The 144179-nt window shown below is 38.7% G+C and overlaps 4 protein-coding genes across 6 annotated transcripts; 1 reads left to right on the top strand and 3 right to left on the bottom strand.

Annotated features, from left to right (window-relative positions):
- Positions 1-25311: 25311 nt before the first annotated feature.
- On the bottom strand, positions 25312-27545 carry LOC146376240 (uncharacterized). The gene is made up of 3 exons (XM_084946787.1): positions 27527-27545; positions 26827-26889; positions 25312-26288 (listed from the first exon to the last, which is right to left on the bottom strand). The coding sequence occupies exons 1-3, from the start codon at positions 27543-27545 to the stop codon at positions 25654-25656; spliced, it is 717 nt and encodes a 238-aa protein (XP_084802913.1). The 3' UTR covers positions 25312-25653.
- Positions 27546-66898: 39353 nt separating this feature from the next.
- Positions 66899-122615, bottom strand: stpg2 (sperm-tail PG-rich repeat containing 2). 3 transcript variants are annotated; one of them, XM_084946677.1, is made up of 13 exons: positions 121837-122613; positions 121402-121505; positions 121091-121258; positions 119943-120101; positions 117417-117529; positions 116018-116129; positions 110794-110913; positions 103297-103456; positions 101725-101888; positions 101412-101504; positions 80462-80627; positions 78300-78415; positions 66899-68001 (listed from the first exon to the last, which is right to left on the bottom strand). In XM_084946677.1, exons 1-13 carry the CDS (start codon positions 121940-121942, stop codon positions 67834-67836), a joined length of 1749 nt encoding a protein of 582 aa, XP_084802803.1. In that variant the 5' UTR covers positions 121943-122613; the 3' UTR covers positions 66899-67833. The 3 variants fall into 3 exon arrangements, with proteins under 3 accessions (XP_084802803.1, XP_084802805.1, XP_084802806.1); XM_084946679.1 differs by having other exon boundaries at positions 110809-110913; positions 121837-122610; XM_084946680.1 differs by lacking the exon at positions 78300-78415 and having other exon boundaries at positions 121837-122615.
- Positions 122616-124589: 1974 nt separating this feature from the next.
- On the top strand, positions 124590-131095 carry bri3bp (bri3 binding protein). Its single transcript, XM_084946404.1, has 3 exons — positions 124590-124923; positions 126168-126270; positions 126865-131095. The coding sequence occupies exons 1-3, from the start codon at positions 124747-124749 to the stop codon at positions 127284-127286; spliced, it is 702 nt and encodes a 233-aa protein (XP_084802530.1). The 5' UTR covers positions 124590-124746; the 3' UTR covers positions 127287-131095.
- An 801-nt stretch (positions 131096-131896) lies between these two features.
- wdr31 (WD repeat domain 31) lies at positions 131897-141121 on the bottom strand. Its single transcript, XM_084946403.1, has 10 exons — positions 140794-141121; positions 140150-140221; positions 139887-140019; positions 139565-139639; positions 139306-139450; positions 137571-137671; positions 137322-137389; positions 136082-136223; positions 135483-135645; positions 131897-135358 (listed from the first exon to the last, which is right to left on the bottom strand). Exons 2-10 carry the CDS (start codon positions 140194-140196, stop codon positions 135162-135164), a joined length of 1071 nt encoding a protein of 356 aa, XP_084802529.1. The 5' UTR covers positions 140197-140221; positions 140794-141121; the 3' UTR covers positions 131897-135161.
- Between the last annotated feature and the right edge of the window lie 3058 nt (positions 141122-144179).

Genomic DNA, 144179 nt, shown 5'->3' with positions numbered 1-144179 from the left:
AAAATTTGGTTGAAATTTGGTGCATTTATTTGAGTGCTTTGCGTATTTATTGTTGTTTTTTAATCCATAGCTAAGATTTTTTTTTTCTTAAGCTCTCTGTACATGTACACTCCTTTTCTCTGTGTGATTGGAGCATCCCCATGCAGCACAGCACACAACAGAAGAGCCTGTGTACAAGAATAATAGTGAGGAAAGGACACAAACTGTGTGACATGTTATTGTTTTTTCCTAGTTTATTACAGATTAATGTCATGAATTTATTGTGGTAATGAAATGCAAGGTTGCAAGGTAAAAGATAAAGCATAAATAAGAAATGTGTTTATATGTCTTTAATTGTGAAAAAACATAAATATGTTAAACATGTAAATAATACCACTAGCAAGCATCTTATAAAACGTATTGAAAACATGCCTTGTGACACATGATACACAGTAAGATGAGCTTTACTGCAACCTGCTAATGTGTTCTAAAGCCAGATTTCTCTAAATGCATGTAACACAGAAAGTGAACAATGGTAACATATTTATGTATTGAGCAATACATTTCCTAAGCAGGACACTCAACTCATGCTAATATGCTGTTAGCTGAAAGCTTCACTATATTGTTAGTAACCCCACAGTCTCCTTCTGTCCTATCTGAAAGACTTCAAAGTAATTTGTCATTAATATTAGTGTCAGGTATCTTGGATTACTGAAATCACAATGAAAAAAAAAACAAGCTGAAATTAAATATTTACTCTGTTTCTTCAAAATATACAAAGCAATTATTAAATAAGCATACAATTTTAAAAAACAAATTAGCCGCAGCAGCATGGTCTGACTTTGTAATATAAGGTTACAATGGGTCACGAAAGCAGGTGAGGCTTGCTAACATTTGAGGTTAACACAAATCCTTGAATGTTTTACTTATACACACACACAAAGATTAAACTACATGGACTTCACTGTGGTTTAAATGCTTTTGTACATCAATGTAAATGTTGAATATTAATTAGCAAAAATGAAAGCAGAGCTCTGTCTGTCTATAGACACAATTACCCACTAAACACTTCTGGGAACAAGATGAAGTATATATGAGCCAGGGGATGATGTCATATCCTGGACCGGTTGAGGGCTCTGGCCACTGCATACCTGTGTTACATTTGAGCGGGGTGGGGTTATTTTGTTTGTTTTTTGTTTTTTTCTAAACATGCTTTTCTGTCTTGACGTGTCATTTCATAACGGTGCGCTTTGCCTGAATCAGCAGCAAACCACTCATGCGCATTTCAGAGCACAGCAGTACCATTGTTGCATTCACTGTGAAGGACCCTTCTGGTACAATTCAAACAGTGTCTTGAGTGCAGTCAATCAACCCTAGCAGTCGGGTTGGAGTGACAAAACGATGTAGATGTACTGTATCTATTTAAGCCCTTAGAATTTCACTCTATTCGACTCTGGGTATCTGAACATATTGCTGTCTAGAATAAGATATTAAATGTTTACATTCCAGCATGCCTTGTCCAGAGCAGTACAATGTACTTTATCATAGCTGAAAACAAAATATTTAAGTTTAATGTCAGCTGCATAGGGATCTTCAACTTTACCTTTACTTGATTAACTCTGAAAACTATTACACCCACAAAGAAGAGTTGTAGCGATGATGCATCAGTTATTTATTTGAATGATACTTAAAGTTCACCAGCAGCTGCTGTTTTCTGTAAGAATGTTTTGGTGAAATGCCTCAAGCCCTTAAATAATTCTCCGTTTTCAGACAGCTTCAAAGAAACAAATTAGTTAACAGAATGAGTCTTTCGATTTGAGGTCTTGCAGGCAAAATTAGGGAGCTGAACCAATATGTCTTTACTTCTGCCTCTGTGTGTGTGTGTGTGTGTCTGTGTGTGTGTGTGTGAGGGGGGGGGGGGGGGGTATGTGTGTGCATGCACATGTCTGAGAATGGATGTGCCCTATGAGCTCAGCTCTGCTGGTTGAGTGGACATTGTCCAGGATGATGAATTGAAAGTTCAGAAAAATATCTGTTAGAATTTAAAAGCCATCAAAGTAGAAAATTGGCAATATTGTCTACGGCAGAATCCTCCACGCCCTCCATTTATCATTTAGAGATAAAAGGTTAGCGCGGTAGCTATGGCCTGTTTGTGTGTGCATGTGTGAGGCGGGTTACATTGGACGTGGACAGACATTTGCTCATATCAGGTTATTCTAGGGTAATTTTTTTGCCTTGGCGGTGTGTGTGAATATACAGCCTACAGTGTGTTTGTGTGCTTCTAAATCAAAATGAAATGCACTGATGTGTCAGTCGGCACCAAAAACAGAAACATTGTGTTATTACCGATCACAGCGGGGACACTGAAAAGCATTTGTTCTCCCGTTAGCCTTAGTTTATTTTGGGGGAAATTTGTGTTCAGCCTACTCTGCATGCATGTCAGGCTGTTTATGCAGACTGGGGTTTTCTATAGTGCGGAGGTCTTAAAATTCTCGCTGAGTATGAGTGTAATTTGTAGGGAGTGGGATTTGTGTGTGAGTGGGGAGACTGTTTGTGCGTGTACAATATGAGTACACAGCATTTCTGGCCCACTTCATTCAGCGACATAGTCTCACAGCAGGTGGTTCATTACACGGCCTGTAATTAGGTGGACTTGACTTTCTTCTGCTCCTGATTACAGATACATATTGGTTCCAGTGGAGCATGGAAACACGACTTTTTAATTATTTTTATTTCAGTAAATTATTTGTTGCTTTAGTCTACTGGGATGCGTTTGTGAGTTGAGTCTGCAGTGTTGTGTTTTGTATGAGTCTGCTGTGGTTATTGTTCACTGAGCCAGAGGTGTGTCAAAATATTATTTTAAAGGTTTTCTGAAATTTGTATGCTAATGCAGATATATGCAGAGTGCGCCTTTCTGTTCTGCTCCTTTTGTATTAAAAACAAAAGTATATGCTTCCGAATGCCCCTTTTTTTTATTATATGGCTTATGATTAGATCATTTAGAAACTGATTTAAGACAAATATCCCTGCTTCTCACTGCTGAACTATAAAGTGTTCTCGTGTGTGTGTGTGTGTGTGTGTGTGTGTGTGTGTGTGTGTGTGTGTGTTAGCTTGCCACAAACAACAATATTAATTCTGTGTCAACTGTTATTAGCCTTAACAAGCTGTATATACTGTATTATTAAAGGCTCTGAAGAGTTTCTAAGTCTCATGTGGTTTAACATTAGCCAGAAAATGTTGACATGATAAATGTGTCTTGCAACAGCCAAAGTAAAGAAAAAAGAGGGGTTTCCTTTCAGTTCGTCCATGATTCAGATTTTTATTTGCCTTTTGCGCATAGGACCAGCAGTCCATGCACATTGGAATTTCAGGTCAAGTTACATTTTTGAGAGGTAGAAAGACAAAGAAAAATAAAGCAGAGAATGCAGCAATCTACTAATAATATTTACTATATGAAAACACTGTCCAGAGAGAGTTATATTACACTCTGGCAAGAATATAAATGACATTCCAGGTATTGCACACATAGTATTGTACATTTCGACATTTAGAATATTGTACCGAATGTCTGCTTCGCAAATCTGCTTCAGTAAGCATATTGGACATTAAACAGTGATCCACATATATGCTTTTCCATGTTTATCTGTGAAAAGCCAAGAAGAGTGAATTTAAATCATAACAGTTGATATAAAATTACTAAAATATTATGCATGCAGTAATGAACTAGTACATTTAAATGTGGCTTCTAACTGAAAATCCATCTGGCTCCTGAGTTTTCCAAATAAGTTAATATTTCTCTTGAGCATGACTTTCTCCCATCAGCTCTGATTTTTCCATGTGATGGGTTGAGGGGAATGAGGATGGTGATCAGGTAACCTTTCTCCTCTGGCAATCACAGTCACGAGGTGACTCACTAAGTGCCGCCTGACCTAGATACAGTTATAGGCAAGAGCAGCTGGAGATAGAACAGTGAAGCGGATTAAGGGTATTTTGTGGAGAAGCTACACAAACTAATTTAGTAATGTGTGTGTTTTACTAGTAAAAAAACAGTATTGGATATACTCGTACAAATTTCAAAAATACAAATAAAAATACAATGTGACCAGATCTAGCTGAACCCACACTTTTGATTTGTGGCTGGAATTCATTTAAACCAATCAGCAGTGAAACTGGAAGCGTTCAGCACCTTGGACAGCGACATCACCCCACCAACACCCACACGCTCAGACTGTTTCTCTCTAAGGACAGATAGAGTCCGTGGGACAATTGTACTCTCTGCAATTATCCTAGACTAGATCACTCGCCGAATATATGATTACACAACAGTTCTCTTTCACCTTTTACCTTTGTTGGCATTTTTTTAAACCCCGTCACACCTGAAAATTTTAATTACCCAAACTTTAGATCTATTACATTACATGCATCTATTACATTATCTGTATCTCAGCCTTTGACTTAAACTGAGTGGTGTTTCAGGATTTGGTTGCTGAGTACAAGATGGAGAAACTGAGCTCTGAAGGAATCACACAGGGTTGTGCGAAACTCTTGAGTCACCCCTCATTTTTAAAATATATTTTCTAGAAAAAGGAGTAATACATGCACTGATTTATTGAAATGTGCAAATATACATGGAAATACTTTATATAAGCTAAAAACAGTGTACAGTTCTAACAAGCTTTAAAGTCCATATTTAGTATGACCAGCTTTAGTTTTCAACACAGTCTGAACTCTCTTAGACGAGCTTTCTTGTCATTTGTTTAAGTAGTCTCCAGGAATAGTTCTCCAGGCTTCTTGAAGGAAATTCAAAGGTTTTCTTTGGATATTGGCTGCCTTTTGTTCCATTCTCTGTCAAGATGATCCTACACTGATACAAGAATGTTGGAGTCTGGTCTCTGGAGAGGCCAATCTGACTGATAATTCTGTCCAGGTATGCTTTTGTTGCATTTGCAGTGTGCTGTGTTTGAAGCTATAGCCAATCAGACACTTTCCAGATGGTATTGCATGGTGGATTACCTTCCTGCATTCATAATTCCATCAATTTTGACAAGACCTGTGTCATGGTTTGAGGCTGTTGAAATAACCGGCACCATGTTTTTGGCTGAAGACACTCACTGTGTCACATGATCATATTTTTTAACTTCGATTTGAAGCAAAAATGCCAAATTTAGATCCATCACTCCATAAGACTTGTTGCCACTTTTAGTGCAGTTCTTGTGTAATTTTACATACCCGAGCCTTCTCTCGGTGATTGTCTTCCTTAAAATGAGTTGATAGCCATTCTTCCACTGAGACCATTTCTGAGATCTGTGCCAGATCCTTGACAAATCTTTTCCAATTTCTTAAGGACATGATGTTCAGATACTGTTCATCTGCTGTAAATTGTTTTTCTAGACTTGCCTCTTCTTTTGTCCTCAGCTTGCCAGTTTCCCCAAATTAAAAACACTATGCTGGTCACTATGCGGAAATGCACACATTTTCAGCTAAAAGCTCTTTGGGAATCAAGTCTCCAATCAGTTTTACCAAGCAAATGCTCAAAGTTTTGGAACAACGGAGACTAAGCTAAGAAGAAACATTGTTAAAATTCCCTTTTAATTAAAAATAGTTTTGCTTTTTCATGTTTGAACCTTGCTACACAGAGAGATGTGTGTGTGTGAAGTTTTTGCTCACCCAAAAAACAGAGCTTAAGTTTTGTCTGTGGGTAGGATTTATTTACATCCAGCTATAATTTGGAAGCCAGTCCTGATTTTATACATAAACTTTCTAAATGTGGAAACTTTAAGCAATCAAGAATGGTATTTTCAGCAAGAGTCATCTTTTGTTGAGTGGTAGAATTTTCAAAATTAAAGATTTTTGTATATTCAGAGTCTCGATTTTAAAGGTCACTTTAGGAATTTCAACAAGGTTTCAGAAACACATTGTTTCTGACTGCCTTATATGTTTTATACATCCTCTAACATACCAGGAGGGAATCTTAAAGTGGAAAGTGAGTTTTTATAACTATACAAAGGTATACTTGACACCAAGAATCTTACATGTTATTTCAAAAGAGAGTGGAAGGGTTTAGAAGAAAAATGCCACTGAAATTGTTAAAGCTGAATGACTGAGAAAACAGTGATGAAACAAGGCATAGCAGCATGGCAATATATTATATATATTTTTCATTTTTCTTTAGGGCTGATTTTACCTCTTTCTTGCTTTGGAGATTACTTCATTCAATTACGTGTAACTGATCAATTTGCTGCTGCTGTAAATATTTACATGACATACAAATATAAAAATGAAAATCAATATGAATCCAGTTATTTAAAAGTTATTTAATATGGTATTTTGAAAAGTACTGAACAATTTTCACACTGATTTTAAAACATTATAGGTTACGCTTACTCCTATATGCACAAAAACAGCACCCTGTTCTCTTTCGGTTGCTGTTTTTCTCCATTTACTCTCACTGCAGTTTTTCCACAGTCTTGACATTTAAGGCATTGGGCACATAAGGCTGATTATGTACTTGCAGCATTTTGCTTAAACCGTGGCCTTTAATGATTTTGTTTCCTCTTACCGGTCGATGAAGCTCAGAAAAAAAGCAGGCATATTGTGGATTAGTGGCTAGACAGACAGAGAGAGAGAGAGAGAATAAGGCAGACCAAAAAAAGATTGAGTGACAGAGAAAGGAGTGTGAGTCAGAAGCAGTGAATCAGGAATTTAATGATACCAGATAATGCTGGGATGAGATATTCTGGGAACCGTAGCATAGATACCCACGAGAAACATCCACATTATAACAGTGAGAAGGGAGGAAGTCTGATTTGGCCAAAAATATGCTCTAACAGAATGATAAAAACTTTGTATGCAGTGAGTAAACTAGAATTAACTTAGTGAATTAAAATAAAGTGAATTTAAAAAAAAGAACCTTTTCCTAATCTGTCTATATATATTTTTCCTCATTTACAAGGTGTAAGAACTAACTTTGTTACCATTTCTCAGAAAGACATCTAAACTGCTTTTTCTCCAAGTGTGACAAAAAAGATGGCATTTCTGGATATTAGATTATATGCTTAATATGCAGTCTGGATAATATTCACAGTTCTTTTGTATTGCATTTTTTAAAATTTACAACCATTGCTCCCTACTTTGTTGAAGATCTTTTGGCAGCAATTACAGTCTCAAGTCTTTTGGAGTATGATGGTTTAAGCTTGGTACACCTATTTTCGGGCGGTTTCTCCCATTGTGTTTTGTGTTTGGTAACTTCTCAAGCCCCATCAAGTTGGATGGGAAGCGTCGGTACACGGTACAGATCTCTGCAGAGGTATTCACTTGGATTCAAGTCTGCGCTCTTGCTGGGCCACTTGAAGACAAAGCAGTCTCAAAGTTAGTCCTTCTTAATTTTGGCTGTGTGTTTAGGGTCATTGTCCTGTTGGAAGATGAACCTCTACCCCAGTCTAAGGTCCAGAGTGCTCTTGAGGAGGTTATCATCAAGGTACATTATGGATTTCATCTTTCCCTCAACCCTGACTACTCTCCCAGGTCCTGCTACTAAAAAACGTCCTCACAGCATGATACTACCACCATCATGGCACCCCTCGTTGGGGGCATTTCACATCGGGGACAAATGGTTAACCTTAATTTTCAGTGAAAGCCTAACAAAAGCCTGTCAAGATTTCTCTTTACAGCCAAACTTATAATTCACGACACTGGAATTTTAAACTATGAGTTACTCAGTGTGTCTGCTTCTCTTTCGGTCTCTTCTTCAAAAGCCTCCTGTCCCCCGAAAAGACACCAGCACAGGAAACACCTACGAACATGAAAAATGTTCCCCCTGAAAGTGAGAAACATAAAACCTGAATTTAAAGAAAAGGGACGGAGATGAGGCCAGAGGGGGCATGTGAACACAAACACACACACACATAAACATGCACGCAGGGGGGAGAAAGCAGAGATAGTGTTGCATGATATCACAGAGAATCATCCACTCATATGCGTCTTTTCTATCTTCACTCTGACTATGCCACAACTCAAGCTGATTTTCATGGTGGACAGGATTTGATTTTCCCTAACCAATCACTGGAGACCAAAGTGTCTGCCTGAATCTAAATTACTTTTCAGATCAACACTGATGCTTAGCCATGCAAACATGATGGTTTTGCTGGGGATTTGGGAGCAGAGTAAAGTCAAAACAAGCTACAAGTTCGGGGCAATAGTCAGGATACAGGGTGGCCATGTTTTGATTTCCAAAAAAGAGGACTCTTGGCCCAGTCATGAAGAACTTTAATAATACTGTTTGCTTAAAGAAAATGTTAACATATTTAAACGATGCCTTCTCTGTGCGGTTAATGAATGGTGAAATAAAAAAAATGTGATATAGGCTTTTACAAGTCAACAAGGGCAAAAAAATAACTTAAAAACCTCTGGAATTAAATAATGGTACAGAAATAAGGCCTTATCTGTATAAGCAGTACCGGGACGGTACGAGGGACAGTTTTTTTTTTTGCAGTTTGTCTCAAAAGCTGCAGTTGCGCTTTGGCATCTTTTAAACATCACTAGGCGCTGCTGCGCGCTGTCTGTCCCGTCTATGAGTGCAGAACAACCGCTCACAAAGCAGCTGCTCAGTAGTGATGATAAATTTGATTCTTTTTACTGAATCGAGTTTTAATGAGTCACTCACCAAAGTGAATCGAGTTTTTTGAGTCATTTGATTCACTGAGTCAGTTGACCAGAGAGTGCAAAAAATGTACATTTTCACTCAAACTTAATTTGTTTCTCTTTTCATGTAAATCCTACTGCTAAGATGAATGATTCTAAAAGAAAACAACTATTTTATAGAGCAAAAAAGAGCAAAATATTTCTAAAATTAAGCAATTTCCTATCAAAATTGCTTAATAAACATTTATTTATTTTTATTTTATTTTATTTTATTTTATTTTATTTTATTTTTTATTAGTATTTTCCTTAAATGTGTTAAATATATATTTTCTCATCTAAATGTCCACTGAGCTGTGAGCCAGCTGTGATCATAATTCATCATCATCATCATCATATATGGAAAAAATGAAGTTCCTGAAGTCTCTAAACAAGAAAAGAAAGACACAGATTCTGAGTTTGTCTCATTCAGAGAAGGCCTTCCTTTCTATGATGCACCATCACTTTGGTGTGATCTTTATTAGTTTCAGACCAAAATACATTTCAAAAGATATTTTAGATATGATATGATGGTGTGTGTGTGTGTGTGTGTGTGTGTGTGTGTGTGTGTACACTTTAGTTTTTAACAATATATACTATATAGTATTTAAAGGAACACACTCCACTTTTTTTGGAAATAGGCTCATTCTCCATCTCCCTCAGAGTTAACAATGCAGCGTCTTCTTTCTAAATCTGTAGGTTAATAGGACTTTGGAGCGGGATCTTAAGGGATGGGGCGTGGCCAGGATTTTTGCTCGAGGCGCCATATCAGCAGGCCAAACAAATGCTTGCTGTGTGTGGACACACAGACATGCATACACGTTTACACACACAAACCATCATATAGAAGACAGATTTCTGAATAGGGATTTTGTTTCTGTTTTTTGTTAAAGAGACATGAAAGACCTCAACTTAAGGTTAAGTGTATAAACTTGAACTTGAAACATCTTTATGATGCAACCGAAAGAATCATGAATCTGAAAAGCTACATGATTTTTCTGGATTTTATTTTTATCGACTTATGAAGTTACATATATTGTTTTGTATATTTTTGAAATTTCTTAAGGAGAAGATTGCTGATTGGCTGATTGGTCCTAACCAATTACTGTATAAAAGATGAACGACACGACAGCACTTCCTCCCATTGTGCAAAAATGAAGCCAAAATATCCCGCTTGTGGGAGCTTTCATGTTCCACTTTTGGAGCCAGAGTCTGCTCAGTAGTAACTCGTGGTGGAGCGTCTCTGCCCACACACCCACTGGACGTGACCGTGAACACGCCCCCTTACACTTTTTACATAGCCCGGCTGCTCTGTCTCTCATTCTGCAGGGTATGGGTAAAATTTATCATACAAAACATGCACTCTGTGCAATATGGATTAACGTTACTGCTGAAGATGTGAGGACATCTGATCTCTGAAAAAACAACTGTTAATGAAGCTGGAAAAACACACCCACGTCTTGATCCTTAAAAAAGCATATTAATATATAGTAAAAGTAGAAGTAAGTAGAAGTAAAAGGCTTCAGCCTACTAATATTAGTCAATAAAATACATTCTCTGCATCAAAAGTGATGAGTTAAGGTGCCCATGGAGGCAAGGGTGCCACCAGGCATTTGGCCCCAGGGTAGACCCAAGTCAGGCTGGAGAGATTATATCTCTTGGCTGGCCTGGAAACGCCTTGGTGTTCATATTCATATTAATATTCTTATTCTTCTATGACAAAAAAGTACAAGTGTTCATTTAAAGAAATAAGCAGAGCAGTAAGAGATGTTTTTGGGGTTTTTTTTTCTTTATTTTCATTAGCCGAAGGCCGTATCGTTTGTTTTCTGACCTGGGAGTTGGGTAGTCCTGGATCAGGGACTTTTTTGGACGCCCTGTGTCACTACTGCTTCTTCTGGCCTCTTGTTGTCTTTTGGTGTGTTTGGTGTGTTTTCAGAGGTTTCACTCAAGGTCATATTGTTCATTTTCTTAACTAGGAGTCGGATAGTCCTTGGCGAACAACTTTTTTGGCTGCTCTGTGTCACTGCTGCTTGTTCTGGCCTCTTGTTGTATTTTGGAGTGTTTTCAGAGCTTTTGGTATCGCTTGAGGTCGTAACGTCCATTTTCTCAACTTGGTGTTGGATAGACCTTGGCGTCCAACTTTTTTGGATGCTCTGTGTCACTGCTGCTTGTTCTGGCCTATTGTTGTATTTTGGAGTGTTTTCAGAGCTTTTGGTATCGCTTGAGGTCGTAACGTCCATTTTCTCAACTTGGTGTTGGATAGACCTTGGCGTCCAACTTTTTTGGATGCTCTGTGTCACTGCTGCTTGTTCTGGCCTCTTGTTGTATTTCAGTGTGATTTCAGAGCTTTTGGTATCACTCGAGGTCGTAACGTCCATTTTCTCAACTTGGTCTTGGATAGTCCTTGAAGAAGAACTTTTTTGGATGCTCCGAGTCACTGCTGTTTCTTTTTTCTCAGTGTCTATTCTCATCCTCTTTCTCTCTGGAGAGTAGCTCTCGGAGTTGTTTTTGCTGCCTTTGGAAATTTGACTGTATCGTCTTTTCAACACAGTTTTTTCTTCACAGATTCGTCTTTTTTTCCTTGGTGGAGAGCAGCTGTCGTCACTTCCGCAATTCTGTGCAACATAATTCGGGCCTCGCTTCCTCTTGAGTGGAAGCTGGATATGTGTTTCATCAGAATTTGGCTCTGGATTTTGGTGGTCCATTGTAGTAAAGCCAGCGTAAGCTTGTTGGCTTTTGCCGTGTTTACTCTGAGACATGTCAGAGTGTTGATGAAGTGACTGTCTTAAAGATTCAACTGTTTTAAAATGTTTCTCAGGCGTACCTTTGAATGCTGCAATCTCGAGTGTTACAAGTAAACTGCATGAAAGTTTGGGCTTCTTACCCGGATTTAAGGATTCACAGATCAAAGGCATATGAAATGCCTTTGATCATCATGATGATATCATAACATAACGTAACAGCAACATTCTTTTTTTTTCTTTTTTTTTAAAATTTGGTTCTATTGTCTATGGGGCTTTGGAGCGTGATGTCACGGCAGGGGGCGTGGCCGCCGGGGCGCCATTTTAGCAGGCCAAACAAAGGGCTAGTGATGGTAAATTTGATTCTTTTTACTGAATCGAGTTTTAATGAGTCACTCACCAAAGTGAATCGAGTTTTTTGAGTCATTTGATTCACTGAGTCAGTTGACCAGAGAGTGCAAAAAATGTACATTTTCACTCAAACTTAATTTGTTTCTCTTTTCATGTAAATCCTACTGCTAAGATGAATGATTCTAAAAGAAAACAACTATTTTATAGAGCAAAAAAGAGCAAAAACATTTCTAAAATTAAGCAATTTCCTATCAAAATTGCTTAATAAACTTTTATTTTATTTTATTTTATTTTATTATATTTTTTATTTTATTAGTATTTTCCTTAAATGTGTTAAATATATATTTTCTCATCTAAATGTCCACTGAGCTGTGAGCCAGGGGGCGGTAATGCGCCTTAACATTGGTTGCCAACCAAGAAGAAGAAGCTGTGAGCCAGGAGGGAGGGGGTGAGCGAGTGAGTGAGTGATTCGCTTACGATTCAGCACAGGAGGGAGGGGGTTAGTGAGTGAGTGATTCGTTCGCTCTATGATTCAGCACAGGAGGGAGGGGGTGAGCGAGTCCTTAGTGATTCGCTTACGCTTACGATTCAGCACAGGAGGGAGGGGGTTAGTGAGTCCTGAGTGATTCGTTCGCTCTATGATTCAGCACAGGAGGGAGGGGGTGAGCGAGTCCTGAGTGATTCGCTTACGCTTACGATTCAGCACAGGAAGGGAGGGGGTGAGTAGCTCAAATGTGCTGTTAGCATGTTAGCAGAGCGATGCTACTGTGAACCGAGGAGCTATTTTCTTGATGTGAGCTTCTACTCAGGGTTTTTTCTTCTAGTTCAGAGCAGAAATTTTTTTGTTACGATACTGGATGTTGTGTTTTTCTCCACAATTTTAATTATAAGCTAGATACATTGCTGCTAACAGCAACAGGGATGAGTCAGTGAGTCAGTTGGGCTTGTGAATCATGATTCATGAGTCAGTAAAGTGATTCTCGAGTATTGAACGATTCGTTCATGATTCGCGCATCACTACTGCTCAGGCATGAAGTCACACATATGGGTCCTCTGTAGGAAAATCCGGACATTTTCATTAATCTCAAAAATCCCCCCGGATGCCCCGGACAGAACGTGAAAAGTGGACATATCCGGGGAAAAGAGGATGGTTGGTCACCCTACCCTGCGCATATACTGTAGTCCACATTGTTTTTGCTCTTTTTTGATACCAACAGCTTAACAACACTTGGCAACAGCTTGAAGGTGCTGTTAGTCCCACCCATCCTGCTGATTGGCTAATTATTAGGCCTCCTGTGGAGCTTATTGGACAGATTTCCAACAAAGACAGTGCTAGTTTATGTTTAGATGCCCCACAAATCAGTCACTGGATGGAGGGAACGGATTCAAAGGTCTGGCCCCGTGGCATGAGATGGTGGCTGTAAATGTGTCTTCCAGCATAAAATGCCACCAAATACAATGCGCTCTCTCTAGATGAGCAGTGTCAAAGGTTCCACTCCACTGAAGAAATGTACAATGCATTCAAAGCTTAGAACAGTACTCAACCATTATCAAGACCCGCAGCACAATATGAACTCCGTATATCAGCACACCTCGTTAAGCTGTCATAAGCATGAGTTATAGCAGTGCAGCAGACATGACAGAGGTCGTAAAGCTGTCTGCTAGTATAACTAGTATGTCATAAACTGTACTAGCCACTTAAGCTTGGCTGCTTCAATAGTAACATACGTCAGGGTAGCTGTACCACAAAATGTCAAGTGTGGGTAATGACCTCCCTCACAGTATAAAACAGGATTTAGCCTTTAAAATTGCAAGAATCAGTCAGCAGTTTTCTGATTTGTTCTCTGTAGCAGCTAATATTAGATCCAAGATCCAAAATCACAATGCTTCATTTATATTTGTGTATAATTTGAACGACATTTGAATTTAAAAACTGAGGTTCTGTTTGTTTGTATAGCTGCTGCGCCACGATTTGTTGAAAAGATCAGTGTAACAGTCTGCAGATATCACACCAGACTAGCACACAGCAGAAATGTGTTGTTGGTTTTAATTGAATTTGCCTTCATTTTAATGACTCAGCAGATGTTTCACTGCAGGTGAAATAGACTGTGTTATGTTGATTTAGAGACACACTGTGACAGGCTAACCTGACAAGTGAATGCAATACACGGGGGGAAAAAACATGGCTTTTTCACAAAACATTGATTTTTTTAATTTTTTACATTCCAATGTCCTTTGAAAAGAATCAGTGTTAGTTTTAAAATATTTTTTTAAAGGAGGTATAAATAGTAATACCACAGATTTTTGGGAGGATTACCTGAAGTGCTTTTGTCTTGTTCTTTAATTTTGCTGTTTGAAATTTGAAGTTTCTGACTGAGCTGATGTACTGAAAAACTTCAAACTTCATTCCCTTTTTGAACTTCAAAATCTCAGTGTGAGTCCAGGGTACAATTACAGGTGATCAAATATCATTTTAATAATTAGCTTTAGTCAATACCTTTTTGATTGTTCATGCTCAAATGGCTTTTTTTTTGGTTAAAGGTTAAGTGTGCGCCAGTTTGACTTTGTATTGATATGCATGAGCTACTTAATGATAACAGTCCAGTTCAAACATGAGAGCCTACTTCTGCTCATTGAGAAACCGTAGCAAAGTATGTGTTGTTCCTTGCTGCAGTCTTTTTCTAGTCTGCTTGAACTGCACCCAAATCTAGCCAGAGGTAGGCTAATGCATAATGTTTAAAAATGTCCAATTATTTTTTTTGTCTGACTGTCACTGCATCAGCAACACTTCTCTGAGCAGAAAGACCCCCTCTAACAGCCAGCAGGAGGGTGTAAGTGACATACAGCAGCGTAGGGGGTCCAGTATCACTCATGGCCAAGATCATGATTTTTGCATTGAATCACAACATGAGCACAACAGTTCAGAATGGCCTGTGTGTGAAGCATCTCATCATGTTCGCCTGCTATTGCTGGACTTGTGTGTAGAGTGACTTTCTACAGAGTAAAAACCTCCCAGTTGAAACTGTGAAAAAGTTGATCTTGGCTGTGTGTCTCAGAAGTTGTACGGCTTTGTTGTCTGTAATTGTGTTTCTGTAGTGATGGCTGGAAATATCACTCTTGGGCTTCTATTAAAAAACTGACACCGGCTGGTCATTTGGTAAGAGCTTCTGTTATTTTTACAGACCATGAGATGTCTCTGGATGTTTTCTAACTCTGCTCTAATGTTAGTGCTGTTAAGTTGTTTGTTCAGTTTCCCCCTGCTTGCATTTGCAAACTCCTTAAAATCCCCTGCTGTGCCACTTTTTAAGATGTTTTATCAAACTGCTTGTTTTAACAGAGAGGGTTTTTTTCTAATCCTCTTTACAACAATTAGCAGTGAAAGTTGATGAAATGGCAATTTCATAGTAACTTAACATATTTCTAAGCTGCTCTCATTGCTTCTCCCTCACATATGTGCTTAATTAATGAGGTCAGTGGTATGTTGGCTTGAGGTGGTATCTGTTGCAGAAGTATGTGAGTTCATTATTTATTTATCATAATTATGTGCTCTGATATTTACCATAGCTTATCAGCATTCTGTGTGTAAAAGAATTCATTTTCACAAATTAAGGTCCAGTAAGCTATAAGACAACAGACTTTTATTTCTATTGATTTTCATAACAAATTCAAGTAGCAGTTCTAACAATTGATACAATTCTGCTTTTGCTGATGGCAGAAAACCTAAGACTGTAAGACTAGTTTGGATATGAATCATTACATAATTTTATCATGTCTTACTTCATTAAGTAACAGTCGCGTTTCAAAACAATTGGTGTTTATTGGATTCCAGCTGTTGCTAAGACACATCGAGTGCAGAATTATGGTCTGTCTCCTCACCATTAACAGAGATTTCCATATGCTTGCTCCAGATGCCCAGTGTCTCTACTTCTCGCTCATTATCTGCTCTCTGTTTACAAGCTGGCAGAGAGGAAATCATGTCTCATTCCAAGTGTAGCTGGAAACATTTTGATATTCAGCTGTCCATTTATTTTAAGTGTATGCTTTGCTCATTACAAACACCTCTTATTCTTTCATTATAGGTAATAAGATGTTATCAGATATTATCTGTGCAGAATACCAATGTACTCAATAAATGGATATCTGTTTCTCAGAGTACTTCCATATTTCCATGTCAAACAGCAGCAATAATGAATAGGAAATAGGAAAAATTTACACTTAAATCACACTTCGGATCGGCAGAAACAAAATATTCAAGTTGTAAATCTTTACAGATATACACTGTGTAATTTATTAAAGGAAAATGGCATAACAACAGTCACTGGAAACCAAAATCACCAAACCTTTGAAGGCCGGATTGAAAAACACACCAAAAATCAAAGCTTAAAAAAAGAGAATAAATTTCATAGTGTGGCTCAGTAATGTGTATGGCCTCCATTTGCACTTCCGAAAGCATTTGGGCTTGCTCCTAATGTGATGTTGTCATGGAAGATCTCCTAGGCCTGGGTCAGTGCTAGGGATATTTCAATCTGATATTTGGATCAGCCATCAGTCAGATACTGACTCAAAAAGCTGCATTAAAGATAAATATGACAACAAGCCAATCCACAGTCTGACACGTTCTCTTTGGTTCTGTATACCTCTCGGTTTACTTTGAGCTGCACCAGCATCAAGTGGCAGCTAATATATATAAATTTTATACCTAAAAGCAATCATGGTTTTACGAGCTAGCACATGGAGATCTGTGTGGCCTTGAAGGATATGCCCCCAAGGCCTTTGCTGACTCACTGCCAAACTGGCCATGTTGGTTGCCACAGTGTCTCAAGAGTTGTTCAGGTCTTTAACATGCTTTCCATCTGAGCCTGCATTTATCTGTGGAAAGAACATGGGACCAGTGGTAGACATGCCAGTTCTGTGCTCTTGGATGAACACTGATCAAGCCATTCCTGGTGCTAGGCTGTGACCACAGATTCCAATAAATGATCGGTTACACACACCATGCTCAATCTATTTCTGATAGTCTGGTCAGAAACAGATACCATAAGTACTCTGCTGGAGGTCCTTTTGTAGGGTTCTGGTTGTGGCTGTTCTCCCTTGCACAAAGGAGCAGATAGTGTTCGTGTTGCAGGGTTCATGCCCTTCTGCTGGCCTTATGTGTTGGCTAGTCATGTGATGGCAGATAACTGCCTGCCAGTATTGACAAAGATCCCAAAAAAAACCAAAACTAGAGAAAAATAAACTACTACCTCTTTTACGCTATGTCCACACCTACACGGGTATTTTTGAAAACGCAGCTTTTTTTATGGGTTTGGACATTTCGTTCACGCGTAAACGGCATTTTGAATCACCAAAAACAGAGATTTTTTAAAAACTCCTGTCAGGTTGGAGATTTTCAAAAACTCAGTTTACATGTGGACGAGGAATACGGTGCCTTTTTTTCACGTCACGCTCTAAAGAGCTAACATCTGCAAAATGTCAGGAGTAGTTAGTCATTGTAAGAAGTGTTTGTAAACTAAAAATTAAGAATGTGGGATACTGTTTGTCTGTGATTTTTTTCTTATTCATACCACGGTGTGAAATTTGCTGAAAATTTGTAGTTGGAAGAAAAAGCCTATCAAACCTGCAAGAACTGGAGCTGAAGTTTGGTCAAGAGCAGTAAGAATACCTGCAGAGGTGCAGCCATCCCATTTATACGTACCAAATGTGATAACAGTGGATTATGATTATTCCAATAACTACTTAGATTTAACTTATTCAAGAGACCTATTTTTCTGTCATGAAAAACCTGTTGGTTCAGCCAACAAAGGTGTTGATTTATTGTGCATAGTGAAAAGAACTTGGTTTACTGAGGAAGGCTAGTGCGTGCACACACACGCACATGCACATGCAAAGGCAATTTTATCAATTAATTTGCAAGTTGAGGGGACTCTGACTAAAACATTTCATCAGATAATGATGGAACAACAATTAATATCTGCTGAATGTTTTTATTCTTTTCCCAAATTATTTTTTCCAATTACAGCCTGGAAACAGATTGGAATCTTTATCTACTTTAAAAAGTAACTGCGGAAAGTCAATTTATTAAAAGTTATGTTGTTGCTGAAGTTTAGATTTGTCACGAACAAATACAAATAAAATAAAAAAAAATCAGCGGGCAATTTTAAAGGCTATCAAATTCTGGAGCTTCTCAGTTTTTTACCCTAAATAACCATGGACACAAAGCAACATTCATCAAACTGTTATTTTACAGTGACCTGCAATTTAATACATTTAAACCAACAGGACACCAAAGAAAAAATATGATCATTGTGTTTTAAAATAAATTCATGACATTTCTGCATGAATATTTTACAAATTTGTCATATTTGAAGCAATTGGACCTGTTTTTCATAATGGCTCCATTATTCTTCTTTTTTGTAAAAAGCCTGCAAAGCCCATCATCAGTCCATTGCTTTTAAAGAGCATGTGACCAATAACAGGACTGAGCTCTATTAGAAGAGCTCTTTCTCCAAGCGAGGCGGATAAGTTTGACCCTGCTGTGAGAGAAATTAAAGGCCAGGGCTGTTAGTTTCCACTGCCTTCGCTTCTTCATTGTATCCTTTGTTCGTGCATCCTTTTCTGCAGTAAGGAAAAGGATGCAGTATGCATTGCCTAGTTTCCCTCTATTTTTTTATGCCTTTATCATTACTTTTTCTGCTCTTGTGCTTTATTTCATACTCTTCCATCCCTCCATCTCCCCTCCTCTTGCTTTTTTACCACTGCCTTTGTTTTGTTTTGCCTTTGAAATTTGCGCCTTACAGTGTGATAATAAGCTGTCTGTCTAGGGGTGCAATGGCACCCAAGAGTCACTTTTGGTGCTTGTGCGTCTGTATGTGTGAGCTTGGGTATGTGCGACAAAAAAAGACAGCTGAGTATTTGTACGAAAGTGCCACAGTCCCTTTCTGTGTGTGTGTGTGTGTGTTTGTGTGAATGCAGACATAATTGTCTGCAAATGTGTGTTGTGTGTGGACGTGAAGGAAAGTGACAGTGACAATCAGCAAGTGTGAGCGTGTGTGTGTGTTTGCGTGGCATCTGTCAATTTCCCTCAGACTGTGAAGGCAACCCACAGAGCAGGAAGCAGGGAAAGGCGCCACACCCCCCGCTGGAGAAATAGAGAATGAGCAGGGCAGATAATGCCCTCTTATCTTCCCCACCAACCCCCTCACCTCCCTTTTCTCACTCTAACCCACCTCCCCTGACTCCCCAATACAGACACACACAGACACACACAAACTCCCCCTTCCTCTCCCAGCACACTCTCAGCAGGGGAAAAGCTTTAAGTTGGATTTGGTAGTGGCAGCGGGAAGAGGAGGGGTACTCACGTTGCAAAGATGCCAACCTCATAACTCACGCAAACAAGCATTCACTTTTTAGCCAATTTGCACAAGAAATAAACCCGAGTGTACAGAAACATGTGATAAAAGTGCCTGTAGGAATCTTTATGTGTAATTTAAGCACGCAACTTAATTAAGTGTAAAGACTGTGTGTGCATTCAGCATTCATTTGTGTCAGTCAGGATTGACAGAATCTGAGGAATGTGCAGAAATTTGTCAGGATGATAGCAGACGTGGCATGAAGATTCATTCACAGAATCTACGCAGGCAACACAAAAATCTGTAGGGATCTCGGTTGCATCTTCCACTAAATGAGCAACTTGTTACAGATTTGAGAATTTGTTTGTGCTCGTCAGAAAGTTTTTTGTTTTCTGCATCTGAGGTTGTCATGGTAACAGTATGTACATAGTAATAGCGCTAACCATGCCCAAATGTTCAAACTTGAGTCTTATGCAACTGTAAGCAATCACTGACATTGGTGATATCAGATTTAAAGCCTGGGATTGAATTTTTTTTGTGTTTAATTTGTTAAAAATTGATTAGATGATTGTTAGTGTCACAAAAGTTTATTTTCCTTTTGTGATACTCCTCCTTTCTTTTTATGTCCATACGTGTCTTCCTTTGACCAAAAGGATCCATATGCATTAAGATAGCTGTCTATTAGCCTTGGCTTTCTGAACACGTTCAGATTGTTCCATCACCCACACTGGCTGATGCACTCACGCTTGCCTTCTTTTACTTTGGGTATCTTAGACCTCCACTGGCTTTCAGATACCTAGACCCAGACCAAGTCATGTGGGATTCCCCCATCTGCCCAACTACCAAAGCGTACCCTGGACTCTTGGCTGTACATCCAACAAAACCCACCCGTGAAGCATACCTTTACTCCCTCTCAGTCCAGGCAGTTATTATCTTGTCAACTTGCAACCACTTTCAAGTTTGTAGTGAAATCTTACATCTTTTCTCTGAGTTACACTGTAGGCTCTGTGGTTAAAAGCTACCCTGGTGATACATTTCCCCTCTTTAAATAAATCTTTACCTTTACTTTCAGATGATTTGTGACAGAAGTGTAGGAGCAAGAGTGAAAGGTAAAGGTGATAAGATGGTAGTTAGACCTGCTATGATGCTATGATGTATGGTTTGGAGATAGTTGCACTGACAAAAAGACAGGAGGTACCGCTGGAGGAGATGGAGCTGAAGGTGCTAAAACATTCACTGAGAGTGATGAGGATGGACAAGATTAGAAATGAGTACATTAGAGGGACAGCTCAGGCTGGGCTGTTTGGAGACAGAGTTAGGTTGAGAAGATTTAGGCATGTGTGGAGGCCAGTGGATGTAGTGGACCAATGATATGAAAGCTGGAGTTACTAGGCAGGAGGAAAAGAGGAAGAGCACAGAAGAAGGTTCATGGATGTAGTGAAGGAGGATATGTAGCTGGTGTGACAGAGGACAGGGTAAGATGGAGGCATTTGATTTTCTATGGCGACCCCAAAAGGGAGCAGCCAAAAGAAACAGAAGAAGAATTGTTGGGTTGTATACATCTAGTATAATAGTTTCAATTTCCTGAATGATATGAATTATTCCATACCTGTGCAAGAAACAGATTCCTCCTCAACAGGCAGAGAGTGCCGCATCAAGACAGCACCCATTATACTTGTGTTACAGCAATAAACTTCTGCACAACAACTGATAAGACACAACCAACTGTGCTTCACAATGCAAACTCCATAGCATGCAAACAGGAATAAATACATTTAGACAGTTAAATTGCAAAAGCCCATAGTGGGGACCACTAGTTAGCCAGTTAGCACAACAATCTGTGAGTAGACAGGAAAGGCTCTGCCACTACAGTATAGTTAACAATAGAAATGACGGAGGAGGAAAAAGAGAGGTCAAAGACACATCTAAAGAACCTGTGCAGGTCCTCCACACCCAGACAGGGGAGCACGCCATATTTAAGGCTAATAAGTGTTTTCCTGAGGGCTGCATATTTTCTGCCATGGGAACATTTTGAGTTTAAGCTGAGTGACATATAAGATCCCATCAAGAGAATGAGCCACTAAGATGACTTGGTTTAAAAACAGTGGCAATTTTTGCCATTTCAGTCAGAGTCTGACAAAGTCAACAATTTTCCACTAAAATTTCTCCAGAAATGTCACTAGTTTATATAATTTAAGTACAGTTTGCTATATTACTAAAGTCAGAGAACCCATTTTATTTAATGTTTTGGATATGTGGTTCTATTTTATCTGTTTTGTTTATTTCATTAAGAGGGACTCTGTATTCTGGTGGCAAGTAGAAAAGCCACCAGAATGTTTAAAAATATCACAGTTCAAATTTGTGGTGATACCACCCAGCGCTAATAGATACTGAACACCTTATCTTATTGTGTGCACTCTCTAATCTTTGGTAAATCCTTTATTGTTCTAATTTAGCTTGAGAAAGTCACAGATGATATGATTCTGATTCAGTTTTTGTTCCTGGAGCTACTGGCCATGAAACGTACCACAGACTGGTTTATAGTTCATCTAAGGTGATAGTCATCGTTAGTTGCAGACAAAAAGGCAAAGGCTTTTGATAATGTATCAAACTAATATCAGGCTTAATACAATCTCTCAGACATCAGTCACATACAATGGAACTGCACGGTATCAAATCAGGCAATCTGTGGATAAAATTAATAGCTTCAAGTCTGCTGATGATTATAATCTTCTGATTGTATTATCTTCACAAGCCCCCAGTGGGAATCTACGTGTATTATAACAGTCATTATTATGTTTATAACTGTAGTTGGGGGAGAGGTATGTGTGTGTGTGTGTGTGTGTTTTTGCGTCTGTATCCCATTATCTCTGTCGTTAAGCACAATAATGGCACTCACTGTGGGCACCTCAGGCTATGTTTTGAAGATCTCTTGTGCACACACACCGAAGCTGTCTTCAGGCCTGCATCTCTGCCTAATTGGAAAGGGAATAGTTGCGGTGTGGGCGATCACACCAAAGCCCCTAGCTCATTGACACAAGGTTAAAGACCCATTAACTTGACCAGTAGAAAAATTGAGGAGAGGACAAAAGGGAGACCGGGTAGACGAGAGATAGCAAAAAGGAGAAAGAAACACGCAGAGAATCTCCAAGGCGGGCCTCTGCAAGCTCATTAATGTGAGCACCTGCAAGCCCGCCCAAAGCTTTGAAAACACCATCATGCAGCATGGAAGCCAGAGTAATGCTGTTTACAGGCCTGCTCATATTTGAGGTCTTTTCATAAAAGATCATGTTCGAGTTTTTGTCACAACACAATGTAGAACCGGGCCTGTGAAGAGGCAGTCTCCTAGTGTTTGCAATTACTATTAAAGAGGTTAGGTGCTACAGTTGCTAGAGTTTGGATGATTGCATTCATTATGAAACTAATAAGTAGTTTCCTTTAAAGAGACTCTGCAAAAGTCAAAAATACATATCACCTGGTTGCCAGAGCACTTCATTTGCAAAAGCAAAGAAGAAGCAGTAACCACATAATAAGTTCACCACACATTATTTATTGAGTAAAATGGGGACTGCAGTGATCTGTTGAGGTTTTTCACTTTGTGTGTGCGTGTCTTTGTTTTCATGTGCGTTTGTAAATCAGTGGGCACATAGGTGTGTGTGTGTTAGTTATCATTCAGAGCACCACATCAATCTAAAAGTGTCGAGAATGGAACATCCTCTTTCCTGTTTTTGATTTTCTGAGAAGCACCGTGCTGAAAGTAGTGAAGTCCAGAGGGTGAAGGGCTGGGCAAATCAATTCTTTTTGAGCTGAGCTTTTGTCTGAACTCTAACGCGTGTTTTGCTTCTGAAATCGAATGAGAAGGCTTGTAAAAGGAATATTCATGTAAAGAGAATAATTAAGAAGGAAAAACAGTTTCTGGAATCTTAATATGGCCTTGCCAGCGTGGTGCCTTGACTTGATACACGTAGAGGTCGGCTGATGTTGAGTCAGTTTGATTATTATCACAAAATATTTGCACACATTTTCACTGAAATCACATGCCCTGCAACCTAGCAAGTGGATAAAAAAAAATAAAAATCTAGGGGGCGAGTTAAACTTGCCCACTCAATTTCTGTTTTTCCTTTGTACTTCTCACCTCACAGCTCCTATTTTTCCACTTTTGAATCTGCCATCTTTTATTCTTTTTGATAATCCTCCTCCTCGCTCATTTGTTTCCCTACTTTTTTCTTTCACTTTTTCTTTGAAACTATTTTACTGTGCGCATCTCATTATAGTGTACTTTTTTTCATGTCTTGTGCATGTTGATGGAGCATTCATTACTTCTTCCTAGCCCCACCTACCCTAACCTAAAACAAAGACTTGTCCTGATAATGAAAGAAATAGCAGTAAAACAGCACAGACAACACAGGAATAACACCTGTCCTGATCGTTTAGTCCTTATGTTATCCTTGTAGAAAGTGGCATGTGTTGGTGTTTTGTCCCTGCACTCAGCACTGAGCTGCTAAACTCCCACTTAGCTCTCAAACACACAAGTCTTCCCTTCAGCTCGTTTACATCATTTGAAGTGACAACATCCCATTGCAGCCATGCATGCAGGCCAAAGTCTGTTAACCCAGCACACACCCTAATGTATGCAATCACAGATACACACACAAAACAATGAGTGCCAAGATACAGCAAGTGTATCTGACATGAATGTTCGTAGTCTCTCGCCTCTTTCACAGGAAACAACTGTACCGCAACAGAGCGGTGACTCATAATACAAATAGCCTTCGTGTATTGTAAAGCCTCAAAAAAGACTATGACAGAAATAAAGAAAGAAATCAAGAACCTAAAAAAGGGAGAGGAAATGAGAACACGAAAGGAGATGAAGAGATTGACAATGAGTCTATGACTCTCTGCTCTGACACTTACTGCACACAGCATGTTGCACTGCCAAGCATTCTTTTGTTTGTAATGTGATTTTTCTTAGCCTGCTCTTCAGAAACAAATTACCTGAGGTTGAAAAAAAACACAGAATTATTTCAGCTCAGTTTTATGGCGCTGTGATAGTGTATAGATACCAGGTGTTTGTTTTGTCACAGTCAGAGTGACTTTACAAGTAACATATTTCAGCCGAAAGCTGTTTAATTCCATCCATTCATTCATTCATTTCCAGCTGCTTACCTGAGTGTGTGTCGGGGGAGGAGCAGTCTAAGCAGAGACACCCAGACCTTCTTGTCACCAGCCTTGTCCTCCAGCACTTCCAGGTAGACACTGAAGCATTTCCAAGCCAGTCAAAAGATGCAATCTCTCCAGCCTGTCCTGGGTCTGCCCTGAGGCCTCCTTCCAGTAGACCATGCTTTCAGCCCTTCACTTAGGAGGTGCCCAGGAGGCATCCTGGTCAGTTGCCCGAACCACTTTAACTGACACAGAGTTATGGTTCTACTCTGAGACCTTTCCAAATGACCAAGCACCTTATCTTATCTGTATGGAAGAGTCCAGTCACAGTCACGCTCATTTCCATCACTTGTATCCACAGTTTCATTCTTTTGGTTCCTATCCAGAGCTTGTGGCCATAGATGAGGGCAGGAATGTAGATTGACTGGTTAATCTCTCTTCACCACAACAGACCTGTACTGTATCCACATTACTGCAGGCGTTGCATCAATCTGTCTTTTAATCTCACTCTACCCTTAATACTTAAACATACAACAACAACTTATCCCCAACCTGGAGTTCATATCACCTTAGACCAGGGGTCGGCAACCTGCGGCTCTGGAGCCGCATGCGGCTCTTTAGTCCTTTTAGTGCGGCTCCGCGTGGTTTGGGAAAATAATTTGGTTTTTTTTAACCCTCTCAAGGCAGGCGTTGCCGATCTGCAACAGTTAAAAACTAACAACCTGATTACCCCACATGCATATTTTACGAGTTTTTTTTACTCAGAAGTACCACTGCAGGACTTGGTTGTGCATTAGCAACAAAAAGTTTAATTTGAGCCTGAGAGGGTTAAGTAATTAGCTGAAGTGTATTTTATTTATGTTGTTCTTTTTTTAAACTTGTAGTTCCAAATTGGAAGATTGTGATATTGAAATATAAAAGTAAAATTATATTCTATTATTTTTTGATCGCTCAAAATAAGCGTCACACTTGCGAATGTCAGGGCTCTGTGTGCAGGCGGATGGAGAGGAGGATCCAAGTGCGAGACTCTGAGACTGAATTGAAACTGAGAACCTTAGCTTTATTGCTGGTGATAAACGAAAACATGAACTGAACAATGACACTGAGAACTGAACACACAGGCATAATTCTGAGGGTACGACACGACACTGAGCACAGGAAAACACAGGGCTAATATACACAGGGTGGTAATCAGGGAATGGGCAACAGGAGGGAGACACAGCTGGGAGAAATTGACTAACGAGACAGGGGGAGCAAAGCTGCACACACTAACTAACGAAACAAAAACAGAAAACAAGGAGCATGAGTCCAGAGTAGTTCATAAACACAAGAAAAACAGTGCAACACAAACACTGGAGGTCAGGGAAACAGGTCAAAAACCAAAAAACACTGGAGACCTAGAAACAGTCCAAGAAACCAAAAGTCCAGGAATACAGAAATGACCCAAACAAAACCAGAGCGGATCTCAACACGAGTCCACGAAAAAGTTCAGGGGGTCGACCATGGAGACGGCAACGGTCATGACGGGGAAACAGTTCTGGGGGCCGACTGTGCACGCGGCAATGGTGGCGCAGACAAAACAAATCAGGTGGCCGGCCATGCGGGTGGCAGTGGTGGCAACTGAGCAGGTCCGGAGGTCGGCCGCGATGCCAGCGGCGGCGACGAACTCTTTCCGGAGGCCGTCCCCGAAGGCCATGATGCCAACTTAGAGGCCCGGAAAACGGCCGGCAGAGGCGAGGCGGAACGGGTCGAGCTGGCTCTGACGGCGGTGTGGCAACCGCAGGACCAGACGAGGCAGGACCAGACGAGGCAGGACCAGACGAGGCAGGACCAGACGAGGCAGGACCAGACGAAGGCGGAGCTGGGCCAGACGAAGACGGAGCTGGGCCAGACGAAGACGAAGGCGGAGCTGGGCCAGACGAAGGTGGCGTCACGGAGGCTGGACCAGGCGTGGATGAAGGCACAGAGGCTGGACCAGGCGTGGATGAAGGCACAGAGGCTGGACCTGACGGCAGCGGGACGGCTGCGGAACCTGACGGCCCCGCCACACACATCAACCAGGTAAAATACATATTTAGGCTGAATTCTGCAAATATCTATTTTTCATCTTTTAGCAGCATAGTGCTTTTTTTCCAATTATTTTTTTTAAAAGTCAGGTCAAGGCTCCAAAAGCCCAAAGGCGATATAAGGGTGGCGGCTCACAACAGTTTTTGTTTGCTACATGGATCATTTTAGTTCAGCAGGGTGTCTTTCCTTTTGTTATATTTCTTTAAGAGTTCAAAATGTGTTAATTACATAAATAAAAAAAGTAATTTTCTCTATAGCACTTCATGGATTTAAGCAACACACCTTAGTTGTTCACACACAGCTTAAAAGGTAAAAAAAAACAATATATACAGTGTTATCTTCATTTTAGATGTTAAAAAGTATTTGCGGCTCCCAGTGTTTTCTTTTGCGCGGAAATCGCGTCCAAATGGCTCTTTGGGTGTTAAAGGTTGCTGACCCCTGCCTTACACCCATGTCTTCAGCTTTGGAGGTGTTAATTATCATTCCTCCTGCTTGACACTTACCTATGAACTGCTCCAGTCCGAGATGGAGGCTGTCCACTGATAAAGCAAAAAGAACTACATCATCTGCAAAAGAAGAAAAAAAAAAAAAGCAGAAAGGTGATCCTGGAGTCATCAAACCAGAGACACTCTGCTACTTGAGAAATTTTGTCCAGAAAAGTCATGAATAGAGTGGGTGACAAACGCTACACTACATATTTTTTGAGACTATACGTCAGAACTTGGTATCAAGGAAAACTAGAAATTTGATCAAATGTGATAAAAGACTGGAACTATGACTTTGTAAACCTTGCCATGTAGTTTTGCTGCACATGCCTAAAAGAAGTGTAAAAATAATACAAAGGAAAATAAAATAAAAGTGTTATTTCCAATGCTTCATTTAAAATCCAGTCTCCTCTGAAAGTCCACTGACTTATACTCTGCCGCTGCCTCCTTCCCTTTAAAGTGGATTTCGCAGCTTATTCAACCTGGAAGCCGCCAATTCATTCATGAAGATGAATTGGAAGAAATACGTTTTCCATTAACTGCTAAAACTAACTAACTCATAATACATCATAGGAGAAAAACTAAAAGAGAGGTAGAGGGTGACTAGCAGAACACAGAGTCTGCGTGTTAATGAAACATTCACAAAATGTAATCTATCATTCCTGGATGCAAATGTCATTTTCATTTTCATGAACAATTTTTTAATAGAAGGACTCACATGCATTGATTTTGTCCATGTTTTAAAGGGACAAAAAAGTAAGAATTTGGATGTTGGAGAAGTCATTTCACCTTTTGTATCTGACACCACATTTTTCTTCTACTGTCATTTTCACTCATTATCCAGTAAAGTTTAGAACCAAAACTACTTGGTAATAGTCAGAAGAAGATGAAACTGAAACGGCTGGGGGGGGCATAACCATCCTTTTCTTTATATTCTTTGAAAGATATTTTCTAAGGGTGTTACTAGTCACAAGGGGATGCTCATAATCAAAACGCAGAAGCTAAGGCAAGCAGAAGAGCACAGCGAAAATAAGAGAGATATAATACTGGAAGATGTTAGGCAGAGTAAGAAATGCACTGAGCAGATGGTGGTGTGCTCTCAGGTGTATAAAGACCTGCAGAGAAAGATCTGTTGCACAGAGGGAAGGCGGTAGAGATGCAGAGATAGGTGAATAATGGGAGGTGCTGAACAGGAACGGAAGGTTGTGCGAAAGCTACAGAACATGGAAGTAAACTGAAAAAAAAAGCTTAGAGGAACTGGTTAACGGAGGCTGGCGTTCAAGATCGGAAGAGAGGATGAAGAGAACAGAAGCTGGGTGCAGTAAAGGCAAGGATGGAGGCATGGTGAGCAGGTTAGAAGTTGAGGTGAGAGCCAGCAGGATACGAGGTGACCAAAGAGATGAAAGACAGGGTTAGAGGCAGTGAAAGTTAGAACAACTCAGATATGCTTCATAGGTGGAAAGAAGGGTGGATGGAGAGGAAGGAGAGTAATAAAGGATCAAAGAAAGATGTTTTACAGAGCAAATAGATGAAACAGGGCAAAGATGGAGGGATGGAGAGACAGACCAATAAAAGGAAGAACGTATGGATGAAAGGGAAATAGGTCACTTACAAAGTATAAAAGGGGGGGGGGGGGCAGATAAACGGAGAGAAAAAAATCTGCAGATATAGAAAGATTACTCATGGAAAAGATAACAAAAGGCAAAATTTGTCTGTAAGGATGGAGAAACAGGATTCAGAAAATGCCAAGATATCAAGCCCTTCCTACTCGATCTTACATATATTGTTTTCTTATGTTTTTAAGCTTAGAAGACGTTTTATTTTCGATTTCTTTCTCCCTCATCTCTTCAACTCAACGGCCACTTTTCTTTTCTTACTCGTACTTTTCTTATTTCTGTCTCAACATGTTAACATCAAGGGTGACCCTTTTAATTAATGAGCTCTTGAGCTGCTGGAGAGGTTACCTTAGGACTGAGTAGGGCTTGATGTTCCCTTCTGCTCCCAGTCATTAAGGTTAAGTTAACTTAACCAGCTCTACTTCACACTTGCAATAAAGATATGTGAGTGGTTTAATTCCTCTCATTTGGCTTTTGGCAGGATAGCAATAAGAGTATGTTAAAGTATCTATCAAGCATGAGCTTTCCTTATCTTTAGCCAAGTGCTTTTCCTTGCCTTGAAGGAATAGCTAATAGTAGAAATATGCTTGCTTGGTTTCTTTCTTACCAAGATTGATTTCCCATCTTCGTGTAAAAGATGAAGCCTAGCTGCCTGTAGCCTTAACAATCTGTCTGGAGGCAACACAATGCTGCTACCTTTGTTTCTTCGTAAGCCACACTGATTTTATGAGGTCGTTTTTTTTTTGTATTCTCAATTTCTCGGTGAAAACAAGACATCAGCATTGCTCAACCTAACCAAAACTTCAATTTTACATGCCCTTGGTAATATATGCAAGAAATCTAGACTAATAATCTCCTCAAATGCCCAGAAAATTGCAAACCAAAACGTCTGACACACACACAAACACACCAGTTGCAGCTTGTACATCACGTCTCCACCTTTTGTTCCCTCTTCCTCATCTACTCTCTTTTCCCCCCCTCTCTTTTCGTTTTATACACATGATGACCTTATCAATGCAGCTGTCATAAATCCCTTCTACATGCTTGTTTTGTGTGTCATCGAGATGAGGAAGAGTATGAGAGAGAAGGTTAGAGACAGACTGACAGAGAAATCCCATTCTGTGTTCAGCGTGAGTGCACCTTTTATCTTGTTCCCTCTCATTTGTGAGGGTTTGATCAAAACATTTACCGACGTGCCGATTGGTACAAAGACTAATCAAATTCGCACATAAAATTATGTTATAAAACTGGACTTCACAGACTGATAAACACACACTCAAACACCAAGCCTGTCCCACATGAAGTCTGTCTTTGAGCGTGAGGACATGCTGATTGATTGGTGCCTTGGGGGAGCTGTCCCTTCCCATTAACATCTATGTGACTGTGGGATTGTGTGGATTGTGTGGATTGTGTGGATTTTCTGCTAGGAGGGTCTGTGTGAGCATTTCTTTTGTGTTAGATGTTAGAATTTTAAAGGTTTTCCATTAACAGAAATATAAATCAAAGCAATGTCACCCCAAGATCCATTTATTAGCTGTTCTGGAAATTTTAATCAGATAACATGATGATGATGTTTGCTGAGAAATTAATGGATCTGTAAACAGATATATAATACTATATTTGCCTATCAAATACAATATACATTATATTAGTACACGTACAGTCATTGTACACCCTCTTTCAGTTTTAAAGTTTCATGTATCAGGAAAAAAAAACATCCCTAGCTGGTTTTAAAATGAGGTAAATACAACCTCAGATGAACAATGTTACATGACATAATACATCGTCTCATTATATTTTTATCAAAAATTAAGCCAAAACACAGAAGTGGTGTGCAGGAAAACTAAGTACAGCTTACTGCTTGCATTGGAATGAAGAGTGTAAGCAGAAGCCAGGTGCTGCTAATCAAATGCACTTGATTAAATGATCATCAGCAAGTGTGAGCCCCTCTATTAAGGCAGCAGTGTTGGCAGTTTGCTGGTCTAGAGGATTTAGGTGAGGAGAGACATCAGTAATGATCTCAGAGAAAGAACTGTTGCTGCCCATCAGTCTGGGGAGGGCCATAAGGGCATTTCCAAATAATTTAAAGTCCCTCATTCTACAGTAAAAAGGATTATTTACAAGTGGAAAACATTCAACAGTCACCAGTCTTCCCGGGACTAGATGTTCCAACAAATTCACCCCAATGTCAGGCCATGCACTGCTCAGAGAAACTGCAAAAAAAAAAAACCAAGAGCTACATTTGAGATTCTACAGGCCTCAGCTGGCATGATAAATTTTAAAGTTCGTGACAGTACATTTAGAAAAAGACTGAACAAGTATGGCTTGTTTGGAGGGTCTAGCACAGTGGTGCAGGGGTGATGATTTAGGCTTTTTTTCTTTTGTTTGAACAACCATTCTACAAAATGGCTAAAAAGAAAAGAGTCAAGGTGTTGAACACTTTAACCTGACTGAAATGCTCTGGTGGTAACTCAGCAGAGCTGTGCATAAAATTATGTCCACCAACATCACTGACCGAAAACAATGTTGTGAAAACAAATCTCTCTCTGGTGAAAGCCATCTAGACAGACAGGGAGACAGACCAGGCTCTGTTTATGCATTAATATTTGACCTTGGAAACAGTGCTGTACTTGATGACCAATTTCACTGAAAGGCTTCAGAACACCTCCTCCTACGTCAACTTTTTGGTTAAGTTGTTATGTCAACTTTTGTTTCCGAGGTCAAGAATGAACTGAAATCATAATCGTGTACTGAGCCAGTTAGATAAATCATCCTCCACTAAAGTACACTTTTGGCTTGAGTTCAAATTTGGTGCCTTTCACCCATAAACAAACAAAAAAAAAACATCTGCCATGCTCTAAAAGTATTTTTAGCAAAATCCTACAATCGTAAATTTATTACACATTTGACATGTGGAATTATTTTGAGCCTGATAGTTAATGATAAATGACTTGTGCTCATATATAAGCAATTTATATATAAGCAATTTGTCCTCAAAGCATTAGCTGCAGTTGCATTTTAGCATAGCGCTGCTTTCTTATTATAAATGGATCTCTTAGATATAATAAGATTACCGCATTCATTACTTTTGTTCTTCTCACCTCATCTTTCCTTTTCAGAGTTTGTATGCTACGCTGAATGCTAATTAAGTCTTCTGTGCTTATCTTTGTTTACAAATGAAATAATTACAGGGTATGGATTACAAATTCTTGCAATCAAATTGCTAATTACTTTGTTCTATATTTAAGAACTAATATTTAGTAACAAACAGCATGTCTTCTACTTCTTCTCTAAACATGCTATGATCAAAAAAAACTTTCCCCAGAAAGCAAGGCTCCATTACATTCTAAGTAACATCCACCAGACTATACCAAATGTATATAGCTTGCTTTCACTATATGACAGAAAATACTGCACACAACACTCTGCCCTGTGTAATGTGCAGAACTGTAGGAAAGAACACCCACACCCCCAGAAGCTAAACAAGCCCTTCCAATCTACTTGTCAAAATTATATTGCTTTGACCTTTTCCCTTAGGTCTACCTATTTCCCAGTAGCTATATATGCAGAGATTCACTGAACTGCTGATGTCTGCACCACCTTCCCTCTTTCTACACATTTGGATAAAAAGGTGATCTGGGGGGAGAAAATACCTACACCTGCAATTTCAGCTCTTAATTTATACAGACGGGACACACAAATGGCAAACTGAACTCCCTGGAGCGTTTTTCTTTACCACTCAGCTGTTCCAGTAAACAAATGGAAAAATATGTGCTTTGAAAATCGACTCGCTGGTTTTCTATGTTTGTGTGCGTACCATGTGGCTTTCCCCACACCAAGTAAATTTGTGTGAAGGACTTCAAAAAGGGCAGCTACAGAGAGCAGATACTTGTTTACCCTCTGTTATTATTTGTGAGGATGATGTTGTTGGTAGCAGGTCAAAGAAAATTACAGTTATCTAGCCGTGACCTTAAACAACATTGTACCAACGGTTCAAAGGTACCTTGTAAACAAGGTCAACAGATTGTAAGCTAAGTTGGTCATAACTTGTTTTTCAAAATGCAGTGTAATAATTGCACCAGTTTTACCATCTACACTTTGCCTTGCTGTTCATGATTGACATAACTCTTTTCACTGAAAAGCTATGACTGGGTTTGCAGTACATAGTCAGCTGCTTAGTACCAGCACTTTCCACACAGACCAAACCAAAGCAGGAGAATCTGCTTGTAAAACATCAATAATTACATGTATGCACTCTATAATCTATATGTACCTTTCAAAATTATGCAAGCTGCCAATTCCATTTCTATGTACCCCTATACCATCAGAGTCCAGAAGATGCAGGGTCATTGTTTTTCAAAAATTTCAACTTGTCTGACCACAGATCAGTTTGCTACTTTGCCTCAGTCCATGTTAGCTTAGCTTTGGCCCAGAGAAAACAGATACATTTCTCGATCATGTTCACATACATCTTCTTATTTGCATGACGGCGCTTTAGCCTGTATTTGAGGACAGCACCACAAGCTGTGTTTACAGACAACGATTTCTGGAAGTGTTCCTGAGCTCATGCCGTGATTTCCACAATAGACTAATGCCTGTTTTTAATGCAGTGCTCCGTGAGGCCCTGAAGATGACGGGCATCTAATACTGATTTTTGCTTACAGAGATTTCACCAGATCTGATGTTTTGATGATATTATGCACTGTAGATGATAAGATATTCAAAGTCTTTGCAATTATATTATTGTTTTACAATTTAAAGACACATTTGTCTGCTGATTAATTTCTTTGCCCATTGTTACTTCTGAGATGCTCTGCCACTCTTAGAAACTCTTTTTATTTGCAGATGCGTTTTTGACCTGCCACCAAATAATCTAATTAGTTTCACAATGTTCCAGCTGTTTCTTTTTAGTACCATGTACTTTCGCAGCCTTTTGTTGCCCTCATTCCAACGTTTTTGAGACAGACCGCTGCCATGAAATTTAAAATGAGCAAATAATTTCTTTATGAAATTGAAAAATGTTGCAGGTTTTCTGTGTTCTGTTGTGAAGATAATATGGGTTTATTAGGTTTGCAAATCATTGTATTCTGTTTGGATTTACATTGTATACTTCATGATTGTAGCTCAGGGGTGGGCAACTCCAGGCCGGGAGGGCCGGTGTCCTGCAGGTTTTAGACGTGTCCATGATTCAACACAGCTGATTCAAATGGTTAAATGACCTCCTCAACGTGTCCAGAAGTCCTCCAGAGGCTTGGTAACGAACTAATCATGTGATTCAGGTGTGTTGACCCAGGGTGACATCTAAAACCTGCAGGACAGCGGCCCTCGAGGCCTGGAGTTGCCCACCCCTGTTGTAGTTGTATATTTTGTCCCTCCTGACAGTGGGTTGTCACTACTTTACAGAAGCCTTGCCAGTTGTGACCCAAGCAAATTTTTTTCACTAGCAAGTTTTTTTTCACACTCTGAGCACTGTTAAAAGATCATCAGATACTTCAACTGTGAGCAGTGTAATGTTTGTGTATATGCAGCCTAACATCCGAAGCAGTGTAACACAAAGGTTATCCATTGTGTCACTAATTCGTTTAAAATGAAGAGGATGGAAAGCAGGGTTGTCTGAGTCAATCTATGTCATAGATGACTGTTTCCCAGTGTCCTTTGATTCACTGTCCTCTTGTCACACCCTAAGGAACAAGTTAGCACTTTTATGCGTATGCATTTGTGTGTGTTTGAGTGTAACCCGAGGCAAGTGCCAGCTTCTACAACCAGATTCCCCCACCTCCAAGCGTGACACATTAGCTAGTGGCAGCTGAGGGCAAGGACATGATGTCAGGGTTAGATAAAGGTCTGTGTGTGTGTGTGTGTGTGTGTGTGTGTGCGCGTGCGTGCGTGCGTGCGTGCGTGCGTGCGTGCTATTATTCCCTTGCATTGCTGCATATGCACTTTTACCTCTGTGTGTAAACAGTATACATCAGTAGTACATGACATAAAATCATTGACCATGATTTTTAAAAGTATGATTGACTTCCACCACTGAAGCTTATATTTAAATGTGAAAAATCTTATGAAATTGTATAGCACTCCCCAGACTTGTTAGTCTTGATGATATCAAGTTGACATCACGTTACACATGAATATAGCACTCATGTTTACTGTAATAATTTAGTGTATTGACAAGAAAGTATTTCAATAACTTAGTGCTTGCCCAAATGTGTTCAAAAGCATGTCTGTCTTCTGTTCACAAAAAAGTCTTTCTTCAAATCAGTGCATAAAAAGTCAGCATTATAAAGGTACAATCTTCAGCTGACAGGTATTTATCATATTGGCATGTTTCAGCAAGACATGGATTCAGATAATATAAATCCATATCTTAGAACAACTTAAACATGGAAGGAATACATTAACATATTTTTGGAGAAGCATTTAACAATACATAAAAGCTACACAAGTATTTTTTTTTTTTTTTTACTCCAAGCCTTTCATGATGACACATGTGATTCACTAAACATGAGGAAATTTTTAGCCAAGCTAAATCTGTGCTGAACAGGGATCACTTAAGCTGAAAAGGGGTCATTTGTTTGCCCTCTTTGGAGTACACTAAAGCCCACTCCACTTTACATTAATAATCCTCATTCCACCTGTTAAAAACTGCCGATCTGAATTTAAAGAGTGTTGGCTGACATTGACCACTGAGGACAAATACAGCCACTTTACCAGCTTTATTCACCTTCAAATAAAGAGGCCTCTCTGCTGCAAACACTTCAAGTTTGCACAAAACAGCAGAATAAAGACCGATCCCAGAGCAACACAATAATGACAGTCGGTTGTAGACAACTTTAACCAGCCGATAACTATAAACACACAAGCACTAAGCTAAGGACACACTCAGATGTACACATGTTGGTTGTGTGTGAGTGTGAATCTTCCCTAGTATACTATAACCTTACCCTTCACAACTAAGTGCTGAAAGCTAGCCTAGTTCTAAATTATCGAACAACAAACATCCTCACTGCGTGGGAAAGAATTGATTTTATAAGTCCACATAAACATAGAAAAACACACACACACACACACACACACGCGCACACGCACACACACACACACACACACACACACACACACACACACACACACACACACACACACACACACACTCGAAGGTATAACAGTATATGTATTCCTGCCAGGTTTGACTCGTGCTTATATAGGAACTGCAATAGCTGCGAGTGTAAGTAGCATAAATGCTTGCTTGAAATGAAAAGATCAAAGTAAGTCGGTCTCAGCGATACCTATTCTGATCTATTGTTGTAATGAAACAACTTGCGAATACACGTTGAGGGCTGCTCAAAGACAAGCAAAGAGGAAACCGAAAAAATATCCACAGAAAAGCTGCTGGAAAAAAAGGAGTGAGGAGCGGAGAGAAGAGGATAAGGAAAGGGATATGCTGGGCAGGTTATATGTGGTGTGGGGATACGGCGTAATAAAGACATCTTGCCTCGGAAGCTTTAGTGTTCTTGTGAGAGCTGCAGACACAAACAGCAGAGGGATTAAATACAAACCTTAGACCCTTCTTCTCCTCTCTGTTGTTGGTTTTATCACTTTATGGCTCTTTTCTTCAAATCCCTAGACGCACACTTGATACATGCTGTTTTTAAATGCCTTCTTCAAAATAAAACTAAGCTGTTATTTTTTGCCTCTAATTTGTGTTCTGGTATTATTTTTATTTATTTTTTTCATTTTTCTTTTAGTATCCTTATACAGCCATACTCACTCACTCCACTGAAGTTGAAGAAATGGCCATAAACATGAATGATCTACAGTCATTACAAAGTTTGCATCATTCCAAAAATAAATTTAGCCTCACAGACCTTAACAGTCATGTGATTACGTACACAAGCATCAAGGTGCACTGGTCACTTGGTCCAGACCAAAACAACTTCTCGGAGGAGCATTTACATTAGATTTATGATCTCTTACTCCTGAGCCACTCTGATTTTTACAGATAAAGAGAAATTTAAGAAATTGAACTTCCCCTTCTGATGACTTGCAGTAAATGTCACTCCTAAGACTACAGAGACTACAAAGCCGTGAATCTTTGTAGAGCTTACAACACTGTTTTGTTTTTGTTGTTGTCTTTTTCCTGTGTTTGACCACTTTTTTGTACTTTCCCTCACATCCACTCTGAGAGATTTTGCAGTCTCCCTACGGGAATTTGCCAACACGTGTCCTTATATTCTCAGTCATTATTATTCTCTCAAGTGAGTTTATCCTGAGTTTATCCAAGCACTTGATGTTGTCAAGTGCTTGCTCGTGGGAGTGGTTTAATTGTTGGAGTTTTCTCTGTATTATTGTAGGGTCTTTGCCTTACAGTATAAAGCACGACACAAGGTAACTGTTGTTATGATTTGGCTGTATATAAATAAAACTGAATTGAATCAAACTGATAAATTCAAAACCTTTGATGACAAACTAGCCAGAAATGCACAGAAGGAATCAAGGGTACTGAACAGGCCAATCACAACAGTTGTGGGCTGCACCAATGCAACAAGTATTATATTATGATGCAGGGTTTAGGAGGGGTTCATACTTACAGCATAGATTTAACATAGAAGTATTAAGTCTGTGCTCAGTTAGTCTCAGTTATGTTTTGCTTGAGTAAAATTAGCAGTTGTTTCATTGTTTCATGCTAACGATAATATGATGAGAATCATAAAAGGTCCATTATACAACATAAAAAAACAGAAGTACAGAGTCTCATTATTAGCTGAAATATAACATGCACATAAATGTTTTTATTTCTTTGGATTTTTAATGGCACCAGCTTTAGACTGCTTCTCACCTTTTCAACGCAGTGTTAGATGTTGCTCTTTTGGTCTATTTATAAACATGGGGAGCTCTGTTTTGTTTCAAAGGTAGGGAAATACACAGTCTGAATGCACAGTCAGTGTGGCTTGAATAGAGAACCTTGGATTACCACACATGCACACACACACACACACACACACACAGGGATGAGCAAAGGACAATGTTACAACACAGTATCTGTACATGGAAAACTGATTTTTGCTGTAATCTTCATGATTATAGGAGATTTAAAAGGAAAGTTATGCAACTCTGCACATAAAAAAGTCAAGGCCATGGCTGATTTAAATTTGAACGCTTTCTTCTTTAAAGTAGTCTCCTTGTGCATCTCTGGACTGCTTCCAAAGTTGCTGTTGTGTGTATATCGATGGCATCAGCAAACTTAACTATAAAGGAAACATCAGTTTTGTGTCAAACTGACCCAGCCTTGATGTATAGGATCATCACAGAAGCAAGCTAGCTCCAACCACAAACAGGTTTTCGGTGGAAGAAGAGTGACCAGGAGCTTACTCGACAATATTATTTCTATTGAACAGAATGAATTTGTACCCCAGGATGAGTCTGACAAAACTGTATTCTACTAGAACATCCTGAGATGTCTGTGGTGCATACCATTTTGTGATCCAATTTTCACTCTACCCCAGCTCTGCTTGTCAGATCTGACTCCCTGCAGCAGCTTTGTCCTCTTCTCCAAAATGAAATCTAGCATGCATGGCAGCTGCAAGTTCAACTGGTCAGAACAGCACTCTGGGGAGCAGTCTGAAAATAATAGAGGGACTGGAAGTGGTACAGTGGCACACAAGGAAATATAGCGAGCCAATTTAAATAAGGTGAGGTTGGCTTTTAATGAGAAGAGTATCAGACAACAGCCTGTATATAGGTTGTGATCATCATGTAACTATTATGAGTACTAGAGGCCACGGTCATTTAATATGGTCAGCTTGTTAACAGTACAATGCAAAAATTGCAATTTCATTTCATTTTTAGGAAGCACTCATTTAAGAACACATGCTTAGATGTAAAACTAACTGTAAGATATAGAGCATGCCAGCTTAATAATCAAAATGCCTCATTTTCCACTCATGTTGGTGTGCACTGCAAATCTGTCTCCCTCATTATATGTGGTGACAGCTGATAAAGATGACAGATTCACTGTTCATATTACAGAAAGCTTTTGCTTACTTTGTTAATCTAGTAATTCAATAAAAACTAGTCTTTTTTCCCCCAGTCCCTGCCTAAAACATGAATTCATGAACCGCAAGAGACATGAATCATAACAAATTAGCAATCAAAATCAGTTCATTATACCTTACTCCAGAAAAGCCCCTTAATTATCCACAGTGTCCCATCATCCTCACACCTCAGCACCTGGATTCTGGAAGAAAAGAGGAAGCACGACTGCACAGCAGACCGGCATTAAGAGGAACTCCCAAAGTTAGCAAAGAAAGTTACTCCACTTTTCAACCAGATGGTTGATTAACAGGCTTACCTGAACCTGGAGTAGGCTTAATGTTCTGGTTTGAATTACACAAGTATGATGTGTGTGATATGAGCAGCTCCATCATGCCCTGAAAAAAATGCTTTAATATTGTCCCCACATGCCAGAAAGTCCAGCTTGATCATAAGACAGATCAAAACCATATCACATAACCTAGTCAGCACCGACACTTGAGCAGTTGTGACAGCTCTGTTGGCCAACATGTCACTATAGGGCAAATTTACTCATGAGTAACTTTCACTGATGGAAATGTCTGTCATTAGGAGTTTCTGCTCGCTTACCAGAAAAAAATGTAAAATGTAACCAATAAATAAAAAATAAACCTTGGACAAAAATGGTTCCGCATGTCGCTCCTCCCTTATCTCAGACGGAGTAAAAATAAGACAGAGAAGCTACGTGTGTCTGGGACACGCCTGTGGTTGCTTGGCTGCATTGCTGTCCCAGCATCACAGTGACTCCAGGAGGGGTTGGTTCATCAGATCAAACTTTATTGCCAGCCAGATCATTACCCGAGGTTACAGATACCCTTAAACAGGGAGTGGAGGACACACCTCACGCATCTTCAGTAATACTTTTTATGAGTCAAAACATAATCATCGGCTAAAACTGCTGTTTCCAGAATGCCTGTAATTTTACGCTCACTCACATAAGTGGCAACCTGATGGTTCCCGCTTCTCTAGGCTTGACGCATAATGGGCATTTGGCCAGTGAGACACACAAAACGAAGCGATCTGTGTGATAACACTCACACACACACACACACACACTTTTTTTTTTTTTTTGATCAGAACAGCTTGTCTTAGTGACTAATACACAAGTCTTCACGGACCATTAACTTGCTCCAATTAAAACATGAAGCAATATGTTGTTTTCCTAGCGAGAGTTTTTAGATGCTCCTTCATCAGCCCTCGGGGATGACACCTTGAGTCTATTTCTGCGTCTTATCCCTGTGGTCATTCACATATGGTTGTTTGAGGCTTCTGGGTACTTACAATATGGTCAAAGAAAAAGTGGTTACTTTGAAACATTTTTTTCTAGTGAGATACTTGTACATACATAATACTAACTTGAGAAAGAACTCTTTCTCCCAAATTTCTTTGCAGTGTCTAAGGATGAAAAAGGAACTTAGCATATAGCTAACTGTGACAAAATAACTCATTGCTATTGGTTCAAATTCCTTTGGAAATCTCTTTTAGACCTTTTGTCAGGGGCTGGGTTTGTGACCCAGCATTTTGAGTTCACTTTGTATTTTTTGATTTCTTATATGATATTGAATATATGCTTAGTTCTGGTGTTGCCATTATTAGTTAGGATTTAATTGAGTTTTATTCTAGTTTAGGTTTCCATCTATGTGAGTCTGTTCTTGTCTTCTGTGCTAGTTGTCATGTCTACGTCTCTCAGTGTTTCCTGTTTTATTTTGAAAGTCTTGTTTCTATGTTCATTGTGCTTAATGTACCTTTCCCTGTGGTGTCATGATGTTCATTTGTGTCAGCTATTTTCCCCATACGTTTCCACTTCCCCTAATCACCTCTGTGTGTATTTAGTCTGTGTTTTCTTTTAGTCGCCGTCAGGTCGTCAAGTTTCATGTATTCTGCTCGGGTTATGTTCAGGTTTCATGTTCTTGTACATCATAGTTTCTCGCACGTCCCTGGTCAGGTTAATGCTCATGTCGGTTATCATAGTTATCACAGTGTGGTCAACAACAAAGTAACAATTGGAACTTTAAGAGAAAGGAAAACAATACATTTATTTCTGTACCTACAGGGTACAGTAATGGTAAACACAGCTAAACTCCTACAACAATTTTGCACTACCTCCTACGTGAATATGGTAGCATATAACATATTTCTCACACAGCATATAAAAAATAAAGTGCAAGTACAACTGCTTTAGCCTTGGCAGTTGTGACAGCCACTTTTACAGCTTTTGATTCAACTCAAATGTTCATTTTAGGTTCTAGTTTATGTTGCTGTATTAGAGTGAAAAGTTGTTGCTTTTTCCCACTGCAACTTAGGTGTTTTCCCCCTGCAGACATAGCAGCTTTGATAACATTACTGTTCTAATTCTTTTGCAATATGAAATAACATGTGCATGGCAATAACGACAGTGCCTTACACCAGTACCTACCTCTTTATCGGAAATATTTATCTAGAAATTATAAATACTTAATCAGCCTTGGTGCATATTTGTGTTAACAAACAATCCTATAGCTATTTGACATAATGGATTCAAATTAAATTTCTCAAACTGATTTGAGATAAATTTGGGAAACAAATTACAATATGTCAACTTTAAAATGACTAAAGCTGATCTAAAAGAGGTATTGGGGCAAAATAACAAATGAAACATTTTTAAACAATATAAATTAACTGAAATGTGAAACTTCACTCTTGTAACAAACTGACAGTATACTGAACTTAAAATTTAAAAAATATATAGATATATATATATATATACGAAACTATCATAACACTGACATCCTTGTGGGTAATTCTAGACACAAAGCACAGGGTAGTTTCCATCTTTTCTATGTTGGGTGAAGTTTTATATTGTTTAAACTTATAACTGTTTATTTGAAAAACAAGTTTAATTTATTAATGACAGTTAATTCAGCAAAAGAAATTCATCTAAAATATACAATTGTGTATAAGTGGTGATGCATTAAAACCTAGTCTGCTTTGTTTTTTATTGCTTTTCTGTATGGCTGTTTGTTGCATTTTATAGCTCATTAGTCATTATTGAGGCAACATTAAATGTCTTAGCCAACGACTGACTTGGGAACAATGCGTGGGTGTGTGAGCGTGGCTCCTTAGCCACATTAGACTGCTGTCTATCAGTGTGGGAATGCAGACAAGCTGAAGAGATTTAATGCATATACAGGGAACTCACTGCTGTCAGTGTGCATTAATTACTGTAATATTGAAGTTTTGAGACAGATGCAGCCACCTAGGTACAGTTGTGTACTTATTAGATATGTTGCTAACTTTCAACTAGCACTTCTTCTTTCAGCTGCTTACTTTTAATTGGTTGTACCAGTGGATAACCTGCTTCCACCTCACCCTCTCCCTAGCATGCTCCTCGGTCACCAACCCTCTACCTCTCCTCCTTCACTACATCCATAATTCTTCTTTATAGTCTTCCTCTTTTCCTCCTGCCTGCCTGCTCCATAATCAATTTTTTTTTTTTGTCCACCATATCCTCTATCCCTCCTCTGCACATGTCCAAAAAATTTCAGTCTTTGCTGTCCCATGATATAGTCACCTCTTACTGGACATCATTATAGGGTGACCACACAAAGCCCAGCTGGAATGAGGAGACATTCCTCATTTCATTTAATTACATATTTAAATGTTGATTTCAGTTGTGCTTGTTTAGGAAAAAATAGTTATAATTATTATTTTTTTACAGCTCATTATATTTTAATAACTGTATTACTTCAATGCAAAACTGTACATGCCATGGCCAGAAAAATAATTTTGTCTTATCAAATCAAATCTGAGATCTTTGTGACTCACCCAGGATGCCCCCTACCACGAAGTAAGCAAATGGCACACATTTAGTTCACTCTTCTTGCTCTCTTAGCTACAAGCCAGGTTAGCTTATCTCAGCTCTCTTCCATTTTTATTAACATGAGCTTTAACACTTTATGGCTGACTCAAGTAAGGTGACTACTGTTACTTTTCTGTGGTACTGGCAGCGCTGGTAGCTACTTCTCACACGCCGGGGGAGACTCGCTGCCTACAACAAACCTGGCCGCTGAGTGAAGCACGGAAGATGAGGACTTAATTTAGCAACCTATTTGTTGTCTGCTCTCTGCTGCTCTGGGCACTGTGAACTCCTGCTGGAGTTCCCCGTTAAACTGCTCCACTGTACACTGTGCTGTGATCCTCAATTTTTTCTATAGTTTCTGGATAGCCTGTAAAACTGAGTCACTGCATTTTGGCTCTCTAATTTAGCTTTGTGAACGAGCTGAGTACCGCATGTATGACGTCTGTGGATGTGGTGTATCCTGGTTTAGTTCAGACATTTTTTTCCCCCACTGAGCTGCCTTATTGGAAACACTGATGAATAACAAGGTATGCCTCTTTGGATGCACTCATTTCATTACATGGATTTGTTTCATGTCTTGGGACTGATTTTTGTCAGATGACAATGCCTAAATGTTGCATAAATTAATAAAAATGGCAGTTTTCAGTTGTTCAAATAAAGAAACAATGAGTGATATGATGGCTATGACCTAAAAACATTGTTTTTGTTTGTACAATAAATGAATTGTCTCCCCAGCTCATCTACATATGCAATGGGAATCATATGCATGGGCATTAAATGGCATGAATCTGCAAGGATGTTTAAAGAATATGGAACATAGCACAGCATGTAGTCCAAAGCTCTGTGTGTGTGTGTGTGTGTGTGTGTGTGTGTGTGTGTGTGTGTGTGTGTGTGTGTGTGTGTGTGTGTGTGTGAGAGAGAGAGAGAGATCATGTGTAGCATAATCTGTTTGAGAGAGCCAGGTCTGGGGATTTATTCCACACGAAACTTAGCCCTGCAGGGGTTTAGAGGGTGTATAGACACACTCCCTGCAGCATCACTGGTCATGATGAAGGAGGCAATTTGAAGTTATGCTCCTATTTTCCTGTATAATAGCTCAATATACAGAGCAAAACTGGACAGTCTAAAATATGCATAAATTGGGGTGTTATAGAGGCGGAAAGAAAAACAGGAATAGCAAAGGAGAGATATAAATCTTACTTAAAATGTTTTTCTTTTTTTTTTTAAAATGTCTCCTTCACCTCTCACACTTTAGTGGTTCACACAAAACTACTTCAAGACATAAAGCTCCACAAATTGTAAAATATTTCTCTCTGTAACTTCATCAAGCTACTTAATCACGGTAACCTTGCGTGGATATTTTACTTCACATTACATTTTCAGAATGGCAGTGAAAGGGACACTATTAGAGTCTTTAAGTGTCCTTATAGTGATATATATGGGAAAAGAGCAGCATAAAAGCCTCCCAGCCATTTCACAGTCGCGTAATGTCCGGTAAAACAAATATAATATCACAGTCTTGCATATAGACAAACAAGCCAATGGGCAGGAAGCACATAGAGTAAGATACAGCTATATTAATATGGAGCTTATGTGACAGATTTATTTTTGTCTATCTTTAAGCCTGTGTTCACAAAGTGATCATAATTAGCAGAGTGGTTATTAGCTGAAGAAATGTAATGTAAATTTGAGGCACACCAAAAGGCATCCAGCATGAATAGCAGTGACGGTTATAATTGTATATTGCCTTTAATTTCACAAAGCTGTAGGTTTGTTTATACTTACAGGTGTAAATGTAATAGGCTAAGGCAGGAAATGAAATTTTGAAACAGTACTGATAAGAGCAAAATTGGCTGCAGCTTTAGTAACGGAAAAAAACGTAGAGGTCACTGCACCAAACTATATCTGAAACAAAATATCGTTATATTAGGTCCATTTATCAAATGTCAGCTAAAGCCAACACTGCTCGTTATCGCTGTTTCAAAATGGTCTTATGTATCCGCCTCTGTCAGACCTAAGGAATGTGGTTTGTATGTGGTGTATTGTTTACAATGCCTCTCGTACCACAATCTGTGACACAGTAGTGTTGAAATAGTCATATGTCGAAGTGTCAAAGGGTCGCTTCCCCGGTCAGATCATTAAATTTCCAGGTGCCCAAAAACACCTGGCTGGGGTTGAACAATGGGTGGCCCCACATCAGCTATTATTATTGCAAATGCTGTGTTACAGCTGGTTGGGGTAGTAAAGGGCAGATCCCATATCAGATCATTAATGCCTCCTGCAGAGCTGAAACTGAGAGAGGAGGGAGAGGCTGAGGAAGAGAAACGGAAAGAGTTAGTGAGGCAGATTGATAAGATGATGCCTCATGAAGTGTATTATCTCTAATCTAATTTTTTCTCCTCAACTCCACAACCAGTGTTGGGGAGTAACGGAATACATGTACCGCCGTTACGTATTTAAAATACAAAATATGAGTAACTGTATTCCGTTACAGTTACCGTTTAAAATGTGGTATTTAGAATACAGTTACTTTGTTGAAATAAATGGATTACACGGCAGTACTTTCCTGTTTCATATAGTCGCGGGTCAGGATTGTTTGGGTTTTGTTTGACAGCTACGTTCTGTTGTTCCAGGCAGCAGCGTTACAGTTGCCATGGTTACAGGGTGACGCTCTCTCTGCGACTGTGCGTTTCCTGGGTGAGAGAGCGCCTTTTTGTTGTTGTTGTTGTGCTAAGCTATAGGCAGAATGCTACAGGCATAGCCCTAAAGAACGTAGCCTCATGGGCAGTGTAGTCCGTGCTGCAGGGAGAATGGACTGCCATACTCGTTATGCGTCTGTTAGCGCGAGGAGGGAGGAAAAAGGAGAGTCGAAAAGTACAACTTGTCACCGAGCAGAAACGGGAGCTGGAAGCATGTAAATATAATAATAACCACTGCAGCCTGACGAGCCCAGTTGTAAGTAAGCTATTAAGACTCGACTGTACACCGTGTTCGTGTTTTCCTCCGAAACAATAAGTTCCGTTGGAGCAGTCTTTCAACGCCTCTCTCTGTCTCTCGCAAGCAAAGTTGACCCAGACAACAAAGTAAAGCTATTTTTCGGCTACGAGCCCGACACGGAACCCGTCGTATTAGCCAGAGGTCCCTTTACTACGGTTCGGAGCCGCGGACCTTCAGTAATAGTAATAAATCACATTCATGCAGTTGTAAACAGCATGATAATATATTAAGTAATCCAAAGTATTCAGAATACATTACTCTCATTGAGTAACGTAACGGAATACGTTACAAAATACATTTTGGGGCATGTATTCTGTAATCTGTAGTGGAATACATTTTAAAAGTAACCTTCCCAACACTGTCCACAACTTAGCTGCAAAAAACTTGTTACCTGTGTAGCCATCAGACTAATTAAGAATGACCACCACTCTGAGATCCTACACAAAGATGGACCCACTGCATAAAATTAGAGTCACAGTTGACAAGAAGACTGGAAAGAATATGTGAACCCAGCTTGTGAACAACCAGGTGGTATCCTTTGTGGTGTCCTCCTATTAAAACATTCTTATCAAGTGTTTATCTGTTTATTGATCGTACACAGCAGTGTCCAAATGAGAGTCCATTTACGATGACATCTTTATGTTATCTAAAACTTGTGTTCCCACCGGTAAGAAACCTAATTTCCATGCAAGACTGAAAACTGTTCAGCTGTACATCTTAGCTACATAATTTACATGCCTGCCTTCCTACCTGACTTGCGCTCAAGTGCAACTACAAAAAGCCCTTCTAGTGATCACTTGGGGTCAATGAGTGTCTGCGTGTGGAAGTGTGAAAGATGAAAATGCAGAGGGAAAATGAGAGAAAGAAAAGGGAGTTGTGAAAGAGAGAGACATCAATCTTCCCTGTGCCCCCTGTGGTCCAAGGTACCTGTCCTGTTTCTGACATCAACAAAGCCAAGCCTTCTGGGTAGTAATCAATCAGTCACACTCCGACAAGCTGGCGGAACTGAATGGTCTGTTAGTGCGAATGTGTGTGTGTGCGCGTGTGTGTGAGTATTCAAGTGTATGAATGAGTGAAGGGAGCACATTAGCCAGGCTAAAGATGTGTAGAAGGAGAGAGATAATGGAGTGTGGACGGTGTGGAGGGAAAAAAAACACAAGTGAGACCTGTGTGTGAAGGAAGAGCAATGAGGAAAAATTACAGTACAGAAAGCATGAATTTAACAAAATTATATGGAGAGTAAATGGCTGAGAAATGGAAAGGAATAAAGGGGGCTGGGCAGAACAAAAAGACTGAGACAAGCTATTTTTCATAAAATCACACAACCTTTCCTGTCTCTCACTATATGTAACTGGCCCACAAAATGAGAATGGCTGCATAAGCATGCAACTGTCTCTAACACTATGTAACAAAAATAAAAAGTCCTCTGTGAGAAGTCTCTATTTCTGTTGCCACATATGGATGCTAGGGTCAAAATGTTGCAAAAACAACATGAAAGCATGGATCCATCCTTGTATCGATAATTTAGACCCATGCTGCTGGTGATGTAACAGCATGGGCATTAGTTTCTTGGTGCACTTTGGGCCCTTTAGTACCAACCAATGGTTGATTCCAGCAGTATAACACCATGTCACAAAGCTCACAGCATCTGTGTTTGTGAGCATGTGTGTGTAAGAAATAAAGGTAAGAAAACAGTGACTGCTGTTGGCTCTGATATGCTTGTGTTCCAATCAACCATGGCCAAGCATGCAAAATACCAGGATTCTGACACCAAAGCATCATCATTAATTTTATGATTTAAACCGTTTTCATGCTGTGATATGTCAAAATGTTTCCCATGAACCATGGTGGGCTTGCAATTCCCAGCATGACTCCACTACAAAAGTAATAAACACCTACTGAAGAAATTCTCACAATCGCAGTTTTAAGTTTTACCAGAGTTTTTTAAGACAGTATTTATAAATCTCTTATAGGTTTGTGAATAAAAAACATCCTTCACCTCTTACAAAACTAGTTCAAAACAATATGATGCATTGTAAAATATTTATCTCTGTGACTTCATCAAGATGCTTAATCATGGTAACCTTCACATTATTTACTTCACAGAATTGAATTTAAATATATTTCTATTTGAAATTATTACTATGAAGTATCAGGTGATATATGATGCTAACTATATTCCATAATATTTCTTTTACTTTACAGCCAAAAGTATCCTTTGAAGTAAATGTCAATATAATTTATAACACTGGCTTTCTTACTTATTCCAGTACCACTGGAAGAGTTGCACTGGCCATTGCTCACGGTCATTTGGTGGAAAACTAATTACAAGGTACTGTACTAATCAACTCTACTGGAAAAAGAATAGAAAAGCATTTTTATTTGACAATCATTTTATTTTATTTGGGTTTTTTTTTCTTTCCTACAACCTTGTCTTTTTACAGAATGTCTTCTGAATGTGATCAATGAGTCCCTGCTTTAAAAGTCCAATAAAAGAAAACTATAAATGTCACTGTAAAAGTTTGTTTAAAGTTAAAAAGATTTTTGAAGGTTGTCAGGGGATTTTTAAAGCCTCATTCTGCTGAAAGATGTCAGTTTACATGTTTTCTGAGATCTCCTTAATGCCCCTTAGTCATCTCGCAATGGGATGTCAGACCACCAATCCGACACTACAATAAACTGGCCCTCGTAAATCACTAAGGATCTCTATTGAATTAGCCCTACAGTCAGATCAAATCTAGCATAATTGGTTAAATGCATTATGCTGATTAACTGGTTCTGCAAGCTGTAATAAAGTCACAAGCAGCTCATGGAGAGCAGATCTTTGTTTTGTCTTTCTTTTTTTTTCATCTTTTTTTCCTTCACTAAGAAGTCTTTACGAATGACTAGGCAAATGAAAGTAAGTATCCTCCTCCTTTTTTACTGTCAGTCTCCCACTCAATTCTCCTTTTTGATTGTTCTTCCATTCTGTATCTTAGGCTTCCAGTAAAAGCTCTTTTTGCCGCCACCCCCCTTCTATCTCGTTATCTTCCTCCCTATCTTCTGATGCATAGGCTTTTAGGAATGAAAAACTTTGCAAAGCAACAAAACTGCCCATTCTAACAAAGAAAATCCCATTCTTCTTCTCTCTAATCACAGCCTCTTCATCAGTAAAAGCCTGAAACATGCTGCCTGTATTTAAAGGACTGCTTTTGTGCTCTGAATAATGCTATAATTGCTGCACACATTTTGGAGAAAGAGCCACAAATCCAATAGATGTTCCAAGAGGAGAACTATTTACACTTATCAAGTACTTCTTCAGCAAAATCCAACTTCTCAGAAATTGACAAAACCCTGTCTTCTTTGTACTCATTAGGTGCTGAGCATAATCATCTGCATATTAAACCTATGTTTCATACAGAAATCCTCAAAACCTCTGCTAAGCTGCCGTGTTTTTGTAGTAAAGTGACTCGGTGTGCGATCATGGGGTGTAAAAGAGTAAAGTAGTAAAGGGAACCACCTGATTTGCTCTATAATGTTATGCTGTTCATGCAAACCAAAATATTCCTATTCTTGTTTCATATTAAAAGATTTCCACCTTTAATCTTCTGGAAGGCTTTGCCTGTGAAACACATGCACAAACTCCTAATTGCTTCTTATAAAACTGAATCTCTAATACTTGGATAGCTTGGACTTTTAAGCCTAATCTGACTTTTATATATTGGAATGAATGAACACCAGCTTAAATTATTTTGGGTGTTTCCTCAGTAATAACGATGGGAGTTAAGGATATTGAGTCCAGACTGGATAAGCTAATAGATGCAGGAACCATTACCAATGTGAATAGTCTAAGTTTAAGTCTAAGGTTCAGTCTTACAGCTTGAGATTGTTAAACAAAACTGGATAGATGGTTAGTCATGAGACAATCTGGGAGCCCATCTGTTACCCTGCTGTCTTAGTCTTTGGTATAAACAGCCAATATTTCAGGCTTTCTGCTAAAGCCAAGCTGAGGTGTAAAATAAGGAGGCAAAAAAAACTGATACATGACTATAGCTAGTGGGCGGCATGAGAGCACATGTGTTCCCTCCTTAGCTACCTGCTTATAATTTTACCCAAAACCTGCTAAAATATAGCTGTTCATTGTAACTGCAAGTGGACTACAAATATAAACCAGAAGTCTTGTAGGACTAAAAATATTGGTTCTTGGCCTTTGTATTCTGTATATTTAGAAGCAAATATTGGTTTATCTAGATTAATTATATGAAAGCACATTCTGCCATGGTGAAACCATAAAACTGAGTATGCAGAAAAGCACAATGTTTCCGACAGGTTTGTGTCTCCTTTTGAAGTTATGAGAAAAGCATTTGTGATTTTGCCATCTTCGCGTTTCAAAACCAGATGTCATGGTAAGGCACAGATGTGACCGTGAAGCCACACGCTTATTGGCTTACAGCTTGTCTATCACAAGTCATTATCCAGTGACAACATCCTGGATAACTCTCCTTTCTGACACTTGTACTGCATCATAAATGCAGCAGAAAAATGTTTAGCCCCCAGCAGAGGGCTGTTCTTCCAACAGACTTCTATCGAACTAGAACTCTTTTTGCAACCACAGGTATCGCCCTCTGGTGCCCTTTAAAAAGAATGCAGAAGTTTGAGGCAATAAGTTGCGGAAACATTTGTAAAATATCTTTTGGGGTGTGGTTTCAATTGTTTTGATATATGTACAATCAGCATTTAGCGTGGTTAAGCGTATAAATGTTCATTAGGTTTTATTTACTGAAGGTATATTTACCCTAAAACAATAACAGGCTACAGCTAATGTGACCTGATCTTTTGCCTCAAAAGTTTGCTGTACCATTCATATCATGGGAAATTAGAATAAATATTTATCACGTATGTGGAACATGTCCCTCGTCAACAGAGATATTACACAGTCTGTTCCTACAGCAATCTGGCCGCCAAGCATCAAGGCTATCATCCAACATCCATCCAAAATATCAATCTCTCAACTGACCCAGAGCTACAGCGTTGTTGTAATGAGCATGTCATGCTTTGACACAACTATAAGAAGGAGGCCCTTCTCCGTCCGCATCGTTGCCCGGCAGTGATCCTGTTTGACAGATTAAGCTTTTACCAGAGTTCTCTGGCAAGATACCAGGAAGGATCTTTTCTGTGAATGAAAGCTTCTCATGTGTCCTTCTTCACTTGAGACCATATGCTGCTACTGAGTAAGGCTACATCCATTCTGTTCTCTTTGCTGCTTTTTGCTTTTCATTTTGCAAGAGAGTACAAAATGGGCTATTTTAATTAGCTGAGATGGAACATATTTGGGCCTCATGTGTTCCTAGTTTATCCCATTGTGTAGAAAAGAGTCTCTCTACACTATGTTTTTTTTTTGTTTTTTTTTGTTTTTTAATGTGCATCATACAAGGTTGAGAACTAAGGGAGACAGAGCTGTTGCAACAGTGGCCCCCAGACTCTGGAAGTGTCTCCCTCTGAGCCAGAGATCTGTGGACTCAGTGATCTCCTTTAGAAAACAGCTTAAAACTCATCCTTTAAAACTTGCTTTTGAGAAACTTTTGTTTTGATGTTCTAGCATTTTTTTGTGTGACGCATTTTGTGATATTTATCTCAAAAGGTACTATATAAAATTTTTCCTTCTTTACTTATTCATCTTAGATTGCTTCAGCAGTCAGAAAACCATTACAACATGAATGTCACTATCATGCGACGGTGCTGGTGCTCAACTGTAGATAGGAAAAGCTTTTCCACTGCATCACTCTATGAATGCAAGACTAATTACTGGTCATTTTTGATCATTATTTGTGTTTTAAAATGTATTTGCTTTAAATGCTTCCTTTTTCCACTTGAAATATAAAAGAATTTATAGATTTTAACAGCCAAGGCATATCTATTTTCAGAGACTTTTTGCAAGTCTCTGAAAATAGATATGCCTAGAAACAATACAGATTCTTCTGTTAATACAACAACAACTAATGTGTTATGAGATTCCAAAAACTATCATCCTGAAAAATGTGTTTCATACAGGAAAAGAGTAATGCTTTTCACAGATTACAGTATGTGTGTGATTTATTAGCAATACGCATGGGGTTATATCCCTGCACCCACTGTCATTCTAAAGTTAAACAGGAGATTAGACAAAAGTTAGAGTTGTGTGCTCATCGGCCCTGGCTAAAAGTAATTTGCAAAGTAATTATCCACAACTGGAGTCTCTATTACCCAGGGACAGCATTAGTCAATGGAAACTGCACACAGTGTATCTTGTCATTTTACGCAATTCTTTCATTCTTGCATGATCTTGTTGCTCCTCTGTCATAACACACACTGGATGCAAAGATATCTACAGCCTACATTGCAAAACATAGTGCCTAGATAGTTATGCAATTATTCCTGTAAAAATTGTGTTTATATGGAAATCTCTTGGTGGGTTATAATGTTTGCACCTGTACACACTGTTTTTCAGGAGTGTTTAGTTTAATAAATCTCTACAGTGGAGATGGAAAATAGAAAATTCAGAGAGCTCGCACACCCACAGTAGCCAAATGTGCACAGTGCCCATTTTGCATTTTGGCTTGTCTCCTTTTTCTAAGAGTACAGCAGGACAGTGCACACCCCCACACACACATATACACACGCCTTGTGCCTGTCCACGATCCTAAGTCTTAAGGATTATATATGAGCTGTCAATACTCGATCAATACCTTGTCTTGTTAGCTAAATGAATGTTGTAGTCAGCCAAAACGGTGACTGCAGTTGTAATAAAAGCTGATCATTTCTAATCCATAAAGTCAAAAACAAGTTGTCTTTTAATTAAACCCTATTTAGTCATTACTCATAAAAAAACCAAAAAAACATTGCTCTGTGTTTGTCTCAGCAGACAAACACTAGTGTGCCAAAATTTTAATTGACATCTGTTGTTTGTTTCTCTTTTAGGTTTATTCTCTCTTTTTTTGTGCGTCATTTCCCTTGATTATTCCTCCTCTTTTTTTCTATTTTAAACTGCTGTTTTTCTGCTAGATCAACTGATTACAACAGCAGCACAAACATTTAAACCAAAAACAAACTTTATAGTTTTAGTTTCAAGGCATCATTATTCAGTGTACTGGCTGATTTTACAAATTAAGCTAAAGTTAATTAAGTTGCATCTTGTGCGATCGCTAAACTGCAGAGCAGGTTTGTTTTACAGCCGCTGAAGCAGTGATCCTTTTCCTTGTGTGAGAAAAGTTAAAGCACTGCACCTCACAATTTTTATCAGTGATTGACAAGAAAAAAAGGATCCGTGTTTAATTTTGGTTAAATGAAGGTCAGCATGATAGCTTCAGAAAACCCTTTTATGTTTTTCACAACAAAGTCATATTCATTCACTTTTATTTGCACCGCAACTAGTAGCCGAGCATTTCATATTATCACGTATCTTTATGTTATACCTTTGGATAATTTCTTTTTTTTAAAAAACAATGCAGCTGTCAAGTAATATTGACACTGTTGTCTGTCACAGGGCAGTGTCACAGACAACCAGTCTATGGGCCGGGCTTGTTTATACTGTCATTGGTCTTTGCCAAATGTGGAGAAGACTGAATTAATAACATACAGAGAGTCAAATTGAAACCAATTATTAAAAACAATGAAAAGTGTCCACAGCTGCATTTCTCCCATTTGTGCTGAAGGTCGTTGTCACTCCCTTTCCTGTTGTGGCCCACTTTTCAACCAGTCAGCGTTAGACCTACGCTTTCATCATTCAGGTTGTGTAACATGCTGTAGGGTTTTTGGAGGACTGCAATGCAAGCATATTTGCATACGTTGGATACCCCTCTCCATAGCCTCTGCACAGACAAACAATTACCCAAACAGAGCAGAAGTGCTATGCCATAAATTAAACATCAAAGTTTGTTTGTTTGGTTTTTTTTTTACCAAAAAATGAGTTTAAGTCACAATTATCAGGTGACCACAAATCTTAAAAAATTGCTAACCTGTGTCAGCTGAATGCATTTCTGGGTTGAGCAGTCTAAGCAGACAAGTCCAGACCAACCTCTCTCTGGCTACTTCTTGCAGCTCGTCCAGTGAGACACCGTGGTGTTTCCAGTATGTCACAAAACTCTTCCCCCAGGAGGCATCCAGGAGAGATCCTGATCAGAAATCAAGACCACTTGAACTTGAGCCAAAACCAATGTTAAGAAGAAGCAGCTCTACACGAGCTTCTTCTGAATGACTGAGCTCTTCACGTTATCTCTAAAGGACTGCCTTGCCACCTGTCGGGGGAAGCTCATTTCTACCACTCCTATCTATAATCTCATTGTTTCGGTCACTATTCACCGAGCCGGTGGGATGAGGGTTAAAAGGTGACGTAAGTCTTCTCACAGTTTTCAGATTTGCCACATTGCTGCACTGCATAAAGCATATGCATGGCCTCTTTGTTATTAATGGAGCTTGCATACAGGTTCACTGAAAATATTAAGTTTCTGTCATGTTAATAAATGATGCAGCATGCTCATAATCAGGCAATCTAAAGAAGTGTGCATCTTTTTCTAAAGTGTAGCTGTGTTGCCATTAACAGAGAAAAAGGAGAAGTATGAATACACAGACACAACAAGCAAAGGTGGTAGCTCAGACAGCCCTGGTAGCTGATCTGTTTTGCTGGGCCATCAGGTGGGCAAGCATGACTCTAGTAATGTCCACAGCTCTTACAAAGACACAAATATATAAAAAAAAATTTGAGTTATAGGAATTCAACAAGAGGTTGGATCACAAAATCTGCATGAAACTTTGTCCCTGTTATTATTTAATGCTTTCATTATTTTATTTTGTTCAGTTCTATTCATTTATTTATTGGTTTAAGATGAAAGCCAACATTCATCTCATCCCCGGCACAACAGCGGCAGCCAAGAATCACTGGGTGGTGGAATATCAATTTTGGATACAGAGTGGAGGAAATGAAAAACATTTCAAACAGAAACACCATCTGCCAAAATTCAAGGTTTGGAGAGTGCATTGTTGTGACACTGATGTAAATTATGTAGCAGTTCATGTCAGTACTTCTGGCTTGATAATTACGGCCGCAAAGGCAGTGTTTATTTACTGTTAATCCTGAAATCAATGTCACATGATTGCACAAGCACATTCACAGATAAAATATAAGTGCAGCTGGGAGAGGGGGGGCTGATTGCTGACAGAAAAATTAAATAATCAGAAAGGTTGAAATGAAAATCACATCTTCCACATTGCTTGGATGTGAAATAACAAAATCCACTTGATGTTCAATCTGTTTGGTGCCTTCCAGCCCTTCATGCCATCTTTGTCCATCAATCTCACATGAGGAGAAAGATTGGATTAACTTCATTTTTTTTCCAAGTAGTGTTGCTTTTTTTTTAAAAAAAATGTAAAATTATTTGGCAATCTGCCTCCAGCTTCAGAAAATAGCAGTAACCTCATTTTGGATGCAATATCACAACTAGATGAATATGCAGCTGGCAGTGGAATCATCCCTCCTCATTCAAGTCCAAATAATGTCTTTCAAACCAGAAAGGCACTTTCAAATGCCATCCTCTGCAGATGTCACTGACCTACTTCATAGTTTAAAAGAAAGTGATTCTAACGTATACTGAAAAATCCTTTCTTGGCCCGTGCACCACTTCTCCAAGTTTTATGAAATTCAGCTTGCGAGTTGCATGATCCTGCTGACAGACATCTAAACAGATAAGACAGTTGGTAATGATCGCATGCCTCCACCTCGGCACGCGCTCCGGCAAAGGAATAAATCTATGAGTTTTCTCTGCTGAATGTTTTCCTTTTGTCTTCACAGTTCATGCCTACAAAGCACACTTTTATTCACTGGCTCAATCCCATTATCTCAGAGGCTAAAAGAGTTGCTTTTCTTCCTATCCATCTACAGATTCAACTGACCTGACTTTGCAAATATTTCATGTTTTTTGTAATCCTTTACCCTTGTGCATTTGCCCTCGATGTTCCTGCTAACGCCTACTCGCATTCATTTCCTTTCCATAAAAGTCTTCCTTGCCCTATGTTCTGAAATCAAACAATGATTCAGTTCCTTTTACTGATGAATACAGGCTATGCTGACACATGTTCACCTCTCTGCTGTTTATCATTAATTAATATGATTTCTTCTCCCACCATCGTTTTTATTATTCAGATACTTCTGAGCATCCTTTGGCGAACTTGCATGCCTGTTGTCTGTTCTTTGTACTCCAACTGTGAACTAAAATGAACTTTGATTCTCACTGAAGACTCCCATCTGTCATCAAAGCTGAAAGTCTAAAATGAGCTTTTTATCTGGATGGAGGATGGGAGTTGTCCTGAAAGGGAAATCAATATACCTTTAAAACATCAAAATGCACAGACATGTTTAAAAATGGCTTCTCCCAGCATGTCCTAAAATAAAAGGCACACTTACACAGGACAGGAGGGTGCAGCAAAACCGAAGGTATAGTGACAGCTCTTGTTTTTGTGGAGATTCTGGTACCAGTTTTTTAACACATTCAAAGCAACTGCTGATTGGGATATGCTAATCAGGATACTGTTTTTGCTCATCTTTGTGGCAACGCAACCCTGGTAAAAATCTGTTTGAAAAGGCGCTTTGATAATGATACTGAAATGAACACAGATGACTGTGCAAATGAAATCGAACCCCTATTCTTTAACTGTAGTCTCCTGATGAAGAAGGAGAGTGGAAAAACAAAAAAGCTCACATTGGAAAGCTAAGCAGCAACAAACATTGATTGAAATTAAACCTAATCCCCAAGCATAATATAAATGGGAGTGGAAAAAAATGTGCGGCTCCAACATAAACGAAAAAAGTCAGCTGAGACTGAAGAAGTCACTTGGATGAGTGATGAAACGTTTCTCCCACTGAAAACGCTACATCCAGATGAACAGAATCAACTTTTGGACATTTACTTACCCGGATGATTGAGAACGCATCAATACGAGATATCTTAAAGCACTTAAGGCACCTACTCTAGACTAAATCTAGGGTGGAAAGGGTTAAGAACACACATGTACCCTGTTTCAAAGTCAAATGACAACAACCCAAGAGTCCTTAATTTATTGCATTGGTCTTCGGTTGTTCATTTATCCATTAATCGTTTTTCGTTTGGTTAATTTTCTATGTCTTCTTAAAACTATTTTTAAAGGAGCCTATTGGTCTTTAGCAATAGTTCTGTAGACTTTCTGTAGGTCTTTCCATGTTTTTCCTTTGACATTGGTTGCTTTTTCAGTCCAGTCCTGTGTCTTTTCGGATGAATTTTTGTTTTTGTTTAAGTCACTATGAATCATTCAGTGCAAGCATAAAAAGGCATCTCTGTTTCTAGCAGCTAGTTGCAAAAACAGATAATTTGTTTCCATTTCTTTAACAGAATCTATGAAAAATATTAAAAATAACTCATTTTGATGGACATAAGACACCTACAAGGTGTTTACAAAGACCTGGTAGCCAAGACCTTCCATCCTTGGCCACGGTGTGCCATGTGTACTTAAGTAATAAAAAAAAAAACAGTGACCTGACACAGGACCTGAGAGATCCATGTGGCCTTTCAGCTAATCTAGCTGCTATTTGCTGAGGCTTCGTCAGTGTCTATGGAAGGGTGGCTGTGAACGAGTCATTTTTAAGGAAGAAAACCAACAAGGAAAGGGTGAGATATGTTAAATTTCACAAGGACTGAACTCTGAATTAGTCACAAGGTCTTATCCAATCCAACTTTTACATTTGTGTTCAAATTGTTATACGTGTGGAGGAAAGGGGTAAAATAGTGAATGTCAGCAACCATCTCTAAATTATGGTGGAGGCTACATCATGGTTTGGGCCTGTATTTTAGCCAGTGGTGTTGGGGATTTTTCCATTGGTCCTGAGTGCTGGTCACATCTTGGTCCCAAGTACAAAAGTTAGTGTTGCCCAAGAAACCATTTCCTAGTTTTCAGCTCCAGTGCAAACTGCTTAAGTGTATCTTTCAATCCAGTCAATGTGCAAGAAAAAGTTCACTGCACAAGAAACTACAAACAGATAAAATACAGATACTAAGCAAATTATTATAGTGAGAATAACTGCAAAAAACAACCGGGCAAAAGAACCGCCTCTTACAAATTGTATAAGAAACAAACTAGGGGTTAAGTAGTTAATTGGAGAACTAGAAAATATATACAAAGAATATTTTTCTGTCTCAATGCAGGTTGTCAAATGTAAGGATTTGCAGCTTTTCTTCATTTACATCTTTTGAAAGTGAGCCACTTTGGGTTACTACTGACGACGACTGGAAAGGAAAACTAAAGCAATCAAAGGCGCAACTGGAGATTAGAGAAGCTTTTTTTCCCCCACACTATAGACGATCATCCAACTCATAGAAATTTAATGAAGGGATTAATGAAAATGATCATTAGTTGCAGCATTAAAATGAAATATTATGTGAGACGTATATAATTAAAAGCAAAGTTTAACCTGCTTTTGGCACAGCAAACACTTCTGGTAATCGGTTGGCATAAAAAATATTCACCGGTTTCATCTTCTGTGTTTTGGACTTGTCAGCACAACAAGTTAATTAAAGTTGTAAACTAAACCCTGGTAAGCAGCTTTTCTGTGTGTTTTCTTTCCACTTTCAGACAAAGAATTGGTTATTTTTAATGATAAAATCAATTGTAAAAATACTTGCAGCCCTGCTCAATTATGCTTGCTTTCAGTTTCACTCAGTCTTTGCAAAAATTACTTGATCACTTACTTTTAACCAGGCTGTTAGGCACCATTTAACCAGTAAATAGCTTGTTTCTAATGAGACTCTGCATTTAGAAGATGCATGTCAAAGTCTACAGCACAGTCAGTTCAACAGACAAATGACAATGCAAAGGGAGTGAAATACTTGACAACATAGAACAGCTTATTGTATCATATATTCTAAAAAATAATACATAATGATGAGAAGAGCCGCGGTTTTAATAATCACGCAGATTTGTTTGTGTGCTGTTATATTTATGATTCTCTACTTTGCATGATTTGCCATGAGACAACGTTCCAAACAAATCTGTTCAAGAATGAGCCTTGATAATGGCACGAAATCAGACATCTATTCTTGAACTACAATGCCCTGATGGGGAGAGACAAAGGAGGAGGAGGGAAGGGCGTACAGGTAAATTAGATTGAAAGGGAGAGAGAAGGACCAGTCAGCCAAATGTCGAGGAAATGGAAATAAATCAAAAAGCCCGAAAAAGAAATGATATACTGTGGTAAGATGGAAAAGAAGAGAGTAGCAGGAGGGAGGAAAGAGAGAGCAATGTCAGTGAGGAACTCTGAGGAGGAAATCAGCTGCTTTCTAATGGGCGCTGATTGCATCTCCTCCTAAATGTCAAGTACATTTCCATTTAAAGTGCCCCGCTACTTAAAAAGGCATGATGAGAGGCACACCCAGACCACACACCCCCACACATACGTACGTGGGCTAATACACGCAGTCACACAGTTCACAGATTCACAGACACAAACAGGAAGGTAAACACAAGTAAGCAAATGGCACAAAAATGCACACAAGAACATTTGTCATTTCTTCAAACATCTCTAAGTTCATGAATCATGCCAAAGTGACACATCAGCCAGAATACACTTCAGTCTCATCAATAACATCCTCACACACACTCACACACTTCTTTAGCCTTCATTTTCAAACCACCCTGAAATCTGCTCTGAACCAATGAGGCATGTGCTCCCACCGGGGTTTGGTAATGAGTGCCAATCAGGATCACCGTAGCCAACAGCGAAGACCAGGAAGATAGATGAGTGGCCAACAGGCCCCACTGCGCTGGAGTGAACAGAGCTCAGGGATACATTCAATATGTCACAATAACACACACATGGTCTACCACCCCAACAGCCCCTTACACACACACACACACACTCTGAAAAAGCTTGGTGCGTGACAAGAACACATTTTCCCAGCATCTGCCAACACGCAGAAACGGAGGCAGCCGTTCTTTATTATCTTCTCTGTCACATATGCACAACAAAGGAAGCTCACAGGCATTCATGAAGTAGTCACAAAAAGCTTGCACAAACACAATATGTGCGCATGCAATTTCACACTCTCGGTTTCTTTATTTTCAATCAGCTCAGCGACCGCAATTCTCACATCCAAAGTGCTCTAATGCAAACAAAGCACTTACATATAACAACATCTCAGCATTACTTTCACAACTTCATGAAATGAACTAATGTAATAGGAAACTAGTCCACCTTGTGATAGTCTCACACTATCCACAACACCACTAAGTTTCTGAACCACACCAATATTCAAACTCACTGTGATGTTAAACACAGAGCAGAAAAGTGTTATGACTGAAAAAAAACCTGTCCGTAGACACATAAATGTCTGCCAAAACCTTCTGTGTGGTAGTCTCATCTACAGTCGGTGACTTCTACTGCATTGTGCATTAATATGCTGGGCATAGCAGTAGGAGGTTACAGGAGATGGGGTACACCTGGGGTCCAGCTCAGGATGTGGCAAGGGTTAAATGGAGGGAACTTGTTGTGACCTTATATTCCACTCCAGGATGAAGAGGATAAGAAGAATAAACAACATGATTTTTATTTGTATGCTGTTCATAGTAAGGTGCTCTGAGCTCTCCGTGCATCAAGAATGCTAAAATCTTCCTTTTTAAGTGTATTGCAAGAGAGGACATAAGGTGTGACTTTTTGTACTTACACATCCTTATCCTATACTACACGAGTTTGTGTGGTGAATATTATACCATAGCGTGCATGCGTGTGTGTGTGTGTGTGTGTGTGTGTGTGTGTGTGTGTGTGTGTGTGTGTGTGTGTGTGTGTGTGTGTGTGTGTGTGTGTGTGTGTGTGCAGAATTGGATATTATCAGCATCAGTGCGCATCCGACATGCACCGATCAGGTATAATATTATGACCACTTGTGTGATATTGTGTTGGTCCCCTTTTGCTGCCAAAACAGCCCTTACCCGTTGAGGCATGGACTATCTTAGACCCCTGAAGGTTTTCTGTAGTTTCTGGCATCAACATGTTAGCAACAGATCCTTTAAGTCCTGTTAGTTTGGCCTGATCCTCCATGGATCAGGCTTGTTTGTCCAGCAAATCCCACAGATGCTTGATTTGATTGGAATCTGGGAATTTGGAGGTCAAATCAACACCACAAACTCGTTGTTGTGCTAATCAAACCATTCTTGAACCATTTTTGCTTTGTGGCAGGGTGCATTGTCCTGCTGAAAGAGGCCACAGCCATCAGGGAATACCGTTTCCATGAAAGAGTGTACGTAGTCTGTAACAATGCTTGGGTAGGCGGTACCTGTCAAAGTAATATCCACATGGATGGCAGGACCCAAGGTTTCCCAGTAGAACATTGCCCAAAGCATCACACTGCTTTCTTCCCATCTGTGCATCCTGGTGCCAGGTGTTCCTCAGGTAAGCAATTCAGATACACCCAGCCATCCATGTGATGTAAAAGAAAAATGATTCACCAGACAAGGCCAGCTTCATGGGCTTCATGGTCTCATGGGCCCACTGTTGGTACTTTAGGCGATGGACGGGGGTTTTCACATACGCATGAAACTGTGATGCACTGACTATTCTGACACTTTTCTATCAGAACCAACATGACGTTTTCCAGCAATTTGACCTACAGCAGCTCATCTGTTGGATCAGATCACATGGCCTTCACTCCCTAAGGGCATCAGTGAGCCTTGGCTGCCTACGACCTTGTCGCTGGGTTACCACTGTTCCTTCCTTAGACCACTTTTGATAGATACTGACCACCACACGTTAATATACCACCACTAACAGGTGCCATGATAAAGAGATTATAAGTGTTATTCACTTCACCTGTCAGTGATCATAATGTTATACCAGTTTGCTGTATCTGTAATCTGTAATTATGTTTCCCTGAGAAGAGAAAGTGAGGCTGTTTGAGAGTCCTACCCAGTATTTAGCATGGTTTTATATAATGAGCAGTAAGTTAAATCAATATCTCTCTGACAGTCTCAGTAAAGACTGAAAGTTATCTTTGTAAAGATATAAATTATGAACAAGCTATTGCACTGATTGCATTAGAATTGCTATACACTTCATATATTCATTGCAAACATTCATACAAAAATATACTCTGCTACACAGCTCAGACTCTTAGGGTATGAATCAGTGCTCAAAGGCAAATCATACATCTAAATGCGAACATTAGAAAAATATCCACAATTGTATTAAGAACATGCTAGCACACGCAGCCATATAATATACTCTTCAAACACAGATAACCTTTAAAGCCCACATACTGCACAGCTTGGAATTTTTCACAAGCAGCAAGTGGACCTATGTAGTAACAGTGTTAACATACGTAGTCAATAACAGCTCAGCGACATGTGCTGTACAGAATATCAATAAGAATATTTTGATATTATATTATATTTTATACCACTTACTGTCAGTCAAATGTTAACTAATGCTCCACACACATGGTAATGTGGCCAGAGAACTTAAAAGCTGTGCAACAGTGAATCAGTGCATCAGGAGAAGCAACCTAATGTAATACTGTCTTGATAATGATTAAAATAATTACACAGCTGGAGAAAAGGCTTAATGTAGTGTCACATCAACATAAGCTAATCTGACCCAACTTGCATATTGCAAAAAGAAATGGCTAACACCTTGATGTTATTCAAAAAAATAAGGAAAATAACAGGAGAAGAAATGGCCATGCATTTAAATCCCACTTATTTTGTCATTAAATAAAATGGTCTGTTGCATTTATGCCAACACCATAAATAGCTCAAATAATATTGTAGCATCAACATATACTAGTTTAACCTGCTGCTAGGTGGTTGCCAGGTGGCCAATGGTATCATAATACATTAAGTATAAATGAAGTTTTGTGGAGCTAAATTAGATTTTACTGCGGTGAAATAAAGCTGATATAATGCTGTTATAGTTACATAAATGTTAAAAACTGGTCATGTTAGCCCGTTGCTACAGGGTGATGATGATAACATCTTAATATCTGCTATAGATAAGAACCTTCAGTCTCTTATGATGAACTTGTGTGTCAAGTTTGGCTGCTTAGCTCCTGATTATGTAGTTGGCATACAAATAAACAAAAAAAGGCAGTTTTCATGTATTACAGTTATTAAATAACTTCTGGAATCATCATTACAACAAAACTATGTAAACTATGTAAGGCTAGTTTCCTCTATTGTTTTTAAAAGCCTAAACATGTAAATAAGTGAAATAACCTTCATCATGCAATCAACTAAAGCTAAGATTCTGAGTGTTTAGCAGCTGAGTTTAAATATGTTGTGTGTAAAGTGTACAGTTCTTTACATCAGTGAAGGAGTGGCCATATGTAAAGTCTCCTGAAGAAAATGTGCTAATGAAAAAGTACTGCTAACACCAGGAACAAGCACTCACTGATGCTGATGAGTGTATCAGTGTTAGTGGTGTAGATACAGTATAATAGTGTTAAAGTATGAGCAGCCAAGTGTTAAAAAAACAGAGTTGACAACTTCAGCAAATAAAGGAGACAGTTCTCAGACACAAATGTATTAATTAGTGATTTGCAAGTGATGAGACAGAGTGAGAGGCGCTGGAGAAGTTGATGGCATGACTCAGAAATTACGTCAGCATGAAGTACTGAGGAAAGGAGCTGCAGAGATTTGGGAAATATATTTTGATTGAAGCTGTTGATGTTTGGAGGGGGGGGGCAGCTAGTTTTTAGTACTGTGTGAATCACATTTGCATTTTTTATTAATCTGAAGGAAGCTCCATGCACCTGCAAAAACACTGGGAGATCATGAGATTTTTTTTATATTCAGTGGATGATGGCAAAGACAGAAAGAAACGCTAAAGGCATTAAAAAGCTTTACAGAGGCTAGTGTACCAGAATACTTATAGCCACAGAAGCGTAGTCAACACCAAGACAGTATTTCCATGTAATCCAAGTACAATAAGCAAGTTTTTACTCTTGAGAGAATTTAATTGTTTGGTAAACTTAATTTCTTAAGAAGCAGCATCAGCATCAAGCAGCTGCTTGACAGCTCATAAAAAATTAAAGAAGTAAATAAAAAATCAAATATCCATCATTTGCCAATTTGTGCTACTTTAAGGCAAGAATCACCCACAGCAGGTGGAGGAAAGAGAGAGGCGTTCAGAAGTGATGACCACAGAACGTAACCCTGGCTCGTTCTTCTCACTGTATCTTAATAAAGCCTCACAGTCTATTCTGCCCTTGTCAGCGCTTGTTAACCTGCAGATTGATTCTTCTGGACTACTGTACATCTTCTTTAATTAAAGTCACCTGCTAATCTGGCTTTCCACCAAGCTGTGTAGCTGTCATCACACGACGATTGCAGTTGAATATATCCCATTAGATTTGCATGCACTGAAAAAAGGAGAGGTAAAGTGATCTGAATATTTTAACGTGCATCAAAAAGCATCAAAACAGAATGTAACCCTGTCTAGTTCTTCTCACTGTTCTTCTCACTGTATCACAATGGAGCCAGTACACTATACTTTCAATATAATTCAATATATGATTGTGTTAAAACCCAGTGACACGTGTGGATGAGATGGAAAGCCCCTAAGATCATAAAAAATGTGTGTTTACATCAAAGCAATAAAATTTATAAGGATTTGTTAATTAACCTAAATGGCGTTTAATGATACACAAAAGCTTACAAGCACTTAAACACATTGAAATAAACATTTTGTAAGTTAATAATATGGTGAATGCTAGTTTCACTATGAATAATCCAGTGAAATCCTTTTACTGGGAAAAACTTTATTTTCACCGTTACCCTGTGAAGAGAAAGAGAAAAACATATACTCAAACCATCACGATGATAGACTTATTTAGTAATTTGTGCAGTTTTGTCTTTTTTGAAACGTTGATATGCCTCCACTAAATAACAGTGTTTATCACACAATATGAATGTTAATTTTATGCTTGGTTTGGCCAAAAAATTATACATTTGCTAACATATTTGGACAACATATGCCCAAACATTTATTTCCCTGAAGCAGTTATTTCTGGGAAAGAAAGCTTTAGCAGCTGTTAGTTTTTTCGTGTCTTTTTTTTCCACCCATGCATTTCCTGTACAAAAGTAACCAGTAAAAGCACCCATTAACTTACCCCCATTTTACAATTATCAAGAGATCTGTCAGGGACAGTTTCAAGGCTTGGCAGAGTTAATTATATTTAATAAGGGCTCACAAGGAGAGACGGTGCTTTAGTAAATGAGGTAGTAAAAATGCATTTATCTCCCAAAGACAATAAATAGCCACCATCAGGACACAGCATAAGGACACAATACAATATTTCTTCATCCCACACAAGACGTGTAAGTGACAGTGCTTGGTGCCGTGTGAGAGATGAGAACAGAAGAGAAAAAAGAACCCATTTGTGCATCGATCACTTTTATGCCCCTGGTCTGTTTGCATATTTTAGACCTATAAACAACATGAATGATGTGCCGTGTAATGCACCATAATCGAGATTTATTCGGAGGGTGTATGGGAAGGAGATGTTCATGATCTGAGAATCAGGAGGGGCAGTTGCAACTGTGTGTGCGTGCTTGTGTATGTGTGTGTGTGTGTGTGCGCGCGTGTGCTGTGATTTATTTGATTTAATTAGATCGCCGATGTAAAACAGGTCGCAGGGGGGAAAAAGGTAAAAACGAGTGCCGAGGGAGGCATAAATAACACCACGCTCTTTCCTTCCTCTCCGGCTTTTTTCTTCCTCTGGCTCTCCTTTTCTCTCTGATCTTCCCTCTGCCTGTATACAATCTCTCTTTTTTTCCCTTTTTTTCCCCCATGTTCCACTGGACTCCTTTTCTTCAACCCTATCCTCTTTTATGCTTCCCTCTGTCTTGGTTTTACTTTACATCTCACCTCCCTCTCTCTACCTTCTCCTCCCCCTCCCATTTCCTCCCCCACCTCCCTCTGCTCCGCTCCCAGCTGAATAATGATAGGGGGTAAACACCTCATTAGGCTAAAAGGCCCACAGGAACAATCAGAGACATGGTACTCAGTCCAACCTGTTACTCTGAATGTTCAGAGAAACATTTTGAACACGGCAGGGCAAAGAGACATCCCACACAGTAAAGGGGGAGTGGGTGGTTTGAGTCATTTGGTTAGTAAAGGTTTTTATTTTTGTTTTAAATAGATGGCCAAACTGCATCCTGGCAACAAGATGTGCACGCAAAGTGTCACCTGTGCTTCTACAGCAGGTTATTAAAACACTTGTTGTTGTTAACTTTGTCTGAAAGTGAGGAAGAACTCACACAACCATGAGTAGCTGATTTATGCCGAGCAATCAGCGGAGGTAAGAGACATAAATCTACACTCTCCGGTAGTAACTGCCAGTAAAAGTAGTTCATCCAGCATCACAAACTTCTATCACCTCATCACATCCACCCATCTTACCTACACAAGGTCAGGAACTTTTGAGCAGGCTTGAATTTCCTAACACGTCGAGTGAAAAAACATCCTTGATTTGAGAAAGTATTTTCAGACTGCTGTTGAAGATTTCAGCAGTCTGAATCAGAAGACACTCCCAGCAGAGTGAAAAGTGGCCGGTCAGCTGAAGCCCCATATTTCACAGAAATATGAAAGTCGTTCCATTCCCTCTGCAAACGCACAACGGCAAATAAGTGCTCTCCAGCAACATCAAACAATTTCTTTAAGGTTAACTATTTCTTTCTTCTTCTTTTTTTCCCATCACGGTGCCACATAGCTTTACTATAAAACCTCTTCTCGACTCTTCAGCCCGTCTCCACTTTTAGGTATATCAAAGCCCAACAGCGAGTACACTTAATATTTCATACCGCAGTCAAACCTCAGCTCTGTGCATGATTAGTAAAATTGAGTGTACAGCACCAGGTAATTCCACAGTAGATAAGCTGTAGCGTTGTTTTTACAAGGAGAATATAGTTCTACAGGCAGCTGCTGTTGGTTTAGATGTATATGTTGTGCAGCATGTGTATGTGTGCATCAATGCGAGGACATACAACACGTCTATGTGACTTCCACACTTGTTTCTTTGGCAGTCATTGCAAATATACATAATACTTGCTTCATGACTTATGCATGTTAAGCACTAATGTATGGCAACAAATTTATATGAATTCTAAAAATGTGCTGGTTTACTGGCATTAACTAAGGAGTAGCTTCTCATGACCTTAAGATGCATCATGTGTGAGTTCAAAGATTAATCATGTATGAAGCAGTTTGCTCGCCAAGCACTTTAACTGTGGGTCAGCTTCTGGCTTAGTAGGCAACTCTCTTGTGTATTTCCCACACCGTCGTACATCAGTCAGCAGTATCCTCCACTCCCATTGATTGCTCCAATCACTCGCCTCAAAGTCCAGATTAGTTTTACTCAGGACCCGCCCACTTAGGGTCACCGGTTGCATTGACTGTCATCTACACAAGTCATTAGATTTTATTGGCGTTTCTCTAGCTGCTACATCGCCATTTGTCTCTTCCTATGTGTACGCCCCATCAGGGGTGTGATCTGTGCTAGCATTCATCCAGCTTTACTGTTATTAACTATAACAAGAAAAAAAGTACTGTAGCAAAACCTTCACAACATTTTTAATATTTGAGTCATTTATGCCAGATTGGATCTTTCGATGCTTGACTTAAGACAACAACATGCCCTATGGAATAATAACAAGTTAACAAATCATTTCAAGCATTATTCATATGAATGCCTTTATCAATGTTACTGATATACAAAGTGGTTTATACAGGGGGAAATAATCCACAACAGCCAACTTCAGATGAAATGTTCTTGGTAGGTATACAGTAACACTCTGTGACAATAATGCAAAGTCATCTTCTTCTAAAGTGCTGCCTAAAACATTAAGGAAAAACAAATATGTTAATCAGTCAGCATTATGCACTGTAAACTTGATGTTTAAAAAGATACTGGCTGTTATAATTAGCTTAAATGAACTGTAATTTACTCTGAGGGCAATTTCTAGCACTTGAAAAACTGAAACCTATTACCAGAACAACAGCTCTAGGGAACTTCTCTGTTATTTGATAGCCCATTCTGGGCTTAGACACACACTCAAACACAAATATCACACACAATAAAACAAACAGCTTGGACAGATTGCAGACATAAGCTTTCAAAAAGTGGCTGGGAGTGAAAACTATGCCAAATGCATAATGAAATGCACACATACAACATATAAAAATATTACTGTCATTCTCACAATTAGTCTAAAAACCTCCTAAAGCCTGATATTGAATTACAATACATATTGTAATTGCACATTTCTGTTATTACATGAACAAACTTACCTTGTTTTCAGTTATTAAACTGTAACTTTACTCACTTGTTATCTGCTATATATTCAAACAGAATGAACATGACATCAATATTCATGAAAACTCAACTTTTCTCAGAATATGAATTTAAATGTAATGACCTGAGGACTGATCTTTTCCCCCCCACTAACCTTTCATCTTTAAACTCTGACCCACAAAGAACTCTATGAACTGCTGGTGGCGATAAAGGTGTTGGGTGTGCTTGCTTTAATGGCCTTGTGGGCTGTTAAAGGCCCATCAGCCACACGGGGGGAGCAGCTGGGACTCAGAGGGTTGTTGAGCGTCGCGTTGAAGGTGCCCTTCAGTAGTGTGTTCATAATACTTGGACTCAACTGCAGAGACATAAACAAAACAGAGATGAGGGACAATGAAGGATGATGAAAAGTTAAATGGGTGTTCTCGGCCACCCCTCATTTCTTCACATTTTGCTCGGAACATATGCAAGCATACCTGGAAATACAGGTTATAAAGCAAAACGTTTGTATAATTCTAATGAGCTTGATGAAAGTCAATATTTGGTATGGCCACCATTATTCTAATAGCCTGATCTATCTATTACTTTTGCAAAAAAAGTAATTAGATTACTGTTACTTTCCCGTAAGCAGGTATGTTCCTGCGTTACTAAACCGTGATTTTGTTTGTGAGAGTGTCTCATGAAAATGAGCAGTAACAGATGTGTGTAGATCAACAATGAATAATAGTGCGGGACAGAGTACGACCATGTAGCGTTTAAAGGTTGGAAGTACTTGCATTACTTTAAGTTGGATTCTGTAAAAAGTGACAAAAACATTAGCGTCCGCTGTACACTCTGCGTGGGAAGAAAACTTCTTTCTACAGTGAAAAATTAAAGTTCAAATCTTAGCAAGCAGCGAGCACGCTGCCACAGGAATGTGAAATTCAGAGAGAAAACCCCGGATCCCCCCACTGACATGAGCGCTGTGGCTACCACATCCAATTCCACTGGGCAAACTTCCACCGGCCCCACTCCTGCTAAACAGGTGAAAATAGACTTGAGAGTGACAGGACTTAGTGCTGCTGAACCTTTGTTTTTATTTATTTATTTATTTTGCTGTGTTTTACTTGCATCTATTTGAAAGAGTGAGTGTAAACACAAAATATAATTTTATTTTATATGCTGGAATATGCAGAAAATAGGTTTAAATGTTAAACAAATTTCTTCATGTCAAAGACTGTTGCTTATAATTTAATTTCTGCTTGATGCAATGTGCATAAAGTTAAAAGATTAAAACTAATAAAAAAATTTAAAATGACACTTTTTCATTTAATTAAATTTTATATGATGGATTATGCATAAAAAATAGAATTGGGCTGAAAGGTCTATTGCTTTATTACGTATTCAGGTTGTGCATCATGTTTTTTTTTAAAGAAACTAAGTAATAAGATAACTAATTACTTTTGAAAATAAGTAATCAGTAAAGTAACTGGATTACTTTCTCGGAGAAGTAATTAGTTACTAATTACTATTTTCAACTAACTTGACTAACACTGGTGGTGAAGATGCATGTCTCAGGTCCTGTGTCAGGTCTTTGTTGGATTCTTTTCAGATTCTTTCAGGCAATTTTCGTCTGCTATATATAGTTTTTTACGTCTGTCACTTTTCACACTGACACTATTTTCAGATATGTCCTTTTATCCATTTGGCTAATGCCTCTTTAGGTAGAAATGGAAACTAACTTTGTGTTTTTGCAAAAGGCTGCTATTAACAAAGTACCAAAAGATATAAATTAACATTGGTTCTTTGCTACGTTTGTCTGTTATGTGTAGACACACCACTGGTTCACTTAAGTTAGGTGGCTTTTTATGCTTGAATGATTCATAGGTCAGTGTTAAGTGGCTTAACAAAGGAAAAAAATCTTCTCAAAAGACACAGAACTGAACTAAAAATGAATGAAAACGCAGCCAATGTCAAAAAATCTTTAAAAAGACCTTCAAGCCTAGGTTATTGCTGAAGATCACTTTAAAGTCTGGCTCTTTCCAAAAAAAATCGTAAAGAATGATATGCGGCTCAAGACTTTTGCACATTACTGTATATTTTTAAAAAGGGAAAGAGAAGAAATAGCAAATTAACCAAAAAAAACCCAAAACAATTAATGCATAAATGAATAACTGGAGGCCAATGCAATAAATTCAGGACTCATGGGTTTTTGTCATTTGACTTTAAAACAGGAGTAATGAAGTGTTCTTAACATTTTCCACCAGGGATTTAAGTATTGTAGTTTTGTATTGTCTTTTAACACACATGGTCTGCACACTTACTAATTTCTTGACGATGCTTAAGCAGTGTTTGAAGAAAATTTATACTAAATAACATATATTATATTATGGTCAAACATTTTGTTCAGTCCTACCATGGACTGGTAACAGATCCAATGATATAAGGCCCAAATAATTTAAAATTAAATAATTATCTGAAGGGCTTAATTATTTCTAATATGCTTTTAGAGCGAAGGGTCATTAAGGTTAAAATCACAAACATGACTCAAAAAACCCTTACAAATACTGAGTCTGTTAGTCCCTGCTGGGGAAGGGGAGTCTTACAGAGGAAAAAACTACGTTCACTTCAAAGTCTGCCCTTAAAATCACCTCCCAAAAAACCCACAGACATACACACATATATATGCTCTATGTACTCACACACTTCATCAGCTGTCCTACCCAGGTACTGCTGAGCCTTTTCTGCAAAGCTCTATCTCCCTCTCTCTCACTCGCTCTCTCTCTCACCCCCCACTACCTCCATATAACCTTTGAGCACGTACGTGCACACACGGACACGCACACATCAGTATGCCAGAGGTGCTGCAGCAGGATTTGAGAACACTGGCGGCACGGCTCAGATCTCAGTATTGATCCTAATGGGAAAAGGGTTGCAGGTTCAACTCCAGGTCACCCTCGGGGTTACTGGGTAGGTCGAGGAGATAGGGGAAGAGCCCTTGGAAGTGACGACACCATTGGAATGGCAATGATGAGGGAGATTATGGGATGCTTCAGTAGGTCAAAGAGGGGAGAAGGTAAAGGGGAAAAATGCAGGTTGGTAATTGGTGGTGGTGATTATGTTACTTGGTATGTATGAAGACATATTCAACCGCGCCCATGAGCACAGACGAAGGAGTGCAGGATGCACAGTCGTCCCTATAACACACACACACACACACACACACACACACGCACACACAGACATGCACACACACACAGACACACGCACACACACACACGCACACACAGACACGCACACACACACACGCACACACAGACACGCACACACAGACACGCACACACACACACACACACGCACACACACACACGCACAGACACACGCACACACACACACGCACACACAGACACGCACACACACACGCACACACACACACACACACACACACACACAGCACCTGCCACACACAGTGAAGGAACGCAAGCATTTGCTACCCACAATCCAGCAAAACAAGAGACGCAAGAGAATCAAATTACTTTTCATGAGCAGCTCGTATTTACCAGTACTTCAGTCGGCCAAAGAACAGATTATACACCTTTTGAGTCCGTTCGTCAGTTTGACACAAAGTATAGATGGAACATCCACAAGGTCTGTACATAACAACCCTGCGAGATCTATTCAGGAAAACTTTACAAGACTGAAAACAAAATGAATGCCAGGTACCAAAATAGATTCTGATCCAGCCAAAGAGTGAGACAAATATGGAGACAAGGACCCAAGACCCTAATCAGGCTTTAGAAGTTTGTGAGCTCAACAATTTTTCTCTATTTAAGGCATAGCACTTGTGCTCCACTGACCAGTAGAAAAGGCTAGAGAAGGTCCTAGAGGTGCATGCCAGCAAAACCAGGTATTTTGAAAACTATGAAGGACTTTATTTTGTACAGCTTGCTTCTTTTTTGCAGGAGCAACACTATATATAAAAATATGGAAGATGAATGCTGTGTGTATAAACCACAACTTCACAGAATCCCTTTAGTCTTAAATAAATAAATAAAAACAAAATAAAACAACAAAGATCTAGTGTGTCACACACTGATTCATGCCATTCATGCCAAAACTCCAGACTTCATAGCTGGTTAAAGCCATGCAAGGACCTTCCTTTTTAAATGTAACTTCCACAGTGAAGTATATTCAACAGATTAACAGTCAATTAAACTGTACTGTAGTTTCCAGCTCTTTTAAAACATACATTTTCCAAAGTCAACAAGAATTAAAAGTAGGAACATGAAAACTCACACACAATGAGAGCCCTTACAAGCCACAGGCATCACACTGAGAAGCATATAATATGTCAACTGCGTCAAGAAAACCTTATGTTCTAAATCATAATGACTAGGAGCCTGAGTAATAGTAGATTTTTATGAAGGGTGCCAATAAATACATACAGTATATATACTTGTACAGCAGAGTGATATTGAAATTTCAAATTTAAAGGGTTACCACTGTCTGCTGAGCTTTACTCTATTTCATGTGCTGCACAAAGTGCTGAGAGTATTGTCAAAAATATACTCTTTAATTATTAAACTACCACTTACCACTCTTTTTTATTTCAAATGAAAAAACTTACGTTTCTTCTTTTTCTTGCCTCATTATGTGTTTTGTACTCGTCTAGCATATATATACCATTAAAGAGTACAGCATTTAATTAATATTTGTTTCTGCTCGACATCCGTTCCCCGAGTCGTTTTACATTTCCATATTCCATCCACACTTTTCTCTCTGTTAAATGAAGCTCAGCCACTAAGAACAGTGTTACTGTATGAGTGAGAAAGGTAATCAAGCCTGCTCAAGCAGGTACCTCACATAGTGCATTTAATGGAAACTCTAAATGAACCTTCACAGTGGACAAATGCTGCTCAAGTAGACAGCTTTGTGACATTATGCACACGTATGGACGAATGATCATGCGCACACTTATGCTGAAATAGCTACTGTTCCATTACATGAAAAGTCTGCTTCAGATTTCAGATGCTCAGAACACATTTCCAGCTGTTGAATTTAACTACCCTCTTCAGCAGCTCAATTTTCTGCTTTCTGTCTCTCTGCTCCTCTTCCTCCACGCATTTTCACCACCTTTTCAGCACCAACTCACCTCTACCGCCATTTCCCCTTCTCTCTCCCCACCCCCCCTGCCTCCTTCTCATTACTACCATGCTACACTCTGCCTGCTCATCTTATACAAGCACTTATTTATCTCCCTCTCTGCTCCACTTCATACTATATTTAACGCTGCATGGCCCGTGGTGTCATATAGAATCACAGTCACACAGCTAATTACTGAGCAGCGAGCTTAAACTTGCATTTCGCTATTAAAAAGGAACTTGACTTCCTCCAGCTAAATGGAGCCATATGATTATGTACAATGCAATAGAATCAGTCTATAACCCATGAATGAAATCTTTTTTTATGTTCTTGTATGGGGCCTTTACTTCATTATACATATGTATGAATACCAGATGGACATCTAAAATTATTTAGATCACAGGAAGGTTGAAAATAAAAAAGTACTTGCAAAACAGTGTGCAGTGCTTCTGGTAAGAGGCATCATGAGTAATCTGAAATGCCAAATCTAGTTTACCAAATTGTATTAGCTCATCTTAGAAGTGACTGGCAGGTTTGCAACATATGTTCTTCTGCTGCTTAAGGTGGGATTGAGCCTCTTGAAGCCTCTAACACATTGCAAGAGAAAGTCATTTACACCTACAAAAAAAATTCCAACTGACCTATCATGCCTCCTCCAGAAACTGGTGCACCAAAATGAAGTATATACTTGGACAGAAGAAAGATACAAATTATGCTGTCGGAGCTCTTGGGCAGCCAGTGGAGCAGAACTTAGGGCCTAATTTACTCATCTGCAGCTCACTTCTACAGAGAGCATTATTAGCTGATATTGAAGATCTAATCATGTAACTACGCTGCTACAAAGTTTAGCAAAACCAATTTACTCTTACTTTGAGACAATTATCTACCATCTTTAAAGCTCTCTGTGATGGTTAAAGTAGCTGCAGACAAACACTCGATGTGGATCTCAGTTCAATACAACTTTTACCACCCAACCCCTTGGGGGAGAAAGGATGGAGATAGGACAGGTTGAGGTGGGAACAGGATCATATCAGATTTTTCAACAGTTTTACTAGCTACAGTAGAAATTCCCACAGCTACACCTCCCTCTTATAAGAGAAAGAAATAAAGCAAAGAGAACGATTGTCATCGAGAGAGCAATGACAAAAACTCATCCAAAAAGATTATGATAGACCGACTTGAATGTCAAGGAAGGTGGTAGGTAGGCAGACTCACCAAACATTTTGAGCTCCCAGAGGAGAGAGGTGTATTTACAGCGTCCTCCATCTTGTGTGATACTTACAAATAAATGTAGAAAATGTATCAGCTCATAACAACCAAAAAGAAAAGGCACATAATCTCAACAATGCAACCTCTAACATCTAAATGACTATATAGTATGAATTTACACACAGTTAGCGTAGCTAGTGCCAACAACTAGGGCTGGGTATCGTCACTGATTTCTAGAATCAATTCAATTTCGATTCACAAGGTCCCGAATCGATTTGATCCACGATTCGATTCAATCTGATTCGAGTCGATTTGAATCGGGTAAATTTTGCCTCAGACAGTCAGAAATATTATAATTCTGATCACATATCAGTACATTTCCATATTTTTATTTCTATAAAAGGAAAGCTGACACTTGCCAGACTTTATCAAAGGTGTAAGCATCACAGCCTTTGTGTCAAAGTAACTGAGGATAAAACAGAAAAGCATGAAGGCGACTTTCCTGGCCTGGGATTTTATAGCAGATGACCTTAAAAATATTCTGCAGTAGATCAAAAACGAAAGAAAACCATTAATCAACACATGAACATTACCTGATGCTGCTGAAGTGAAGCAGAGCAAAGTTACAGAGGTTTTAAGAGACACGGCTAAGCCTTTTGCAATTTTGCATAATTTTAAAAAGTTTACATTTGTTCAGCAGCCTATTGAACAGCAGAAATGAGGCTTTCTTTTCGGAAGTAAGTAAAAGGAAAAAAAAAACAGGGGCTGACAGTGCTGTAAACAACGGTAGACTTGTGCGTAACAAGCAAGCGAATAATGCAGAAAACAGATTTTTAGACGGGAAACTGTTCTTGAAGTACAGAGAGAGAGAGAGAGAGAGAGAGCTGTGCATGAAGTGTGATTTTATCGTGGTGGAAGCAAAACAGCAAAAGTAAGAGGGAATTCATGACGATGTTTGCATGAAGCGAAGTTTGGATCTTGTTTTGCATCTGGTTCAGTCAATATTGTTTGGAGAGAGATAAAAACCTGCAGCTTCAAAATCAGCGCAAAAAGGGCGTAAACACAAAGCGCGGACCCGCCGAAACATCAGAATCAGCGAGCTTTCAGCCCTGACTGTGTCCGTGACGTCGGGTGAGAAAGGCGACATCTCACTGATTCTGATCCGTCGGAGGGTCCACGCTTTGTGTTTACGCCTTTGTGCAGAATCTGTGTACCTGCTCTCATTTACTGTTTTAGCTGTTTGGTGGTTATTGAAATTTTGTGAGGTTTAACCTGAGATTCTGGCATTTCGGGCAAAGTACATTTATATTTAAAAAACGATATCACGTTATCCAAGCCAGAATTGATTTTAATCGATAATCAAAACCCACCCCTACCAACAACCCAAGGCAGTAAAGTTACAGATGGGGACAAATTTGTTGGTACCATCCCACAAAAAATAAAAAATAAAAACTTTACAACCAATTAGCAGTCAATACTCTGCTGCAAAGAAATGCATCGCCAACAAGTTGCACTCATCAGGGCAGACTGATTCAGTCTGAACATTCAGACTGAAAATAAAAGGCGATTATTTAACAACTTTTGCCCATCTGAGAGCAACCGAAGTCAATTTGAATTGGGCTAAAATTGTTTGGAGACTGGCCACCTTCTACCAGGCAGCCAGTGCAATTTCCTTGCAGTCAAAAGCGGCCACCACAATTACTTGTAATCGGTTGTCAAATGCAAAAAAAACAAAAAAAACAAGACCTAGTCATAATGAGGTTGCCATCCTATTTTAACCCTAATATGACTGTTCTATTATCAAGGCTTCTGACTCTGACCTAATTCTTCATGCAAAAAACATTAAAAAAAAAAAAAAAAAAAAAGCACATTAATGCATATCAAACCTTTGTATAAAGTCTTATGGGAAAACGTGCATGTTTAGAAATCCTGTGAGGAAACAGATTCTCGCATGCCAAGACTGACTTACAAAAAGACACTTTGCTGAACTTGTGATGTAAACTGCACAGAGGAGGGGAGAAACACTAATTATGCTGGAGGCAAAGGAAAAACAGACTTAACACTCTAGAGATACATCTGATATATTAGAATACATAAGTAGAGTTGAGCCTCTATTGGTTATCTCTCTGTGCTGAACCCTGACTGAGCCCTGTGGTGTTATATCATAAACAAACTAAAGGTATGACTACAACAAGTATTGTTTATCAAATGCACTGTGACTACCCTGAGGTCTGACAAACATGGAATGATCGTCGTTTTTCATCAAGCACGTGCAAAGTATATTCTTTTGAAGTTTACACTCGCTTTGTTATCCATTGTTTACTTGGAACAAGTCTTCCCCTTGCTATTGCCGTTTCTGCTCTTCTGGCACATTACACAGTGTGCATTTACCAGTTACTTTTAATTTGTGTTTTGCTGCCTGATTGGCATTATCAGTCAGGTGGATAAATTCACCAGTGCCGGTCATATTCAATTAGACCTGCAATGCTTCTTTAATTATCTGAGACATCTCACCACTACTGTGCTGATACATTTATCACATTTTACTAATGTGCTAAAATTTGACGGTGTTAATTGAACTAAAATTGTGTCCGTGTCAGTGTCTCGAAACACCTTTTGAGGCAGATTTCCTATATGCTTTTGAAGGGCAAAGCTTCTGGAGAAAAAGTCTTCATATTACAGATACAGGTAAAACTAGAAAACAAGTAAAGCAGGGAGAGAAGAGACACAGACTGTAGACTACAGAAGAGAAGACAGTAGAAAGCTGAGAGATAAAACTACACAGAGGCAGCAGGCAGACTGGGACACAGGCAGATGGAGAAAAAAAAGAGCTCTGTGATAACATCGCACCAATGGACATGAACATGATGATGAACTGTGTAGTGAGATTTGAATCAAACCTCGGGTTTTGTCTTTGATGTTCGCCATTCAAAATCAGCGGGGACTGGAAACAATATTAGCACTTTCTTCTCACTCACACACATTCACCATCAGTGGAAACCCAAAGCTGTAATCTCTATTAAAATGCACTAAAACAAAGCAGAGAAAGATTATGCTCTGCTTAAGTTTCATTACAGCTACATTATGCTTCAGTCATGAAGTGCATTTGTCTGTCAGTCCTCTGTGGTGGCTGCATTAAACGACATTACACTTAATAAAAGGCATCTATTTTTACCCAGTTTAATTCAACCAGGTAGGTCAATTAAGAATAAAGTCTCCCACAAACTGAAAACCTGCCCTGTGCAGAAAAGTACATCAGCCCAGGAAAGATATTGAAGTTTGGATTTGTTTTTCTTTTTTCTATTAAGCAATCAATTTCTTCCGCACAGCTCAAGGTCACTGGGAGAAATGTGATAGATTCTGCGGGGATTACAACTCAAGTAGTGTCAGACGTTCTGGGTATTACATCTCAGGTGTACACGACACACACAAAGAGCAACCGCTGTGTCCATATATGCTAAAAACTCAGCATGCATCTGCACACTTAAACTTAGGTCTGTAATGTGTCAGAAAAAAGAAGCAGTTTTTGTTTGGTTGCTTCTGTACAAAACCATAGTGGATTTCAATATGTGATTCAGCTTTAATTCAAGGGCTTTTACAAAAATGTAGCATTTACTGTTTAGGACTTTAGACATTATTTAATACAGTCCCCCATTTTCAGAGGCTTAAAGTTATTTTAACAATTGACTGACAAGAAGTTTCACAGCCAGGTGAGCCTGGTTAACTTGAGATTTCATGATAAATGAAGCAGATAGAATATTTGAAATTGATTCAACTGTGGAATTTGTATTTCAAAGACATGCTAGTGAGAGATGCCATTGTTAGGCTGAAAAACCAAAATAAACCTATCAGAGAGAGCAAAATCTTTAGTCTTGGCTAAATCACCAGTCTGGTACAAAAGGAGTGCACCTAGCAGCTCAGCAACACCAAAAGACCCAAAATACCACACAAATAAAGTGTATGAAGACAGAGTTATTTCCGGGGTTAAGAAAAACAACTTTACAACACCCGGAACAAGTCAAGAACACTCTTAAGGAGGAAAGAGTATCACTGTCAAAGTCTACAATCAAGAGATGCCTTCATGAATTCATAAAATGTATAATGTGTATAAAATGTCTGTAATGTAACTTTGTTAAATCCTTGAACGTGAGTCATATAATTGTTTGATTGTAAATCCACTGTGGGGGTATACAGAGGCAAAACTATACAAACTGCATCAAATTGTGGACATAAATGTACTTTAGTTCAGTCAAGCGCACTGGGAGTATGGTACAAAGTGAGGATGTTTTACAAGGCTGACATTAATAGATCTTTTTGTACTGTTACCCAATAAGTGTCAGGTCCTGGGCTGATGTTCTTGGGAACTTTGAATCGATCTTCTTTGGAGGACATCAGTGTCAACTTTGGAGCAGATTTTACACTTGGGTTGTACTGGCCGGGGCCTGATGAACACAAACACACTTAGAAGCCAGTAAACATACAAAGAACACTCTTTTTACCTTACCGGACTTTGTATAGTTTCGTATTTCCTGATTAGTTTTTATTTTATTTCTTTTTTTTACGTTTTGGTTTTAATTTGATTGTACTTATAGTTAGTTTCCTTTTCATTGTTTGAAAATGTTTATTTTTAGTCTAGTTTCTATTAGTTTTCGTCTTAGTTCTAATCTTTATTAATTATTATTGTATGACCAGCATGTGTCAGAGGCAACATTTAGCAAAATCACTTCAAGTATTACAATAAAAACACAGAACTTTTTCAAAACAGCTGACTCACAGTCTTGTGGAAATCCAAAGTCTCAATAAATATTTCTATGAAAGCCTCATAAGGCAAATTGTGATAACATTTTTACCAAACTAACAAATACAATATGTTTATTTTATTTTCATTAGTGTTCCAAGTTCAAAAAATCATTTCAGTTAGTTTCAATTCTTTCTAAAAGTCTAGATTTAAATTTAATTTTAGTTAACTAAAATCTTTTTTCACCTTTAGTTTTTCATTTAGTTTTAGTTAACTATAATAACCTGGCCACATACTATCACCTTCAGGCTAAGCAATCATAAGATCTGAGCCAAAAAAATCCCATCATAATCTTAAATTGTTAGTACAAATCTATATTTCTGTTGATTATCAAATTCTATACAAGTTTTAGCACAATTAAAGCTAAAAGAAGTAACTGCCATGTGACTCTCTGGATAAAAGGTCTACAGCAAAGCTGTGGCAGATAAGAATTGTAATTGTTTTTTGTAATCTCTGGAAAATGATATACCTGCATAATACTGGACTCTGATGTGAATCAGAGGATGGACAGAGGATGGACACAATCCAATAAAACTTCAAAGCTAAGGTTACAAGAATAATGCTAACACCCAACTTTTAAGGAGTTATGATATAAAACTTTTACAATTGATTTTTTAAATGGTTTAATGGACCCCCGGGCAAGATATTATATTCACTGCATTTAGAATTGTGATAAGGGGACATAAAATATATAAAGAATTCATCATTGGTCTAACAGCTTTAAAGTAAGACAACAATAGGTGCTATTCAGCCCCAGTGGCTACATGCAATCAACTTATGACTACACACATGGTTAAAAACACCTTGAGCAACTGCTAATGTCACAGATCATTATGAGCACCACAGTCATTAACTTTTGCTCAGAAATAATGCATAGCTAAACGCTCGGTCCTACCATTATCAGAAATATGATCACGTTAGACCCAGCATGATAAGTAATATAATGTTCCATATATTATAGACCTATTCATAAATGCAAATTCAACTATGGGGGAAAAAAGCATGCGCATATCAGTGTGCTTATTGTGCGTCTCTAAGTTCACGTTAAGTGTCCATATACGCGTGTCCACATAAGTGCTTCAGGGTGGAGATGTATAAGTGTGTGCGTGTTTGCGTTCTAAGCAGAAACAATTCTGCAAACAGTTCAAATCTATTTATATGCAAATTGGATTTTGGTTAAATGGTTTGAGGTTTCTCCTGGGTTGAGTCCCTTGGTGAAAGGGGGCTAGTCATAAATTATCCAAGTAAGTCATGAATCTATCAATTTTCTAACAACATTTTTCAATGGGGGTGTAACTCAGGTAAATATTAGGTTTGAGGCCCATAGAGATGAAACTAATTGGACTGTATGATAGCAAAGGGAGGCACAGTACAGTTTGTGAATATTTAGCACTGAAAAGAAAGGAAGGACCGACCCACACATAGACTGAGCCGTTTCTCTTTACATAATGTCCTTGTGGGTCTTTATTATAATGTATTTTGAGGGGGCCCACTGAACCTGTGGAGCCCAACAACATAGAAGACCAAAATGCTGGACGCAACAAAGCTAACACTTGAAATTGGGTTTAACGCTTTGTTTAGTGTTTAGGTATTCAGGTAGGCATTCAGCTGTGGAAGTAAGGGTTATGGTATGGGGCAGGGAAATGCATTATTTTGATTGACAGACCAAACAAAAAATCGAGTGCTACACCTGGCACGCTGGAGTTACTGTGTAGGAAGAAATCATTTCTTGGTGCAGCAGACAGGAAGCAGCTTTGCCGTTTCTTAGCGTCTTCACTTCGGGGTTCTAAGTAAGAGTGGCCATTAACCTTCTCAAATGTCTGACTCACATTGTATCTGCTGGGTGCAGGGGAATCCTACAAGAAGAGAAAAGCAGAGCATAGGAGAGTAATGATATATTAGAAAAAACTGACACTAACATTTATGCAACAAAATGAAATGCACAAATGTGCAGTTTCCACTTTTAACATTTCACAGCTGCAAGGTCAGCCATCTGTTATTAGAACACACTCACATGGTCCCATTTATTATAGTGTCACTCATGTATGCATGAATATTGGTGTGCAAATGCAAGGTAATCCAAACAGTGTCAAATCATCTTCATCAGGGTTATTGTTTTTATCTAGAAATAAAACAAGCAGTGAAAAACTACTTTAGTTAATTGATGTCAAAATGCAAACTAGAATTTAAAAAACTGAACAATTTAACAAACTCAAACAATATTGTGAACTTACAAAACTAAAAATAAGTTGCTTAAAAGAAAAATGCACCAATAATGATAAACACATGCACAGTGTCTTCAGTTGTAGTGTTCGTCATTTTGGTCAAATTTGTCAACACATGTTTGTGAAGAATGAAATATCTGCATAAGATTTACAGTTATGTTTAATATGGCTACTGGTTTTTAGGCGGATAGTGTGCAGTTTGAACTGCGATACCTGTGTGACCGCACATATTCCCCCCAGGGAGGCGTCTGAGGACATCACCTTGGGAAAAGGCACCCACTCTGTTGAGGGGCCCTAGTGTAGCACGCAACTCAGGCTCTCTTCAAGTACCTAACGGTTATCGCAAGTCTACTTCAGAAGTGACGTGATGCACACAGACATCATCTTTAAAAGCCTGAATGGCACAATGACAATCATAAATGCCATCATGTCCAGTAATTGTAAAACGGTGTGAAAATGGAGTTGGCGTACAAAGTGAAATTCAGCAAAGCCACCCTGTGCTCTGACAGACATGCACAGCTGGAAACTGAGAATATTTCGAGCCTGAAAAATAAGATCTGCTGATTCAGAGTTCGCACGCTTTTTTACGAAAAAAAAAAAGTTTAGAGAGAAACTCAGAGTTTGAATGTGTGACAGAATGACCAGCAGCTAAATTGCCAACTGCTTTCTGCAGCCCAACCAACCAGGCAGGCTAAGATGCCCCGATATGTTTGGAGTTCATGGTGACAGAGTTCGCGGCAGGGGCAGTACCTGCCTGAGCCAGTAAATTTGGTCCAGCTGAGAAGGAGAAAATTAGAAAATTTGTAGAAAATTTGCAGAGGTTAGACAGAAGAGCTGCGAAGGCAACCCACACCATGGTTGCCAGACAAGACTAGATAAGACACTGACATTGACAGCTCCACAGGTGGTGGATTAAGCAAGCCGGTATTTTCCGCATTGTTCAGATCCAAATATAATTCATAGCTGTGCACGGTGATGCAAATAGACAGGGGTTGGCTCCATGTCGAGGTGAACTCGGATATCTGAAAACAGGGACAGGTGTTTCTTTTTTTACCCTTGTCACCTCTGAGTGTATTAGGAATTGCACAGCTTTAAAGAACTTTCTCCTCAAACGTTAGCTCCGGGATACCTTTCAGGAACTTTGTTGTGCAAAACAAGCTGCACCCCTGAGAAATTAAATTAGTTAAATTAGCACACCCCAGGCAATCTGCTCACCAAAGGGAGCACTGCTAGCACCAACAGGAGGAGTTAAACTAATGTTAAACTGGCAGCTGACAACAAAGCCAACTAGTAATAGGTAACTGTGATGACATGTATGTATGTATGTATGTGTGCTCATATGTGGGCCTCATATGCGATCACATCTATCTTCAAAACTGTGACTACAAGTGTCTTTAACCAGGACATGAAACTGCATGAAATCTATCTGTTGTACCAACCAAATGAACTTAAATTTGCACATACACTGAAAGTTTGTAGATACTACACTCCTACAAAAAACAATGTCAGAAACAGATGGCATCTCCAACATGTCACAAGTAATTTCTTGCACATAGACTACATATCAGATTATTATAACCTTAGTCTTTATAATAAATATTAATACAGAGCTAATTCACAGAGGTACCCTTGGTGATACCAGTGATAGAATTTTAAATCTGAAATGGAGAATGGGTGAATCGTGGGTGAAACTCGCACTTCGACTGCTGCAGAGGAACCTCAGTTACTGGGGATTTGTCAGTGGGTCTCTGAATAATTGATGCTGAAGGCTGAATATAGCGGCACGATCCACTTATCCTAAACATAGGAAGGCTGTCATTTACCTCACGCTGTCATTTCCCAACTGCTGCATTCTCCCGCTCCTCCTAGGTAGCCGTCCATCTTTAATCACTTTTAACTGCGGCCATTTAGCTTTTCATTATAGACACAGCAGGGGGACAAGGTTGCAAGCACAACATGTGTACGACAATATAACCGTACACAAAACATGGAAACATTCAATTTGAAGATGCACATAGAAAAAAATCATTTCTATGTGAATGTAAAAATGAAATTGAAAGAAGGTGAAGAAAACAGTGACACGGTCTCCTGTAGTTTGGCTGGTTTGGTTAGTGTCATGGTTGATTTAATACAACTGACACCTGTAGGCACATCTGTGGAGCCCTGTGGTCTATAATTATACCGGAATATGGAACAAACCATGTTCCCAGTAGTAGTCATCAACTATTGACAGCACTCAGGTTGACTTTAATTACACACCCTTGACATTTAGACAGCTCAATACTTGCCTTCTACACACACACACACACACACACACACACACACACACACACACACACACACACACACACAAACGTTTCTTAATGATTCTGTCACATTGCCCTTGTCTGTCTGAAAGTGACTGAGTGAATATATACAGTAGATGCTAGATACATGTTTATGACAGCCAATGGTACAGAACAACAGAAATTAAATATTTTTATGTTGGTATTTTTATAATGCAAGTCTATCAGAAATTAACAAAATATAACTATAACTATTAATAAGATATTAATTAAGTAATGGTATTTTTCTAATGCATGCTCTCACTGAAGGATTAAAAAATAACTACAAAAACTGAATATGTGTGCATCTCCACATCAGTTGTTAGACCTCACATTGCTGTGTCAAGAGGCTGGTGCTATTTGAAGAAAAAAAATCTCTTCTCGAGAGGGCTGCTGCACAATTTCACATTATAGTGAGGGTCTCTGTGGAGCATTCGGTTTATTCATGAAAAATGTTTGGAGCACACCTCTCAGAACTGTTACCTTGATCAAGAAAAATGAAGTTGTGGGAACAATTTTTCCTTGTACAAAATTTTATGTTTATTACGGTTATTTCAAACTATTTTATTCAAAATTTTACAATTTCAGCCATCATATACAGGTATATGTATAAATATTGGTTATTTTTTACTTTTTCATGCACATACGTAAAGTATCATTTCTACAAGAACAGCCAGAATACTATCCTTTAGTATTCTCACGCATCCTCGCTCACAGCTTTAGAAGAGTTTCACCCTGGCTAAATCCAAACACAAAGTGAGATATTTCATATTATCTTTTTACAGTATAGCCTTTCTTCCGCACCATCTCCTCTCATACTAATGACTCAAGCACACTTGACAGTGGCTGTATTAATGATCTGGCGGTACGCGTAGTGACAGCTTTGACTAATGGTCAGGCATAACATATGAGGTGTATGTGTGTCTCTGTCCATGTGCACATCCACGTGTGTGTGTGTGTGTGTGTGTGTGTGTGAGTGAGAGAGAGAGAGAGAGAGAGAGCGCGAGGACTACATCCCATTCTTCATCATCTCATTACTCTTAAAACCTTTCACTCTTCTTTTCAGAGTGGAATGCTATTTTCAGACTTTCAGACTGTACTTCCATGCTGGATATAATATATTTTGACTTTCTCCCTCTCTCTTGCATATATGTATGTATGTGTACAGATAGATAGATAGATAGATAGATAGTTGTGTGTATATATATATATATATATATATATATATATATACACAGTCTGCATGTGTCTTTGGAATAATATTACCTGTTTCCAGTGCAAAGACTTTCGAATCCTTAAATTCTCTGTTTAATTTGCTCTCAAGTGTAGGCAATTAAGACAGTTAAGTCCATGCAACACTCTACTTACTTTTCAAAAGTGCTTAGACATCTGGGGCTGTGATCAACACCCAACAAGAGTACTGTTGGCCTAAATACTAAATAATTCTAGCAAAGAATTTTCCTTCAGCAAAGAAAGAACAGTGGGAGATTGTGTAGTTCACCCAGCTGCTATATAAAGGGTGTTACTGGTTGATTTAGAAGAAAAATAAATTAATGGATTGTAAATCTATAGACACAATAATATAATTTGTTTATATGACAAGCACTGCACCATTTTTTTGTTTAATCAGCAGCATTTGTTTTATTTTCTTTTGTGTGTGTTGTTTTGCTTTGTGTAACAAAATGGAGTGATGACATTTAAATGAAAGGAGAACACCCAGAAAGCACTGTCTATCAGTGTGTCATAGGCACAGCTGGTGTCTCATCACAGAGCCTGATAACCATCTGCCTGATTTTAGTAGTGGAGGTATGGTTGGTGCCGTAAGGCCTTAATGAGGTTTTAGACAGGTCTTCAATATAGATGCAATGACAGAAGGAAACCATATGGGTCCCATTTGCTTCCTACTCACACTTTATGGGCAGCAGTTATTCTAACAATTTGCTGACAGCTACAGTTTTCTGCTGTGTTTTGTAGTCTTGTAATCTTGCTTTCTCCTTAATTTATTTTTATCCTTGTCTTTCCTTGCATATTTACTATTATCTTATTGCCTTGCCTTTCTCTTTCTTACTTGAGTTTCTTTTTGTGCTGATTTTTGCTAGCTAGGTCTCCATCACTCATTCTTTTGCAAAAGTGCTCAACTTCCTGCTTTAACAAACTTAAATGTAAACATCCATAGCTGGGTTCTGAGGAACAATTGTATGGAAGTTTTAAATTTCTGTCTTGATGAACCACAGTGAACCAAGACCTAACGCGCTTTTCTTTTTTTCAGTCACATTTACTGTTATAATCAGGGATGCTCATATTAAATATTGCCTGTAATCCTTGTAGGCCAAAGCTCAGGCTTCAGACAGCTTCCGACAGTGTTTTATAATGTCATTTGGAAGAATTATAGTCACCTCATTGATTAAAAAGAATGCTTTTATGAATGGAGGGAGGAACTGGCTTCAGTAACTTCAGGGGCACAACGGTGGTACAGTGGTTAGAACTGTATTGTTGCCTCAGAGCTTAAAAGTCCTGGGTTTGAATCCACCAACCACCCAGGGCTGAAGCAAATTAATGGATGTAACTTGTTTCAGACAAAGGATAAACTGAGGCGCTGCACCAAGGCTGAGTAAAACCCAACAAAGTTCTTCTAGTGGCATCCAAGAATACAAATCTGAAGCTCAAAATGTGAGCATAATAAGTTCCCTTTAAGTGACTCCTTCTGACTGATTTATGCAGCAATCACAGACCAATCTATAGAGTGGGGCAGGTTAATAATCCTGTATAAAGTCTGACACCCACAGCTGGGGCCTTGATGATCTATGATAGATCCAGCAGTGTTCCAGAAGTGCCCAATTGAGTATAACACCCACGCCAGGCCTTACACCTTACTGGCCTTTACTTTCCCTGCTGTCCCCTGGCCGCCTGCCTAGATGACTGTGCACTTGGCTCCTAAAATCATCACCTCCTACTAAACAGCTGTCCATAGCCAAATACACACAAAACACACAGCTGCTGCATAAAACTGATACATGCCCACACCTGCATATGGCAGCACACACACACACACTCAAAAAAAGGCACTAAACACACAGCTGCTGGCCACAGCTGGTGCCCATACTTTGGACAGAGAAATACACGTGTACATAGGCATGCACATACACAGAGTGGACACAGCTGCTTAACACATGCGTCTCCTTCATCAACTCGAAGAGTGAGACAAAGAGAGAGAAACATCGAGAAACCGATTAACCGTCAGAGAAAAAAAGGTAATGCGAGGGGAGAAAAATATCTAGAGATGGTCAAACCAAAAGATAAATGGTATACAAGAAAAAAGAAATCTGTAAAGATTAGAACAAACAACTGAAGCTGAGAAAACTGGCGGCATAAGTGAAATGCAGTCCTCTTAATAGACAAAGACAGGATCAAATTAAAGAACCAGGCCTGCTACATCTCACTTCTCCTAATCCAATCTACACGTGGAAAATAAGTTTTTAATTTGTTTAAATACTGATCTCTATTCTGGGCAGTGTCACAGGTCTGCAGGTATCTGCTGACGATTCCATTATTCTCAAATAAATAAATACAAATGGGACCCAATCTCTCGCTACTTTCAAAAGCAGGTCGATACAAATAAGATTTGACAGACAGAGCATCGTCCTGACGCTAGACAGAAAAGATGCATCTGAAAGGCTTCATTTATCAAAATCGCAGCATTTTATATCTGGCTTTGTATTAATGCTGCTAGCTGACAATATTTCTTATTTGACTCACTCTAAGCAACTGATTTGAAAGAAACAGTGGACACGTGAAAGGAATCATTACCTACTTTATTAAAGACTTTCCTCACCAGAAAGCAGACGGCAGACTGGTGGATGTTAAACTGAAATGTTGTTTCAGTGCTTGGCACCAAACTTTTCTTTTAATCCTAGAAAAGCAAGCTGACCAGAGAAACTTTTAATTAAGTTTCTGAATATGCTTCTAAATGATGCTTCGATATTTTCTTTGCCAGGCAACATATTTTGGCATAGTACATGTTACAGTAATGGGTAAACTTTAACAAGTCAAGCAGATGACAGACAACTGTTTGCCTTATTTAATTGGCAAAATAAACAGTTTCCTTTTAAGAAGCATTTTAGTGTAAGAAAGGTTGTTTACATTGATGATTTTGATCAAAATGCAATCTGTTTGTTATATGTCTTATAACACAGTGTAAAGATGTGAAATCAATGGAAAATATCTGCTAATTAATTAAGAAAATGTAAAACAGATGATTTTTTTTTTGTCTGTACATGATACAGATATGAGTATTTAATGACAACAGCCCAAACACCATACCAGCAATGCACATGATGGGTGTGGCCTCTGCAAACGCTTGTTGTATGAATTTTTTTATGAATTTGCCAGAAGTCATGTTGTGTTTATCCACCTTCTTTCGTAAAACGTCTTTTATTCAGAGTCACAGACTGAGGAGGGGCTGTTTTTCAGTTGACTTGTTTTATAACAGCGAGACAGCAGGGAGGTAACAATAACCAGGACTTCACAGCAAGAGGGGAAGAGTAGGGGGGAAACGCCAGAAAAAGAATTCCACCAAGCGTATGTGATCTTTTTTCTTCAAGCAATAACTTAGATAGCATCCACACATCATCAAATCTGAAAGTGCAACACAGACAAGTTCCCCATCTGTGCCCTATCACACATTTTAAGACGTACTTGTGTTTCTCTCTCATTTCTTTGTCTTTCCTCTGTTGCTCGTGCATCCAGCCGCATTTCCCACATTTATTCCTGTGCCTCTGACGCATTCCTTTTACTGTCTCTGTGGTCTCCATTATCTCTAATCTTTTATGTCTCCCCACCCCCTCTACAACCCACAATACGCTGTCTTTGTACACTGAAAAAGATTTGCAACAATGTGCTATAGTGTTACTAAACATCTACATTTTCATCAGTTATGAATCAATGAATATGTAGCCGTCTCACTCAAGGGAAATTAAGCTTACCACGCCTTAATTAGAGGACAGGTGGTATCAGAAAAAGCCATTTTTGCATTAAGCAAGTAGCTATTAAAAGAAGTACCCTTCAACAAGTACCCGTTGTTTACTCTTAACCAATATTGACATTTTACAATAACATGTTTCAGTGAAGCTTGGAACTATAATGTTGTCAAGTTTATTTATATAGAGCATTTCGGCACAGCAGACATGTAGACCAGTGCTGCACAACAATCAATAAAACAATGGAGAAAACCAAAAAAGCGAGAGAACATAATTACAGGCATAATTAAAACATTAAAACTATGAGTCTGAGAGCTTCAATCAATTCTCTCTAGAAGCCAATCTAGTGCTTAGAACTAGTAAGAGCTATCAGTCAGCTGAAATAAGAATATAACAAGGGGTATAAAACTGTAATTTCTGTGACTGATATTTTGGGACAAGCCCATGTAAGAATTTATAAGTGAAGAAAGGGTTTTAAAAATGAATCCTAAACTCCACAGGTGGTTAAATATGTTCATGTTTCCATTTACCAGCCAGGAATCTAGCAGCAGCATTTTGTCCTAACTGCATTTGTGATAACAGCGCCTTGCCTACTCTAAATAAAGAATATCAGTCTGGATGTGATAATCACCCTCTCATTGTTTTTAAAAGAAAGCAAAGGTTTGACTTTACCTAAAAGTCTTAATTGAAATAAGCTATTTGATGACAGGTTTAATCTGCAACTCTAATTTCAGGGTGGAAAAAGATTAACAATTATACAGAAATTGACATGATACATGCTTCTTTATATGAAGGTTACAGAATGAAGTGATATTTGTGAACTGAGCTTTCTGGCATCAAGCGAGATTAAAAACCAGGATTTCATTTTTATTCTCATTGAGGGCGAGGACGTTCAGCAAAAGCCGCATTTTAACCACAGCTAAATATAATTTTCTTTATCGCATCTTCTATGGCACCTTTATCAGTCAAAGTATCTGTCAATAGGCTCTGAATATTAATCTTTTATGCGAGGACTGACAGGAGCCTAACTGAGAACATGTATGTTCTCCTGAAGATAATCACTCTTTATTTTGGACACTACGAGCTTTTGGCACATGAGGTACAGGATGCTGTGATGCAACAGACAAAATGTGACTGATTTAAATGAGAGCGCATCCTTTGCCCTCTCAAGCAACACAAAGAAATGTTCCCTAATCTGACACCTCCAACAGCAGCATGACATTATCTATAATAGCTCCCCAAACTGCCAACCTTTCATATCATATCAGTGCTACTGTTAAAGTTTGTTAGGGTTAGGTAAGGTAGCAAAGTTCCTTGATCCAACTTAAGACAACATAGTTTAGTTTAAGGCATTATTAAGGTACTAAGGACCTCAGTAATTTTGGTTATTGTCACAACCAGTGGTGATAATGGTCAAAAGAAATCAGCATTTCTAGCACAAAGTAAAGTTCAACACAGTCAGGCTTTCTTCACAGTTTGCACTTCATTCAGTGGCTTTAGTGAGATACGACTTAACAAGCTGCACATATAATACGTATTCCCCCAGCAGAGACTATATATTGTGCCTACACATGCTGTAAATAAAATAATTGTTGGAAAACAGGCACTTCCAGCAATTTTAAACCAAAATTCAGAATATAATTCCCTCCATTTTGTTTTTGATTCTCTCAGCTGTAGACTCAGCTCCTGTTTAAGGCTTTGAGAGTAAGGATTAAATATAAAAATAGAATTCAAACATAGGCTCACTCTCTGGACAAATGTCATCTGCAACAGTGCAGATGTCCTGTTTTAGGATCACATATTAATGCTATGTGGGAATCCCACTGTATCTGGTTTAAATGTTATCCTAAATAGTGTATATATCTTTATAATGATTCACCATCAATGTTTGAGGTATGATTAGATTTCTCTCCCTAGGATCGTATGAATTGTTTTAAAATTTTCAAGGGAGGTGATGCTGAAAAAGGCTATTTTACTAGCAGTATTAAATACAGGACAATATACTTTAACCTGTACATTCATTTTGAAAGTCTTATTATATTGCAAACCTTAACCAAATATAGACATATAGCTGACGAGTATTCATTATGTATTATACAGACAGTTTCTATCCATATATTTTCTTAAGCACCTATCAAATTCGGAGTCACAGGTGAGAGGTGGAGTACACCCTGGACAGCTTGCCAGTCTATTACACTCACACCTACAACGAATTTAAAACACAACATGCATCCATGTCTGTAGACTGTTAGAGGAAGATTACCTGGACAGGAAAAAACATAGCCACAGGGAGAACAAGCAAACTACATGTGGATTTGAGTGCCAAAGTTTTTTGCTGTGAGATATTCAGCGCTGACCACTGTGCCGCCCACATTTGTACTTCAATCTTAATAGAATGTATTTCTATAAAGTAACATTTATTCCTATAAAGTTTGAGCAAGCAACCTGTTGATTCCTGTTTCTTTAACAGTAGCCAGTACATTTTCAGAGGCTGCATTCGTAGCTGTGGCTAAATAAGCATTTGCATGCAGAGTTCGCATATAGTGATCAATTTTAGCCAGTGGATCCAAACAGAGCAGCAACAATCACATGATACCTGGGAAACAAACAGGGTACACTTCACTGAGCACAGAAAGTTTTTGTATGCATCAAGTATTAGTATCCATGAGGACTGGTATTCAATATATGCCAGCCGGGGTTTGACTTTGTGTCGGATCTGAAAGGAAATAAGTGGTATCGCACATCACAAGGAGGAGGGTAAATCAGCTCGCACAACAGCACATAGCCGTAGGTCATTTCCTTTCTTATTTTGTTTATTGCTGCAAGCAAACAGAGGAGAGTGAGCAAGTATAGAAAACACAAAAAGAAAGAAAAAGGGAGTCAAATCTCTCATCTGAAAAAAATAGTCAATACCGCTACGAAATGCAACAGCAGGAGTCGGTCCACCCCGTTTCCTCTTCACTTTTTACTTTTCTATCTATCACATTTATTAAATGTTCTCAAGATATTCAAAGCATGATGGGAGTGTTACTGTCTGATGCCTCAGGGTAGAAGTGTCACTAAGCGCTCATTCAATCACTTAATTGTGCGTGTGTGTGTTGTGTGTGCATTAATAAGAGTTTGCAAATGGACCTATCTAGACATGTTTCTACATTCCAGGTGATATCGGAGTAATATGTATGTATTTATGTGTTTATGGGTGCATTTCAAATGAGTCGCGTTCACAGTAACAGCACTGTGTGTCAGTGTGTGTGAGCTTGCTTAAATTCTCACAGGGATTCCCATCATCATCATTACCCAGACAGCTGACAGTAAAATCCATATCAAATCTATAAGTCTATTTTCCTGTTTTTGTTCCTTTCTTTCATCACCCGACTCCCTTGTCTCCCATAAATAGAGGCTGTACCATGACATGCCATTAGCTGTCCATGGATATATCATAAAAATGCAATGAAACACAGAGACAAAAAGTCAATAAGTGACAAACCCTGGCCCACTGCATATTTTGCAACTCAACCATATCTCGCCCATGGCATATGCAACTGTCACACTCTCTGACTGAATCCCGCTGCTTGTTTTTATCATCTTTAATTTTTCACCACTTGTCCTCCCATCTTTCTCCCTTCATTTGAGCTCTTTTTTTCCCTCTTCCATCAAACCCCACCACCAACTTTCTACTCAGTTCCTTAATCTCACCCCCTTCATTCTCTGTGTAATTTCGCCACATGGGTTTCCACATTTCGGTTCATTCTGCAGCGCAGAGCAAGCGTTGATGCTCTTCAGCTGGATAAATGTATGTTTAGCAAACACTCTAATTATCTCAACCAGAGCTAATAGGATAGATAATTACACAATATACACAGAGGCTCTCTTTCGCGTTCTCTTTGTCTCTCCTTCAATCCCTCCTACTGTTTCTTCCATTTAGTTTCATCTCTCCTTTAATTTTTCTGTCTCTCTCAAATCCATTATGTGTGGTATCTTTTTCTGAGAGCAGTATATTGTTTTTTGCACTTGTCATCCACATTAATGAGGTTTTTCTTCACTGTGTCAGCCCTTGTCAATGATGTCTCTCTGTGTCACTACACACAGCATCGACTGAATAAGAATTTTATGCTGTATATGGCCAACAGAAGGGATAGGAGGGAAGCACAGCAATTTAGAATCCACATACCTCCCCTTGACAATATATTTTTGACTTGGTGTGCATCAATACTGGCAGGACACTCTGGAGCTGCCTCACACACTGTAGGTACAGTAACACCTAGCACAGTTACATATTTTAGCATTTAACGTTAACTATGTTTTATGAGTGAGTTAACTTAATTTCAGTACATGGCCCTTATTACCCATCATTCACAGTAACAAAAGCAAAATTATAATATATGAGTAAGTGTACAATGCACACAGCCTGCGTATTATCTTAACAAGCAACAGAAGGAGCTGCCAAGCGGAGGATGGAAATGTCTCCAGCTGAGAAGTGCTCCCTTTTTTCTATTTGTTTTCATTATTATTTTGGTACCATTGATATATTATGAATCTTGCTTCCAATCAATGTCAGTGGTACATGTAATAAAAAACATGTTTAATATCGTCTCTCACTGATTCAGTTTCTCTGAGAGAGAATTATGAAGTCTTCTTCATTGTCAGTAAAAGATATTAGTACAGATAAAGTGAAGTGTGTTTGACTGACAGAGACATTATTGCTTGGTTACAGTTTCTTCCATGAGGCAAAGAAAATTGCAACAAAAAATCTTCATATTGTTGAATATTTCAATTGGGGGGGTCACTGGCCAGCTGGGGCCCTGCATGTGTTCACTCTGATACCAGGACCGTAGGGTTCCTCCCATAATCCAAAGATATTTTTGTGTAAGATATTGGTGTCAGAGCTCACATTTATATGAGAGTTCCCTGTGTTAGCCTTGTGTTAGACTGGTGACCTGTCCAAGGTGTACAAAACCTGCTCTAGTTAATAACTTATTGTGCTCACTGAATTTTGAGCTTCTAGAAGGTAGGGGAGGCCAGTGAGGATACCAAAGCTATGCTATGTTTATGCTGTCTTTTCATCTTGGTGTTACAATTAAACTATTTTCATATAATAGTAGATGTCGATGTGACCATAGCTGAGGGTAGGGGCGTAGATCAACCGGTATATCGAACTCTTCGCTTTTACACTCAGCTGTCTTTTCAACACACCAAACCACTACAATCAACCATCTATTGATCTCCCACTTCCCTCTCCCCTCACTCGTAAACAAGACCCTGAGATACTTAAACTCTGACCCATAGTGGGCATTCCACCCTTTTCCAGTTTGTCAAATGTCTGAGTTAGATGTTTTCCTTTCATTGCACTAAAATACATACATCTTGAGGACTATTTTTAAATGAGGCAAAACATCTGAAGATCTCAACTTGGACCACTTTTACATGTTGTCATATCGTAAGTCACAAATGCCCCCAAACTGCACAGATGAACAGATTTTAATCACATTACATTTATTGAGTTTCCATGGAGAGTTTCCTTTTTCTTATGTTTTTGAAATAGTTTTTGTATTAACTTGTGTATATCTGCCATAATTCACACCTGTTCATTAACAACAATAGCATACAGTCAGTATTTAGAGTTGTTACAGATCAGACAATAAATGAGGAAAAACCTCTTATTTTCTGTTGTGCTGTAAACATAAGAGAGGGCAAATTTCTCACACAAATCTGTGCGTAAATCATGCATACAGACATTTCGCACAAATCAGTGATTCATCAATATTTTCATACCTGGATTTGTTTGTACTCTACGGTCATTATTTATGGTGATTATTTGGAGTTTTCCAAAACGCTTTAAGTTAAAAAATATTCACAATTACAATTAAATAATTAAATAAAAGATTAAATTGTATGTAAAGAAAACAAAATGCTAAATGTGAGGGTATAGGATTTCATCTTTTAATTTACAAATTTTTCTAATATTCTTAATCTCATTTTATTTTACCTTAAGTTATGTCGTCTTTCATTAAGAATGACTTCTGTTATTGTTGGATGTCATCACACACAGTCTCATTTCTTGGCATTTAATGGCACCGCTGATGCTGAAGAATACTGATTTTTTTCACTGCAGTGAGTTTCTCATCTCAGACTGACAGATCAGCTGCTCACTGATCTCAACCTGTTTTCTTCTCTTGCTTAGTCTCGTAGTCCTTTAAACTTTGATGTCCAAACCTTTGTTAGTTTTGTTTTGTTTGTCTTTTTAATTTGACCCACAGTGAGTGTCTTGGAGGAAATGATAATAACAACCTCTGTCACTCCCATGGAAACACTTTGGAAAGCTGCACAATTTCTGGCTTCCTCCTCAGACAGTACTGTTTCAGTTTCTTGAGTATGACTTTCTAATCTTCATCACTGCTCAAGCCTGTTGGTTTAAGGCCAGTGTGCACATTTCATGAATCCAATCCAAGGGTGTCTGAACAACATGAGTCAAATGTGTTATTTTTATTTATTTTTAATTCTACCTACTTTAGGATTTAAACTTCAGTACTGGCAAAACTGATCATTTATACTAATTGAGAATATAGTAATGAGATAAATGAAAAATTGCAGGACTGTTGTTAATGCTGGAAATAAACTAAAGCGGAGAAAGTTGCAACCTTTCACTTGCTGAAAATACAGAATAATGAGGCTCTGCTTCTTCGGTAGTTTCTGCTTTAGTGGTGTAACGGTGGTTAATCTAAGGTGTTGGCTGAACTTTTCACTTTTACCTCATGGATTTTTTTTTATATCAAATAATACTCTATTTACTCACAGTCATTGCATTGTGTATCTCATTGGATTAACCAATAAGTGTAACCCACTGTCCACAATTCAATGACATCACAGGTTACAATGTACCCCTTATTAAAGGAATAGCTATCACCTTACGATAAACCAATACCCTTATCACTGACAATTCCTCACTCTCACTAAATAAAAAAGAGTGAAAATCCACTAGAAACTTTATTAATCTTATCACTGGTAACAGAGATGATGTAAAGCAGAGATGTAGTTGAAGAACTTGACAGACAAAATGCCAAGTCAAATTTCTCTCCTGTCACTTCAAGGGACAAGGCAATACTTCACTGACTTATAGAAAAGGGAGGAATTCCACTGCCTCGGGTTGAAACATAGGTCCAAATTAAATTCTACCCTTATTCTCTGCCAGCACTGCCTGAGGGTATCCCATGACCTTTGCGGGAGAAAGGCCAGTGTCAGGAAGGGTTGGACAGGAGGAGGAGAGAATGTGAAAAGAGGTATATGAGGTGAAAGAAAACAGTGATGAAAGAGGGGGGGAAAGAAAGATGTAGGGAGACCAGTCCAGAAGTGAAGAAAGAAGGGTTGGGGATCAAGGGAAATAATACTGGAAAACGCTCTGGATTAAAGTGGGAGAGAAAAGCAAACACTCATTTAAGCTGTGCTCTATACTCATAATCATCTCTCCTTTCATATCTGCCATTTCCCAACAAGATGTGAGTCTTTCTTCTCCCCAGACAGGTAATCAGCCCCTATCAGATCCAGACCTGTGGGTAAAGTGCAGATCTGACATAGCTTCAAGTATTTGAACAAGTCATGTTGTGTTTGATTTAAATTGTCAGAAATTTAAGAAATCCACCACCAGATAAGACTCCACAAAATCTTCCTATTAAATTATGCAGTACTTGTTACACAGTATACACTTATCAGCCACTTTGTTAGGTACACCTTGCTAGTCCCAGGTTGAATCCACTTCTCTCTTGAAAACTATTTTTTTTCTGGCATAGATTCACTAAGATGCTGGAAACAATCCTCTGTGCTTTTGCTTCATATTGACATGGCAACATCACACAGTCGCTGCAGATTTGTCAGCTGCACATCCATGATGTGAATTTCCTGTACCACCACAACCCAATCTCTATTGGATCAAAATCTGGTGACTGGTGAGGCCATTTGAGCACAGTTAACTCACTGTCATGTTCAAGAAACCAGTTTGAGATGATTTGAGCTTTGTGACATGGAAGTAGCCATCAGAAAATAGGTACACAGTGGTGATAAAGTGATGGACATGTCTAGGGTGTAAAAGTAAACCCTAGACATGGTTGTCTGGGAAAATCCCAGCAGATCAACAGTTTCTGAAATACTCAGACCAAGTCTTCTGACACCAACAACAAAGCCCTGTTCAAACTCACTTAAATGAATTTTTCTTCCTCATTCTGATATTCACTTTGAACATCAGCACGTTGTCTCAGCCAAGCAGTTACACAGATGACCTAACAAAGTGGCAAGTGAGTGGCTATTTAGGAACTGTTTAGTCATTAAATCTTTAGAAAACTAATTTGAAATTCACTGAGAGGAAACTTAATAATAGCCTCCTCCCAAATAATGTGGAACTCGCCAGTAAACAAAAAAACCTCTTTAAAACAAATGATCAGAAAAATAAAAGTCACACAGTAATAGCAAAGACAACTTAGATAACAGGTCTCCTGGATGTGTGTTTAACGCACTGCACAAAAGCAGCTTCTATCATTTCAACTGACATGGTGTATCTTTTATATTTCTGATTTCAAAAGCCATGAAATGTGAATAAATTCTCCAGCAAAATGTTGACCTTTAATACTAATTGAAGCTTTTAAGTCAAAGTACAGAAGACATAAACTCCCACACATAAAAGAGATAATAAAGACACACTTTTTGCCTTTATTCTTTTTTCCTGCTTTTTTGCCTTCTCATGTTCGTGATTGCTTTCTGATTAGACTCTTTTAATATCCATCCCAGTGGGGGACCGTTACCAGGGATACAGCCTTGGCTGAAGCACAGCATGTGGCTAACTGTTACAGCTAAGATGTCCCCAGGTGATTTTTCATTAACTGGTCATAAAGGGGGCTCTGTGTGCAGCAACTACACTTAGCCTCAGATCGTCCCCACCACGGACAATTTGAAGGTGCTATTCCCCTATAAACAAAACCACAGACAGGTGTAAGCGAGGAAAACAGGGTGGCGATATTGTAAATGAAAGTTGTTTTTTTCTGCTATTTTGAGAATGATGTTTTGATTTTTTGTTTGTGTTTTTCCCCTAGCCCAATTTGGAATGTACAAAATCCTCTGCGCTGCAGTCCTCGTCTCTGTTAATGCTGTTTGCCTGAGGAGAGATGCAGACGGGCATGTGCTACCTCTGAGACATGTGCCACCAGCTGCTTTTCACCTCGACTTCAACAGCCTCCCACCTGCAAACATGACCAATTATGTTTGCGTGAACACACAACCAAGCTGGAGGTACTGCGACTGGGAACTGAACCAAGTTAAAGCCGTTGTTAAATATTTAATCAGCTCATGTCTCCAGCATGTAATGAAAGCCTCCTGCTGATCATTTCAACTTGCAGACATCCAATCCTGATCAAAAACTATTAGCACATGACAATGTCAAAATCTGAACATTATGCAGATTCTGTGTAGTATGCTGTCAAGTTTTCTACTGCATTGGAATTTAGCAAACTAAGGATTCTAAGTGAGTCAGATCATCCATCAGCACAATATACTGCAGCTTGACAGAAAACTCAACTGAGCCATTGTCATGAAAAATGGCAAACGCTGCAGACAGATATATGAGGTAGAGACTAATAAAGAGGTGATCAGCACCACAATTCTTGATGGATCGCTCGCAGTTTTCTAATTAGTCCCAACACTCTCACTTGAGCTCATTTGTGATATGCAATAAAATCTGACAGATCTGCATTATCTGAATGCATAAACAATGTAAAAATGTATAAATATATACAGCGTGCTTACTGCATTTTTTGCCAAACTGCCATAAAAAATACAATGAGAATAAAAGCTTTAACAAATGCCCTGTTTTGCCTGATGGCATTTTAGTGGCAGGCACACAGTACAACTCATGAGGCCAGCAAAAATAATGTTTTGTACTACGCAGATAGTTTTATGACATTATTTTTCTGCTGTGCAGCTCATAGCACCATGAAACACAATTAAGTTAACATCTTTTGCCCAAATGACAATGATCTCTGATCTCACTACATGGCAGAGCAAGATAATTTTTTCACTGGAGATTGCCGATGTGTAACATTAGTATGCTAAGTCACAAATGGAGACGCATTTGATAATATTTTCATTTCTCGCACATGTCAATTTCTAAAGTTGAGCTACTTATGCAATATCGCGGTTCCTAAGCCCTGCTCCTTTGTCCCCAGAGTCCTGCTGGTTTAATGTCCTAACAGGTAGTTAATGGCATCCAGCTGGTGTCCACGGTGTAAATCCCTCTCTGAACATACAGCAAGAACAAAACCCATTAAGGTTATGTGTCACGACCAGTGACTGTAAAGCATTTTTGGTTTGTGCAGAGGGGATGGAAAACCACTGGGACTTCAACGTCATCTAACTTGGAAAATATCATTATCATTATTTTTTAATATTTAACTTCAAAGGGACTTAAACTGTCTGAGTTTCCTATAGTTTTAACTATTGATATAGTATAGTAACCAAATGGGATATAATAAATAAACATCACAATAATGCAGCACATTAAAACTGACAACAAAAAGTAGGAATTTCATTTGTCACCTATATACACACACAAACATAGAAAATGAATATGTATATAGGCAGAAAGCTTTTAATCAGCTTATTTGATGTACATACAGTAAGTGCACAGCCATGATTTTGAATATGAAAAATCTGCGACAGCAGAGTGTGAAGTCAGATTGAACCGAAATATTACAAAGCAGCATCTTGAAGTCTAAATAAGTTCATTCTCACTACTGAAAAACACTGAAAAATTCAGGCACATTCACACTGTGAGGAAAAGCTGCGCACTCTGCCAGTCAGTCTGTCACATCACTGTGCCATCACTCTCTGTCGCGCACACACACACACACACACACACACACACACACACACACACACACACACACACAATAGAAAAAAGTCATAAAGGAGCATACAGTTAAAATAAGAAAGAATTGTTGAGTGCCTGCCCATATTGTGTAGTTTGTTGAGTGTCTATAAATAATAACACTGCTGATATCGCACCAATTTAATTAGAGTTGCTGAGAAGTGCAAACAAGTTCAAGTGGACATGTCAAGGCATGTTCAAGATTACTTGCCAGAAATTGATTTTTTCTTTGAAACATCCTGTGAGAGTGATATGCAGAGAGAGATGCACATGAATCTCACAAGATCAACTGAATCCAGTGATGCTAGAGTTACAGTATCTTTGCCCACGATGCCAAGTGCAAAATTACCCTTTAAACATTGTCATTGTAGAGAGCACCACAGTTTGCAGTGTTAAAATCAGCTCTGGGGACCTTTGCCTCAAGATGAAGATAACGCTTCTAACCTTCAGAGTTAATCAGAGTAAACAGCAGCTGGTACCCAGAAGGGTACTTGAAAGTACAAATTCTGCATCTTTAATATTCACTGTAGCTCAGGCAGAAATTCACATGTTCACAATTTTTCAGTGCTCGAGTTAGTAAAATTCAATCCCTCACATCCAGCAATTTCACATTTGCATTATTTATATGCAAGTAAATATTGGCATGTCTCATACAGGGCAAAGAAATACTGCTTCACATTCGAAACAGTCACTTTTTGCCAGTTGTCTGTTTGTTTAGATGAGAATCTGCAAAGACGTGGGATTTATTATAATTTTTTATCAAATGTAATATTAGATTTAAGCATGAAATATACCACCCAGGAATAAATAAGTCCTTCAATTTACAGTGTGTGTGCAGTTTCCTTTGGTTGTGTAGTTATCATCTTGTGTTGAGCAGTAAATTGATTCACTCTTGCAGGACTTCACATCTGTGAATATTTACACACTGAGGACCCAGTATGAAAAAAGTCCTGATCTCTCAACTTTAAAAACAAAAGAATATAAACCAACATTTGACACTGAAAAATTAAAGATATTAAAGATTAAATCATGATGCCACCCTGTTACACGGACCTAGAAACCGGCCAGCAACCTCTCATACCCATCAGTTACCAGGGAAAAATGTATATTTGCCAACTGGTTGGTGAATATACATTGCTGGGGTTTGATGACAGTACCTTTATGCACACTACCAGTGCATAAAGGCCAGTCCATGGCCCCCTCCAAACCAGAGAAAAACTAGAGAAAAATGCTCAGAATGAGATACACAAACCTACACCAAAACCTTCCTTGTGATTGTTTTGGAGTCTGGAAGGTTCCCATGGTTACCTGCAATGTTTCTGTGCATGGACGATCTCAACCTGTCTGCAAATGCTCATGAACTACTCAGTGAGCAGCAGTAAAACTCTGAAAAGTGTAACGCAACTTTCACTTTGAAGACAAAGCCAAAAATCTGTTTCCAATTTGGACCACACTTTTTCAAGTTGCCCTACCAGCACCTTCCAATAACAAGTAGGTTTTCTGATCGCATACTGCTCTGTCGCTGGTGGTTTGTTGCTAGCCTAGATTCCAGCCTCCAGTTGCCTAGGTAACTCTAATGTATGTTAGGGTATATCACTTAACAGTGTCCTGCGTTTTATTCGTAGCTGCTCTAATCGCTTGCCTTAAAGCTGAGAAAGGTTTAACTCAGGACACGCAGAGTAAGAAAGCAAAAGTTAACATAAACACCAAAATTTCTGGGGTTGAGATGAATTATTAAACACTTTAAGATAACCAGTTGCTGTAGAAATCTTTAAATTCAAGAATAATATCCTTATAATGGCATCTAGAAAAACAACAGTTTGAAGACAATAACATCAAAGCATTTAATATTGAATGCTTGAAAAGGAGGATGTTCACAGGAAAAGTGACATCACAGAGGAGAGGAGCAAGAAAATAATTATCACAGATGTGACCTGTTTTCTTCAGCTTAAATGAGCATTAGGAGGAAAAAGGAAAAGAAAAGAAGACAATCTGAGAAAATGGACTGCTGTGATGGCCCATTTATGAAACTAAAACCTTGGCACGCTCTACTGTTTTACTTCATTTCGGCTCTTCTGTTAAGTAGGTTTGAGAAGATTTGCAACATAAACTTGATCTCTGGATGGAAAATTGTCCAACAACAACAACAACAACTGCGGGAGAAACTGGGAGACAAACTCAGAGAAAGAGGAGAGAAAAAGAAACTTACTTTAGCCAGCAGTGGTGAAGCCAGACGCTCTGTGACCGATTTAAAAGCCGCTGTGTGCTGCTGTTTGTAGCTCTCCTCTGTCTTCTTTTCCTTCTATATGCAAAACATATGACAATGACATTAATGTGCCCATACACGTGACAATATGAACATGCAACGTATATGCAAGACTCTAATCAAGCTTAAACTTTTTAGGAGGTTTTTTTAAATCAAAAAATATTGACAAACATATTGACGAATCTGGGACTAATCTCTAAATGATGTGATGAATAACACTGTGAAAACTTCATGACTTACTACTAATCTATCCTACCTCATACTGTGCTGGACTCGGGGTCTCGACAGATTCCTTTTTGTAGAAAAAGGAGCTGCGTTGAGAAGAAGAGCCAAAACCTCCGGTCTTGGTTTGAGAAAAAAACGCCTTTTTAAAACTTTCCCGGGCTAAGCCATGCTCAAAGACATTGTAGGAACCTGGACCTGGACAGACAGAGGTGTTCACTGTGCATTTTTACACACCTGACCTTAAATAAAGCAGTCCAGGACTACATCGTAATTGGTTGTTGTTCTACTTTCCCTCAAAACCAGCACTTGTTAGTTTTATCTGAAACAACTACGATGATGCAAATCTTGCAATTAAGGCACAGCTATTAGACACATGTTGCAGAGGTGTAACTTTGGCTTAGTGGCACATTTGGCAGGGTGTGTAGCATTCATGTTGTGCTGACTGGGAAGTGACATCTGTGCTACACCTGTGCTACAATAACTTTCATACGGAGGCATTTTACTGCTTTTCTAACATCTGTCTCCTCTGCAATATGTTGTGTTTACAGATGTACTTCAAAAAAAAAACTGAAGAACGAACAAATGGTCCTTTGCACTTTAACCTAAGAAAATACATATTTGTTATGCAGAATTTGTTAACAGACACACACGACAAAATGCAGCAATATTCAAATATTCAAGGTAGCACAAGTGAAAAACATTAGCATTTTCTCCTCAAGCTAAAATAAAACTAAGACTTTGCCAAAAACTTAAAAAAAAAAAAAAAAGCAATAAAATATAACTAAACTATCTGTATAAAGTGAATCATCAGAACCATAAAAAAATTAAGGCAGCTTCTTAAAATCAATCATGTGATGCATCACATCTGTCAGTTCTGCTCCACAGACTGCAGAGAGATGTTTGGAAAAGAAAATACAGAAATAGATTTAATGTTGGTGTGCTCGTAAAGCCTAAGGGTTGTTTTCACATAAATGACTGCTGTTCAAAGTAATATAGGTAGCAATGCCGAAATAGACGAGGCACTAGTTTTATTATTCCTTGTGTTGTATTTCAAAGGCTTAATGCAAGCAGACATCAGAAATTAATCATACCTCTATAAATAAGGGTTCACTCATGGGACAACACAGCGTGCTCTCTCTCACACACACACACACACACACACACACAGACAGACACACAAGTCACATCACTTTCATTTCTTTTCAAAATGTTAACACAAGCTGCAAAGTAGTACTTATTCTTAATTATTACTTGTTAAATTGAGTATAATGGCCATGTCAGGTTAAACTCTGATCTTTCAGAGAACATGGCTTGTTTAAAAAAGCATCAAAGGCTAATAAATACTGTCCTCTAACATTAAAAGGCAGCAATCAAGTGCAAGTCATGTTTGACATGGTATGAATATTAACTGAAAAGCCTCAGCTATTAACTAAGAGAAAGATCTATGTTTCAAAATCTGTGCAAAGCAAGAAACCCACAGTTTGGAGCAACAATTGATTACTAGATATCTGCTAAACTACATTCTACCGGTCAGAGGAAAATCACTGCCTGTGCATTCAAGTACACACAGACATACGCACACACAACAAAAACACATACTGACCTGGTGTGGTGCCTTTTCTGTGGTTAGAAGAGAAGCGAGGTGCAGTGACACCAAATGGACTTTTCTTTATTCCTGAGGTCCTCTTCAGCAGCTCCAGGGCACAGCGCGGGTCATTATATGTACCAACAGGGGGCGACACTTCATTCACAGGGCCAAATCTCTAATGGAAAGAGAATAAAGAGAATGACACAGATGAACGAGTGAAGGAAGAAACACAAAGTGAGGCGTCTTAAGTCAAGTATCCAGCACACACTGAAATTTCACAATTCAATGTTTAACAGCCCTCTTCTATCGATCAAATAGAGACCAACACAGTTTCATCTCCTCGGTGTCCATCTGGAACACAGTAACAAATCCAGCTGCAAATATCCACAGACTCCGCTTCAATCAGTCAAAGCTTTACTTTACCAGAGTCAGCTGGGCCCTCATCTCTGTCCAGGTCATTTGGGATGAAAAGCAGTGGTGGAGGAAGTTCCCATGGTGATATGGGTTTGTTTTTATATCAACAGTCTTTGTTCCTAATAAAGACGTTTTTTGGCAGAAGTATGAGCAAGCATACACAGCTGAAAAAAATCAAGAGAGTTGGGGAAATCGTGTAATGATTGAACTGGGGTTAACATACAGTAGATATTTTCTTGGGGCACAGCAGGGCTTTGAGATGCTAATCTGCAAGCACTAGTTTGATTGCTTTAAACGACTACTGTATCACATTTGATAAATCTAAGTCATCAGCATCATTAAGTTTTTCCCCTTAAAACCTAAATAAACTGAACAATACATTTTTAAAAATTCCAGATGTAGCAAATACTGTAAGATACAAATTAAAACTCATATATACAAATTAATATTTAATTATTATTTTTTAATTCGTCAGAAGATTCAATAAACACTTCATTTAAAAAATAAATTTCTGGCAATTATTTAATAGTTCAGGCTTTAAAGGGTTAACATAAAAAACACAGGTGGGGCAGATGACATATCAATAGCATAAGCAGAGTAATAAATGAAAGTAAAGTTATTGCATTTCATCATGAGAAGGACACAAATTTCATGACAATTCATTCAAATACTCATTGAGATATTTCAATCAGTAACAAAGTTAGACAACAACACAAATCACTATCCATAAAGCCATAGTTCTTTCCTGCCTTTTTGCCTCAAATCTCAAATCCCAATTACATGTGGAAAAGCTCTTCTGACAAAACTAAAAAACACTAAAGGCAAAATAGAAAGAGCAAGAGTGATAATGAAATCAATGACACAAAAAATGAGAGCAGAATGCATACAGAGAGAACTAAGTGGCAGGATAGAAAATGAGATGGAGAAACAGCATCTTCAATGCAAAGATAATGATTCACACAATCAGGTATGTAATGTTCTTTGAACATTTTGCTGATGGCAGCCTCACTTCCAGGGTGTTTCTCTAATAGTCTATTATAACAACACAGGAAACCAAAGAACCAAAACAGATAAGTTGCCTTTTTAGTCAAGATTACTGAAGGTGAACTATGCTTCAGTTTAACTCACAACGGAACCATTCAGCAGAGGAATACAAATCACTTGATACCTTCAAATGGCAGCGAGGCTATATTAACAATGCCTACCCCCACACAAACCACAGCCAATTCCTCAAATGACTGATGTTCAACTACAGAATGGTCTTAAATATAATGTATTTGGAGGCATGCCAATTATTGATTTACAGTTTGCATTTAAACAAGATGCAGCCTATGGAAAATTAGTTGTGGGGTAATGAAAATTGTGTTAGTAATGCACAGCTGAATTATTGAGCTTTTTTTAAGGTAGAAAAACGTGAAGGGAAAATAAAGGAAGAAAATATGTTTAGATGGAAGAAAAAAACTGAGCGAAAGTAGAAAATGACACAGTAGGGAAGTTTTTTGGGTTCGAGATTGAAAAGAGAAGAACAAGAATGACAAGAAGAGCTGTCCCAGGGCCAAACCACACTATTTTTTCAAACGCAGTTATAGAGCGGGGGTTTGTGACCATCTGTCAATCTGATTCTGGCTTACTGGCTCTGAGTAAAGTCCTGTTAACAGGCACATTTTCCCTCTTTAACTGACATGCTGAGCTTTGTTACCACTTCACATGGATGCTGGATTTTTTTTCTGCTTCCTGTTGTTCCATTTTTAAGCACATATGATGAAAAATGCCAGAGCAACTCTTTTGAAATTCAAACTCAAAGCCAAAATGTTCATTGGCACTGTTGAGTATTTCAGTGACAGAATGTTATAACGACTGTTAAAGTGAAAAATGAAGACACGGAGAGAAGTGAGACTATAGCCCAAGTACAAGAGCTCTCACTGGTGCCATTTGGCAACAAACAGCTATAAGTTACACTGTTAATGTCAGTTTATACTAAGCAGAAAGAAGGTGGACTACAAAAAGTGAATCCTATGGTGGCACAAAAAGGCCAAGATGTATAACCTTAGCCAAAATGTCTACGCATACACAGGGTGGGTGACGTGAGTGTTTTTTACATGGTGTGTTAGTCCACTGAGCATTCAATGTCAGTTCTGAAGAACGTAACGTGTATGTGGGTTTGTGCAGGTCGGAAGAAAAAGGACAAAAACTAGGAGAACAACTAAAATTTCTGATAAATTCTGAGATTATTTTGAGTCTGAGCTGTTTCACAAATTCAGAATAGAAACACTCAGCACACATGCTGCCAGTGTGTAAATTGCTAACAGGCTAGAGCTTGACTCAGCACTCTGCGGTAAATCAGCAGAGACAGTCAAATTTACATGAATAAAGTGAGATAAAAATTTCTTAATGATAAAGTCTGAAAGCAACGTTTGATCTAGTGATTTTTATTTATATTTTTTTCAATAATATTCTTTTGGCAAACTCATGTACAGTTGCGGTGCTAAGTTTACATATACTCATCATGGGCATGAATGTCATAGTAATCATTGGCTTTTAATGAGTTCTTTGAACAGAAATAATTGTATAGCATTAAAGACATTCTTTCTTGACTTTAACCTCCTAGGACCTGGCGTCCACATATGTGGACATCACATTTTGGGTTATTTAGACCAAAATACTCAATTTTAATCTACAAGGGCCTGATATCCACTTATGAGGACATTATACTGCTACTGTTGTATCGAAATTTTAAATGAATGTCCTTATATGTGGCTCTCATTTTTCTTAGAAACAAAAATTAGGTTTAAAAAAAATATCTGGTAATTCTTTATTTTTACATTCATCAGGTCCCAATCAGCCCAAAAAGAGAAATTAAAAATGCATGCCGTGGAAAAGTTCGGGTCTTAGGAGGTTAAAGAACAAGAATTGGGCGCACAAGTGATGCTGTATTTTACCTTGACAAGCCCAAGGCTTATTAACTTCTCTTTGTGAGCATGATTGACTACAAATGGTAGTTTGTCTTTGACAGCATAAAAAGGATTTGTTCTACAGCACTCTTGGACTGACCAATACTCAGTGCAATGGAAAAGTTAATGGAAATCAGTGAAGATCTAAGAAGCAGAACTGTAGATTTAACTACGATCATTAGTCCTAACAACTGTATGTAAGTAGAAGTTGTTCGAATGTGTCACCATTTGTAGTGGTGACACACCTTGGGTCTGGAAGAAGACCCAAGGTGTGTCACCCACAGACAAAAAGAAATTGGTGCAGATTTCAGAAACCAATAAGGCTCAAGTTGGTCATTAACTGGTCATTAACAGTGTCACTGTTCACAGTGAAGTGAGTTTTTGATTGCCGTGGACCAAGATGGTGCCAACCAAGAAAGAAAGAAAAATCAAAACCTCAGCTGAAAGCTGCAGCTGCACACGTAGACGAGCCAAATGGAGAAAGGTTTTATCGTCAGACGAGACAGATTGAGCTATTTGGCCTCACTGACAAGAGTAATGTTTGATGGGGTAAAGGTAAGTCTTTCAATCCTAAGAATACTGTACCAAGAAGAGAGGTCAAATATCCAGCCAGAGTAAGATAAATAAAGATGTATACTGTACAATTACACAGGAAAAACAACAGTTCAAAGAAATCATTAAAAGGCAGAAATTACCATGATATACATGCCCATGATGAGTGTATGTAAATTTCTGACCACAACTTTAAATACTATCAGTGTGCTGCACATTAAACTCAAGGCTTTGTTTCTAGGCCACATCAACAGTAAGGGAGTAAGGAACATCACGGTTTGTACTAAATCACATCTAGATCACAAACAATAGCATCTGCTAGATAATGTTATCTTCATAGTTTAGCTACCACTTTCCATTTGTATTCAAATATCAGATGACAAACGCGATGTCTTCTTAAACACTCTATACTGACGCATACATGAAATTCATTTTTTATGTTCTCAGGTTGTCTCTGCACAGCATCAGCTGCAGAAACATTTCTAAGCCCCTTTTAGGATTCTGTGAGAGCTTTACGGCTCTATGCTTATTCAAGCATTATCATCTATAAATAAAAAAAAAATAAAAAAAATCACGCAATCCACAGACCGTGATTTTTATTAAAATGTGTGGATTATATGAGGAGCGATCAAAAAGTTTTGTGGCTCAACCAATAAAAGGCACCTGATTTAAATTTAGCTGTTGTACCCTTCAAGGTTGTCACTTACACATCTGAATTCACATGAATTCATGGAGCAAAACCTCATAAATGTCAAAAAATGACAGGCAATCTCCTGACTGCATTCCTGATCTCATGAGACACTTTAGGGCTTAAAGATTGTGAACTCCTTCGCTGAAGACTGCTGTTTGCTGTCTGTGTCATAACCACTGATTATACTTATCATAAACGTTGGATCACGGGAAGTCGTCCAGAGGTATGTATGCAGAGACGACCTTGAAGAGGATGGTGGATGAATTTAATTTACATATTTTCTTCATCTACCTTTTGGTTTATTGTGTACAGAGTACCAAAGCTTTTCATTTTCACATCTTAGTGATTATTTACCACCAAATTCAAAAAATGAGGTTGTATTTTTATTTTTTTTTTAATGAGGGTATGAATGGGGAGAAGCAGAAAAAAACAACCAAACAAAAACATGGGGACAAATACAGAAACGCATTAAGTATAGCACACAGAAAGGTCTTACAAGCGATCAGACGAGTAAATAAATAAAGGGACTGGACGACTGGAAGAGTGAGACCAAATAAAATCCATGTTTTCACAATGTGTCAGATTGATGCTTTGATATTGGAAAATTGGGAAGTCAAAGGGAGGAGAGATGAGAACTGGAAGATTCCAACTGTTCCTCTTTTATCCTTGCCTCTCTTGCTTCTTTCACCCCTCCCTCCTTTCCTCGTTTCCTTTCCATCCCTCCACAGGATAACAGTGTCAGATGGAACCGGACTCACAGTGAGACGAAGATCTAAGAAAACTGTCGCTCTCAGTACTTCACTGAAGATGACTTGTGACACATGCACGCACGCACACACACGCTTCTTGGTGGGTGTCAGTGACGACATCACAGGGTCGACGCATCAACACAGCATGTGGTCGAGGAAATTAGGTCATAGCAAACTGTGACACACACACACCCATGCATGCACACACATGCATAAAATACATCCAAGAATCTAGGACTGGCCGTTTTCACCAGTAAAACCTTTATGTTTTAGATCTAATACAGGTGGTTTTTGGAATGTGTTTATGCATGTGTGTGTATATCTGTACTGTGCTTGCATATCAGCAGCAACTTGAATCTGAATCTGTCTGCACCTAATATACACACACAATCTGAATTCGTAATTATGTGTTAGAACATGCACTATCACGTGTGTCAGAGCGATAATGAAATCAGTCTGAGAATTTCACAGGAATAGATCTGTGGGCCAGTGCCACGGAGGAGGAGAAGACAGCTATTCCTGAAACGTGAAACTACACATTTTCACGTCCTTCATCTTCGCTCCTCTGAGCCTCTTAATAAACTCATCTTCACCCCTATCTGAAGAATCCCTCCAATCCCAGCACATCAATTAAACAAGCCAAGAAGGGCTCAGTGTTGTGGATCTGTAACTGATCTGAAAGTATTTCATATTAAAAAGCAATCTCCTTTGAGATATTGTACAGTAAATTGAATATATTTGATTCCTGTAGATTATGTCCAAGCCATCATATATTTCAGCCTGTCATCAGACTCAGAGCTATGAGACCACTGGTTTGAGAAAAGAAGAAACACTTTAGGACTATACCTGGTGTAGTACTGTCTAGTGCTATATATAGCTTATAATGGGACTGACTACATGAAAAGAATTCAGATTAGGCGGGAGTTGTCTCAGGCAGTGGATGAACTGAGAGGTTGTACTATGGCGCAGTATAAAATAGATAAAGATTTGGAGTCTAAGAATAAATTTATGGATTTGCAAAATGACCGTAACAGTTCTTCTTTGAAAATGATAAAATATAAAGGTGTGTCACCAACCCCTTTATTCATATTCTATCTTACAATCAATATCATGTCAACTAGACACTTGCTGCAGTTGCTAGGAGACAGCTAACTACTACATAAATACCTAACTGTAGTACAGTAGCTACTGGAGGTTATAACTCTGATACAAACAGAGGTTTAATTAATAGATGTTAATAATAATGATTTATTTTTACATAAAATTAAAAGTAGAGAAATTATAGAAGCATTCTTGCATTTAATCTAAATCTGTCAGATCGTGCAGACCAGAGGAGAGGACCCAAATGCAGTTGCATGGACACAGGAGCTAAGTGAAGGCAAGCCGTTTATTTAGGCTGATAGACAAAAAATAATACAAACGTGAGAAAACCAAACAAATTACTAAACTAGAAAGCTAAACTGGGAAATTAAACACTAGAAACCTGGAACACTTGGAACATAGAAACACATGGGAGGTAAACAGATGCTCTCACAAAGGACCAAGGAAAACAGAGACAATATACACAATGTGGGATGATCAGAGAAGTGGAAATACATGGGAACACAGCAGGAAGAAATTTGCACATAACGAGACAATGGAAGCAAAACTAAAAACCATGCACATCAGATGAGGGACTGACAAAATAAAACAGGAAGTAGCATGCACAGCAAGACTCAGACAAGGACACACAAGCTTGACACTAGGACAGGGATAAACAAACACGAGAGAACACAACAGGCAGGAAGACAAGGACGAAACACAAGAAGAACATGGGAACAGGTAAGGGAGACAAAACCCCAAGACATAACTGGGATAAGAGAGAGAGAGAGAGAGCAGGAGACACAGAGCATGAAAACAAACAAACATGGAACCATGGCAGACCTAACATGGAAGATGCTAAGGGCAGAACATAAAGGTGAGTGTAAGAAGACAGGAGGAGAACACTAAAGAAACACTAAGACAAGACTGAGGGATTACAAAGTTATTGCAATACTGCCCAGTAAGATACAAATAAATGAACTGACATAAAATCAATGCAACAGCAACACGAAAACCAATACATAAAACTGAAATATACCATATTATCCTGAAACCAACATGGGTTACCACAGACCTGTCTGGACTGTACCTCAGTTTTTGAGAGGAAGGTACAAGAGAATTTCGGCAGGCCACCAGGCTCAACAGGTTTCTCAAACTGACTTCTGATGTGATACTGGCCTGGACCAGGAACTCCCTGTTGGGAAACAGAAAGTGAAATTTACAGTACATCAAAGGTGAAATTTATCAGGATGCATTTAAATGATTTGCTAATATCACCTTTCGTGTAGCTGTGTCAATAAGAAAAAAAGGAGAAAAGCTGAGGAAGTGAAAGAAACAGAGGATAGGATGCAAGGACAGAGTTTCTGAGATTTCGCTTTCCTGTATGTCTTATGAATGATGAGCACTCACTGGCAAGGAGATGAGGCTGAAATATTAAGAAGATCGAACGGAAAAAGAGCAGAGAAAAAAATGCAGCTAATGATGAGTAACCTGTGAATACATACAGGAAAAAGCCCTTTTCTTTCTCTGCTCTCCAATTAAGTCATTTATGTAAAGAAACAGAGCAGAAAAAACAATCAGCATTAAGTGTGCACAGTGTTTGTGCTTTTGTGTGACCGAGCTGTAATAGTCATGTCATACGCCAACTTAAGAAGACTACGTAATTTTGAGGCAGCAATCATTGCATCTGGCAAAGCAGCAAACAGCACTCACAGAGAGGCTGACAGTGAGAGGCTAAGAAAACCTGGACACTTTCTTACAATCACACCTACGCACATTTCCACGCTGCCTGATACAGAGCTGGGCATTTTTCTGTCTGTTGGAAAACAACAAGGTTTCTCTGCTGCAGGTGGTTTAACTAGTTCTGCAGTAAAACATCACAGAATTCTTTGGCCATTGTTAGCACTGTGAGGGGGAAGCTCAGTGAACCTCTGGACCTTCCCCATGCCATAGGACAGCTCAGAGTCTATTAATGAACAATGACTATATTGCCCTCTTATTTCCTTTCCTTTCCAGTAAGACTGCCACCATTTTCTTAGGAAACCTGTTTTACTGATTTGCAGCACATACCTATAACATTTTTTCCACATTTAATAATGATAAGAAGATATGTGCCTGTTTTGTCATTCATAAGAATTTGGTTTGCAAAGACTTTCTGAAGAAATTTACAATGCTTTTATTTCATCATTGCATATGCAAATACATTTGCATATGTGCTCAAAAAGAGTCTACAAAGCTGGCTGGTTAAAAACAAATCCAGTAAAATACATGTGTAACTTGAGAGAAAGGAACTCTGTGTAAAGGTTTCTGCATGCAAGTTATTGCCAAGTGTTCAAGAAAAACTGTATTCTACCTGAGCACTCAAAGCACTTTATATAACAGACCTCATTCTCCCATTCATACAAGCACTTTTCCCCCCCTAAGCTTAAATGCTTTCTGTCTAACTTTCACACTCCGATGGATGCATCAGAGAGCAGCTCAAGGGTTGCCCAAAGATATCTGCTATGCTGTCTGGAGTAGCCAGGGATAAAACCATCAACCTTCCGATTAGTAGATGACCTGTTCTACAGCCACGCCAACTTTTTACAACTTCTCTATTATTTTAGGGTCTTTGCCTTACAGTATAAAGTACTTTGAGGAGACCGTGGTTGTGATTTGGCCGTATTTACATAAAATTGAATTAAACAGAACTTTAAGCTTTTGTGTAGTGTCTTTGTTGATACAGTTTTAAATCAAACCTTATATAGACATTCTTAATTTTTTTTACAAAGATAACAATGCCTTTCTGTCCCAACACACATATTATAATTAAAACGCATTTAAATGAATATATTGCATGCCCAATAGGCTCAATTTACAGTTTTAGAGGTAGGTAATCCTGTAAGTTAAACTTCCTGCCAAGAATTCTTCCTTCTTCCCCCCTGGGAGCTGTGCTGCTTCCCTGTTTCTAAATATATCACATGCTGCAAACATAATATCACCACCTGTGATAACATTAACATGATATTCACAGCATTTTAAAGGTGAACTGACAGTGTAATTTGTATATCCAGGGTTATATCAGACACTGCACGGGTACAACTTTATCTGTTTTTCTTGTGTTTGCAGGGATGCACACTGTAATGGTATATTAAAGTGGTTTGCTCAGATATTGCCCTAGCTATGTCAGAATGTCTATTTAATGGGTAAATCCTGCACACAGACTCTTAAAGTCTATAGGACACCAGCAGCCCCGAGCCATTAGAGGCAGACTGTCTGCTGATCTCCAGGAAGTAAAGGTGTTTGTCCTGAGTGTCCCCACTGTGGGAAATGACCCATCTGGTCAGTGTATGTATGTGTGGGAGTACATATGGGTTGACATGTGAGATACTAATGATGACGGATGGAGGTGCAACCAACATGGTTGGGGGTCCAAATACAGCATATAGAACACACAAAAAATACACCGACAAATTTCAGGTAAATTGAAGGTACGTGTTTAAACAAACTGTTTAACGGTTAAATATAGATAAAGAAAAGTGAAGAGAAGTAAAACAGCAATAAGAGGCTGTGAGAGACAAAAGGAAAACAAGTAATGGGAAAAGCATAAATGACAACAAAAAAAAAACTGAACGGTGCATTTACCTTTTTTCTTGAAATCCAGCCTTCACCTCGCCCTCTCTAACCCACCGATCGGTAAAATAAGGCATCACAGAGCATTACTCTGCCAGCACAGTCAAGTTCATATGCAGGTGAATAACTACCCTCTACTCATCCACTTCCAATATATTAGTCTGTAGTAAAAGCTTATGTTTTACTGCCCCCTATGAGATGAACTAGTGAACTGTCTTTCAGCTTAGAAAAATCCATTAGGAATCCAACATATTTACCCGGTTCTCCATGTAAAAATCACACATTAGTTACCTGTTAATCAAAGGCCTGTTGTTGAAAGGTACTACCATATACATTGTATTTTAGTGTAATTAAATAATAACATGACATGCTCAAACAGAAGGTTAGAGGACTCATTAGGCGGGGTCAGAGGCAGTGCTCATTTTTCAATCATAATGTGATTATGATGGCGTTATATTAAATGGTACTTACAAAAAGGACCATAACACAGAGATCATTTTTATAATTAAGTGTGATTAGATTTATTTGTGGTCAGCATGGAGCATTCTCAGGGAGAAAAAAAAAAAAAAAAAAAAAACACATAGTGTGACAGTGCTGTTAGTAAGTTTCCTGCCTCAGCTTGTAGCACAGCTCACTTTGTGTGCTCAAGCTTGTTTTTCCTCAGTCTTTTTAGTTCGAAGGTTGGTTAGTGCCTTAAAAATAGCAGGTTCTGCTGTCTTGTTATTTTGTCTGATTTTAGAGTAAGACTACTGAAACAAATATGAGAGAATATCATAAAATATATAAGTAACACAAATAAAATTAAGCCAGTGACTTCAATGTCTATTAATGAGCATAACTGAGCAAGATTATTTAATAATTGAATGGACACATTCAAGTCTTTGTTTTACAAAAGCATAATTCAACATTATTCTTGTGCTGTATTGTACTATGTTGGCTAATAATTCATACAGTAATAGCTCAAATAACTACAGTGCTGTGAAAAACCTACCTCGCCCCATGTGAAAAACTAACTGCAAATGGAGAAAACTTTAAACCAAGGAGAAAACCACTGCTGACCAAAAACAACACAAAGCTTCGTCTCACATTTGCCAAAAAACATCCTGATGATTGCAGAGACTATTGGGAAAATATTCTGTGGACTGATGAGACAATAGCCAAACTCTCTGGAAGGTCTGAGTCCTGTTAAATCTGGTGTAAAACTAATGCAACATTTCACAAAAAGAACATCGTACCAACAGACAAACATGATGGTGGTTGCATCATGGTCTAGGACTGCTTTGCTGCTTCAGGACGACTTGCCATAGTTGATGGAGCCGTTCTGCTCTCTACAAGAAAATCCTGAAATCGAATGTCCAGTCATCAGTTTCTACCTTGAAGCTCAAGAGCACTTGAGATAGATAGATGCAGCTGGACAATAAACCAAAGAAAAAAAAAGAAGTCTGGACTTAAATTCAAATTTGAGATGATTTGGCATGACCTTAAACATGCCCTCCAAAAGTGATGAGAAATAAATCACTGTCAGTTACTGCAAATGCTTGACTGCAGTTCTTGCTAGCAAAGGTGGCACAACCAGTTATTAGGTTTAGGGGCAATTACTTTTTCACACAGGGCCAGGTAACATGTAAGTGGAACTGGATGTGGAAGGGGAGAAATACTTGTTCATGATACTGTATAAGTTAGTTGCTGTCAACTCTGTAGAGCATTTGTGTGTTAGTGTTTTGCCCACTGGTTTCACAAGCCACAGCTTTATTTTTCAGCTTTACTTTGATCAGTCATTTTGTGGCAGCAACAAGAAACTTCTCTTAGCCAAAATGATCCTATAAACTAACTGACAGATACATGTCCAAAAACTAAAAGACTGAGGGACCAGTTCGTGAACATAGTGGAGTAGTCATCAGCTAAAGAGTCAGTTTAGCTGATGTCTTTACAAAAAACCTGTAAAGACCAAAAACAAAGATGAAAGGAGAGTGAATATCGCACTGACGTTAATCGAGTAAATAGAGACGTGACTCAGTAAACGTTCTGTGTCTGCTTGATGTCTGCTACTGTGTTCACCACTAGGCTAACAGCGTGATAGCACTGGAAGGTGCTGGATTTTGCTGACATTTTAATTATCACTTGTGACCAGAATGGCCACTCTTTAGGATAATCATTTGGGTTACTTAGAATGTGAATCTCCTGTCACTTAAAGTTGGCTCCAAAATCAAGTCAATCCCCAGATGCTCAGTTTAAAACTTTACTTGCTAGATGCAAAAAACTGTTTTGGATTCTATGGCTAATTTTTCTCTTTATTCCCACTTTCTTTTTTAATAACAAACTGGTTTAAACTGAACTAAGAAATAAAAGTAATCAAGATCATGTGCATCAGCACTCTGTGTGACATATGGGTGCCAACCAGAGGGAGTTGTGTGTTTGCTAGGTGTCACCTCAGCTGATTCCAGTCATTGAACTAGACCTCTTGACTGTGTTGGCAGTGTTTGTGAGCATTTTAATGCATTTATTGGAAAAATTATATGGCTTGTATTTACTGTAGTGATCAATGCCACCTTGGCTGCATCAGCCTTTTCCATACAGTTTGTGAGCTCAGAGTTTAACCTTGATTCATGCCCTCTAAAGCTTTTTTTTATCATTGATTTAAACCTGTATATATAGAATCAAAGGGATACAAAGTCATGCCAACCCACCTTCTTTTCTGCCTGCATGGGCACAAGTTCATGGTAGCGAGGGATGGCAAGCTCAACTCTACCTCTCTGATCCTTTTGAAGGTTCACATTCTCGTACTGTGTTTCTGGGACCCTGCAGGAAAAAGAGGCAATGACAATGTCTTTGAAAATAGAAAACATAGGCAAACAAGTATAATATATACAAATAGTGAGGGGGAGGTGTTCAAAAGCATACAAAATAGAAGAGAAAAAATGAGAATTGGGGAAAAAATATACTGACTGAGTGGCAAAGACAAATGTGGAGTGGAAAACTAAATAGAAAGAGAACAGCAAAGCAAAGAAAGTGGGAAGCAGGGGAGAAGAGTGGAAAGTTATAATCCAGAGTAAAGGAGCTCATAAGGATGAAATGCCTGTAATAACTGTAACAGGAGCAAAGACTGAATATACTGTTATTTTTAAACATTTCCAGTAGTCACATGTGTGCCACAGACATGGCTGTGTGGATGTTTTAATGTCTAACCACCTTCCTTTTTATTACTTCTACTGCCAAGGGACAATGATGCTCGAATGGTTTGGGTTCTGTTTGATCAGAAGGTCAGAGTTTCAGCCCCAGCCACCACTAAAATTAACCTGCTGAACCCTTTAGCAAGGCTGCTAACCCTTTCTGATAAAGATGTACCATATCATCGCTGACACCAGCTGTCTAACAACGGTGATGCACAGTCAAAAGAATTACACTGTGCTGCAAAGGAAACGTGACAAATAAGGGCTTCTTCTTCTTCTTTTTCTTCTAAGTCAATTCCTTTATGAATAGCTGAGCTGAGTGTGTGCCCACCCATGTAGAAGTGCTTAGTAAGCGCCATCCTCTGTGGCCATCAATAGAAATGGTATTTGAAAAATGTCAACTGTAATGCTCCAGCTATAGGATCAAAGTAATATTTCACTTTGGAAGAGCAGCCTCTCTATTCAGCACACATCTTGGTAAGAGTTCAAGAGCAGTGAACATCTGAGATCCCATGCAGGGTAGAGTCTTATCTAACCACCCTCTCAGCTCCTTGCTTCAAGATGTGAATTTGTGAAAATAAATTCCAAATCCATGCACCGGTGGTTAGCCATCAAATCGATTTAAATATCAATATTTCAGAACTGCACATGATGCTACATGGTTGTTTGGCAAGGCTCTCCATAGGTACTGCTAACTTTAGGAGTTCCTACAGAAAACTTAAATATCAACCATTTTATTTTTTACGGAATTTAAAATATTTTCCAACCTACATTACCCCGAAAAGAAGACCAAATAATCTTCATAGCAGTTTTATTTTTAAGGCAATCTTTCTTTTTAAGTGTCTTTTCAAGTTACATGCCTGGATTGTTAATTAGCTGTCCATGGGACTGTTTCTAGCAATGATGTGATACTCACAGTTCGGGGTCATATTGTCCTGGAGCTGGTCCCACATCCACCTTCTCCTCAGATCTCTTCCCTGTCATGTTGCCAAAGTGGATCCCTTTATATTTCTGTGTAGAACTCGTCTCCTGGAAATGAGAGGAGAGGAGAGGAGAGGAGAGGAGAGGAGAGGAGAATATTTGTCTTCCAGCCCATATTCTTGAAGATTGAAGGAAATATGAAATTATGCCAGGTGTAGATCCTCTATATTTTATAGCTTGCACTTCCATTTTACAGCTTAACTATTAAGAAAGACTTCTCTAGTGGGTACTAGTCTGCAGTATTTGAGGTAACATTTGTGAATTTTTCTCAAAAACAGCCTTCCCTTTCCCTCTCTCTCTCCCTGCATTTTTACCTGCATTTACCCAGTCTGAGACTTGCTAATCAATATGCAGAATAAATAACTCAAAGCTGACAAAGCAACCCAATTTTAACTTACAGATGGCAAAAAAAAACAAATAAATTTCAGCAGTGGAAACAAGTTTGCATAAGAGCCACAGAGGGAAGATTACACTTTGTTGAAAACAACAATGGTTGCACAACAACATCTGTATTTGAAACTAGTATGAAAGCAGTCCCCTTCACACCAACACTGAAACGATTAACACCTCACACAGCCACTCGATATTGAATTCTTTCTCTGATTGATATGACATTCTGTAAATGAGCTAAAAAAAAACCAAAAAAAAAACCTAAATAAATAAAAATTAATGCAACTAATAGCTAAATTATTGTTGGCACTCTTGTACCAGCAGTGAGTGTCTTCTAACTGAGAATGAGAAGGGAGTAGGGCGGAGGAAAGAATGATGTTATTTGTTTAAATGGTGAAGGTTCATGACCGATATTAAGATATTCAAATGCTTTTTTTGTCCTATATATGCACACACATGCCAATAAGCCCTGATATTATATTACATATTAATAAATACATGTATATATATTATTAATCTAAAAACTATGCATCTATTTTCCTGTTTAGATTGGTGATAATGTATTGGTTACAGTATCATCAATCCCAGATTCAAACAATTAATGGTGATATAACACCATGAAAAATAATGTATGTTTTCATATGTTTTTAGAAAATAACATAAAAGATATAAAATGTATTTTTATAGGTTCTTATGTAATGGTTTTACCTCTTTTACTTATCTGTCTCACTAGAGATCAGTTGGGCTGTCAAGTAAAATAAATCTGACATCCCTGGTTCACAACATGACTTTTGCCCAGTAATTTGTCATCACATGTCCTGGCTATCATCAATAAGTGTTCACAGAGCATAACTTGACATGGTGACGATGCTGTGCACAGCTGAAAGCTGAAGAAACAAAGCAGATATTGTACAACAGATTTTGGGGTCTGCAGAGTCTGCATTCCACATCACCATCTGGATGGCTGTTAATTCGCTAAATTTAATACTGCACAATACTGTGAACTAACAAAATATTAAGTGGTTCTTACTGCATTATTCATGGATTTAACATATGAACCATCGTATGTACTTTAACCAATATATCAGTGAGGAATCTGTATTATACAGCTTAGCAGTCTGACTCTGATCCTGTGTACTATGTTGATTTGGCCAATTTAATACACAGCAGTCAGTTGATGTTGTTTCGTAAATACAGAGTCCAATCATATCTGTAAATAAAAGTGATTAAACATGTTTTTGTGCTTCTCAATAACACAAAGATTAAAAAAAAAAGTTTTGTTCTTCTGATGTCTTTCTAATGTCTTATCATTCAGAGATTGTCCCAGGCACTTTGAAGTTATGTCCTCAGACAACCACTTAATTCTTCCTCTGCACACTTTTGAACTCAGTCAGAGCACGGGGTGGGGGAAGTGTTTGAGTTTAAAGAAATAAGTGTGTCAGACGGATGAACAGAGGGAAGGAGACAGACAGATACCGAGGTCGAACCTTCAAAGGGAGAGCAACAGAAGCTGAGTCAAAGGAGAAAAAAAAAAAGAAAAAGAGCCATGGATGGATGCACTGCTGATAGCCCTAAATCACAGCACGCCTCTGTGCCTGCGCCGGTGTGTTGACACAACCTCGGCCAACACTCAAGGACGCTGTTGACTTCCTCAGGTCATTAACAGATGAAAAATTACTTAATTGAGAGCCAGACCAGCAGGCGTGTGCATTATTTTAAGTGAATACAGTAATATAGCTTGAAGAATAATTACTAATGGCTCTCTTTGTTGGCATGTAAAATGGATGAGCATTGGTGCACTGTGGCTTTTTTAAAGTGGAGCTGCATTCATTAGCTATGGAAATGGTTTTTGGGCCAAGTGAATGAGGTGGGGTGGGGGTTCAGCGGTGCATTAGATCTACCTAACACTAATGGATGTTGCCTCATGGAAGAGAAAGTACACTCAGACACATACTCGTGCTGATTAATGAAAGCACGCATGCATTCACAAATGAGGGTTTCACCTTTTCTGATGGATGAATGTTCAAACTTCAACAGGACTTCGAAACTGTCTGTGTGTATTTGTCCTTACCAGCAGCGGACTGTAGTAGGCTGGCCCCAGGGTTGTGTCCTTAGGAGGGGGCTGTTGCTTACGGAGGACACCCCGGGCATCCTCTTCATAGCCATAGGCCTGGCCCGGGGAGGGAATGGATGGAATGTCTGACTGAAGAGCTAGCCGGAGACCTTTAGCCTGCAGCCAATGCAAAGAGAAAAAAAAGGCAGGAGAAAAGCAGAAAGAGTAAAGCAAAAAGTCAGGGTTTCTGTTGGAAAAAAATGCCCTGGCTTACAAAGCAGCTGAGCACTGCCTGGGGCCAATAAAAGAGGAGACTGAGAGAGGGACAGAGCGAGAGGGAGAACCATAAATGAGGGACAGAAGATCAGCAAAAGATAGTGAGGGCACGATGAAGAGAAAAAGAAGTAAAAAGTAGAACTGCACCAGTGCAATAGAAACCAGAGATACTGAGGGAACATAAACAAAGAAATCGAATGAAAAAAATGCCAGGAAGTTTTTCTACTGACTTTCTGGGATCTGGGAGTAATGTAAATGTACATTCTTGCTTTTTGGTTAATTACAACTAGCATAAAAAAATAACGCCTACTAAGACGCTCGCGTTCAGCTCTGGAGTAGCAAGTTTCAAATGCACCAAGTTAGGTATCCACAGGTATCCACTAATATCCACAGATAACAGCTTGTAAAGCACTTACTTATAGCTGATTTTTGCATATATTCTTGAAAAAATTACAAAACGGTTAAACAAGATACTGTGTCATTCAATACCATTATTCCATAGTTCATATATGATAGAATGCAAGTTTGTAAGTGCACTCAACACTCAAACCAGCACAAACAGGATGAAGAGTCTTCTGTACCAGCTTTGGATTGTGCAAGTCTCTTCTACTTGCTTTATTCTAAGAATAGCAGTATTAAAATGGGTATTACGCCTGCCAATGGGATTTTGCCCAAAATGTACACCAAACACAAAGAGTTAGAAAAGTTTGAAAGGCCAAGAAATAACAGCACTAAAGTGGATATGCGGGCATATTCAGCATTATAAAGCCATTGCCATCTATGATAACTGAGTATTTCAGAAGAACAGATGTATGACATAATACAATAAAAGTAGCAAGTGTCAGTACTACTCATGTACTATGCCCTCCTATCTTCACCCATATGCTTACCACTTTGTTGCCAGGCCTTCCAGGGTGTCCTACATTAGCTGTCACAGCCCTGTGTGCCTTTTTTGAGGTAGGCGACACATTGTAGGCCCCAGGGCCTGGAACCTCTGACACCACATCCTCAAAACGTTTGGAGCGGTTCTGAAGACTGCTGCCACCATGGACATTTAACTGAAGAGACAAGAGTTCAACAGAAAGCCAAGCAAAGAGAGAATAAGGCTGGTATCAAAAAATATATTTCTTAAAATATTTGTTTTAAACCATGGACAAGCAACATCGTCATTTAGCTTTTGTAAATTAAATGGATCACTCACCTTGACAGGTGAGCAGTCATAGTGTCCAGGTCCTAGTAAACTCTCACTGTCTTTGGAGAATATTGATTGCCTGGCACTCAAGGAAAGGAATGGTGCATAGCCATCTGCAACAGTGAAAATTTTCCCAAGGTAAGATATACAAATGACTGCAAGCTTGCAGGACGCTTTATTTTCTAATACACTTATGTAACTGTGAAACAGCAAAGCAGCAGGAACATTTTTTGCTTACACATTGAGTTATACTTCCAAGACATATTAATTTAACTTTTATCAATTGAAAGTGTATAAGCAGATTCAAATCTGTAAGCCTAAATATTCGACGTTCTTTCTTTGCAAGCTAGCTAAATTTAATTTAAGTTAACGTAAAGTTTTACAGTTTTCTGAAGAAGAAAAAAAAATGATTTTGGAAGGACAGATATTTTTCCTTGTAAGTACCTGATATCTTGTAACTGGACTGGCTCACATTGTATGATCCGGGACCAACAGCAGACGATGCACCCCCTGCTGTGATGAAGGTCACTCTTGGAGCCCGTCCGTACATGTTTAACTCACAGAGTGGTAGTCTCGCTAAAATTTAATTACACAATAAATACTCCTTCTTTATTCTGCCATAGGGTGTAGCTGTACTTTCATTAAATTATGCTGCACCAAGGTTAAAAAATGCCTGCCCTGTGCTCCCCTTTGTCAGGACTGCGCTGGTTACTTCGCCTGCATAGTTGCTTGGTTACCACATATTGTTACATGGCAACTGCAGACCGAACACACACGGAGGAGGAGAAGTAAGCAGAAGGACCACAGAGACAAGACAGGCGAGTGAGAGACGTGGCACTCTGAGAACTGAAGTTCATGGGAGAATTCAGAAGAAGAATACAAGCTCCTACATATTTATATCTGTCATAGTACCAACTGCTCTCCAAGTGGAACACCTGCCTTTCTCTTCTCCTCCTGCTGTTCTATTTTTCTTTCTCTCCCTCGTGCGTGGTTGTGCTAGTGAGCATTAATTTTGCTCGCCTCCTCCCGGAGTGGGCGTGGCTTTTCCAAGCTCCCGCTGCAGCACCTGTGCGCCATTATTCGCTCACCTGTTGTATTTAAGTCCAGCTCGTTCCGCTGCTCGTAGTTAGCTCGTTTACCGACCCAGTGTAGCAACATAGCTGTTCTCTCTGCTCTCCTACTGGACCAAGCATATCTTCGGAACATAAAGACAACCTGTGAGAGTAAACTAAGAAACGTGCTTTTGACTTGAGGAAAGTCTAAGTCGTGATTGCTTTTAGTTAAAAATCACTGCCCTGTAGCCTAATACTTAGTATATATGTAATGGAGAACAAATGTATCAGATTTGACTAGTGCTTCTATGCTTGTAGTTTTGGATTCCAGGCAGCAGTGAATTTAAATTTAATTTAGGTAGTCTATTACTTCCAAATAAGTCCCCAGAGACATTTCAAGATAGCTGCGGAGTGGCGAGACTTCCTGCTCGAAGGACTTTGGTATAATTAGCCCACAACGTCTGGAATAAAAAGCTCTTTGAAAGCTTGTAAGGGTCAAGTCGACAAAGCTTTTAGCTTTTACCTGATTCAGTGGTGTCTCTATGAGAGGGAGGGGATTGAACTTCAAGCAAATTTCAGAAAACTACTGAAATAAGAGTGAGACTTGCTTTTGGAAGGACTTTGAAGAGACGTATCAGCATTTATTACCTGTATCACCTGTACATTTTTTTTTGTAACTCTTGTAGTACTGCTTATGTTACATTATTGGCCTTTTCTGGCATTTTTTATTCATGGAGGGGGCGTTTTGTTTGTTTTTTTAATTAGAGCATTAGCCTCTATACTTATTGAAGCCATAGTCCCATCCTACCATCTAGTGGTTGAATGTGACAGAGCCTCACCCCATCCCACCCACCACCACTACACTAGTAGTAGTACTACTGATTTACATTTTTGACCAGTCTCAGTTCATTCTTGACCCACTTCTTCCTGTCCCACAAAGTAGTTAAGGTTTGGATAATGAGAACTCAGGGGAAAGCTATGCAAGTAACAAGTAGCTCTCTGAGGGGGGCACTGAACTGCATGTATACTTGAATTTCCCTTCACGTCTCTTAGTTAGTGGAGTGTGTCTTTGACTGGACAAATCTCATTAACTCATTAACGTTACACAGCACATATGATATCTTAAAGATATATTCTCAAAGACCATCTCTGACAACTCAGATGGTGAGTCTGAATTATCATAATTGCAATAGTGATATCCTAAAAGCAACTGTATTTATTTATTAACCCATCATGTATTCATATTTTCTTAAGACTCGTATTACAGTTTCACACCTGGGACTCCTTGCATTTCTATTATTCATGTTGCTGACTGGAAAACTGCGCCATTACCCAACCTCTGAGAGTACTTCTAATAACACTTTGTAACCTAGAAGAACTTGATGTAATAAATGCTTTCATTTTCTGGCTGTGGTTTAATAAGCAGCTGTTAACATTTCCTTTCTCATAAACACCAGCAAGCAGAGCGTTTTTTTAAACTGAAAAATACAAAGCATGCAGTATTTGTGATGGGAGAAGGAAACTGGACAAATCACGACAGAGATGTACATCGTAGATAACTGACTAAACACGTAACAACGATGGGCTGCTATTTAGCAGTCATTTTAACAGTTTGGGTTCAGCTTAATAATGGTTACACATACAAATTATAGTACATTTACGTTGGGGAAGGGCTGATAGAAATAAGGGGTACAATGGAGATGGGGAATATATCCACCAGAGGGCAGCAGGTTGCCTCAGATGAGTCTAACCTGTTTTAAATTCACGTGAAGGCAATGCTGCTTCTCATGAAAACGGAAAACACAATACCCAGCCGTAAGAGACTAAAAGGGATTAAAATGCATTCAGTAGTATATCACTGGATAGTTATAGTGTTTTTATATAGAATTTTTTGTATATTTAGATATATAGAAAGTAGATTTAATGCAATTATTTGCAAATAAATCTAGCAAAGCACTAATTCCCACTAAAAACGATTTCTTTATTCTTTTAGTGGACTGTAGTTCATATATTTGTTCTCTATCTGAGAAAATAAAGCCGTGTTAAAGGATGTTAAATGTATTAATCAACTCTGCAGGTAATCTTTTACTAAAGTCTCCCAAATGGCAAGTCGGTAAAGGCGAAGATCGAGAATTTTACAAAGCGTCCGTGAAAGCGCCACAAGTTATTTCCACCGTCACGGCCAGCGTCGGTCATCGCCCGGCAAGGTGTCGCTTTCGGCAGCTAATTACCCGTTTTATTCCTCGTTTAAGTGAAAAATTTTGATACACATTTACTTTTGACACCCTCGGCACTTGGGGCCATGGAAAGAATCAGGTTTTTCGTGTTTTTCTTGGTGCTTTCCGCGTCTTTGCTGGGTAAAGCCGAAGCGGGCAGGAGCAGGACCAGCAACCAGAACAGCTTCCGACGGGCAGCTAACGGCATCTATCAGACTCTGAGCAGCGTCTTCGGAGAGGACAACATTAGAGGGTTATACAAGGTCAGTTAGGCCCATATCATGCTAAGTCGGCGGCTGGCTTTGTTCATGAGCCATATCGTAGCTGCCATTACGGTTTGTGGTCCAAGCATGGCGAACAGGAAAAGGCCTGGTTAATAATTCCACGGATGCCATTTTGGAGAAAAAAAAAAAGCCTTTATCGCCCCCTTTTCTGTTTAAGTCGGTAGAAAAAGCCTGGGTATAAAATCGTAGTAAAGACAAAAATATGCTTCGTATTCTTGCATTCTTATTTGTGTGTGAAGCCAAATCAAGCCACGAATGAGTGAATCTAAATTTAAATAAAATAAGTATAGCTTCATTGATTCACAACATAACCGCCTTTATGTTTCTTTATGTTTCTTTATGTATTAGAAATCTGCTCTTATTAAGGAACTAGTGGGGCCTGCTCAAGTGATCTCATTGGCCCTGCGGCATTTCCTGCATTTTGAAATGTGATGTTATTTCCTGCATTTAGCCGCCAAAGCGTAATTAAGTCAGATATGTTGAGTTGAGTAGTTTTTCCTGTAGACTTAACAGTGTAACATGGAGCTTCATGTCTTAGTGTGCATCTGCTTACCTGATGAACATGCAAATAATGAGTGCCTGATTAAAGTTATGGCATAAGATAGTGATGTGTGGATGTTAAACCACTGTCTCTGATACTTACATCAGCCTTTGTGACTACTTAAATACAGCTGTAAATGCTTCATTGCATCTGTGACTTTTCCAGCAATGTTTATGTGTGGTGTGAAAAAGAGCTACTAAAGCGGGCAGCCAAAGGGTTCTTATGAAAACACTGCTTTCACGGTGTAATAAAAGCACCTGCTGCTGTAATGATAATCCTGTATGGCCACTGTTATATCAACACATTAGCTACCTGTCCATTTGAGAGTGAAAAATAGTCGGTTGCCTGGAGAGTTGGTAAACAGGGGTTTGATTTATAGCTGCAGAGACCATGGTGTTGGGTCACTGCCAGATCAAAAGTTGTAACACCCCCATAACTGCCCTTCCTGGTTTTAATGCAATTCTTTGCATACTTTGCATAGAGTCCCTATGAGCACAACATCATTCATAATATAGGTTATGGACTGAAAAGCCACCAAAGCACGGCTTTATTTAATAGTTGGGAAATGCACATTGTAGTCTGACCAACAGACTGCCATAATTCATAGGAGACGATGATGCACTCAGTACATGGACGTTATTTTTCACCCTGCTTTTGCTATTGGTTGTTTATTTTCTCATAGTTTTTCTCCAAAGCAACGGAGAGGTTTGTCCATGGAGTGGACTCTTTCCTGGACACCATCTGGAAGATCTGGTCGGATCTGCTGGATGTGATGGGCATTGACTGTAAGTCTACAAATTGCTGCTTAGGACATGTCAGTTAGGAATGTCCGAATGATGAAGGCAGGTAAAAAATGAAAAATGCCAAGACGTACAGTCCCATGAAAAAATATTTGTCCCCTTCCAGATCCCTTAGTTTATTGCATACTTGCATGTTTCAGGTCATCAAACTAAATTTAATATTAGACAATATTAATATCAACCAGAGTAACTAAAAAATGCAGTTCTTTAAATTATTTCATTTTATTTATTAAGAGGAAACCCGCCTGGCCCTGTGTGTAAAAGTAATTGTGCCTAAATATTGCCAGATGTGTTGAGTGAAGAAATCACTTGAATAGAAACTGTCTGGCTAAGTGAAATTTGCTAAAGGAGCTCAAAAAGCAACACATCATCATGATCTAAAGAAACTCAATTACGGATGAGAAACAAAGTTGCTGATGAAACATGTGAGTGTGACAAAAATCATAAATACTTTTCAACAGCACTGTATGTTTAAAATTCATCTTCCTAGTTCGCATCTGAAATTATACATGCTTCTGGAAACGGTTAACAATTTTAACTTCCTCTCGTGTCTCTCCCTTTCTCCCTGTACACATGTAGCTTCAAACCTCAGCCATTACTTCAGCCCCACATCTCTCACCAACTCCCCAGCACGTGCCCTGCTCCTAGTCGCCGCTGTGCTCTTGGCCTACTGGTTCCTGTCTATGTTCCTGGGGGGTTTCTTTTACCTGCTGCACGCTGTGTTTGGACGCTTCTTCTGGCTAGCCCGCGTCACTCTCTTCGCCCTATCCTGCCTCTACATCCTGCAGAAGTTTGAGGGTGACCCTGAGCGCGCAGTGCTCCCGTTGTGCTTCATCATGGCTGTGTACTTCATGACAGGCCCTGTGGGAGCATACTGGCGCCGTGGCGGTGGGGCGGGTTCACTGGAAGAGAAAATCGACCACCTGGACACTCAGATCAGGCTGCTCAATATCAGGCTGAGTCGTGTAATAGACACCATTGAACGCACCGGAGACCAGTAGGCACATTTTAGGTTGAAGCAAAGATGAGTTTGGGGGGTGGGTCCAGGGGAAAAACTGATGTATTTGATAAGAGAATACTGTCTCCTACACACATCTACAGCAACAAAACTACTGGGTATTTACAACTCTATTGTCAGTTGGGGACAAAAGTACAATTGAAAACAGTATTTTAATGGCTTGAATTGATTTGGGTAACAAGAGAAACTGTTGAATTGGAGCTTGCACAAAACCAAACAACTTTTTTTTTTTCCTTAGATTTTTTTTTTGAAGTTTTGGAAGGTTTTTTTACATCTCTGAGAAAGTTGTCGGGAGATGTCTGAGGTTTTCTAAATGCTAGCCTACTTCTACACCTCAGCTACTTTTACGAAACTCCTCTATTTTAAATTTTTAAGGTTTGCTTAGGCACTGTCAATGCTTGTGCTTGATTAATAAGCATATTTTACATATATTTACTTAATTTGATCCTTGTAAATGACCTGGGGGTTAAGTCTCAGTTCTTGTCCACAAAAACATTTTTCCCCTTTTTTTTTTTTTTTTTTTTTAAGCTACTGCTATAGGAGGGGGTAGGGTGTGTGGTACTGGGGGGGGCATTGTTGTTTCTAATATGTATATTCCAGCTGTTGGAAAGTTGTCCATAGCAAGATTTATTTATTCAATTTTTCCATCCAAAGTGTTGAAATGTAGATCTAGTTTGTTGAATCACCACCTCATAGTGACAAAAGCTTGACATCAGGACCTCTTTTTCTTGAATATGTGTGTAGATGCAGTTCAGTGACCTACTTGAATATGTGTGCGTGTTTGTGTGCATGTGTGAGGGGCAACCTTGTGAAATGGAAAAATACTGTATAAAAAGTCAACACCAGACAGGCAGCAATATCTCAGGGACTCACCCAACACATGTTGAACTCAAATGAGATATCAAGTATGCTAAAATCATGTATTGGTCTCTTCACAATTCAGATGTGACTTCTCATTTTTTTCCAGCATCTTAGAATACTTTGTGTTGAAATGCTGGAGTTTAAATCTAGCCTTTTATTCTTTATTTAAATGCCAGCATGGAGTTATTTTGGTGATCTGAACTGTAGCTAATCGTCCTAAATATGTAAACTGTCTCAACACAGACACATCTGTTATGGTAAGAATTTTTAATCAATTGTAATAGGATCTGACCTGAACTTGCAGATTAAAACGGTTTTAGTGCCTTTAATACTGCTGGGAAAAAATTGTATTGGATATTATTTAACCCTGCTTTTGAAACTAATATGAAAGTGATTATTTCTCCTATGAGTATTTTAATGGTAGTTTAAAACCAGCCTGCCAGATTCATGCACTAAAATGTTGTGTTAAAAAGTAATGCTTTGGGTACATTGTTAGTCTGCATCACCATAGCTCTCACTAATTTGTTTGATATATTATTTTTCTTTTAATTGTATATTTCTGAAGGTGGTTTTCTCTCATCATCTCATTTGTTACCATGGATTGGTGTAAGAGAATGTCCCCTGCACTGCTTGTCTATGTTTATAGCATGTCTTCCTTAATAATGTCCCAACATCCTTTACTCTAAATTAAAGTTATTAAATCTGAACTCCGTAATCACAGTTTTGTTATAACAAATGACCCTAATGCTGTGCAGATCTTTCTTTTGGAGGTGGTGGTGGTGCTGATGGTTGGATGAGTTCATACATCAAACATCATGATTGTGTTAATCATTTTGATTAACAACTACCGGTATATGTAATGGGCTGTAATTTTGTTTCTCTCAATAGTGTGGGTGCTATGACATGCATTGTAAATGAAAGGTGTTGTATCAACCGGTCAGGGTTGCAGTGGCCTTCTGGCTTCAGAGTATACAGGGTGTATCAAAGAGAATCATCTGATTTAAAAGTGCTTTAATTCCGTAGGTGTTCACAGGTAACAATCAAAACGTACTGCTAGAGAGAAGGGATTCATGAGTTTTACGCGGTTGCTGGTACAACTGCCAACAGCAGTGGCTCCAGTTGCATTTTCGCAAAAGTGTGTTGATGAGTTTGACTATCGTATGCCGTGAGTCCAGAGGGGGACATGTTGAGCACTTGTGAACATTGTAGGTTTTCTATGTAAAACTTTAAATTCAGCCATACATTTTAAAAGTCTCCTGTATGCTTTAAAGAATATAGCCTTTAGAATTGGATGGTTCTTTTTTTAAACACCCTATATAATGGACTTTATCATACAATTTGTATTTGCTTATATACTATTGGGAGAAAAGCTCCACCCACCAACTACTTTTATTTTGAAGTCTGTTACTGTACTTTTAAGGGTCGTTTTTGGGTTTTTTTTCTTCAAACCGATACACTATAACTCTGTACCTTGAAACCATGATTTCTTTGTAGGTTGTTATACCATGAAAATCTCATCTTGTGTAATTTTATGCCAAGTATAGAAAAATGAACTTGTTAACTGATTCCCAGCGCTGTGTGATAATTCCCATGGAGTTTAGGTTGTCATTAAACTCCATCTCAGAATTAAGCCTGATGATGGCAAACTTCAATAACTATATAAACTCTTAGTGTCTCCTTATTTTGCCCAGAGTGCCATCAGCCAGCACAGGTCACCCATATATCCCGTGTAACCGGAGATTTTCCTGCATGCTTAACTTTTATGCCTATAATGTTGCATTGCATTACAGTATATTCATGTTATTGACTGCCTAGGCAAAGCCCTTAAGTATGTGTGACGGGGTTGAAATAGCCAGAAGTTAATTACTTTTGGAATTGTGTTATAAGTGTTGTTCTTCTGCACTGATGATTAAACTGTGTATGCTGTTTGCTATCATTACAATCCTGAGCCGGACAGACTCTCTCCCGTCATTCCATTATCACTGTGTCGCTGACATGGAGTCAAATTTTAAAGTACTTAAAACAAAATTATCATTTTATGAGCTGTAAATGAACAGTCTGGCCAGTGACCTTTGTTTAACTACTGGCAGCATGTGAGGTAAATAAAGGTATAGTGTGTGATATTGATGTATGTTGATGGGTTTTAGTATATGATGGTATTATATTGAATTCGGAAAAGGCCATGCGGTTGGTTTAGAGCGAATTCAGGATTTTGGTGGCTATTTATCAGACTTTAAATTCTAGATACTGAAAACTGTTTAAAACAGATACAACTTGAAACAGTTTCTCTTTAAAGTACCCAGAAGTTCTTACACTGCTGTCTAACATCTTGAAAACACTCACAAACCAGCTCCAAGAGGGAGGTGTTACCATTCCTTTTAGATATTATGGAAGCAATTGTTCATGTTTTAAGTTGCTGGCAGCTGTATGTCTCTTCATTTACCATGTAGATGTCAAAAGATGCCAGTAGATCCTTCTCGGCATAGAATATATGCTGCATTCAAATTATTCCATGTTAACAACATCATCTGAATGACATGTACTTCTTTCTTTTTAATGTACTGTATCTTGTGTATTTCTCTGTTTTCCACATAGCCTGCTTTTATATTGTGCCGTGCCAATAATGTATTTTATTTTATTTTTACTTCACTTACTTTCTTTTGTTATTTGTAACTGCTGATTTTAGAGTAGATGCAGATGGCTTTTCTTTTTCATATCACCACTTAATGTTTTTAGGCCTTTTTCTTTCTTTCTTTGTTTTTAATGAGTATTTTTGTACTCAGTTGATGTTTGAAGAGCCAAACTATTCTGCCTGCTGTTACTTTGTTTGGATGTTTGTGTTTATGAAAACTTGTCAGTGGGGATGCAGTTCTTTTTGTGCCAGAGTGAAAATGAGGTCCAGATTTAAATAAACACCAGATTATGACTAAATGTCTTCCACTTTATGATTCATTAATAATTTTAAGATCTAAAGTTTGTTTGTGCATGTGTGTGTGAGAGAGAGAAGGAGAAACACATTGCTTCATGCTCAGTTCTTTCATAATACACGATAAAAGTAAATGGCTATTTGGTTTGCAATTCTTCACCTGAACAATTGCTTCAATATTGTAGTATCGCTAGTAATTACTGGAAGTGCTCTTTCAATTATATTTCTAACACTAGGTGGTGCTAAAAGGTTTTATTTGGTTGCTAAAAGGCCACGATTGTTTGGTGCTCCCATTCAGCCAGATTGGGAATTAAATGATCACTTTTGGCACCAGTTATCCCAGCAAAAATACACAATACTGTAAAAAGCTGTATATGCACCTATTTACACTCAATACTCTTCTTGTAAGAAAGTGCTCAGCCTATAGTTCAACCTATAGTTCCGGTATGACCATCACAAATGGAAAGAGCATTACTGAAACAGTGAAGTAAGGATTGGAAACAGTGGGAAAACAGTGATCTCAAAACAGGCTTTCGTGGTAAAGCAAAACAAATAACCTTCAGAAAATTGCCAGTGCCTGATGAGAGAAAAATGAAGTTGTACTTGGCAGCTTTCCTGTGTAAACTTTACCAACGGGAGTGTTTTGTTTTGTAGATTTGCATCTCTCACATTCATGGTATTACTACAAATAGTTTCATATAACCGTGTTATTAACCTGGATGAATTTAAAGCAGTCCTACGCAAGGTGGTGGATAAAATATAAGGCTGTGACCTAGATAAAAAGTCATCAGACACAAAGAGCAATAAAGCTTTACCACTATGACATGAAATGCTTTTATTGCTGTATTATATGATATCAAACACACAGAATGAACTGAGTCATCTGGCAGCTTGACAAATATCCAAACAAAACTAAATCTCACCTTCTCTACCACTGGTTTTCTTCCCCAAGGGTAGATAGAATAACTGCTGTGGGGACTCCTTAGCACCTTTTGACAGAACAATCCATCATTCTTGGAACAATCCATCACTGAAACTCATTAGTTTCCTTGCAATCTTTAGTTGCTACCTATCATCTATCTGGAACAAGCCCATTTTCAGCAAAGACTACACCAACATGCACTCCCCCGACACTTTATTATATACGCTATGCTGGTACTGGGTCACTTTTGACTTCAGAAGGGCCCCAATACCGAATGACATGGATTCAGTGAAGTGCTGGAAACTTTCCTTAGAGATTTTGATCCATATTAACATGATAGCAGCTGCTACAGATTTGTTGGCTGCACATCCACGACATCTCCTGTTTCACCACATCCCAAAGGTGCTCTATTAGATTGAGATTTTGTGATTGTAGAGGCTGCTTGAGTACCATGTCATGTTCAAGAAAGCAGTTGTGATTTATTTGAGTTTTGTGACATGGTGCAGGACGTCGTCAGCTACAATACTCAGGTAGGCTGTGGTATTTAAACAACGCTCAGTTGGGACTGAGGAACCTAAAGCATGTCAAGAAAATATAGACACCATTATACCACCATAAGAGGATACAAGGCAAGATGGATCCATGCTTACATGTTGTTTACACCATATTTTGAGACTAAAATTTGAACACTACGCAGAAATCAAGACTCATCAGACCAAGCAACATTTTTCTGATCTTCTATTATCTACTTTTGGTGAGTTCATGTGAACTGTAGCTTCTGGTTCCTGTTCTTAGCTGACAGCAGCGGCACCTGGTGTGGTCTTTGCTCTAGCCCACAGGTGTCAAACTCTGGCCCGTGGGCCAAATTTGGCCCGCAGCCTAATTACATTTGGCCCGTGAAGCCATACCACATTATTATTAGAGATGGCCTACTGGTATTATACAGCTAATATATATATTGTTTAGTATTAAGCTTTGCTTGTTCCATATTCAGTTTTTCAGCAAAACTTGTTTGAGTCCATAAGAAAAGATTCATTCTTAAATCTGGAGGAAGATTTGTTTTTCAATAAATATTAACGTTAGCCCGCGACCTTGTTCCAGTTTTGAATTTTGGCCCACTGTGTATTTGAGTTTGACAACCCTGCTCTAGCCCATCTACTTCAATGTTTGACAGGTCGTGCGTTCAGAGATGCTCTTCTGTAAATCTCGGTTGGAACAAATTGTTATTTGAGTTACTGTTGCCTTCCTATCAGCTCAGATCGTTCACTCTATTCTCCTCTGACATCAGCAAGGCATTTTCACCCAGAGAGCTGCCACTTGCTGGATATTTTCAATTTTTAGATAGCCATAGTGATGGCTGTGTGGGAAAATCCCAGCAGATCAACAGTTTTTGAAACACTCAGACCAGCCCAACTGGCACAGTTGAACAAATGTACCTAATAAAGTGACTCTGAGTATATTCCACAGATGAGCATCCATATGTTGTATCTGAACTCATCTCGCAGCACATAAACTATAAGTTAGTCATTGTGGTCCTCATCCCTGACCAAAACCTTTTTGTTTGATTAAATTGGAAGCTTAAGCAACAACTGTCCTTGTGACAGATGGCCATCTAGATCTGTAAAACAAAAAAGGTGAATGCTGTTGTATTTAAACAGTTTAAACCTACACTGTAAATACAATAATAGTTTGTTTCATATCTCCAAAACAAGTTCAGTTATTTATGAAAAGTGTTGCTAAACTGCAGCGTGTACTTCAGCATCTGCAACACTTAAATTCTTCATCAGCCTTGATTAAATAAGATCTAAAGTAACTGCTGGAAAGTTTTATGTGGACAGCCTGCACAGCATTTCAACTTTAGTTTTGCAATATTTCGTATTTTCCATGTTTACTGAGTCAACGTTTTATTAAAAAAGTGGAATTACTCTGGTAGTTTGCATAGTACTTTTAAAAATTACAGTTAACACTACAAAAACATTCAACTATCAGCTGCTTTTCATAAAAATATCAGAATCTCTATCTTTTTTTAAAAAGAAAAAAGTCTTTGTCCATTTACGTTTACATGGCAACCAGATGTGTTACAGTTTGGTGTTGTACTGACCTGATCTTTAAACCCCAACAGGTTGACGTTAAAATACAAACTAATAAATATTATCAGCATACAAACAAGCTCTTTTGCTGACATCACATTTTTGACAAACAAAAAAAACAAAGAAAAAAAAAGAAACATCAGGAAACAAAAAACGATTGCTTATTCTGGGCTTCAAATTCTCTTTCATGGCTCATGATGTATAAAAACTGACCAAGCAGCAGGTTCACTCCTCCTCTTTTCACTGTGCATTAGTTTGTATTTAATTGAGTGCTTAAGTTCTTGTACTGTTAATTATGAGACATCCAATCAATCTGATCCTTTGTAATCTGGGCAGTTCAGTTTGTCAAAAATAATCCACTAGTCCAGTTGTTCAGTTGTTAAGATTAATTAGCACCACCTAGTGCCAGAACTGTCAGTGGTAGAAAACGGTGACCAAACTGCAATCATCTCACCAACAAAAGCAAAACAACATCTGCACCAAACTATAGCAGCTCATAAAATTTTGTAAATATTACTTTGGGCTAAATAGACAACATCAGCCAGACAAAGTAAGTCAATGTATACAGAGCCTAGACCAACAATACAGCAGTGAGAGGCTGTCTAGTAGTTTTTGGCAATTTAGTTAACTGTGCAAGAACTTGAACCACTCAATGTAAACTACAATCACCTATTGGAATGGCTGTTTACCCTCATGGTACATATTTCTAAATAAAGTGGCAGTTTATATATAAAAAAAAAACAGGTAAATCCTGCCCTCCATCATGTTACTCTGGTGGTGACTGTAGGTATGATTTCCTGTTTTTAGTCCCCATGAAGAGTATCTATGATGGACATCCATGGTGGGCCAGTATTGGACAAAAGTTGCATCTTCCATACGTCATTATTGTCGCCTCTTTTCACTGCATGGCAGTCTAATAAATCAAAAATGTTTATAGAAATAAAGTCTGTAAAAAATAAATAAATAAAATAAAATGACTTGATTTCCATAGCCAGCGATGCGTTCTCGCTGAGTCTCTGGCTGTTCACATTATAATTCACACCTGACACTCCTTGGGTGTCAAAAACGTGCCACAACTTTAACATCCAGACCCCCTGCACCACCTGCACCAGAACTCTGAGCCTGCTGTGGTCCCTGGTCCACCTGGATATGATGAAGGCCATTGTTAAAGCTGGCACACAACAGATTGCTGGAATCACTCGGTGCCAACGAAACCAGTGGACCGGCACCTTCCAGAGACAGCGTCCCTAAACAAACTATACAGAGGACAGGAGAGACAAGGTTGCAGCAAAGCCAGCACAGAGATAAAAAAAAAGGCAGAGTGGTTTTGCATTATTTATTTTGTGTTGAAATGGTTTCATCAGTGAGTAGAGGTGTTACCTGCTGTATGTTGATCCCAGATTTTGACAGAGCTGTCATGGGAGGATGTTCCCACTCGAGCTGTGCCACCAGGATGCATGGGGAGAAACACACAGCAGGCTGTGGTTTGGAGGTGGCCTCTGTACTCCACAACTTTGCAACCAGGCTGACGCAGGTCCCAGAGCTAGTAACCCACAGACACAAGTCCACCCATCACAAATCTCAGTGTTTTATGTTCCAAAAGCATCGGCAAAATCAGTGGAGTGTTTGAGATACTGTGAAAAAAATAATCTGATCCATTTTTCATGAGGGCAAAACCTCAACCTATATTACTTTGTATTATACTCACTCTAAATCTCTATATTAAATTGGAAGTTGGAAGTAAAGCCCACAAGAAAATCAGTCAAAGACAACAAACACACAAAACAAATTGTGCTGCATCAGTTCATAATTTTAAACTGGCAGAGCAAAAGAAATTGTTCATTCCAATTAGTGTGTCTTTCACACCAACGTAATACAACCCAGACAATAAATAACCTAATGACAGCCTCAATCTACCCAATATCTGTGCATTTAGAGCTTTACAGACAACAACAAACACATATCTCCAGAGGTCTTACCGTGGCTTCACACCCCTGTCCTCCAAAGCCATTGCTACTGGACACCAAGTAGTTTCCATTTGGAGAGACATCACAGTGGGTCTGGATGTACTGCTTAGCTGGAAAAGTATTGGTCACCTGCCATACACGGCTGTCCCACACCCTGTATACATAAGCAAACCATTACTAAAGAAGTACATTTAACACACGTGTAAGAAAATACTGTGCTTACACATGAGAGTGCATGTCCTTAGGGTCCTCTACTTTTCAGGGTGAATTTTCCAAATAAACTGCAACACATGCTGATTATCCCCAGAACACATCCTAAGTCTCTACATGTCTTAACTGCATCAAATGCTTAGGGTTCAACATGATCAGGGGGTCATGGATGTGTTATCTAAGTGTTAGGCTCTGTAATCACTTTTCTCTCCCAGGATCTTGAACAGTAAAAACTCCAAAAATGTTGGCTTTGGTTTAAAACATTTTCTAAATCCCTTGATTATACATTATATATGACTCGCATTTATAGCCTTACTAAAAAAAAACAAAAAAACAAAACAAGCAGTATTGCTTTGTGTGAGTTTAGGTTCAATGCCGAGGCTTAATACTGTCTCTGGTGCTCTAATTGGCTGCTGCAGCTACGTTTTGGCTGACTTTATGTGGACAACAGCAATAAGTCCTTCAGCATTAAATAACAGGATAACAAGGGTTGCATAAGTTCATGTTAAGGTTTGTGTTACTGTCTGATTTGCTGTCTTGGTGTACTCACAATATTATCTTTTTTCTTCTATGGCATTTCAAAGGCAGAAAGCGTGTTAGCTCCCAAAGACACGAGGTATTTTTGAATTTCAGCAATAATTTAGAGATGGGGTCAGGTCACGGACAGGAAAAGTGCTACAAAGTAAAAACTAGGTGAACGGTTTAATTTCCCAATCCAAATTTTACCACCAAATGGGACTTGAACTCACCTTTGACTGACTGAACAGTTAGACATGATACTGACTTAGCAGAGAAAAATAGGGAAGGCATAACTGAATCTATTTTTGTGCCACATATTTCAATAATAAAAGCTGTAGATTGACATCAAGTTTCTCTTTTTCAGTGTTACCGAATGAGAAACATCCCACTCCTGCTATTAATTACACATAAAAAATCTGCACTCATTTGAAATTTAAACAAATCATCATATTTTACAGCACACAAAATTAATTTCCACTGAATTTCAATAATAATAATACAGCAAAAGAAAATCCTTCTGTGCCTTATAGTCTTATCCTCGGAGGTCTGGACAATAGAGGAGCTGGCTGGAACCCAGCATACATGAGTCACCTGGAAAGAGACACAGGAAAGTGGAAAAATCTACACCCTGCGGACAAAGGATCTAAAAGTCTGATTAAGTAGCTTGGTGATCTAATTATTTCTCTCATGTGCTCAGGTGTTTATCTAAAGCAGCCCAGTATGCTTAGTACACAGATGTGAACATATAAAAATATAATACTGTTACTCTTACCAGGTTTCTAGATATGTTGTGTCTCTGTTCACATTTTGCAGATTCTATATCCCACAGGCACATCCAGTTGTCACGAGAGCCAGTGCACAGCTTTCTTCCATCTACCGACGATAAAAGAAACACTTATATTTGGTGCAGATCGTTAACCTGAAATAGATGTTGGTGTGCACCCAGAAGTGAAAATAACAACTCTTACTTCCAATAAAATGAGAAAATCCGACATTCAAGGTAGTGCTAACTTTCCTACTAATTAAGGCAAATTATTCAGTCAAGTTGAGAATAGCCATTTATCATACCACAGGACACGCAGAAGAAATACTTCAACTATTATAGCTGCTATATGAATATGGGTTCACTTCAGGGATATCTCATCTTTCAGTATGATTTGGTTTGCTAAGAAGTCACATTTCACACAACACACGCATGAAAGCTGTGGTCAAAAGTTTACATGGAAATGACTGTCATGGTAATTTTGGTAATTTAATTATTCCAGGTTGAATCATTGTACAGCATACATGTTTAATGATTTTATAAAACAAGCATTGGGTGCACAAGTTTGAACTTATTTTGGATTTTCTCTAATGCACACAGAGTCAAAGATACGAATACACCCCCACTAACATTTAGTTAAATGTCCCTTGGAAAGTGCACTTTGACCAGACACTTTTGGCAGCCATCAACAAGCTTCTGGCTGGATATTTGACCACTCGTCTCGGTAGAAATGGTAAAGTTCTTTGAAACTGGTTGATTTCCTGGCACAGACTCAGCTTTTAAGCGTAGTCCATAAATTTTCAATAGGGTTAAGTTCGTGAGGGCCATTCCAGAAGCTTAATGAGCCATTCCCAAATAACAGCAGGTTCCAGGATCATCAGATCAACAATTATACATAAGTTATTAAGATGTATTACAACTTTGCCATCGTCTAGAAGAAGACTCAGACTTTCAGCCTAAGATGAGAGGAATTTGGTTAGGATGTTTTGGAACACAATTTGGGTATCTCCAAATTCAAATTGCACCCAATTCTTTTTTAAAGTTAATAAAGATGTATATTGTACAATCACTCGACCCTGGAAAAACAGTTCATCAACAGATCATTAAAAGCCCAAACTTATCATGACATTGACGCCCATGACTGTAAGTTTGACCAGGCCTTTACAGATGAAATGTGCTTATTTTTGTTTATACATTTATAGTAAAAGTGTTCAAAAAGTGAACAACAGAAAAGACCAAAAACAATACTAAAACTGATAAAAATGTATCCAAAACTAAACATTTTCAAACAATAAAAACTAAACTGAAATGAGCTAATTCATTCTGCAAGTTACCTCTAATTAAACTGAACTGGAAACAAAAACTAGAGCTAATTAGGTTTTGTTTTGTTTTTGTTTGTTTTGTTGTTGTTTTGTTTTTGCTTTTTTTTGGGGGGGGGGGTTGCCTTGGTTTTTGTTTTAATTACACCAATTCTGCTTTTTATTTCGTGCTTGTGAAATGTCTTCTGAGGTACCTTTGTTTTTCTTGAATTGATTGTCTGCAACTGCAAAAAAAATGCTTGGGGATAAATAAGAAGCTATCTGTACAAAGATATGACAGAATACACTTACTAATTGTGTTTTATCATGCACTTTAACATACTAGAAATCAGAGACTGGTACATTTACCTTAAGCAATATAACACTTAAAACATTTACTCACGTCTGAGGAGATTCATTGTGTGTGAGTGCCTGTGTGTATGTACCAGGACTGATAGCTAGTCCATTGACCACCAACTCATGCCCACAGAATTCCTGAATAGGTTCGTCTCCCTGGTTGAGGTCCCACATCAGTACAGTTTTGTCCCGTGAGGCACTAAAGATCCATGTACTACCTGGATAACAAATCACCTGGTAGAGGGCAGAATTCACAGGAGATAAGAGGAGACTGGGGAACGTGAAATGTGTCACACGTTTAAGGCGTCATTCCTTTATCAGTTTGTGCGCACACGGTATTGATGTTACCTTGGTAACCTCTCGGTTGTGGCCCTGGAAAGACTGACACATCCGGCCTTGTTTCCAGTCATACACCACCACAGCCTACAGAGGTAGAGATGCTAATCACACCATGTTTAAGTGTAGTTTTCACAAAATCTATACCCTTAATTCATGGGTTTCTAATATAACCTGTATCATACCTTAGATCCAATATTGTGAGTCTTTTTTGAATTGAGCTCTATGATTTAAAATCACTTAAAACCATGATAAAGTTCAATTTGTGGCTTGAACATTTATAATATTTAAAGAGACTTAATAATCAGTACAACAGTTCAATTTTTGGCTTTACCTGGTCACTCCCGCCAGAAACACACAGGTCTGGACTGAGAGTGGTCACTGTGTTAATGGACCCATGATGTGCAGGCTCATACTGCACCACCTGACTGTCAAAGGTATTATCTGCCTTCTCTGCCTGAGATGCCCTGTACACACACACACACACATAAAAATGCACACACACATAAAATTGCAAAAACTTTAATATGTAATAATATATATAATACAGACACACATACGCACACACAGAGAGAGAAGGCCTAGCACAAGTCTCACCTGTAGAGCTCAGACCTCTTGCGGAACTTGCTCTGTAGTTTGCCCATGTCTGCCTAGGAACCTGCAGTCACACTGACACACAGAAAGAAATGCCATCAAACTGAAAAATCACGCTTCATAACAACTAAACGCACATGTTGTGGTAGTAATGATGAGGGATAACTACTCGGACTTCACTACAACCCTACAGTTCACTTAGTGATCGTCTATCCCAGAGCAGTGCTTAATGCAATAGCTACATTAGGCACAAACTTTCTGTGCTTCTCTTGCAGCCAAAAGACCAACAACAACTAATCACTTTGTCTGTTTTTAGTGCGTTAGAAGCCTTGTGTGACATTTTGGTGGAAATCATTCAGCAAACAGAATACAAACAGTACTTTCTCACACACGCACAGCTACGCCCCATCCTCGTTATCCCGGTGTACTCCACTCCACAAACAAGCGACAGGAAGGAGAGGGCTCAAATCCTATTACAGCGGCATCATTACTGTCACAAGGTATTAGTCACTGGAAAACACCTGCTAAGAACTTTGCTGGCGATCATTATGCAACGGTACTCGGTGGATTTTAACCGTAGTTAATAAAGCTGAAAAATGGATGATGACTCGCGCACACTTGTAGTGCACAGAAGCAGGGTTTCTTACCTGTCACTGGCAGGTGTCGTCGCCGCTGGGTGATGCAGAGGCTGAGGAGCTAGCTTGCTAGCATGCTAACTAATCTTTATCTGTCATTCTAAGAAAGATCAATGCATTAGTGGCAGTAGAACATAGACGGGCACGCGTTAAAGCTTGGAAAAGTTGTTATTTTAACAAAAGCGAACCGTTTCCCACACACTGCCATGACAGACCGCTGTCCTAACTGCGTGGGAAAGTGCACAAAAGTGTCTTTTTAACTACAAAACACCCATCCCTCCCTCCGTAGCGACCAGGGAGCGACGCTTTCTCGTAACCAGGCGAGGACGAGGTCACGTGAGAAACAGAAGGAAGTAACCGGAAACTTACAAAAATAAAAGCCTGTTTGCTCTATAACTGGACAAACGTGAACACAAATGAACACAAAAAACACAATTTTCTAGGAATGTTTGTTTTTTCAGGAGTAATCCAGGTGAATGTACTGGCTTTTGGGTATATTTCACCACAGGGTAGCTTACTAAAATCCTCTTTGCTCACTGCAGTGTATCCATTGCCCAAGCTCATCATGTGCACCAAAAAATGCAAAACACTGCCTAGAGGGAACATTTTCTTTTCCAAAACCAGGACTTAAACTACAGTGGTATAGACCTATGGTGGGCCCTAATAATTTTATTTTCACATTAAAGCAAAAGCAAAGATGGCTTTTTTTCTTATTCTTTCCCCCATATATCCCCAGAGGCATTGGTTGAATTGCAAATCCTAAATGAAGATAATTTAAAGTGTATATAACATACACTTAACTAGCGACAGCATACGAAACCTCTCAGCCCCCCCCCCCCAAAAAAAAAAAAAACAGAAACAAAAAAAAATTCCATCCAAAATACAAGTTTGCATGTTTTTAGTGGAAGAATTAACACTGGTGAAGCATTATGGTTTGGCAGCATGGAACATGGTTTGTTTTAAGTGAAATCTCCTCATTAAAATCAATTAAACTTGACAGGTTAGAAAGTCACTGACCTGTGGATGACTCTCCCTTTAGAGGGCCGGTTTGTAGACATTTATTATAGGCACAGGCCAAATAAACTCCCCAAGCTGCAAATCTGGGACACCTCAGACAGGTCTCTGGACACATAACATTAATTCTATTACTTGAAACATTTTACAGTTCTCCTTTTTACATCTTTTATTCAGGTTCTTCTTCAGTCCTTTCTTTCCCAGTTGCAGTGAGAAAAGATAAGATCAGCGAGGCTTCATAAACTAGATTTGAACAAATACATCACATGCAATTAACCACTGAGTCACTGGCACGCCCCCATTTAAACGGTCTAAATAGGCCACTTAGTTAGGTTACAATCAACACTGCTCAATACCTATGTGAGATGACCTCAATTCTAACTTTTTTTGCTTGCAGCAAAAGGCTTAATTGTGTATAAATATAGTTACACTTTTACAATATAACAAATAATCCATGTTACTCCAATGTTTAAGAGTTTTCTAGTATGAATGTGTATATTTTTTCACTTACTTTGTTCTCTAAAGAGCCATTATCTTTGTATGTACGGAGATCACAACCAAACTTTGCTATTACATGTATTTTCATATTTAAAAAATGTTTCGAGGATTCCTTAGAAATTCTTCCTTTGAAGTTCCTTAGCTCACATGTACTATAATTACTTTAATGTGTTAGTGGAGTAAGGCAAAATTTTAAAAATGCATAAGGTGGCTTCACTTTGCTATAATCCCTAACTCAGACGTGATGGTGCAAGGCCCATTTGCTTCACCCATGTTACGCATTGCTGAAAGCATTAGGAGTGTACTGTACAGTTCTTTTTATGAGGCAGTTAAAAAGTCACAAAATCTCGGGAAAACGGCCATCTAAAACTCGTGCTTTCCATTTCAAGGTTTTAGATAATGATAGTGGTATGTGACTACATGGCTCAAATTAAGAAGTAAAATGGAAACAATGCAGAAAAGAGATTTAGGCTCAAGATCTTGATCATTGTAATGCTTGAGACCTCAATTCTAAACCCATTCTCATAGGCAGAATAATAAAAAGTCTCCTGTATGCTCAGGAGCTACTTAAATGACAAAATCCAGTTACTGAAGATATCGTTCATTTATAGCATTGAGAGAATAGTTTTGCTGCCCAATGGTAAATGGTAAATGGACTGGTTCTTATAAAGCAGTTTTCTACTCTTTGTGAGCACCTGCTGCATAACTCTCCAGATTGTTTGAGGTATATACAAGGGCTTGATTTAATATTAAAATTTGTTTGGTGATCTGAAAAACGCAAGTGTAACAAATATGCAAAGAAAAAAAAGAAATCAGGAAGGGATCCTTCATATTCACAGTGGTGGATATGAAGGATCTAACATGTTCTCCTGAATACTTCAAGGAATACCAAAATAATAGCACCACTATCTCCTCTCTTCTTTTGTCTCCCAGTGCTAACATATAACATTCACAAACCCAATTTTCATGTACACATTACAGTGATAAGCACTGTATTTCCACTGCCCCCACAGACTGTGAAAGTGGGACCTCCACCATGTGGTCCTTTTTAATTCACTGATAAGTAATGACATATTTCCAGAAGGACTGAAAGCAATCAAACTCCACAGTTTGTAAAAGGCAATCAAATAAAAATTAAAATAGGGTTAAAGGAAATAATGTTCGGGCTAGTGTAATGCAATCACCTGAGTGTCATCACCTGGGCACTCACCTCTGTTTTGCTGTGGGAAGTTGGCACTTATTTGGGAGTTGGTTTTGTGTGTGTTTCACAATTACTATGAGCCAATGGTTGTGTTTAGGTGGGATTAACTGAAGGGAGGGTCTGGACTTGGACTGTGTATATTGTCCTTTCTGCAATTGGGACACTGGACTCTTTCTCCCCCCTTAACTTTAATGTGACAAATACTACCGCCTACTGGTGTTGGCCAGAGGGGCCGATGGCGCGATATGGCAGCCTCGCTTCTGTCAGTCTGCCCTATGCTACAACTGTAGCTTGCCTCCACCAGTGTGTGAATGTGAGAGTGAATGAATAGTGGAATTGTAAAGCGCTTTGAGGGTCTCGAAAAGCGCTATATAAATGCAATCCATTAAATACTGCAGACAGGCCTGGTTTCCTTTGAATTTAGTGAAGTTTTAGACTAAGATTGACACTATTGGTCTTAGCAAGGGATTAGACCTAGAATTGATATAATAATGGCTGTAGTTCAAGAGGTAGAGCTAATAATTGGAAGATTGGTGGTTCGATTCTTGGCTGCTCTAGGCTGCATGCCAAAGTATCCATGGGCATGACCAAGTTGTGTTCACTGGAGTGTGAACGTTACATTGAAAGCACTTGGAAGAAAAAAAAGGTTTTGTGTAAATGAGGAAATTTGTATTAAGTATTTTCA

This window comes from Perissodus microlepis, chromosome 12 (assembly GCF_051167445.1).
Source record: "Perissodus microlepis isolate ML-2025 ecotype Zambia chromosome 12, ASM5116744v1, whole genome shotgun sequence".
Classification (NCBI taxonomy): Eukaryota; Metazoa; Chordata; class Actinopteri; order Cichliformes; family Cichlidae; genus Perissodus; species Perissodus microlepis.
This window is presented reverse-complemented; position numbering and strand designations above follow the sequence as displayed.

Bases quoted from the DNA above. Each gene is read 5' to 3' on its own strand.
- bri3bp (XM_084946404.1), top strand. From the start codon at position 124,747: ATGGAAAGAATCAGGTTTTTCGTGTTTTTCTTGGTGCTTTCCGCGTCT. The intron at 124,924-126,167 runs GTCAGTTAGGCC...ATTTTCTCATAG, and splicing joins ACATTAGAGGGTTATACAAG to TTTTTCTCCAAAGCAACGGA. The intron at 126,271-126,864 runs GTAAGTCTACAA...GTACACATGTAG, and splicing joins GGATGTGATGGGCATTGACT to CTTCAAACCTCAGCCATTAC.
- LOC146376240 (XM_084946787.1), bottom strand. The intron at 26,289-26,826 runs GTAAGTGTCAAG...CGGGGCCGTCAG, and splicing joins CGGACTGGAGCAGTTCATAG to GTTCCGCAGCCGTCCCGCTG.
- stpg2 (XM_084946677.1), bottom strand. From the start codon at position 121,942: ATGTACGGACGGGCTCCAAGAGTGACCTTCATCACAGCAGGGGGTGCA. The intron at 103,457-110,793 runs GTCTGTGGTAAC...TCTTTCCATTAG, and splicing joins CTGAGGTACAGTCCAGACAG to AGATTTGGCCCTGTGAATGA. The intron at 101,505-101,724 runs GTAGGATAGATT...TTTTGCATATAG, and splicing joins CGAGTCCAGCACAGTATGAG to AAGGAAAAGAAGACAGAGGA.
- wdr31 (XM_084946403.1), bottom strand. From the start codon at position 140,196: ATGGGCAAACTACAGAGCAAGTTCCGCAAGAGGTCTGAGCTCTACAG. The intron at 139,451-139,564 runs GTAACATCAATA...GCCCTCTACCAG, and splicing joins ACAACCGAGAGGTTACCAAG to GTGATTTGTTATCCAGGTAG. The intron at 136,224-137,321 runs GCACAGAAGGAT...TTATGTATACAG, and splicing joins TCCGAGGATAAGACTATAAG to GGTGTGGGACAGCCGTGTAT.